The following is a 131593-nucleotide window of genomic DNA, read 5'->3' on the forward strand; positions in this document are numbered from 1 at the left end:
TGTCATCCTAACACAGGCTTTTCTAATTCACTTAGCATTTTATCTCGTCGTCCCAGCAGAACAGACTACATTATGTCAGCACGGAGCATGAATTTATCAGACAACCCTTTCATCCTGCGAGAAATGACCTCCACATTAAGCAACTAACCCTGACAGTAACAGCTTATGATGTTTTTCAGCTGTGACTTCGCTTACTGTGTAAAAAAAATGCAGCGTGATAGATATTTATCAAATTACGGACGTTTTAACTTTTGGCCTCTTCTTTGTTAATGTTTTCCTCGCCTCCTCACACTTCTCTGGTGTAAAACCCTTTGGCTGTGGCTTTGCAGCGTTAGTTGTAAATTCCTTGGAGGACTGAGGAAGTATAAATCTGAGAGAGCTATCCAGAACAGTAATCGCAGAGTTTTAAGGCGTCAGCAAGCTTCTGCTGAAATACAGAGTTTATTTATCTGCTTCTTGAAGGAGCAAGTGTCATCGTGTAAAGTATATTTCTCACTGGTAGTAAATAAAAGATATGAAGATCTGCTTCAGTAAGGAACAATGAATGATTTAGGTTTAAATTTAAAGGGTGTTGGTGTTAGGGCTGCAACTAATGACTGTTTGGTTATATTAGGGTACAATTTTTAACAACTAATGGCTTATTAGCATGTATATTAGTAGCAAATTGGCTCTTCTTTAGTCATTATGAAGCACTTGTTATATTCTCCAAATATTAGGTCATTAACAAAAAGTTTCCCCTCCCTAACTTTAAATAATAAGATTTTTTTTAACTCACTAACAGTGAGGACTTGCTCTTACTAATTCACCTACTAACCTGAGTGGCAGGGGCGTAAATATAGACAGTGCAGACAGGGTGGTTGCACCGAAGGGCCCCCCATTTGCAGTGGGCCCTTCAAATTGGTGCCATTTGCTATATATGCCCATGAAAAGGCAAATATTTGGTTTATAAAACATCCAAAAATAATGAATAATGCCTCTATCCTAATTCTCCAGGACCAAAGATGATGACTTTGAATTGCTTTTTTTTCAAGCAGCCCATGTCTAAACATTGATATTATAATTTCCAAAGGAGATCAGACATCAGACATAGTAATATCTTAGTATGTCTTAACAACAACAAGAGATTCAAAATGTCTCAAATGATAAAAAAAAGACTGTGAACTTTTGTTTTACCTTGCTAATCAGGACCTATAAGTACATGATGAGCTGTTAAAGGGACAATATGTAGTTTTGGAAATTCAAACTACAAATTTGTTTTTTCTTAGAATATGGAAACGTCATAAAGGAATAGTGCAGAAAATCTTGGGTGAGCATGGTCTTGTAAAAATGCAGCTACAATTGTACTGTTGTTCACCATCGCTCCACTAGAACTGGAAGGATTTGAGAACAACATTTTGGTGTCATCAAAGGGCTAAACCTGTCTGAATGAGGGGAAAGGGTGAAATATTCTCATCAAATAACATTTCTGGCACTGAGCTCCTAACACCGGGTTATGCATCCTGGTGCTGTCTTGTGAGGCTAAATATAGACAGAGGGTAGACAGAGGGTAAATTATTATCTACAGTGATTATATGAATCACAAAATTGAGAATAAAATCTTCTTGGCACTCTATATCATACCGGCGACTGATCTCCTCTGTTGAAATACGTATTTTAAGTTTAAAGTATGGTCCAGCGGAGCCTGCAGAGAGATGAAATCAAGGTGAGCTCCAGACTGACAGGTTGGCTGATGATTGATGAAGAGAATCACAATGCTGAGCAAGTTTATTTCAAATTATTTGATAAGAGCCGCTGCTCTCCAGAGATATTCAGCTACATATACATTAATCTACTCTTCCAGCCCATGTTCTTTATAGCACTGATGATGTCCCTTATTATCGCTGTTTGATCACAGAGACCATTTTGTTCTGTCACAACGTCCCTGGCTCTCGTTTCTGCTCTGACGTGATTATACGATCAAATCAAGAGCAGCTTGGATCTGAATAGAAAACAACTTCTAAAATAAAGCTGAGGTTACCACTGATCTTGCTCAGCTCTAAGGGTTATAGATGGTGACAGGAAGTTACAGGCGAAGAGGCTCATTACTCATCTTCAAGGTAATCTAAGGTAGTGTTGTCTAAGTGTATTTATTCTAAAAAAACAAACAAACAAGGCCTATGTAGCAGAAAAATTAAATTTAAATGTAGAATACCACATTAAAAGTGTTGAGCTACTGATGCATTTCAACATCTTGATGTTCATATTTCATGAGCTTATATCGTGTTTTCAATTAATGTTATTTGAAAATGAATGTTACATGTAGTAGTAACATCAATCAGACAGGAGCAAAAAGCATTTTCTACAGACATATTTCGGACTGAAGGTTACGGTTGATCGGAGACACTCAAGTAAAGTAACAGAACCTCAAAATTGCACAGTGGAATTGTACATAACAAAAGTAAACCCCTACATTTCTTTCCAGCAAAGAACTTGAATCAGGCTTACAGCACAAAAAAATACTTGACACTTGGCAAGACTCCCTTAAGATTTGGTTAGAACGAATTGAGCAGAAACGTTCAGATCTCAAGTTCTGACAATCCCAAAAACACAAAGGAAAAATAAAACAGTCCTGCGAATGACTTCCAATTCACCAATAAAGACGAACCTTTTGGGCAGCAACTCTGTGATTTTGTTGGTTTGTTACAGGACGCCCTCCATGTCGTTTTGGGAAATGCAGAGAATCAACCTATTACTGAGGTTTCTTCCATTATTTCCCCCTACTACAAGTGTTGTCTTAGGACCACACAGTAAAATATTGAAGGTGCACAAGGTGCACTACTGCAGATTGTGACATAAGCCCACTTACAGGACTATTCTTAGTTAAAGGCGCACTATGCAGCTTTGGAGAAGACATTTAAACTCAGAATTATTTTTAATATTAATGGGGCAGTTATACAAACTCAGACATGGTTACTTTTCCATAACTGAATAATCAAGCTGTTCTCAGAGGAAAATAAGGTCCCCAGAACACTGTTTGAAGCTAGAAAGGTGGCAGGGTCCGCCACTTATAAACAAAGTAAAACAGTATGAAACTGTGTTGTCCTTTAAGCTCAGTTTGTTTATTCAGTTTATTCATGAAAACAAAGAGTTTTTTTATTTAGTTTGTTAAGGCAATGAAGATCTTTCTTTTATTTTACCCAAAACTACATTGTGCACCTTCAATACTTTCCTGTATTTGAGGTACTTCACATGCACACATGCAAAGGAAATTGCAAGAAGTGAACCTGAGGCATTTAAAAGAGTTTAACAACAACTGTGCCCTTCAGCCCTACACTTATTCATAAACCTGTGTGATTATCAGTCTGATCTCCAAACAAGGGGGCCACTGTCATCCACCACAGAGGGTTACACCACAGCGGAAGTGCTGAGAACCAGGAACAGCGAGCAAAACACCGCACTGTGTGATGATCAGGTGGAGAGTCACCTGCTAGCGTCGACCGAGCACAGCTAGCCCAACCTGACAGACACACTCAGGGAGACATGGGAGGGTCTCAGAGCGTCGACATACCTGGCGGAGGGACTGAAGGGTACCACGTCCTCACGGTACGAGCGGTCCTCATTTGCCGGCGGCGTGTTTACCGTGAAGGTTGTCTGTTAGAGAGGAGAGAGACCTGCTGTTAGCTGCAGAGAGGCGGAGGAAGAGCTAGCTAACGTCTTCGCTGACTAAATGTTGATATTTACATTCATTTAGGTGCAGGTATTAAGAGAGGGCCCCGGAGATGGGTCGCTAATTATTCAGCCTGATAGCTCAACGTCTCTACCTTTAGCTAGCTGTTATGAATATGAATGTGTGTGCACGTTTTAGTCAAACTGTGGTTTAGATGTGCTGAAACTGTCCTTATACATCCCATTTCATATATTAGTTAATCTGTCAGGTGTTTTGAAGCTACACGAGTTCACATGGCTCGACATGGTTCATTAGTATTCAAGCATATGCTGCGGGTAACAACATCAGAGGATTTCTCTCTTGTCGGAGCTGTCAGTGAGCGCCTCTTTGATAAATCAATAAACCACCTGAATAACCGGTGTGGTTACTCTTTATATGAAAATGGGTGTGTACCTACATTTAAAAAAAAGGTAACATTTTCCTACTCTTTACCACTGTCATATGATCATTTTTCATTTTTATGTACTCTTGCTGTTAAGTTTGCTTTCCTCCCAGATCAATATCCAGATTTTCAGAAGTAATTATTCATAAAATAGTGAAAATGGGCTTGACATCTCCCTAAAGCCAAGGTTGAAATACTCGAGTAGCTTATTTTGACTAATCAACAGTCAAACCAAGAAGAGGTAAATCTACAGAGAAGGGGAATCCTCTAAGGAGAAAGTGTACAAACCCTGATACAGGACACAAGCTGACAAAAAGCTGGCAGTCTTGCAATAAAATCTATTTTTATATTACAATAGAATAGACTAGTCCAGTGATGAACAGGGTGTATTCCACCGCTCACCCAATGTTGTCTGGGATTGGCTCCAGCGCCCCATGTCCCTGCAAAGGATATGCGGTCACAGACAATGGATGGAGAGAGAATAGAATAACTTTATTGTCCGGCCGGAGCAGGAAAATGGTCTCTGGTCTCCCCCCGGAAAATACAAATACAAACATGTCCACATGATTAAAAGCAAAAACAAGACACATCACATCAATAAAACAAAGATCTCCCAACCTATAGTGTTCAGCTTACACTCTCATATTTAATTCTACTGTTTTTGTTTGACTAGATAAATTACATTTGGCATTTTCTTTGCCAGAGGTATTCTGTATTATCGCCCTGAATGGAGCAGCTCAAACTCAGTGTAGAGGAGGTTTGTTTTGTCATTTATAAGTGTTGCTTTCACCGCTCAACAATCTGAATCTTAATATATTTCATATATAATTAAATATATACAAGTTACTGTCATAGTAGACAAAGACAGCCAGCAAATGTTCACACTATATATATATAAATATATATATATATATATATATATATACTTAAAATATCAATGAATGCATGACTCATGATGATTTAATGCATGAGTTAAAACATCTAACGACTGATAAATCAAGTTACTATGACTTATGTGAGTAGTTCACATTTAATAGATAATCAGTTATGTAAATTCACTGTTACTCTGTACATTAATACACATGCATGAAGTTAAGGATTTCAATTACTAAAAGTTTTTTTCTGTAACTGGATGTGTATTTATGTGTATTATGTAAAAGTTTGCATCTGAGAACTTTTTGGGAAAATAAGTATTGAACATTTTTCTCAGTAAATATATTTCTGATGGGGCTATTGACATGAAATTGTCACCAGATGTCGGTAACAACCCAAGTAATCCACACATACATATATAAGAAATCAAAACATATAGGTCCATAAATTAAGTTATGTGTAATAAAGTGAAATGACAAAGGGAATAAGTATTGAACACATGATGAAAAGGAGGTGCAATAAGGCATGGAAAGCAAAGAAACCAGCTGAAATCTGTCAGTGTTTATAAAGCAATCCTCCCCCCTATCAGTGCAAATCAATATCAGCTGGTTTAGTCCTAATTAATGGCCTATAAAAAGGTTTCTCATTACCAAGGTGTCACACAATGGGCATCTCATGATGGGTAAAAGCAAAGAGCTCTCTCAAGACCTTCGCAACCTTATTGTTGCAAAACGTACTGATGGCATTGGTTACAGACGTATTTCTAAACTCCTGAACGTTCCAGTGAGCACTGTTGGGGCAATAATCCGGAAGTGGAAAGAACATCATTTCAACATAAACCGGCCACGACCAGGTGCTCCTCGCAAGATTTCTGACAGAGGAGTCAAAAGAATAATCAGAAGAGTCAAGGACCACAGAAAGAACTGGAATAAGCAGGTACAGTTGTTTCAAAGAAAACAATAAGTAAAGCACTCAACTGCCATGGCCTCTATGCATGCTCACCGCGCAAGAATCCATTGTTGAAGAAAAAGCATGTTGAAGCTCGTTTAAAGTTTGCTGCACAACATGGTCAGATGAGACCAACATTGAACTCTTTGGATGTCATAGCACACACCATGAGAAATGGCGCTGCACATCAACCCAAAAACACTATACCAACAGTGAAGTTTGGAGGTGGGAACATCATCGTGTGGAGCTGTTTTTCAGCATATGGTACTGGCAGACTTCATATAACTGAAGGAAGGATGAATGGAGAAATGTGCCGAGACATTCTTGATAAGAATCTGCTGCCATCTACCAGGATGCTGAAGATGAAACGAGGGTGGACATTTCAGCAAGACAATGATCCCAAACACACAGCCAAGGAAACTCTCAATTGGTTTCAGAGAAAGAAAGTAAAGCTGCTAGAACGGCCCGGTCAATCACCCGACCTGAATCCAATTGAAAATCTATGAAAAGAATAGAAGATCAGAGGTCATAGAAGAGGCCCCAGGACCCTTCAAGATTTGAAGACAGTTTGTGTGGAAGACTGAGCCAAAATCACACCTGAGCAATGCATGTGACTAGTTTCTCCATACAGGAGGCGTCTTGAAGCCAACAAAGGCTATTCTACTAGTATTAAATAAATTTCAATACTTTTTCCCTGTATCATTCCACTTTATTACACATAATTTATGGATTGATGTGTTGATTTCTTTGTATGTGTGGTTTACTTGGGTTGTTACTGACATCAGGTGATGATGTCATGTCAATAGCCCCATCAGACATATATTTACTGAGAAAAATGTTGACGTGAAGTGTGAGCTATAAACATAGAGACATAGAAACTTCATCAATTGTTAATGGTGAACAACAGCGATTCATGATGCCTCATGAAACACATCATGAGGCATTACTTAAGTATATGATCTGTGTCCTTATTATAAAGTGATTTTACTTTATTGAGGTTCCAGATTCCTGATGAGTTGTCTTTGTGGGGGAAAAAAAGTAGGCTTTCACAGTTTCAGCATCAGTACAAATGCTTTGTTATTTCAGAGTCTGAAGACAGTGTAGAAAAAAGGTTTGCATCTGACTCAGCTGTGCAAAAAGCTCCACTGTTTAACTGCTGTCTAATTTGGGACTGGTTCTCAAACCCCTGAGCGTGAAAGGGTTTTGCTGAGTGGGAGCTGATGGCTGGCTGCAGCAAGTCTGTCTGTCATCATCCAAAATGGATGAGATGAGAAAATGTTTGTGCAGCGTTCTTTTTCATTTAAGTTTTGTGAGTCAAAGAAAAAATCTGCTAAGCCTGCCTGTGTTGTGCTCATGTTGTAATGTAGTAATGATGTTTACCCTTGGTAATGGATGTGCTGCTTGGTTAGGAAGCAGTGGCACATGTTGTGTAGTAGATCAACCTGATCGGTACTGATACCAGTATCAGTTCAAAATGTGAATAACCCTAGTTATTCTTATTAAAGGGCCAAATGTGTGCCAAGATTCCCAACATTGTTAGACCACCAGCAGTCTGATGTTGTACACAAAATTCTGAATCTACCAACTGCATGTTGCAACAGAAACGAAACCCATTCATTCAACAGGGTGATGTATTTCCAGTCTCCTGGCGTCCATTGTCCTGTGTTTATGATGCTGTATTTTACAGGTGCAAGAGAATTCCCCCGGTCACCGTGCAGGACTGGAGCCATTCTTTGATTTTATCATTTCTGTCTGTGACACCAGACTGGTAAGTTTACTGTAATGGCAAAAATAAAACTTGCTGTAGCTACTGGACCTGCTTTAATAAGTCTTGTATAGTCTCATGAGTGTTAAGGAAGAAGATTTTAATGTTTTGATCTCTGACAGAACAAGGACAATGACACCCTAAAAGAGCTGCTGAAGATGAACGTGGAGAGGCCCGTCAAGATGCTCTTATACAGCAGCAAGACGCTGGCAGTGAGAGAGACCACCGTCACACCCAGCACCATGTGGGGCGGCCCAGGGCTGCTGGGGCTCAGCATTCGCTTCTGCAGCTTTGAAGGAGCCAATGAGAATGTTTGGCACGTCTTGGTGAGTGTGGCAGTTTGACACACAATAATTTTGAATGGTTCTTACATTCACGCTGTTCAGATATATGATTTTTGGATGTTTTTGGGATTATATGGGTTGATAAATACTGTTTACTGAGCATCACGGATTTGGTAGAATGTTTTATATCTAAATTGTAGGTGTATTGTATTTTAACTCCAAATTGTTCCTGGAAAAATTAAAGGATAGAGAAGTCTACAATCCAATAATTTTGGACTTTAATTGTCTAAAGTATGATTTTGAAAGGGCTTGAAAATTGATTGGATTATGAAATTAACACTACTTTTTATAAGGTTTCATTAACTTCAGTCTCGCTTCTAAATGTGTTTTTTGTATTAATCGCACTGTAAAAAAAACAACAACTAATAAGTAATATGTTAAAGTTGTTTCTGTCAACGTCACCTTCATTTAATATGGGCAAGTTCAATAGGACCTGGCTCTTACTACTAGACTTTTTTGTCCAGTATGGACGTGAAATAAATTGTCAAAATAGTTAAATTGAACTTGCTGAAACCTGCAGAAACCCTGTATAAGTTATCACCTAATAAGTTTATGCATGTTGTTTGAGTCCAGGAAGTTGAGCCAAACTCCCCTGCAGCCCTGGCTGGTCTGAAGGCCTACGCTGACTACATCATAGGAGCCGACGCCGTCATGAATGAGGTACTTGCTTTGAAGATTAGTAGCAACGCTGACTTAAAGTTGGCCACATGTTAACCTGCTGTGCGTCTTCGACAGATTGAAGATCTGTTCTCCATCATTGAAACGTATGAAGGGAAGGAGCTGAAGCTGTACGTTTACAACACAGATGCAGACAACTGCAGAGAAGTGCTCATCACTCCAAACTGTGACTGGGGTGGAGAGGGCAGGTATGACAGTGAGCAAGGAAATCATCGACCTGAATTTGATTTCTGTTGAAAGCTGGAGAATTGATTACATTTTTTTTTTATTACATGTGTAAAGAAGGAAACTAAACGTCTTGCCATTTGGATCCCTTTTAGAGGTTATGGTTGTCATTTCAACTCCTCTGTAATGCTCCTGTGAAATGTTTGGACATTATCCCCTCACAGTATTCTCTCTCTTCAGTTTAGGATGTGGTATAGGCTATGGCTACCTGCACAGAATACCTACACTTCCATTCTCAGAGGGCAAGAAGATCAACTTCCCTGCACACACTCCCAGTGAACCAGCTCCTCCACCTAAAGATGGCTTCACCGAGGTAACTCAGCATGTTAAACAAAAAAATAATCACATCCAGACGAAAACGTTATTTTGGGCTCCAGGTGTTGTGAACGTTTATTGAGATGAGGTCATTTTGGTTATCAGGTCCATCTCTCTGCTGTCATTCCAACCATTCCAGTTGCTGTGTCTTCTTCTGCATCGACTGGGTTAGAGCAGCCTCTCGCCGGCTTGTCAGTCAGCTCTGACCCGACTGCTGTCATTAGCGATCTACAGACAGGTACATTATCATCTCGAATTGTTCAAAACATCCTGTTTAAATTGCTGTGAGGTTGTCCAGGTTATTTGCAGATAAAGTCAAACGTATGAGGAAAACCCTAAATCATTTATCATCAAGATGGTGCTTGAAGGGCTTGAGGTTTGATCAGCCAGGGATGTCTGCCTTCTCTTCTCTGTTTTAGGAGTTCCTACTGTCCCACTGACAGTCCCCTCGTCACACAGCGTCCCCATGTCTGTCAGTCCTGCTGCTACACTACCAGGTGAGTAGGCTATAGCTTCCTAAATCTGGTGCCAAAACCAGCTACTCTCTGAAAGCCAAACTTGCGTGACACTAGTCTGCTAACCTGTCGTTTTGATATACAATATTTATTGCACAGGTTCAACGCCCTTCCCTGGAGGTCTTCCGGGGGTCTTGTCACCTGGAGTTGGATTACAACATGCAGGTATTGTTTTAATCTGTGGAGTGTGCTTGAGTTATTTGTAAATAATCTTAAAGGGTAAGTCTGGTCATAATGTATATTTTTCTTATTGTGCACAAATCACATTAAAAAGACCAAAGCCAATGATTTAATTGTACTAGCAAGTACTGCATGTGTAGCCAAAGCCAGATATAACTAATTTGAGTTCCATAGAGCAACACTGATGTCCAAAAGCTATAGGAAACATGAATGAGCCACACTGTTGCATCAGTGACATTTTACCCTCATAGAGATGTACATGGGTACTATAGATTATTTTGATTTACCCCCATTTACAGCATCGTGCTGCCATAAATACTCAATCTAAAATCTGCAGTTTATATAGTTATAGTTCAACAAATGCATTATTTACTTGTTTGTCTAACACTTACTACAAAAAAAAAAATAGGTCTGCAACTAGTATTTACTTGGTCGATTAATCGATTAGTAGGGTCTATAAAATGTTAAAAATGTGATCAGCGTATTCAAATGTCTTGTTCTCGGATGTGATTCAACTAGGAGCTAATTAAACCTTTTACATTTGCATTAGGGCTGCATTGAATAATTGGTTTGTGTAATTTTTTTAAGGTAAATGTAAAAATTCCAGCTTCTTAACGTTCAGTTTTCTTTTACTCCTAATCGAAAATGTTCACCAATTTATAGTCTAAACAACTAATCGATAAATCCAGAAAATAAGACAGATTAATCAACAATGACAATTAGTTAGTTTTAGCCCATATTTGCAGTGTTTAACATTACACACATCTTCTCCAGGAAAAGTCATACGACTTACAGATATTGATGTGATTTATGGTTTAAAACTTGGTAGTTTATCACGACATTAGAACAAAGAACAATTGGCAAAAAGAAACGATGAAATGGGTCACTTTACTGTAGGTAAGGACACCTATACAGTATTGGACACAGTTTTGTTTGTGTTGTGCTCTGCAGGTCTCCCACCTCTCACCCTTCCAGGTGTGGTCCCCAGTGTAACTCTGCCACCGCCTGACTTTGTTCTTCCTCCAATCGCTACTAGTGCAGCTCCTGCCGTTACACGGGATACCAAGTTTCCCTCTCCTACCCAAAACAACAGTACACTGAATAAAAGCCCCGTCCTATCATCAGTGACCACCTGTGAATCAATAAATATCCCAATGACTGCAGACTCATCTTAGCAGAGAGCACTTTTAAAAGGTTGTCAACTTGCTCTTAGGTCTTTACTCAATCCAACCAGTCTGTAAACTGCAGACAGACTGCTTCTACATACCGTTATCATTATAAGTACGTATCTTGATGATACATTTTGTTCTCATATGCAGCAAGTTTTCCAGTGAATGTGTGTCCAGCAACAGCAGTCCTTCATCTTGAAAGCAGCTTGTTGATGGCAGAAAATGGAAAATTACAAGAATAATTCAAATAAACTGTTGCAGAAATAATTGACAACTCAATCATAGTAATAGATGTGATGAAATGAATTATGGGGACTCAAAAACAAGTGAGAAATAACATGGCTCAGAAAAAATGTAAATATGTGGGAAGCCGGTTTCTTTCAAGTGTGCAGGTCAGTATTTTCTTTCTTGGTCAAACTACTACTGAACCCCTGACGGGTCACGGTAGGAATTTTTCCACGGACTTCCTTTTGTGTTCCCTCATCATAAGGTCTGCGTTCCCCCTGATCCACAGGAACCGTCTTTTAGTCCAGCTCCCTCACAATACACTCTTAGTTCAGGGAAACATTCTGCAGATAATGCAGATACGAGATGTGAATTTGAACTTCAAGGCTCATTGCTCCTTTCAAAAGGCCAAGCTCCACCAACTGTATGTGAACACAGCTGCTGTGGACATGGTTACTGCTCAGACTGTGGCTGCTTGGATCTATGATGCTGTGTATGTGGCCACTGTGACTGCTCCTAATAACAGTCAAAACATGGGATTTTAACTCTGCTTCTGTCACAGATGACAAATATGTTTAGAGCTGCAATGATTATTTGATTACTCAAATAGCCGTTTACTACAAAAAATAATTGCTGACTATTTTGACAATCGATTTATCAGTTTGAGTAATTTTAAAATTTGAGTAAGTCACAAATTCTCAGATTCTAGCTTCTGAAATGAATGTTTTCTGGTTTCTTTACTCCTGTAGAGCCAGTAAACTGAATATCTTTGGTTTATGGACAAAACAAGACATTAGGAACATCTTCTTGGGCCTTGGGGAGACGCTAATCGAAATTCTTCACCATTTTCTGCCATTTTATTGACCACAAAACTAATCTCGAAAATGATCGTGAGTTGCAGCCTTAAATGTGTCAACCACCCAACCACAGGAGGGGTGCAGAGATACAGTTCAACTGCAACGCTCAGCCAGTACTAGCATGTCAATGTACTAAACACACAACCCTTGCATGTAGAGGGTGTTACAACCATTGAACATGTATGTGTTACTCCCATAATCCACAGGCAAGCGATGGCTATAGCGAAAATCTCAGCCAGTCTCGATCACCCTCAGCCGCTAGCTCTCCTAGTTATTTACCAGCAGCAATGATAGTCTTGAACCTTATCTAGCACCATGATGTGGTCTCAACCAGAGCAGCTTTATCATAATACAGCTCAGCCTTTTTATATGGATCAGAGGGAGTGCAAAACTCATGAGGCAACATAAAAGGATTTCACAAATTTAAAATAAAAAGATTGATGAGGCAGTAACTTAAACTACATAAACTCACTTTCCTTTAAGCAGGTTTGCCTTCTGCAGTGCAGTCGCCATTAAAAAACGGTTTTGGTTTTGTATAATAATCTGTAAAGTGAGATATTGTTACCTTGATTAAACTGATGTATTTTCATTATCTCAGCCTCTGGTCTGCTTTTTATTTTTATGCCCATCTCTTCAGTGGTTCATGTTGTGTGCATCTTGGCCTGTCCTGTAGCAATGCAGTATGAAACACAACCACCGTGTGTCAGTATAATCTCAGAAAAAGGAGACAAACGCTGGCAGACTGCACCCTAAAATTTAAAGAGTGTATTAACATGAGAATGAACAGGCTGATGTACTCTACAGTACCATTCACTGGGAGAGAAGAATGTTTCCTGGCATTTATTATTCACTCTTAGCAGAACTGTACAATTTGTACCCGAAGTGGAACATACAGCCCTTGAAAAAGTAAGAGCCACAAAGCAGCAAAATGAAATCACTCCAGGAGACTAGTTTTACATGGGGAAATTTTAACTTTGTACACGTTACTGCTGCAGTTCAAAATTTGAAAATTCACCTGTACAGCATATACAGTTTCCAATTTATCTATTAATTAATATTCCTGCATAGGATTTTATACATTGTCATTTTTCTACATTTGGTTACTTTGTGCATTAAACGTAAGTACACTGCCCCCAACCTACATGTCACTAGATGCCACTTGTATGCTACACATTACATTCTCATGGCTAAGTAACTCAAATTAAAGCCTAACGATTGTGAAAAACCAAACATTTAGCCAAATCAACAGTGAAGTCTTTGTAGTTCTATATAACGCTGACTGTCCTCTCCTCACAGTAAATTAACTTCTAGCAGCTGAATCATTTGCACCCTGGCAGGACCATGTTAATTAATCTAAACGGCGGGCTGCCAAGTCTCCCTTCGGCCCTTTAAGGCTTTATCCATCCGCAACATCTGAACACACTGTCCAGTCACATTTTCTTCAAGGTACGTTGTCAGTTTCAGTGCTTTTGTGGGACCCTCAGCAGATCCTTTTAAAAACATCCCTTCACTGTCCCTCCATTGATCAAGCCCTGGTAAACAAGTAGAAGCCTGGCACAGGTCAGGAGGCCAGGTGAGATCTCCCCACCAGTGTCCTGCTCCTCCTGTTGGCTGGCTGTTCCTTCTCCTCAGAGCCCGAAGCTCTGCAGGAGGGGAGCAACTTGGTCAGTTTGCCTTTTTGTGTCACAGTACAAGGCTGTCAGTATGAGATGATACTGGAGGAGCCGAGTCCTGAGCCAGCAGCACTCATCTGCAGATTTCCAGAGGAGCTTGATCTCCTCATGTGAGGGAGCAGGTAGGGGTCGCTTCCCATTTGGTGAACGTCAACGCGGTCCTCCTTCCTGTATGCCAGGCAACGCCTTATGAAGGCCTGGAAAGGAGAGAAGTACCAAAAAATGTATTTTATGTTCAAGATATTTCTTTTTGAAAATACAAGACTTTTACATAATTCATACAAGAATTCTAAAATGGCTGCATCTCTTTTGTACGCAAGCTCACCCACCTTTGCTTCGTTACTAGAAACAGGCTTGACAGGGAACTGAACATCGGTAGCTTTCAATATGGTGTTCTCCTGCAGGATGTCCTGTTGTGACTGATTGTGGCCGAAAGGCTGAAAAAGGAGGAGCAGAGTTGCAGTTAAGCATCATTCAACAAGTAACAGAAACATTAAGGGGTAGAATCTGTTTTGTCCTCCTTACCTTTCTTCCATACAGACACTGAAAAAAGATTATGCCCACAGACCACACGTCCACCTTATTGGAGATCTTTGGAGGCTCTTTTCCAACCACAAAACATTCAGGAGGCAGGTACCTGGTCAGAATATACAGAAAAAAGTTGTTTAGCGTCTCAACTAGTGGCCTGTTATACACTCCCATGTCCAGTGGTGGACAGTAACTAAGCACATTTTCTCAAGTACTATGATTAAGTACAATTTTGAAGTACTTTTACTTTACCCTTTTCTGTTTTGTGCTACTTGATCTCATAATGTACAATTTACTCCACTGCATTTATACTTTATAACAAATGGTACCAATTACTTTTTTATATCAAGCTTTAACTGTTTAAACATTTGATCAGTTTATATACTACTACTACTACTCACCAAGTAAAATTACAGTACTGCTCAGTTAAATAACACTGACAGGAGTTGTTTTACTTAACCAATAGTTTTACTTTCGATGGCTGGTATTTTTTTATATTGCTACTTTATGACCAAATCACAGTGACCTTGTGCGAGCAATAAGTCACTTCTGGGTAGACGACTGTCGGTTGCAGATTTCACGTCTCCGTAAATGTAACTTTTAAAGATGTATAGTAAAACGTGATGGTCCGTCCTTGATATTTCAACTATGCTAATTTTATGTACTGTGTTGCTTTGCTAGTGTAAGTATGAGGGGTGGATGTTATAACAATGTATAAAAAAAATGATCATTGAAATATATTTACTTTTAAGTAAAATAAAATTTCATGGAAATTAAAAACAATTTAACTTTTAATATTAAACAGTTTCTCATTAATTAAGTGCATTTTCTAATAAGTATTTTATATTGAGAATAAATTCTAATATAAAACTTTTCATTTTAAAGTTAAGCATCACTGCATCTTAACATGATTTATTGCAATTGGAATTTCTTTCTGTGGACACTTGGTAAGAGCTTTTATTTTAGTGCCTCTCAGTTCAATTCAACGCCATTTTTTTAAAGAAGCATTTGGTTGTAGATTTGAGAGCAGCATATATCTCAATGATACGTACATATATAAAAAATACATTTAATTTACCAGTTTTATATTTCAGTGCATTTAATTCCTATGAGTTCATTTCTTTATTTTAAACTTGAATACAACTAATGAATTAGTTAGTTTTAAAAAATACATTGTATTAAAATCCCATGAAATTATATTATGTTAAAAAAAGCAAATATATTGAATTGATCACTCACGTGATTCGTTCTATATTTACTATACCATCTATAATACTTCTCCCACCACAGTTCATGTCTTTAAACTGAATGCATGTGTAGGACATTTCTTCTCACCAATAGGTCCCTGCACCCTGTGACGTCAGGTCCATCCCATCTACGCCGTAGTTGTCATCGTCCATGATTTTGGACAAACCAAAGTCAGTGATCTTGATTTCCCCACAGGCTGTGCCGTCCACCAACAAGATGTTGCCTTAAAATCAAAGTAAAATTAGTCAGCACTAGAGAGGAAATGACAGAGATAGCTGACACTCAATTGGCAAAATCTGATTTAATGTAGAATAACTAATCTCTTGAACTACTGTGATGAGAGTCATTAGTTGTGTAAAGGGGCATGTTTACCTGGCTTAAGGTCGTAATGGATTATGGGGGGTTTGATTTCATTCAGGTATTTTAGTGCGTTCACAATCTGCATGACTATGGACCGTGCCTCCTTCTCAGACATTAGCTTATGCTGTTTCAAGTAGAAATCCAAGTCGTTGCCTTCGCAGTACTCCATGACAGTGCAAAACCTAATGGATGGAAAAAGGACTCACTAAGAATTACGGCCAACATTAAACACAGACCAACTGAAAAAGTGCTGTAAAAGAGGCATGAACAGAAATTTGTTCTGAATGCACTAACGTGTCTGTGTCCAGTGAGAAGTAGTCGTAAAGTTTCACGATTCGGGGGTGGTCCAGCTCCTTGTGTATTCTGTACTCTCGACAAGCATGCCTGTGGAGAGGAAGGTAATTATACTCCTATTAGCAACCAAAGCATGAAGGTGCAGGTGCTGTATTCTGCACTGACAGCTCAGCACAGGGGCTTATGGGCAGGAATAACAATGCACTGAAAGCAAAGGACTAGAGCAGCTTGTATGTCACAACATGTCAGACACGTATTAAAGTATACTGCAGGTGAGATGACATACTTGTGGTAGTTCTCCTTTTTCTCTTCTCTCCAGTTCTTGTTAAGTTGGTGGATTTTCACAGCAGCATATCGTTGCTCAATCAAGTCAAAAGCCTGCAAACACAAACAGTTAATGCTCAGAAATCAACACCTTACAATTCTGAAACGTATGACATCAACATTTAATGGATTACCTTGTAAACTTCACTAAAGCCCCCTCTTCCTAGCAGGTGTAGGAGGAGATATCGTTCATTCAACGTTGGGTGATCCTTGAATCTTTGGATGGAAAAAAATACACACAAATCAATCAAAATTACAGATTCAACCTATTTCTATACACGTGAAAAGAAAGCTTCATCCATTAGCCAGTTAGTTGATATGAGCACTATGGATGAGGATACTGGCCTTGTGTGTACATACTGTACTAATGCCAATGCAGTAACTGTCAAAGAAATTGATTCAGACTCACTGTGAGCTGTCTTCATTATTTATTCTCTTCAGCTCCCGAATGTGAAGGTTGCGCACCCTCTCCAGACGCTCCAGCTCCGCCTGGATCTCAGCTTCTTCCTATAAATGATTCAAACACACAAACACACAAATGCACACAAGGAACTTCAGAGCTCTGAGTACAAGGAGAGGAGCTCATCAAAACCCACTTGTACACAGCTGACTAGTTCTGTATTAAATATTAACGGTTGACTTGGTACAGAGTCTGTCAGGGGCTGCCTGTGATGCTTATTCATCAGGAAAACAATGAATACATCGACAAACTACAGGCTCACTCCCTCCTTAGGGTGATTCACACAAAAGGAACAGTGGTTCATCTCAGGAAACAGGAGAATCAGGCTGAATATGTTCAATTATCCTAATGTCGAAGACAAAGATTTGCTATATTTAATAATTTACCGACTCCAATTAGGTTTTCTAGCGGTGTAAAAGCACCCTTTGTCTTTATTACATACCAGATCCTGGATAAATTGAGCAACTTACAGAATGTATTCACACATAAGGTCCTGTGCCTGTACTGCACAGGAAGACAAATACTACACCAGACAAATGAAAAATGTTTTAATAAATTCAGTATTGGGCAAACCTTCTTGAGATGTCCAAGTCGCAGTTTGAAGATCTCTTCCTGTTCATGGTACTCTGCTAGTGTCAGCCTTTTGAGGATGAGAGAGAGATGGAAAAAAGCAATAGCCTTTATCAACAACATCAACATGGTTATTTAGATTAGTACATTCAGTTATTCACCTGCATTCAGTCTTGTTATAATTGCGTTACAACAGCTGACCATGCAAAAGAATAAAGAAGTATATACAATAAAATGACAATTAATTTTCCCGTGGAATGGCTGCACTTGTATCTGATTTACACAAGGCCCACTAGGCCACACAACTTACAGCTGAGGTAGGCTGGGTTTTAAGAAGGGATCACTCTCTGCTCCGTTCACTGCCTTGGTTTTGCGTTGCTTTGGCTCAGAGTTTGTAGTTGGTGCTTGGGAGTTGCTGGCGGATGGAGGTTTCCTCTTGGCTAGAAGTTTCCTCTGCCTCTCAATGTCCTCTCTCTGTTGGTTTATCCACTCCTGCTGTCTGCAGATGGAAAGCAGTGATTTTTGTTAGGTGCACCTGTTCAACTACAACAGCAATAGCAAAACACTACTGCTATAATGCAAATTGGGTTGTGATGTTGAGCTCCACCCAATTACACTGGAGTTGAGCTCACATGCAAAGACTGCAAAATACTATATAATAGCCACATATCAAATTTAATGTTTTGCCTATAAGATGCAAACTTTAATTCCTTTACTAGTATCGCATTTCATCATCATCTATAACTCAAACAGAAATTAGTATGCAGGCAAACATTAAAAAGTGTGTCTCCTTATCACCATTTAGTTATAAAATCAAAAATACTATACAGCACCTGACAGCATTGTCAGACAAGTGGCAATCACACAAGATGGTAGAAGAAGTGCAGACAGAGTTTGGTCAAAAATAAAGAGTATTTTAGCTAAACTCATTCAGCAATTGAGTGGAGATAATCCAAGCAAATAAGAATTATAGGTCATTCGCACATATGGACTCGACAGCTGGGAGAGCGACAGTCTGCTATTAATTGTGAATGGGACCTGGCACTGCAGCCTGGTGCAGTTCGCTGAGCTACAGAGATTTTTTTAAAAAGGCACTGAGTAGCATTATGGGGGAAAGTATATCAATCTTATGCAAATTTGCTCTGTAATGCTTCGGGGTGACAAGAATTTTTCTGATTAAGTGTGTTTCTCTAAGGATATATAGAGATAAACAAAAAAAACAAAACATTAATAACAAAGAAATAAGTAAAACAACAACATGATCAATAACACACACACACATCTCAGTAAAAGCCTCTTACTTCACAAGGTTTTGGAAGGCGTAGCCATCTGTCCACTGCTCTGTGAATGATGCTCCATGTCTCACTGTAGTGAAATGGCCTAAACGAAGTCTGTCCTGCATGCTTTTCTCCCGACAAGCCTGCTTCTCCTGGGTGCTCTGGAGAACAATATAAAACATAGGTTTGCATACTTGCAGACACAGTTAAATGTTAAGCCTTCATAAAGAGTTAAGAAAAACAACTCATTTACCTTTTCTATGAGCAACTTCTTGCTCATGGTGATGCATTTATTCAAGCGTTCCTTGTACTTTTCAAGTAATTTTTGTTGTTCATCTATCTGTCTCCTGAGATCACAGTTTGCCTATGAAGCAGAAACAAACTTTAATCAGCAGCTGCACAGATTATGTTATTCTCCCAATCCACCAATTATTTAAAACCTTAAAAATGCTGTTTATATGGTCGACAGATAATACAAATTAAGGTCTGTTATATACCGAAACCAGAAGTAGTCAAATTTGTTTTTTTAAGTAAAATCATGGATCAAGCACAGTCAAGCTTTTCTGCAAGACAGTAAACAGTAAAATATTCTCCTTACCCTTAGCAAATCATCTATTCTCCCCTCCTTCTTCTCAAGGTCTAGATTCTTAGTGCTTTCAAGGGCAGCCAATTTCAACACTGTAAGGTCAGTCTAGAGTGGAAAACAACAAAAAATGTTTAAAAAGCAGCAAACGCAAAACACATTTATGAATAATCACGAAGAGCTGATGTCATCCATATCCTCACCTGAACAAATTTGACTGCTAGTTGCTTTGGAAGTGTCATGTGGTCCCCAAAAGACAGACTAGTAGGAGATGAGCTATTTTGTCTAATCTGCAACAGAAGAAAGAGCACTTGTTTTATGACAGGGCGACACCACATGAGGCACCAAATGAGATTGAGACAAAATTCTTATTTTTATTTCAGTTTTTTTTTTCTCTTTTTTTTTTACAAACTTACAGCTGTGCCCTGAGCGGAGTGGGAATGTGAGTTCTGGGGCGAACGGATCATCGGCGGGAGACCTCTCACTGGACTGGACCCATTTCCTCCCTGGAACTAAAAAGTTGAGAGAGGAAAATTGACATCACTGCCTAACATTCGATAAAAGCAGGCCGACCTATGACCCCTTTCCTTCACAGTTATTTTAGAGACAAGAAATGCATTATGCCTCAGATGTTGAAAGACTTATACAGTACACATTATTCACTCAACACATACTTCCTTTAAATGTACGAAATATCTACAAGCAAAATTGAAAACTTACATCAAAATAATCACTTATTTTGGGTCCTCGCACAATGGATTTCCCTGTGAAGGTGAAAGGTGAAAAAGAGTGTTTTAAAAACTAAAAAAATAGAAATATTTCAAAGAAAAACTGCAAGAATGAGCCGACATAAACAGTTAAAACACACTCACCTTGGCTGCTCTCTGATTGGAGCTCAGGTTTCCTTTTTCTACCTCTGGTTGTTTCCGACTGTTTCTTCTCTGGGGTCTGACAGAGAAGTTACAAATTTCATCAAAAACAATTACTGTACAAAAAGCTGTTTTTATGAAGACTTGCTGCTGTTGTTACTGAATCACAACACTATTGTTGTGTGAGGCTACCTGTAGGAATAGTCTTAACAAATCCAAATTGTATTATTTCTATCAAGGTACTGTGACAGATTACAGCCATAACAATAACAAAGTTTACTTTGACTTGTTCCGACTCACTGCAGTGTCATATCAGTCTTGTTTGTCAGCAAAGATCAGATATTAATTAAAATGAACCTAGTCTATAAGCTCTATAATATATTTACAATTAAAAAAAGTAAAGCAAGCAAATGGATATTTTTTTTGCGTTTATTCTACTTACTTTATGTCTTTAAAATATGACACTGATTTATTTGTTTGACATCATGAATGAAACAAGAGGGATCACTGCAAATGGCAGTCTTGAGTTACGTTAACTACAGAGGTGGAAAACAAAAACAGCAACAGGCAGTATCAAGATAACTTTCATTTTTTTGGGGCACTTTCTACCTTCATGGGAAGACAAATAATGGTTGAGACTTATGACAATGCAACACACGCTGTAACCATTTGCCTATCAAGGTACTACTGGAAAATCATTCATTTTAAGATTTCATCATATACCTACCGAATAAGCAGGAGAACTGCCTCTTTTCACATCTGACCCCTATAACGTAAGAAAGACAAGACTTTTAGATGATAAAAAAAAAACCATCTGGACCACACATCCACCAAAGCTTGCAGAGCTTCCAGTTCATCAGTACATTATGAACGGACACAGAAAAAAAGAGGTCTTTGACAATTCTTAAAAGAATGAACATGATAAAATTAATAGAAGATTGGTCACAGTCCTCAGAGCCTTCATTTATCACAAGAACTACTATTGAGGCATTTATCAACAGGTGCTGGTCTGATCCGACTTGTCCCTCGTTTATCAATGTCAAAAGGGAGTGCTAAGCAAAAGTTTTCGTATAATCACTGGTCAAAATATTGGATATAAAAATCGTTCAAAATTCAGACAAATAATAGCACTACAGCAAAACAAGACAAGGGCCTGCAGTCGCGTGGGTGTACTGCTGGAGCATACAAGAAGAACATAAAATATGAACATGGAAATTCAGTTTGAAGGCTTATTAAATACCAGGACGCAGCATGGTAGTTGGCATACCACACTGTACCGATGCACTTGGTCTTAGTGAAATTAATGAGGGAGCCTTTGTGGGTCTGAATGCAATCTTGCTCACTACGCAATGGGGAGATTTAGCTTTGGTAAACTGGCAGATGGAGGGGACCAAAATGAAGCCAAATAGCCACGCAGTTGACTTGGGAAATCTATCATAGATTTGTCCTCGTGTCTGGGTGATGGTGTTCATGATATCGATTAGGCATCCCCCCACCTCCCACAAAAAACAGGAACTGGTTTACACAAACCCTTTGAACGACCAGCACACAAATGAGGATTTTCAAATATGAACCCGTTTAAGATTAATGGACAAAAAAGCCACATAAGGAACTTTCTGTTTATCATAATGTAAATGAGGTTATCATCAGTAAGCACATGTTGAATATTTTTAGTATGTTACCATTATTGAGACAGCACACAAACCATATATGCACATTAGTCACACTGTGACTCAGGTATTTTTCAATACGTACAACATATGAGAGGTAGATGTTATTAAAAAAAACAAAAAAAAAAACAGCTCTATAATCTAAAACCAAATGCTTCTTAAATAAAAATGGCGGCTAACTGAACTGCACGGGGCAAAAATAAAAGCTCTTCACAACCAACATGTCCACAGAAAGAACTTCTGACTGCAATATATAAACTTATTATGATACTATAATTTTCAACACATTTAATTGATAAGTTACAGTAATGTTGAAGTTATATTGTATTTAATTGCCATGAATGTATACTCTCATTAAAAAGTAAATGTATTCAATTGATCACTATTAGTTTTCATTGTGTTTCATAACATCCACCCCTCATCCTCAATACACAACAACTTTCTAGCTGTGGAAAACGCTGAACTAGTTGACCATTGTCACTCATTGATTGAGCTTGTCTCCACAACAACAACAACAAGCAAGAAAATGAATGATATATTAATGTCAATATATTTATATGATCACCTAACTTATATTTTATAATAATGATTCATCTTATTGTGTTATGTAGTTTTATGGTCATCTAAACGTCAGTTAACGTCAAGACTTTCGTGTACCTCTGACTCCTTGTCGCTTAAGGATCCCAGGCTTCCAAAACTGTGATTTGAACATTCATTATTGGTCAAACCCTGAAAAAAAAGAAAGATAATTTTAGGATAAGACTTAACATTTAATTTAAATACAATATTTTGAACAATTGTGTACAAACAGTGATATTGCTAAATTTTCACTGACTTTGGTTCCCCCACTTGTGCTGCCAGTGCTGCCCCCTGTGCTGCCGCTGACCCCACCCATAAAGCGTGCCTCCAGCAGCTCCTGTCTCCGGGGGTCCAGGCTGTGCAGCTCCTCCATGGTGCCTGGGAGGATTAACAACAATTTACAGTATGTCTCAGCAATTTCACGATCAGCTTAATTAAAGCCTATGAATGCCCACCAAGAGCAGGTGATAGTAGATTTATGATAAATGTACCTTATATAGCTACATAAACAATATCAACCTAGCTGACAGGTGACAATATTTCAGTCTAGACCAGAATATGGGCCAAGACCAAATTAATGCCCATTCCCTAGTGGCAAATTCAAGACAGGTATTACTCTGTGTAGCACAGTGGAGATTTTTACTATATTCACTCCTGTTACTGCTACCAGCTCTGCTAGTAGCACCTTAACACTACTACCACAATAAAAGCAAAATAAATGATTACAACACAAAATGCAGAGTGCAAGAGCAGAAGGAAGACATTTCTGTGCTATCATCCTGAGAGTCCTGTGAGGCACTGATGAATACTGTGCTGCTGTGGGACTGTTACGTGAGCTCCCTGGGCTTCAGTGTTGCTGCAGACTCACAGGGGTCTGCCCACTAAACCTGTGCTTTAATGAGACAACCATTTTGAATCTGCCAAGGAATCCATTCAAATGGAGGAAAACATGATAACGCATCGAGACAATTCTTCTTAGTAATAATGTACGAAGCAGCAGCTAGGAATAGAGCCTTCTTAAACAAACAGCAAATGATGACAAACATACCAACTCCTGTTATCCATTCAAAGCCACACACACCAATCAAGTGAGACAGCAGCATATGGAGTTCATCGCCTCCAAAAACTAACTGCAACATACCAGAAAGTGAATGAGAAATGGAGAGGGTGAAGTATACCAAACAGACCGGAGAAAGCATGCTATAATACCCTTTAAGACTAAATAAAGATATGTGATTCAGCTAAATGTCAGGCAGGAGGGGCATCAGTGCACTGAAGCAGGGCTTCAGGAAACCAACACGGCCATTACTGATCATGAAACAAAGACACATATCTGTTTAAGATGGAGGGAAACAATACTATAATCACAATGTGGTTGTCAAACCAGCTTATTTATTACACCAAGTTTATCAATTAAACTTAACAAATGTACCCAATAAGTTGAAGTTGTAGAAACTCAAATACTACCTGTGTGTAATCATAACTTCCTTGTCGACATATGCAAATGTAAACCACACATAGAAGTTTCAGATCTCCAAACAATCTTCAACAATCTTAGATCTAGATTGAATTTGGACTTAATTTAGGTCCAGACAGATTTTGCCTAATACATAGCAAGCCTTGGTTGCCAGGAAAAGTTAAACAAAAGGCCATTCATTATATCCTCCATAACAAAAACATTGTCTGCTATCAAGTTATGTATTACAGAGATGGGGACACCACACAGGCCCGCTTCAGTGTGCAATGTGAAGCCATTTGAGAAAAGTGTTGTATACGATACAGCCGACTCACTAAATAATACCGACTTGTGATTATTTTCCAGAAAAGCACAAAACGGTCACAAATACGTGTACAAAACTAAAACCACGAAATGGCTCATGACATCAAAAAATAATTACTTCCCCTCAGTCAATCAATGTCACCCACAAACCAGCTGCAAAATACGTCAGAGTTTAAAAAAATATACTCCAATAACAACAAGAACAAATTTGTGTGTGTAAATAACCAATATCTTGATTACCAGTGCGCTATTAACAACCCAACTATACAATCTCAGGCTCATACCTGGCTCCAGCAAACAAGGAATGAAACTGTTACCAGATACTGATCCATGAACTATATACAATTACAATTTGAACACCATCAGAGACCAAACAATATACAACAAATATTAGATTAAGTTTAGGATTTTTTTGACAGCATGTTTGACTGACTAACCTGTTGGTAACTTGATAACACAAGCACTGCTACATGGAATAGAAAGAAGCTTGATATTAGTCTAATTTTCTAAAACCACATTCATTAAACTACAGTCAGCTTTTACCAATGATTCTCTGTACATCATATGAAGTAGTGCACTCAATGAAGTAGCAATGAAGTAGCATGTCTAGCAACAAAAAGGAGCAAAAGAAATGTATATGTAGAACTTGTCTGACTGAAATTTAATATCAGATGCATGTTACAGTCTAAAGACACAAATAATACATAGTAATTATGATGTGGATGCAAGTTATAACTAAATATGTAGATTACTGAGAGACATTTTCCCTTGATTAACCAAAATTATCCCTCTTTTGTTATTTAACCACTGATTGCCTGAGCAGTGGTAACATTTTTTAGCAGTTAGCTAGCTAGAGCTGCAATGATTAACTGATTAATTGTCAACTATTAAATGTATTGCCAAAGATTTAGATAATCAATTAATTGGTTTGAGTATATATATTTTTTTAAAGTCAAAATCTCTGATTTCAGCTTTTTAAATATGAATATGAATATTTTCTGGTTTCTTAACTCCTCTGCGACAGCAAACTGAATTATCTTTGATTTGTCAACAAAATGAGTCATTTCAGGATGTCATCTTGATCGTCATTTTCTCCTTTTTCTGACATTCTATAGACCAAATAACAAAAAATCCTTACGAGATAAACCATAGGCAATCGGTCCACTGCCTCTTCCTAAAGCATCTAAGAGACAAGAAGATAGCTTGTAACATTTCCCATGATTCCTGCGCAGTTAGTCTTATACAACTATAGGCCGCCTGTCATTGCTGTGTGTAGCATCTACACCAAATTGAGAGCAAAACAAAAGGCTGGGGGAAAAAAATGCAAAACATGTGTGATTTTGCATCTTGCCTTTAACTGGCAAGGCTGTTTTGCAATGAGTATATGCAGCAGTGCTACATGTTTATCCTTGTAATCACCAAGACGCAGAGACAAGCTTTCTCACTTAATTTCCAAACTATTTACATAAATACCGTTAACCTCACTACTGTTTTACTGTCAAGCAGAACTCTTTAAGTGAATAAATGACTGGTATGTCAAGTGTTCGCTGTTGGATCATAACTACAACATAAGTGCTACAATATTCACGCGAGCAGATGTTGTACGCGTTAACCAACCCTGGTAAAATTGTATGATGTTTCCTTTTAAAAAGATCATATTAATAAGAAGTTGTAGCTTCAAAAGCCTTCCTACAGCTGCTATTCTTGCTGAGCAGGATCCAGAACCATATCTCACTTTTCACCCAGTGTGTTTGTGCCAGTTTCACATCTCAAATACAAATCAGCAGTGTGGTGTTCTCAAGGATTTCCCTGTGTATCAAGCATGGAGGCCTCAGTGCATAACTATTATCTATATTCAAGCCCCTGCAGGAACAAGTGGTTGAACCCTTACAACTCTTGCTGTGGATGTCATTTTAACTCCATGCTGCTCAGTCAGCAGAGTGACCACCTGTTTATGGCAGACACTTGGAAAACCTTAAAAAAAAATCTCTGCCATAAACTGTCTTGGATTACTTCCCCATAGGTTGACCTTTTGGCAACTTCGGCTTTAAAGACAATCAACGCAGACAACTCCCAATGTTTAATATTTACATGCATCATGCTGATGATGCTATCATTGATTAATATCAATAACTGCATGCAACACTTGTATATAAAGAAAGAGGAGCTACCTCATTGTCCAAAGCTATCTGAAAGTCCTCCATCAATATAATGTCCACTGAAAACTACTAGGAGAGCAAGGAGGCATGGTTAACATAACTGACAACTACACAGGGTCACCAAAACTGACCAGACCAGCATTAGTTATCTGATTGCGTGTGTTAGCATGCTACACAGCACAAAGCAGCCGGTATCCCATAAGTGTCCCTTCATTTTCACTTGGCTCTTTACTCCAAGTTAGTAATACTAATAAAAGGTCAAACAAGGCTACCTACCATCCACTGCAGTAGCATCTATAGCGAAGGGCTATCTTCACAAAGACCATAACTACATCTAATGTTAGACATACTGCTACTGTCACGTCTAAAGCCGACCTAAGACCCCAGGTTAACGGTTAATATGAAGATTATCGTCTGTTACACAGATATTGTGAACATCTTTGGTAGGGAAACACCACAATCAACACACAAAGGATCGCTAACAGTGCGATGCATACCTAACTTATGCATTGCTTGCTACGGATCCGGTGATATAACGTTAACCATCACCCAAAAATGTTGATTTCTCTCGTTGCATGTACTGATCCGATTTTACATCCATCTGTAACTTGACTAGTGTTTGCCCTTATAACGGCAGCATGCTTAAACACGGATGCACAAGGCAACAGCGGTAGCCTTTCTGCTCCCCGTAGAAGGTTTATCGCCATTATGCACGTATTTGTCTTTGGGTTACCACACTGGCCTGAGCACAGAAAGACGGTCCTGTGTCCTCAGTGCTACTAGCTAGCCAAACAGGCTCAATTGACTTTGGAGCTGACGCGTTTACTGTAACGTTAGCTAGCAAGCAGGTTTCGCCACCAAGATTTGCTCGGTCATTTTAATACAATTCCCCTTCGTTATACACAAAACGACCCACACGAACATGTAGAAAAGAGATATCCGTCTTAAAACGTTTCACGATACCTTCCTGGGCCTTCACCACAGCCGTGGTATGTTGCTGAAAACACAGTCCGTGTTGGGGACGTGGAGAGCTGGGACCAAAGATGGCGTCCCCTCCAAACTTCCACTACTTTGGACACTCATCAAGCTACTTTTCGTGTGTTGGCACTGCAGCGCACACGGTTAATCTTTCGCATACAGTGTGAAATTAACCGACTGGCACCGCGCAGTTGTTTTTACATGGGAACAGTGACCGCCGCTGAGTGAAAATGTCTAATTATTATCTGTTTTTAGGGCACAAACCTCTTCACACCTCAGCACTGCGTCCTGGCTCCAGGGCCACCTCTCCGTCTTCAAGTGGTTGCCCATGAAACGTCATGCATCGTGTGCAAAATACTTATCGCGAGGGTGATACATTTATTCCCAACGTCAGTGACAACATCAGGAAAACATCACTGACATAAACACTCACTTTAAACTATATGCAGCACACATCAACTATGAATAACAACATTTTACGTACAAGTTATAGACTTTAATCAAAGGAAATTCAAATGTTCAAAACTTCTGACCTTTTCTTTAAAGAAATACAATGTTAATGGAAGCCAGTTTCAGACAATAGGTCAATTTGGTTAAAGTTAAAGTTAAAATGATGAAATATTAACTCATAATTATGGAAATATAAGTTGTAATTTTTGGCCTAATATGTCAGAATTATGACTTACTGGTAAATCAAAATTATGAGACACTAAATCAAAAATATATAGTCGTAATTTTGACCCATTAATTTAACATCTTTAAATTTTGACCTATCAAGTCAAAATTTTAACATGCCATCTCATAATTTTGACTGATGATGAGTATTTTAACAATGTAAGTGTCAGTGGTGTAATGTCACTAAGTCAATTTACTCAAGTGCTGTAATTAAGTACACACATGAGGTAGCTTACTTGTAGGCTACTTATACTTACTTGTATTTCCATTTTATACAACTTTATAGTTAGACTTACTACATACTACTCCACTCCATCTCAGAGGAAAATATTGTATTTTTTACTCCACAACTAATTTCCAAAATGTTCTGACAAACTGAGAAACTTAATCTTTGACAGGATACGCCGTCCAAGGGTTTTATTTTGTGGTGCTAAACCAAAGTCATACCTTCCAACTACTGAATACCCTTAAGGTATAAAGGTAGCACACACACAAATCTTCAGGGCAAAGTCAACAAATCTCAATTGTACCAGTTTATTCTGGCTTGTCCTTCCAACTCTAGAGTATAAATGTGACCACCATTTTCCCCTTTGCTCTGGTGAAGGCCACTAGGCCACAACGTCAGCATGTTATTTGACATGGCCAGAATAATTTGGTGAAACTGAGATTTGTCACCTTTTTCCCGAAAAAAATTGAAAATTCTCCTACTTCTGAAGCTATATAAACTATTTAAAAATCACCTTGGATGAGCTGGAAAATGAATCATCACAAAACTAAAAAACAGGGCTGGTTTCCTGAGTTAATGAAAGTTGACTGTTCATGGTTCTCACACGACAGCAATGCTACAATCATAATGATTTTATAGAATATGATGCATTCCTGTAGATTAAACTAACCAACAGTGTATACAGTAGTTAAAATTAGCTACACCTCAAAGGACTACAGCAGTAAAATGCAAAATACACATTATTGTAGTAGTAATAGTAATCGAAAAACATTACATACATTAGTAAAATAGTGACAGCAACAATTTTACTGCAGACAGAGTACTACTACTACTCCTTCTGATAATATTTACATACTTAAGTATGGTTTTGAATGCAGGACCTGAGCACAGGATCTGAATTATCCATTATTATTAATGTAATTTTCCCCCACTGTCATATGGTACGTAGTCTAATATCAGGAAACATTCATTTTATTCCAATCTTAATCATCAGCCATTTTAAAGTCTAATATATATTCACTGTGTTTTCTCCATAGACCTCTCTTGAGAGAGTACAAACAGTCATTTTATGGATATATTTACAGTATATAAAACCAGATAGCACCACAGCTTTGTTTTGTAAGTTTATTGCATATAGTTTTGTTATTGTACAAATACTCCTCTGGCAGTAAAATAAAAACAAAAAACAGTTTTTCAGGATTGAATAAACAAGTAGAAAAGTATAAAAAACTTATATATCTTCAACATAAGATGAGCATGGTGGTCTGTTAGGATGCTGAGGGTGGATTCAATTTCCTGTACTTGCTCTGCATCCAAACCCGATGCATTGCAACTTTCTTTCCTCTGTTCACTTGAAGTCGTCTGTCCTCCAGATTCTGAACTTCTTCCAGTCCAGCATTCGAAAATAAATCATGAACTTCTTCTGTAAAAATACATCCAATAACAACACAGTCAGTAAACAAGGCTGTAGCCACAATATTTTTTATTACTAAGATCATGAGTCCCCTCGTCCTCAGATAAATTTGACCGGACCAGATTTTACCATTTTATTTATTTAGTTAGGGCTAGGGTTCAGAGGGTTACTGTTCAGATATTTTGTCTGTAAACTCTTTTTCCCAACATGAAGATCTAAATGCTATTTTAATGCATTTTGATCACTGCCTGGTGGGAAAAATACTTTATTTATTATTTATTCGCCTAAAAATAGTCAAGCTTAAATATACCATGTCAACCAGCCACCCATGTAGAATTCAAACTCCCCCAGGTCCCAAAAACCTCCAAAGTCCCAGAAAAACTACAAAGGACATAAACCCAGTGTCTTCAATGGTAACTACGGTCCTGTGGGAAAAAAATGTAAATCTCATGGTTCAGACTTACCTTTAGTGAAAAAGTACACACAGGTTCCGTCTCCACGTGTGTAGAAATTCTCTGATAAGCATCGACCTGATTATGAGAGATTGAACAAGATTAAATGAAATGAAATATATTAAATTGTCGAAAAACATTCAACACACAGAAGGGTATACAGAATACACAACAAATTAGGTAGAGTATATCAAATTACTACTCTATTACAATACTTCTCAGAGACTCACCTTTTTTAAACCTGAGTTGTGACATGTCATATCTCCCATAATCACGGAAGAGGAATATCCCTCCATGTTTCAGGTATGTAGATAGTCTGTTTACAACCCCTTGAATTCTGTCAATGAAATGTCAATTAATTAATGTTAGGATTGCAGCTAATGAAGATCCAAGTAACCGTGGACAAAATATAGGCTATATGGGAACAGATTAATTGAGTCAAGTGCTAAAGACAGTGCTAAAGTGCCACTGTAAGTGCATTTTGTAATATTACAGTATAAAAATTAATATGTTGTACTAAGTGACACAATATAGTTTAATGTGTATTTGGATTCTGTAATGACATTCAAACAAAGCTTTGGAAAAGTGAAGGTTGGTTGGGGGTTTTGGAGGGGGGTCTTGCAGGTGAGAAATGATGTCGGGCTCTCCTTTGTCTTGTGACCTTCACCTACCGGTCGGGATGAATGGAGGAGAGCACAAAGACTGCCAGAATAACATCCAGGCTGTGAGGAGGGAAGGGAAAGGAGGCCATCTCCTCACAAACGTCATGGACAAAGGCATGACACACAGCGTCATCGTAGTCTGGATGGTCCTAAATGAGGAAAATATAGTAGGCTAATTATTTTATAGTCACATAAATGACCTTTTAAAATGGTAGCTCAGATACAGTTTTGGGGAGCTGTTCAGTGTTTTTGTTGCACCATCTCTAATATTTAATACTTTCTGTAAGTGGGTGCATAAAAGGAATTTACATGCAGTATAATTTAGCATTTTTTAATTATTATTAATATGCAAATGTACATCAAATCAATATATTATTGGATAACAGAGTGACAGAAATTAAATGTTTCCTTGTGTAGTATGTGATCTCAATCATGCGAGCAAAATTCAATTACAAAATTTCTTTTTCATCAAATATTATAAATTATCAACTAAGGAAATGGTACGGCTGGGCAATACATTGATGTTATATTGTTATGGTGATATAACATAAGTGTCATGGTTTTAAAGGCTGTTCAACTTGTTCTAACATTTGCCTTTACCCAGTTAGTCATTATATCAACCATACTGATGATTATTTATCAAAAATACATTGTGTCAATATCAAGGAATTTATCAAAAATATTGTGATATTTAATTCTGTAGCCAAGTCCTAGCATTTAAATAGTGTTTTTGAGGATATTTCATAATATCAAGAAGCCTAAAAATACTGCAAGATTATTTTAAGATCATATCGTCCACCCTCTAGGTAATGGATAAATCTGTATGTAAAGGCAATAAAAAATGTTTTTGTTTAATTACACTAAATCCATCTCTTCTTCCTCAAATAATGAATGTGAACTGTAGCTCAATAAAGAATAAAAAATATATATAATATACAATTTAAAGCTACAACAAGGAACTTTTATTTCTTCTTGGTCTTAGGTAGGTTATATAGAGGAATCAGTATTAAATTTGTTTAATAACCAGTCCATATAGTACCCTTAATTTTGGGTTATAAATTCGACCTCCATGCTAAGACGACTAACTGCTCGGCACAAATTTCACACAGGATAATTTACATTTGTTGCATATTATTTGCAATTACTTTCCACGTGAGAGACTCGTGTTTATTAAGATTTATTATTAAGATTCAAAATATTCCCTCTGAGCTCTTTTTTTATTGAAGCTATTAGGGCACATGATGCTGTGGTTTCTTATGCCTGTGTCCTATTTGGAGACCAAATTTAACTCAGGCCTGCAGAGGAATCAAAACAGTTTTGACTGGAATCCATAACTTCTAATAAGACACATTGTGTTCTCTCCTTCAACATTCTGGCTTTATACTCTTCCTCTACTAAGAACTAACTGGTTAAACAAAAGAAATATATCCCATTGTTTCAAGACATATCATAGAGGATATTCAAAGAGATGAAGATGAGTTTGAATAAGATGTTATATACGGAGCCCAAAATAAAGGTACTTCACCTTCAAATGTTAGAAACTGATATTAGAAACAAAAATATCATCTATAAATGACAAGATTCTCTTCTCAGCATCTTCACACAGTAATTGTCTGATTCAGCTGTAGCAGCAGGGCAGAGCTTTGAGTTATTCTACAGTACTTTGTCTGAAGGAACAATGACTGAACTATCATTTAAATCATTATTCTGGAAAGCTGTAAAGACTGACAACAACTTCAAAATAAAGGAGTTAAATGTATTACTTCATCAAATGTTAATGTAATCTGTCTAAATATTTTAGCAGTCTGTGACACTTAATCGTTCTGTAAATACTCTCAACAAATTGTCTCACCACAGGAAGTACATCACTGCTTGTTTAAACAGGATTTATACAACGTTATTTGTTTTTTAAATATAAGTGATAAATCAGTTAGTAAGTGTATCACCCTTGATACAGTATATACTATAAATGTTCATACCAATAGATATTATAAATGCTTACCTTGACCAGCTGAATGGCACATGGGGAGAAGTCACAACAGTATAAAAATGCGTCCATTTCTCTGTGAAAGAGAACAGACAATTTAACGACCCTTAAATAATTAGAAATACATAACAACTATGTTATAAAGCACCAGGAATCTTTGGCTAAAGACGCATGCAGGCCTCATTTTCAAGGAGGAAATGTTGACATATCACAGTGGGAAAAGAAAGGTCTAAAAAATAAAGTTGACAATGGCTAAATTCCTTTTAGCTGCTTCAGTTTCAGGGGGTGTTGTGCGTGCTAGCTCACTGTCACACTTCCATGGCTTACTCGGAAACTTGATTATAACGAAGCCATTGTTACTGTTATTTGTAACAGCTGTGATGTTTCCACTATGACAGTTCAAACTATCTGCTGTAAAAAACGCCTTTGAAAAAGTATTTTGTGATGACACGCCCATTGAAGGTTCCACATTTGGTGCAGCTTGGCAAATTCAGCATATCAGTTGTTTCAACTGACCTTTCCAAACGGCACAAAAGTAGTCTTTGTGTGGTTTAGGTGCATTTACCATTTAGCAGTACCAGCTATGTTTGCACATTTCATGCTATGGTATAAATCTTGCTCCTGTCCACAGGACTTCACAAATGTCAAAACATATTATTCATGATGAGTAACAGTTTTGTGCTGATTGGGGATACATAGCTGAATAATGTAATGGTGCTGCACTATCAACAATAAAATGATAAATAATACTGTATCTTACTGGACAATATTTGGTGTTTTGTAAAGTGTTTTGCTTCTGTTAACACAGGCAGGACTAAAAATCAACTTATGATCCACATTAATGACACAAAAACATGTAACTTACATGGAATATATGGAAATATCACAATGTTTACTCACTTTATGGAACTAATGATGGGAAATACACTGTTACCCACTCCACATCCAACCTGTGAACAGAAAATATATTTTGTTGATATTTCTTCCAAGTGAAACATGGCGAAGCAAATCTGCCATAACAGTCAACAACAATCAAATCATCAATACATGTGAACAGTTTTGCAAACCTCCAAGATCCTAAAAGATGCATGCTGGCCAGGGAAAGTAGCAGTCTGGGTGGCAGCGTCATCTTCTTCTTTTTGACAGGAGTCCTGAAGATCGGCAGTGTCTGTACTTCTGTGATGTTTAACAGGGCCGTTGTGTTGCTGGTATCTGGTCTCTGTGTCTGTGCCGGAGCCAGTAGGTAGTACTGTCTGCTGATCATCCAGACACCTGTTTGTGTCTTCACTGTTTGCACCTGAGGGAAGCAGTTCTGGGAACTCTAAAAACAGCCAGTTGCGATCTTTGAAGAACTTATCCTGGTGCCTCCCATAAAACTTGTCCCAGTATTCGCAAGCGTCAGTGTCAAATTTACCTGTGTGGAAGAATTTAACATATGGTTTATTTGACTTGTAACCCCAATCAATATAACTTTGAACTTTTTTTTATATTTTTTTGAAAATACATTCTTGCCTTGCTCCTTTAAAGGAATTTGTGCACAGGAATTTTCTTCAACCCTCTGCTGTGCGTTTTCTTTATCCTCTTCTGTCCATTGTACATGATCCCTAAAATATACAGCATTTTAAAACAACTGCTGATACATCTGAAACTTACAAACTGTAACAGAAAATACAAAACTATAACATATACTTTTTGAAGTTGATCAGAAAGCTCTCAACTTTTACCCTAGATTTCAGCTCTGTGTTGTAAAAAGTATGCAGATATACAAATCCTATCTCCATAAAATGAATATACAGCAAGGTGACAGATTAAAGCAACACAGTATATCACTGACCACATGTTGTGCTTAAAGATGTCATCAGGATTGGTCAGAAAACGTGAGCCCAGTGGAGCTGAAGGTCTCCCTCCTGTGCTCTTTAATCTTGAGGACAATCTGCATACAACTTTAGCCAATGTGGCTACAGAGGAGCTCCGCAGTGTATGCATTTACCTGCAAAAAACAAAAATAAAGGAAGAGCTGAATACATCTAAAATATTTTTACAATGCACCTACGGCTAATAAGAATCATGGAAACTGTAGCTGTTGTACTCTACTCGCAATATTTTGCTGCTATTATCATTAACATATGTTTTCTTTTTCTCATGTATTTTATTTTCACAAACAATTTGCAGTTTGACATAAATACAGAACAAAGTTTAAAGTTATATAATTTAATTGCATAATGTATTCAATTGCATAGTTTCAAAGACAAGACAATGGTCCCTGTGTGCTCAGTTAAGAACTTTTTTGTTTATTGTGATCTTGTGTGTGACCTCAGGAGTTGCTATTTTGAAAAAGTACAGTTTAAGAATCCTTATTTGTTTTGGTTGTCCACAAAAAATGTATTGAAGACCACAAGGTTTTTATTTATTTATCAAGATTAATATGATATGAACACAGAGGGTATCCTGTATTCGCTGTGTTATGTGAATTGTATTTTTTTGGAGTGTTTTCTTTCTGAATTTGTGAAACAGTACAGATCTGTTACATGACCGTCTTGGACCAGCCAGACCTCTGAATTGTTATGTCTGAAATCAGTGATTCATTTAGACTGAGGTATGTGGAATGAAGGAAAAACAAAACAGTGACTTAGTCTGAATTTCAGGCTGCTTATTTGTTAGTCTCTTGTAAGCCTATATGCTCAGTAGCACCATGTTGGCCAGGAAACTTAAATCAATCAACAATATATCATGAAAGACATCTCATGACAAAGGCAGACTGAAATTAGTAGTAAATGATTCAATGGGCAAGTGTGCTCACCATGCAACAGCATAGCATGTTTTTCTTTAGTGTAAAATAGGGAAGGAAGGGAAAAAAACATTTATAAAAGTGCAAAGAGTGATACTGTATTAATACAAATTATGAACAAGACAGTAATGGTGCCGCCCAAAAAACCTGGTGTTTGGTTTGAATATTTCACTCACTGTAAACATCATACAGCTTCAATGGAGAGCTGAAATAAGCCAATACAGTCAAATATTGTGAAAAAATATACATTTTGCAACCTTAAGGCTATTGAGGGTGAAATGAAGAGGAGTAAATTAAATGTTGAGGGGCTGTTTGCAGGATCTATCGAGAGGGGGGGCGCTAACGTTCAAAGCTGGCTGACGCGTGCTGAATTGTTTGAGTAGAAGAAGACTGCTGGAGGACTACGAAAAACGGAGCGCGATAGGGCAGCTAGCATCGGCAGCTAACTAATGTCACACACCGGTTAAAAAGCGGCATTTTAGTACCAAAACTTCTAACAGCTGACATCACTTTGTTTCTCACCCATGGACAACTAGCCACTTCAACTAATGCTGCGTCACATATAACGAACCAGCTCGGTAGCTAACACATTTGAACGAAGTAAAGGAGATATCGAGGTGCTGTAGCTCAACAGCGCTAACTTAAGTTACGCTAGCTGTTGACTTGCCGTGTTAGCAAAGTAGCTTCAAGCCAGAGAGAGTGGTCTCTTAAAGATGGAGCTCAGTAAGAAGTTGTAACGTTATTACCTTTACGTGGCACTGGCTGCGGTCTTGTGGGTCAGCTCCGGTTGTTGTGGCTTGACATGCTACCACCGGACAGTCTTCTTGTAGAGACAAGTGTCACCTTGTGATGGCGCTGTACCAGAGGAAAGGAACCGTGAACGCCACCGAGCTGTTGAGCCGGAGGAGTAGAGGCATCAGGGATGCTGGGACCATAATCAGACTCAATATGAAGGTCCTTAGAGCTCTCCTCCTCCAGGTAATGGAAAAGACAGTGCATTTAGATATCCGCTGTAGCTAACTGGTGTCAATGAGTGTTTTATTAATAATAGTCTTCATCGTTATATTGTAGGACAGCAGGGATTTCATTAAAGTAAAGCAAAGCAAGACCTCCAAATCCACGATAATGTATGAAAATGGTAAAATCTACTTTGAAAATTACCAGAAATGCTACAGCTGGTGAGTATGAATAATTAACTTGTTATGTTATTTACCAAACTCTTAATTGGCACTGTGTGTTTAGAGCAATCTGAAATTATTAGTGTATATTGTCATGATGTTTGCAGTGTACTGTAAATTTAAATGGCATGCAGGTGTAAAAAGTTGTAATGGACAGTGTTAACAAAATAAAATGTTTATTCTCTTGTCACAAAATGAATGACTAAATAAGGGCTGCAACTCTAAATGTTTCCCAAATGTCCTCATCCCAAAGATACTCAGTTTACTGTCATAGAGGGGGTAAAGAAACCTGAAAATATTCATATTGAAGGCTGGAATCAGAATTTCAAGTCTTACCAAACTAGTTGGCGATAAATGTAATGGTATACAACGAATTGATTAATTCCTGCAGCTCAAAATTAAATCCTCTGGTTTCAGTGTTCATTCAGAGCCTCAAGTTCTGTACAAATTGCCTAAGAGGTCGAAATTGGAGAAATTTGAAGATGCCTTGCTGTGTCAGAGCCCACTTGTAAGTGAAATTAAACTTTTTTTATTTTTGGATTAAGGCTGAAATTGCAATGAGATTATTCTAGCAACACAGGTTCAGATTGTCGTTTCATGTGTCTTGTTGACAGGACAAAACATTAGCCTCCCCCTCTGATCATAAACCCAGCCTTGTGGCGTTGACAGCCAATAACTGGCTGTATCGTCTCTCAGCTGAAACGGGAGAGGAGCTGCAGAGAGTTTACCTGTCTTCAAACCATAAATTCAGGTATCGTCAAAGCTCTGAGTTCTTTGTTTCTTTGAGTGGAGATAAATACATTTGGTTGTAGTCTGTTTGAACACCTTTTAACATTACACACTCAAACTGTTGTTTGTTCTTTTTGTAGGTATCTTGGCTGGGATGTTCCTCAAGAGATGTTTTATGTTAAATCTGTTCAAAACAAAGAGACATCTTCAGCTCGACAGGTAAGGACAGTCTTTTTATTTCATAGAAGATTTGTGCCTCGTTGAATAGTGACAGGACACTTGATAAAGGGTCTTAAAGCCTATGATCCTGCTGTATGTGGAATGTACATTTTCCTGAATTTTGATATTGCATGGCATATTTAATAAATTAAGGACAATGAATGAGTCAGTCAAGGAATTTAAGTATCACAGGACAGGATGCAATTTATGATTTCCATTGTCAAATAATCTGTCGACTCCTCTTTAGACAAGTTGATTAATTCTTAAGTCTGCTAGAAAAAAATGCCAATTACAATTTCCCGGTGCGCTTGTTGACATTTTTTAATTGCTTCTTTTGTCTAACCAACAGTTTTAAACCTTTTTTTTTGTGAGGACAGTAAAATCAATTTGCTTTATTACTTGTCCCAGGATGTGGAGAAACAAGTACTGGATTTGACTTCTGTCTGTTTGTTTGTTTGTTTGTTTGTTTGTTTGTTTGTTTGTTTGTTTGTTTGTTTTGTTTTGTTTAATTTGCAGGCAGGTATCACTCAGAATATTGTGATGCACCTGGCCATCTTTCAAGTTTTCCCCTTGGAAATTGTTGGCATTTTGGAGATCAACAAAAAGGTATGTGGACTTTTTTTTGTAGTTTATTGAAAAAATGTGAAACATGCCTGCAGCATGATATGTAATTGAAATGTAAATCTTAATCTTTCAGGTCTTTGGAAATGGTGTCACCGATGTTGTTCTGTCTCAAGGTGTCCTCGTGGTGTCTTACAGCAACAAGTCAGTGAAACTGTACAGCTTTGAGCACATTGTCCAAAGAGTAGGTATGATTTTTTTGTCCTAAAAATGTTCCCTGTACAGTATTGAGCAAGCTGAACATTTTTAACACAGCATCAGAAACACATTTGTTGAAAATCTTGCTTCTTACATCTCCGTGTAACTGACGAACATTTTCTGTGTTTTCAGAACATGACAGAGAAGTTAACGCTTGGAAAGCCGAGCTCACTTCTTGGAGGCAAAACAGTGGGAGATGTCCCGTTTGGTATTCCAGTAAATATCCAGATCACAGGTGGAGTCTGTTTTAAAGTCCAGACCTGTTTTGTATTTGTGTTAAAGAGCATTGTAGACCTATTTTATCAGGGATGTTTTTCATTACAATGTAAAAATTGCAATCTTATTGCACAGATTGCCCTCCACTGCTTTTCGAGGTGTCATGCACTAATAACAGTATCCAGATTGGAGGCTACCCATGGCACTACATCTACACACCACCGCATAAAAATGACAAAGGGACACATCACATCTGTTCAGTCAAGGACAGCACCTTAGTAAGTTTAATGAATCCTCTTTAATACATTATAACATAACATTTCAATAATTATTTGTTCACTTGAGTACAAAATGTAGCTTCTGCTTGGTTATAATAGAGAAATATGCTCAATCTTGTTGTGTGATAGACTTAACTGCCACTAAAATTAGCGAGAGTCTATTGAAAGTGACACAGTAAGAAGGGCCACAGATGTTTGTGACAGTCTTTGTATTCAGCTGCTGGACAGAACCAAACCTGTAATCACTACTCTAAACCCCACAAAATGGTGCAACTACTTTTGTGCCGTGCAACACAAGCTTCTCTGTATTTTGTCAAGATTATTTCAGATTTAGTTTCTTTGATGACACTCCTCACTTTTATTTCTTACCAGAGACAATTTTCAGCAACTGAGGCTACAAATTCAGTTGTAGGGGAAAAATAACAAATTGTATTTTAGCCACAACACTTTCCAAAAAGCTAGAAAATGCAGTTTTGTTTGCCTTGATCAACATGGTGTGCTACTGGTAGAAATACTGCATGAGCTCACAGCATTAAGAGAAAAACATTTGTAGTTTCGAGCTGTTGAGGCTCTAAAGCTGCATCAGAAGCAGCAGTTTATACAACCACCTTGTAAGTCCACAGTGGTGAAGCTGCACTAACAATAGGGTTTGGGTGGAGTATCCCTTTTTAATAAGCCAAGTGTTGCCACACTTGTTGATGTTTTGCAGACTCTAAGTGCATAAATCCTGTTATATAAAGGTTGTCATGATACCAGAATTTAAAACGTTGATACAATACTAATATATAATAATTATTATTTTATATTAAAAAAGGTGCTTCACACCTCTTTCAATACTATGGCAAAAAAAGTCATAGGATAAGTTTCGGAAAATTTGTTCCGTATTTATGTATAGCTTTGCTACTTTTGATACTACTGAATGCGAATATTGTTTTGTTTTCCACAAGTATCGCAAAAGTACTAAAGTATCCATACTTTTAACAACCTTAATTTGCACATCACAAAAAAACTACAAATAGTTATGTGCCAGTGGTACTGCTTTACAATTATTAATGTATGTCCTGGTTAATGAATTAAAGGGATACTTTGACTTTTATGACATCAGGCAACAAATGGAATACAGAACATGAACTGCTGCTCTCTAGAGAGTGATGGGATCTTCTTCCACCCTGACGACTCAGGAAGAATCATCCATGTTGGACCTACCGTCATAAAGTGAGTACAACAGCTAACCTTCACTGTAGCCAAATGAAGACAAGTGCAAAAAAAGTGGTCTATGGTGTAGAGGCAAAAATACTCATTTACTATACAAATTAGTATAGTCTTAGACGTTCTTAAAACCTACAGTAAATGTTGTAAAAACAATATCATGTTAGACACAGTATGATACATGTTTACTCTTTATTTTCTTATCATACTGGACATGTTCAGCAAGTTTTGATTTTCATTTCTCCAAGTGTCCTGAAGATCCTCGGTGAACTGAGCAGTGGTTTGCCATCAAAAATAGTTAGGGATTTCTTTATGGCGACCCATCGAAACAACGCTGTAAGTGTCCTGCCTATTTACCTTGATCGTGAATCCGCCTCATGTACAGTATGTATCACATGTTCACTATTACATTGGTGGGTTTTCAACTGTAATAACTTGGTCTACTCGATTAACTTTAATGTTTCTGCTTTCCATCTGCTGCAGCCTACCTCACAAGTCACCGTCACCTCATCAGGCCGCACAGTGAAGAGAAGATTTCAGCAGCTGGATGATGACCCCGATCAAGAGGTGACAAAGTGATTATGCTTTAGTGATTGATTCAGTATCTCTGCAAAGGAATACTGTGAAATAAAAAAAAAAAAAAAAGTGTAGTGTCCAAGTAAATTATAATGGTAAACACAGTGTATATGGCATATACTTGTATACTCTTTGGAAGCCAGGAAGAGAATGTAGTCTCACATATCTTTTAAGGTTAAGTCTCTTTATATTCACTTAGAAAAGACCAGAACCAACAATGAATTGATCAACAGTGACTCTGCTATGCAGCTAAAAATGCAGATTCACTTCCTCTTTGAGAATCAATTTCTCAATCATTGAGCCTCTTTTAAATGAAGCTTTATGTGATAAAATACATAATTCCTCCAGAATCTGTAAGTGATGTCTGAGATATCACAGAAATACGCCAGATGTATCAAGTTTTTACAAGTTGATAGAAGTAAAAAGCACCTAAGAATAAAGGATAAGCGGAGGTACATTTTAATCCATTAGTCCAAGTTTTTGTAACACTGTGACTTCTCTGGAGCCTATTAAAAGCTTTCAGTGCAGCTAGATGTGAATAATTTTCTCTGTGGAAATGGCATCAGAACAGCATCTCCATCATCTTCAAGTCCTCAGGCCACTCAGGTGTATTTTTACACATGAAAGCAACTTTCAACGGGTATCCTTCCTTTCAGTTTGACCAAATTCAGACCTATGCTGACTGGTACACCATCTGAGATACAGACAATACATACATACAGAGAGCTGCAGTTGAGTAATTCATAATGAAAGCGTCAAACATCATTGTTCAGCTTCAAACACAGACACTTTCATTATCAAACCACTGCTTGCAAATATGCATTTTATTCAAAGTAGAGAAAGTTCGTCATGACAGCTTGATTTCTACAATAATATTATAGTACTAACACATTTTGAAGAACTGTCTTTCTTCTGGCCACATCATTGTTGGCTGCATGCTAATCTCTATAAACAGATATCCACATACAGTATGAATGGAAAATGAGTCATCCTGTATATCTATACTGTTTATACATGGTGCTTTTTAATTGTACAGACTTTCCGTATGGTTGAATATGAGGATGAGCTGGACCTTCTGGCTGTAGTGGTAACTAATGGTGAGGAGGGAGAAGGAAGAGCTCACATCCGACTGCATGACAACCAGAGCGGGCAGTTACTGCGGACGGTTGATCTAATCGAACCATGGGATGAGGTGAGCGACTACACATAACAGTACCAACGTCACGCTGATGTGTTTCTGTATGTGGATTGATTCATGTGTGCTTGTTTCTGCTGTTTCAGACTTTTCGACATGAGTTGTTCTTTGACAAAGACACAATAGTTCATATTGAACAAAAGAGCACCAACTTCTGCTGCCACGTCTACAAACTCAGGGCTGCCAGTAAATAAGCTGCGCAAAAGTGAGTTAAGCTCCTGGAAGGCATTTATCTTTTAAAGATTATGTACATATTTGTTTTCCAACCTGTTTTTTGTACAGCTTTACTGTAAAACAAATAATGCTGTTTTTCACATGTACTGTAACATACTTTGTGTGAGTTACACTTGATAATTAAGTCTCTGCACTTTTTTACTGTCTTACACCTGAAAGCATTTTTTACATTGTTTCTCTTAAATAAAAACGTTATATTTTTCCAAGTTACTCTGCATTTCTGCCTCATTCTGTTTCCATCATGCTAATCTAAATATTAAGATAATTGAAACTTTCCCAAAATTGTGCAGGATTGGACAATCGTCCTCACAACCTCTCGTACTGACTTCTTGTCAGTGATTGTGGAGTGGGCGAGGCAATTAAGTCATATTTGAGTCAGAATGTGAGGACGGTTGCGTGGTTATTTGCTCATGCTGCCAATTAAATCTGATGAAACCAGACCTACACAGTCTTGAACACACAACGGATTTGCCCAAGCAACTGAACTCCTACAGAGCTTATGCACTGTCATGCATGGGTCACAAGTGTGTTTGTTTTGACATGTTAAAAATGTCCAAGAGAAGTGAGAAAATGATCATATGTTGCAAATTGCTGCCTGTATGTTGCAAATCTGGTACAACTACTAATAAATAATAGGTAAGGGTTTTACCCTCAAATGTAACCTTTGGTGGTAAAAAAAAAACCCCAGGTGTAAATGCAGAGTTTACACATTCCCATTGCACACAAAAGCCCGAAATAAGGTGTATATAAGTGTGAGTTTTCTTCTTCAAACTACATAGTGCCCCTTTAAATGAAAGTGTGACAATAAGCCCTGGTCTCTCCTACTTACTTTGATCACTTGGCGTCATTTAAGGACACCTGAATGGCACACTGAACAGTTTGCTGCACACCTGAAGCTCCAGCTATGAAAGACTTTACAGAGAGGGGAGCACACTGCTGAAATTACAGCGCTCAGATGATGACACAGCACAAAATATGGAAGTGTTTTCCTGTCTAGCTGGTCCCAGCTCCTCTTCTGTAACCACACGAGTTACAAAACGTCTTTCCTCCTCCACACATTTGCAGCGCCGTGCGTCACGTGACCGCGCTGCGTCCTCACCGGCCACCTCTTGAAGTTGTTGTGTTTCTAGTAACAGCTGCTCGGGTCCAGTCGCTCCGTCTTCCTGCTTCAACACTGATGGAAATGGAGAGTTTCAAGCAGTTCCTGGTCGCTCTGTGTGCCGCCGGAGCCGTCGGGTTCGTCTCCATAATATTCGTGCTACGATGGGTCCTGCACTATAAAGAAGGTTTAGCCTGGGATGGAGGACTGGCCGAGTTCAACTGGCATCCGGTCTTAATAGTGACCGGGTTTATTTTCTTGCAGGGAATGGGTGAGCTGAGTTTTACTTTTCTTTTTTTGAGAAACATGGTGGGCGGACAGGGTGTGTGCCAAGTTTGGAAGAAATGTAAACTCTCAAAGGAAATTTTCGCTCAAAGTTACACAAAGCTCCCTCTCAGGGGGCGGTAATGATGAGTGTGTGTTACTGAAACTGAACTTCCAGTGAAACTGACTTCCAGCTGAGGTCATACACTGGAAAAATGAAAACATCTTCTTTTAAAGGAACTTCACCAAGTGTCTTTACAGGTCTTGTGGAGTACTACAACCTAACACGTTATGTTCATTAAGTGTGAATTATTTTTGATTTCATCAGACTTAAGTTATTTAATTTAATAACATTCAACAAAAAATATGCATCTCACAGTCACATCAAGTTCTGTTTGAATGACGCTGACGTGCCGTCTCTTGCAGCCATCATTGTCTACAGACTCCCCTGGACCTGGAGGTGCAGCAAACTAACGATGAAGTTCATCCATGCAGGCTTGAACCTACTAGCGTTCATTTTTGCTGTTATATCTATGGTGGCAGTTTTTGACTTCCACAACGCTGCCAAAATCCCCAACATGTACAGTCTGCACAGCTGGCTGGGCCTGACAGCAGTTACACTGTACTGCCTACAGGTAATGAAAACCTATTCATTTCAAATTGTGACATTTTGAATGTAAATTAGCTTATTGTTGTGTGTTCAGTCCACTGTACTTTATCAATCTGTCTATTGAGCTATGGACTGGTTAAACACAATACATATAGAGTAAGCCAGAGATTCCCATTAAAAACAAAAACTTGATTAGTACAACATCTGACAAGTGGATGTTTTTTTTCTCCTCCACTTCTCCTTCACTGAGCAGCTTGTACTTGGAGTTGGCATGTACTTGATACCAATCACACCGGTCTCCTGGAGGGCAGCATTCATGCCCCTCCATGTCTACAGTGGTCTCTTACTCTTTACCGGTGTCATAGCTGTGGCACTCATGGGCATCACAGAGAAACTCATATTTGGCCTGTAAGTATAGAAACAAAAGAAACTAAGGCTTCAGACTATATGCTGCTTTACAGTGGGTATAACTTTAGTTTTTGTGCTTCATCACTCAGGAGCAACCCGAAGTACAAGGACTCTCCCCCAGAGGCAGTTTTTGTGAACTTTCTCGGAGTCCTCCTCGTAGTTTTCGGAGCTCTTATCCTCTGGATTGCCACTCGAACATCTTGGAAGCGCCCCAGTGACCAGATTATGCATTCCCTGCATACCAATGGGGGAGGTGAGGACAACACCAAAGTTGGTCCAGCCATGTCTCAGCTATCTGATGCAGCTGATGCTGAGGCCTGCGGGGATGTCAGGAGGAGGAGTAACAAACTAGATGACGAGGCTGACTAATTACAAAATAAGTCACTCGGAGCTTATACGGTTGCCAGTTTTGAATGTATGTACGCCCAGTCTACACTGGTCAGAGAAAGTCAAAATGAAGAGATCTTTTTTTGCTGAGCTTTCCATGTATAACTTTCTCTCTTGCACTTTGAGGTGTTTCATTTTGGTCTCATTTTGAGCATCTTGTTGTTTTCTTTAAAGGTATTGTTGTAAGAGCATGTAAATAATGGGGAGCTACTTTATAACCAGATTCAGCTCATGTGGGAATACACTTTATTGATATACACTGTAGAAATAATCGTAGAAGATTTTCTATTTTCTAACTATTTGTATTGTAATATCTGGGTTTTTGAAATATGTTCAGAACCTACCTATATTTTACAATAAATATTTGCAACTTCTAACTTGCATCTTACAATCCTTTTATGTTTACAAATTGGCTGCGGTAGAGGAGAGATATTAATGCAATATATAACACAGTCAAGAAGTATTGTGAGAGCCAGTATGTGATTGTTGTAATTACATTAACCATTACTGCTCTGGGTCCTGTTGCTGTTCTATATTAATGCATTTCAAAGATCAAACTGTAACATTTATTCACAACATTAACCACTAACATTAAGTACCACTTACAAAAACATGACTACACTTTGTTAATGCTGCCCTTTGAGGTTTATCTTAGCCTCAAAACTCTCCATCTTTGACCAGCCACGTCAAAGCTGTATGCGCCTTTTTGACTCTTCCCGGCACCTGTAGTTGGGTTGGCAGCCCGTTTGTTTTGGCTGTTATTGTTCATAGGCATTTGCAGTCAGGTCGAGAACCTGCATTAAGGTTTGTAATCTACACGTTAATATAATATTAGTAGTTTTATCACACACTTGACATGTGTTGGTATTTGTCGCTGTGTCTGTAGCCCAGCTTGTTTTATTCATTGTGCGGACAGTAGAGTTGAAAGCGCATGACAGCACCCCGGACCAGGGTCCGGTTAGAGCTAGATGCTAACAGAGCTACCACTACATCTCTAGCCATAAAGGGATGGGTTGAACTGTGCAAGTAACATTTTCTGCGACCCGAGAAACAATACTTTGGAAATTAAATGAAACCGCACTTCTAAAACGTTGTACGATAACGATGGCTAAGCTAGCTCCGTAGCCAGTGATAACAAGGAAGGCTAATGTTAGCTGCAGAGGCCGACGTGATGCTAACGTCGCGTGATTTCTATGAAACTGCGGTGTGATTATGAACACAACACATCATATTAACATGGTGCTGGCTTTCTGCTATAAAAACGCATATAACAAGCCGACTGGGACCAGAGACAAGTGACAGAGACAGACAGGATAACCCCGTGCTAAGCTAACCGGGTGTGAACAATCGGACCTCCTGTTGGGTGGGGCTCTGTTAGCTAGCTGACAGTGACAGGTCAGCCTGGCTGTGGTTTTGACTGGTCTTAACATGTCGCTGCTAAATGATCTAATTTCTTGTGTCTTACTCACTGAGCTGCAAATAAGACAGAACACACTGTTGAGTAGTCACTTAAAACTGTGCATGAAGTTGGTGGCTAGCTATCTCTGTTATGTTGTTATGCAAGGTGGTACTGAAGCTGAGAGCATCAGCTGTATTTAAAGCACTGCCTTCATTTGTCAGTGGACAGTACAAACACAAGGAGATCCACTGGACCTGCTGGATGATTGGCCTCTGATTGATTTACTTCAGTCTTAAAGGGACAATCATTTCAGTGTAGTCTTAATTGGATATAAAGACACACTAACACATATTGTTTGTACACAGCTGTGGCATTATGTCTGACAAAAGTGAGCTGAAAGCAGAGCTTGAAAGGAAGAAGCAGCGCTTGGCTCAGATCAGAGAGGAGAAAAAAAGGAAGGAGGAGGAACGCAAGAAGAAAGAGGTATGTTTATCATTTTATTTATTTATTTCAGATTCGAAGATATCAAAATAAAAAAATGAATATGGGTTAATAAACAAAACAATTGATGGTTTAAAGGTCAATTAATTAATTAAAGGTGTTGAACTCTCTTGTGAATGAGATGCAGTTAGTAAAGTATATATTTTATGACCGAACTAGCTGTGTTATATATACACACATCTAATCAACTTTAATTCTTTAACTACAATTACACTCTATAGTATAACTATACTATCAAAGATTTCAGATTTGTGCTGCTTATATATATATTTAATATTATATTGGTGATTTGACTTGTCAAAATAAATCCAGCAGCAGAAAAAATCCAACCTTTTTTTTTTTGTCAGTCAATAAACAGTAAATGTAATAGATGAAAATCTTTAGGCATTATCCAATAATGACAAAGCAATACAAGAAAAATGAGTCCTTTTAAGGTCTTGTAACATCAGATGGGGTCAGTGTTAGTTTTTTGAACTATTTACCATGATGATAGATTGTATACAGCTTCTACCCAAGACAAGAAAACAAGCCCTGATAGTCCTGTCTTAGATCTCAAACATATGACTTTGTCTGCTGTTAAATAAGGTCATTTAATGAGGAAAGCTTTAGAAAAAAAAAAAAACTTTTCACCTCACAATTTGGTCTGCTAATGATAGAAACTGTGCATTTCCAACATAGGGTCATGGATAAATACTCTAATTGCTTTTGAGTGTCTTCTTTTTCCATAAACCAATACCTTTACTTAAAGTGTGTTGGCATTTTCTAAAGTTGTGTATGCATTATAGTCTGCGGTCATTTCATGTGGATGTTTAAAGATTGCATTAATGGGTGATGTCTTGCTGTGTTTCCAGGCAGAACAATTGAAAGATGCTGCACTTCACCAGGATGACTCTGACCTGGAGAAGAAAAGACGCGAGACTGAGGCTCTTCTGCAGAGTATGGGCATAACCTCAGAGGCTCCTGTTGGTACGTTTTATATTACCTCTTAGTGTATTGTACATATGAATCTGTTTTAAATTATAATATCTCAGGAAAATAACAGGCATGTCCACTGGGTTCCTTGGACTTAGCATTTTATTTGATCCTATTTCACAACTCCTCATTTGCTAATTTGCCATTTTGTCACTCATGCATTTGCAGTCATTCTATTAGGACAGTGAGTAATTTTTCAGTGTTTTGGCTCTTCGCTGAGGGTTTGATTGTGTTCACATTCACTCTAAGTGAACAGTGTGTTATTCCCTCTAATCAGATCCAACCAGCAGCATGCTGACGACATACAGATCTTTATGTCCAGACAGTGGAATGTTATTAACTGGCCGACTCAGTCACCTGACCTGAGTCCAGCTGATCATGTGTTTGACTTGTTAAAGAGCAGAATGAAGGCAAACAGCTCAGAAACAAGCTAGAGGAGAGCGTGGCTGTGGTAGCCTTTGTACAGGCGTTGCCTGCAACAAATGTACAACCAAATATTAGAAATAAGATGGGAAAGGAGATGACTGGTTGCTCTATGTGATACAATATAGATAAAAATTATGCTTGGAGAAAAATATGCTCCAAATATAAGAACATGTCTAAAACGAGAAAGGATATATAAATAAAAAGCCTTTGTTAAAAGGCCAATCATTAAAAAAAGCCAATATTGTGTGTTGGAGTACAGGTGCAGGGTAGTACAAGTACACTGTAATTCTTGTGGGTATCTCTCAATGTCAACTTGTAAGAGAGGCAGGACAATAGTAGAAAATTTACACTTACACTTTACAAAAACTACGCACAACTAAAAGCTGTTTTGATCCTGGGGAAGTGGGAGTAAACCTGTCCCCAGATGACCTGAGGGGTCTGGATGCTTCATAACGTACTTAAATCAGAAATGTATTTGGGCCGAGACAATCTTGTGCTTTATAGTCAAGTAATACGATTTTAATATCTATTCTGCAACACACAAGAAACCAGTGCAGTGATTTAAGGACCGCAGTAATTTGCTCTACCTTCCTAGTGTTAGTGAGGACTCTGGCACCAGCTTTCTGGACGAGCTGTAGCTATGTGACTGCTTTTTTTAATTAGACCTGTGAACACACCATTACAATAATCTAGCCTGCTGAAAATAAATGCATGAACAAGTCTTTCTGTGTCTTATTTAGACAGATATCCTTGAATTCTTCCAGTGTCTTTAATGCGGCTGCAGGCTGATTTTTGTAGATTTTCACAAAAAGTGTTTATAAACAATTTTACTGCACGAGGGCCAGCACAGATAAAAGAAAAAACAAATAGTAAAATTATAAGTATATAATTTATTAATATTCCTTTATAGGAGTCATCCAGAGCTGGATTTGTAGAGCAATGTCACTTTTCCAACAGCAGGTGGCAGAAGAGATCCATCAGAAAATCTTCAAGTCCAGGATGGAGACAAAACTTGCACTAGAGATTTAAAAAATCTTCAGAGTTTTGTGTGGATTTAAAAAAAAATATATATATATACATCTGTTCCACTGGTTATTGCATTTATTCAAGTATTAATTTATTAAAGACAAAGTCAGTTAGTAAAGCTTCTTTCCACAGCTTTAGTCTATTCCTTGCAGACTGATTTGTATATTAAACTTACTTTGCTACTGATGTCAAGGCTTTGCACACATGCTAACAAACACGTAGCTGTCAGGAAATCTGCGTTAAGATTGATAGCATTCATTCAGGATTTGAAACAATGAAGCTATCACTCCAGCATGGATACATTTGTACTCTGTTGTGAATAGCTCAGTGTCTGTCTCTACATTGTAACAGATGATAATTGTCTGTCTCGTTGTGTAGTCCCTCCTCCCATGTCTCCCACTACCAAATCTGGGGGCACACCGAGTGAGGCAGGGAGCCAGGACTCTGACGGAGCGGTGGGACCCAGGTACACGCTCACACATACACACTCACACTGAACAAAAGTGTGGGTAACAAATGTTTTCCCCCTGCTTCAAGTACAATACTTTACAAGTGTGCAAACATTGTCAACATCCCTGGTTAAGAAGAATTAAGGGCTGTTTCTCCACATAAGGCAAATTGTTTGAATGCTAATGCTTTATTGATCTCTATAAGTCTTCTCAAAAAGATCTCTTTATTCTCTGTACCGTAACAGCTATGCTTCTGCCATTTTCTTGTCACAGCTTAAACTGCTGATGTGCATACAGCAAATTAGATCTGAAGTATTATGAGTATAGCTGAAAAATGTAGGTCTGTTTTAGCTTTGTGAATACATTTAAAGCTTGATTACATTAACTTATAAAGTCTCATACTAACACAGTGAATAATGACGAGTTTATGCCAACTGAGCGCATGTTTATTTAATCTGTGCGTCGTTGAATTAGGACGATCTTAAATTAACAATAAAACAGCAGGCTGCTGTGATGCCTGGGGGACTTCTTAACCTCTAATTAGAGCTCCTTCCCTGGGCTGAAATTCAAGCTCCCCCAGTGTCCCATCAGGCCCAGGGAGCTGCTCCCCCTACCTGTTGACTCATTTCCCTCACCAGCATGGCCATTTCCTACACACATGGAGGTCATGTTTTCTCCCTGAGGGTTCTGCCTCTCTCCCTCCCGCTCTGTCGACACAACACTCAGAGCCTTTGGTGTGACACAGTTCAGGCTGTATCAGCCCCGCAGGCTGCGCATTACACCCCGTGTCATCCCACTCTTGAGAGTCCGTGCATCCATGCATTTTAAGCAGATACTTTCTTCCACCTCTGAGGCGGATTGGAGCCTGATTTGAGCTGAAAAATATTCACGAAAGATCCAGTTTGAAGTGTGTTTTGATAACCTCGGATCCAATCAGCATGTTGTGTGCCATAATGCTAACTTTATTTTCCTCTCCTCATGTGTGCTCGCTTGTCTCTCTCACTAATGCTGCCTTGCTGCTGTGACACTAACCAGGACTCTGCACTGGGACTCTGACCCGTCCACTCTTCAACTTCACTCTGATTCTGAGCTGGGGTACTGGACACTCTCTTCTCTCCTTTCCTGGTCATTTTCCCTTCTCTCAATCTATGGCATGATTACTTTGTCTTTCAAAGTCATGATTCAGCTAATGAAATCCAGGAAAACAGTCAAGTTGTGCATGCAAGACTGGTCAGACGAAACCTTTTGTTTAATTCACACTGGTTGTTAAACTAATCTGAAATCATCCCATGAAACACTCATTTACTTACTGTGATCGGCACAAGAATCCACTTGCATGGAGGTGAAAATTGTTATGTAAACACATGAGAGCAGTTACAGTAGAGTGACTGTTCTGTATGTTTTTTCTTGTTAAAATCATGACTGTTTTGTGGTGACATTGAGCTGTGCAAAGTGTGAGTTGTTCTATGCTTTCAGGCGTGGAACTCCAAAACTGGGAATGGCCAAAGTCACACAGGTGGACTTCCCTCCCCGTGAGACTGTGTCCTACACAAAAGAGACACAGACACCTGTCATGACCCAGCAAAAAGAAGGTGATTCTCACATAATAATACACAGGTTGACCTTGGATGAACTGTGTGAATGAATATGTGGATGCATGGTTTGCGTTGGTGTTGTTCCATAATAACAAAAGTAAGTCCACACTTGGAACAGAGTGGTTTACATACAGGACTCTCAGGACTTTCACCCAGGGGACCAGGGTTCATATCCTGTTTGATCACTTATTTCTTTCCTTTTCTTCTGTCACAGTTTGGTTAGGTTTAGCCTACAAAAATATTGGTTCAGTTTAGGCAACAACATTTCTTGGTTAGGTTTAGGAAAACATGCTTTGGGTAAAATAGTATTTCACAATGTTAGTTGCAAAGGTATAACATTACAAAAATGTGACAGGTCAGTTGCAATGACGGTCTTGGAGCGACATTAATTATTACGTTCCAGGAGGGACACTAACACATATTACATACATAAAAATTTTGTGGACCTTTCAAAATGTGTAGCTTCTTTGCTAACAAAAATTATGTTAAGGTGCAATGGTGTACCTCTTCTTGAGAGCTATTCATAACTAGAGTTGGGACCGATCTAGGGCTGCACGATTTTGGAGAAAAATTATATTACTGTATTTTGGTTTTCTGCAATTAAATTGCGACGTTAAAAAAAAAAATACACAAACTTTCACCAGATAACCTGAATAGCTCAATAGAGATTATGCACGTGATGTCACAGTAGGTGGAAGTCACCGTGAGCGGCAGAAAAACTAATGATGGGCAACATCAAATGCTGTAATCATAACGCTCAGTTGTACTGTTGCAAAAACGCAAAAAAACACATCTTAAATGTAAAAGAGCTGAATTAATTTGCCTTACTGGACACTGCTGCTTGTGATGTGACTATTGTGCACATTCATATTGTAATGCCGACACTTAAGCTATGTATTGTGCAGCCCTAGACTGATCAGTATCGGTAGCGGGTGCTGATACTGACATAATTCACTCTTTGGATTTCGGACTGAAGTCGCATCGTCCAGTGTTTTTATGAATTATAAATAATATTTGAAAATAGAACTTTTAGCCCATAGCCATAATTTTGTGGCACAAATGAATAAATTAGTAATTTAACAGTTTTACATATCAGAGATATCCACTGTCCCCATGTTTTTGTACCTCAGAATTCAGAATCCAGCCTGCTGTAACGTTACATCAGACAGCTAGCAACCAAAATTTGGCTAATTCAACCTGTCCTTAGTTAGGGTTACATTTAAGTTGAATGCATTTATGAATTAAATGCATTTAGGGAGTGCTGTGGGGTTTACTACAACCTAATGTAACCTTACACATAATACCACCAACAACAATAATAATGCTGATGCTGGTAATAATAACAGCATTCATTGAAAGGAGCTCTGTCAGAATCGGGTCAGAACTGATACTAAAGTGGATCGTGCATCTCTATTCATAACAGGGGTATTCTGAGTATATGAGTCGGTACCGGAAGTGAACAACAAGTGGAAGAGATTTGATCTGAGATGAAAGTGGAGGAAAAAATGAGGTCCAGGAAACATAAGAAGTCAAAGGAGAGATTAAATTCAGACGAGCCAGCCTCCTCTGAACCTCACCACCAAACTCGGCTTCGGTACAATTAATGAGCAGGATGAGAAAACCAGTGACAGGAAGGAGAAATGCGATTGGGGAGGGAGATATGAAGCGCCTCAGATGAGGCTGCGTCCTGCCTCTGAAGCGTGTCGATATGTATGTAATTGCTGCGCTGGAGCTTTCATGCGGTCGGCCCAGAGAGAATATTTGGGCTGCTACTAACATGCACATGTTGAACACATGTTCCATAAAATATGCAATATTTGTGGGTGTGCTGCTTGTTCTTTGCTGATTTATGTAATGACAGATGGGGAATAATGCGCTCGACTGAAATCCTGATTAGGTTTTATGTTTTGCATTCTAATTTTTGCAAAGATATCAGAACGAGCTACAGATCCTACAAAAACTCCAACTATTGGAGCAGCGAGTCAGTCTTCTCTAGCTGTTTCCCCCATTTCTTTGCAGCAGCTAACACATCTTTTTAAACCTCCTTGAAAGCCTGGTTAGGATTTTAAACAGTGTCCTGATTGTCGGTTGTTGTCCCATCAGGTGATGTGTAGAAAATCCCAAGGTGGCGTGCAGCGCAGTCAGATGAAATTGTGTGATTTTGTGGAAAACTCTGAGCAGAACTAGTGAAGGATGAAGAGCATCCCTCTGTTCCTCGTCGCTCTTTACTCCGGACTCTACTGGGCATTGTAAAACTGTGTTAAACAATGATGGTTTCTGCCAGCTGTTCAACACGAGGCCCCCTTCCCCTTCTCTGCCACTATGTAATCATTTCATCAACTCCCTCGCTTCCCCTGTCTTCTCCCTTCACCGAACAGGCACATAACAAAACACACTCAGTGACATTGTGCATTTTCACACCATCACTTCTGGCACTCGATGAGACGGCATCCCCTCTCCCAGCCCGCTCCCCTCGGCGCGTTTTTTGATGTGTGGGGTGGCGTCGGGCCTGTGCTCTGATTGAGCGATTTATCATGTTGTCAAAAGGAGGCAACGGCGCGGCACTCTCAAGGTCAGCGGGCGGTGGCATTAGAGGGAGCGGCTGCCGCAAGCCGAGGGTTCCCACAGTGTCTGCGAGACGTCTCGGAGAAAGGAGTAAAAGATTTTAATATCAGCTGCCCTGTTGACCTCAAGAAAAACCACTGAACAGTCAGGGAGAACACATCTTCAGGTTATTTGTTATAAATGGGGACAGTGTTGCATCATTCTAGGGCACAAGATCAACTGGATCCTCCCTGAAATCTTCTCTTAGATGACAATTTTGACATTAATTCATGTACTTCTTTAATTTGCCAAATTCGACATCAATGACTTAAATTTAGAGGTGCAACGATTAATCGATAAGTTAACTATCAAATTATTCACCAACTATTTTGATAATTGAGCAGTTCTTTTAAGAAAATAGGTCAAATTTCCCTTATTCTGTCTTCTTTAATGTAAATATTTTCTGGTTTCTTTACACCTCCTTGGGGTTTGGGAAACACTGATCAACATTTTTCACAGTTTTCTGATATTTTATAGACCAAACAACTTCTCGATAAATCGATTCGACAAATTATATAAAGCAAAAGAAGTGAAAAATTCTCTGATTCCAGCTTCTTAAATGTGAATATTTACGGTTTCTTTACTCCTACATGGCAGCAAACAAAATATCTTGGGGCTGTGAACAAAATAAGATATTTAAGGACGCCATCTTGGAATTTTGGTAACACTGATTGACATTTTCCCGCTTTTCTGACATTCAGACCAAACAACTAATTGATTAATTGAGAAAATAATCAACATATTAATCAACAATAAAAGCAATTGTTAAAGTGGCAAGATGTAGTTTTGGCGAAGAGATTCAAACTCAGAATTTTAATATTAACAATATTAATGAGCTGATAATACAAAATCAGAAATATAATTTTTTTACATAACTGAATAAACAAATGAAGGAAAATAAGCTCCTCAGAACACTGTTTGAAGTTCGAAAGGTGGCAGGGTCCGCCAAACATAAAAAAAAGTAAAGTATGAAATTGTGTGAGGTCTGACTTTAATGTCAGTTTATTCAGTGTGTTGAGGCATAAATACATCAGTCAGTGAAGATCTCTTCCCCAAAACTACATAGTGCACCTTTTAAATTAGCCCATTTTAAATCAGTGCTGTCTGTCGGTCGTTTCTGGTTGTTTTTAGCCATCAGATTGGTGAATTGCCGATTGCCGCCGCTGCAGTATATTCCCTGACTGCACTAGTAGGTAATTCGCAGCATCAGTATGCACTCCTCAACAAGAGGCTGTAATTATGGAGTAAGATATTGTTGGAGGTTGGGGGGGTGGGGTGGAGTGGTCGGTCTGCTACAGCGTTTTTAAAAAGGCTTGTCAGGAATACGAGTACGTGGAGCAGTTCACTAAATCTAATATTTAATTGAATGTGATTGTTTTAATCACGCTGAATTCAGAGGCAGGTCAAAACTTTTAATCACAAAAGCCCTTAATGGCCTTCTTGTGTGGAGTGCCACTTGTAATTGTGGTCAGCTTTTTATGCACTTGATGATTAGTAGTACTGTTAAATGTCTATTGTATCCCTCTGTCATATCGCAGCTCATCATTCCAACGGAAAACTTGGAATATCTTTTTTCCTCTCAGTTTATGATTTGAGAATTTGCACCTTTTTAAAATCTTTTTCTTATTTAACAAGATTATGAGTTTGCATTTGTGGCAGACATTTTGTTTTAAGGAGGATAGTGCTGGTTTTACATTTCTGTCTGACGTCAGCCAGTTTGTGACCTGTAGACCTCAGTGACAACAGAGACATGTGGGACCATGTTGAACGAGTTGAAAACGAACCTTGATATCAGATTGACAGAAGTCTCAGTGCTGATGTCTTTGTTATTATTGTCTCTGCAGCTGCAAGTTTTTTATTAGAGATGCACCAACCACTTTTTCCAGATTTGATTCCATTTCCTGAATTTTGACATCTGCCAACCAACTTTTTTTCATATATAATATTATTGTTCTTATAGTGGTGGTGGTGGGACTATGTGTAAGGTTACACGAGGTTGTATTAAACCACCATACAACACTTCCTTTTAAAAGAGCAAAAGATATGCAAAAATTAATTGATTCAAATGTATTCCAAAGAAATTTATATGAGCTGTAGTAGTGATACCTCAAATGGGTTTTTTTCAGCCGATGCAGATAACCAATAATAATTAATAATAACCAATGATTACATGTTTTTCATGGCAGATATCATATAAATATTGCATTGGCAACTCCTTTAATGTCACGAAAAGGTACAAATAAAGTGCATAGCCAGCTTTTATCAACCACTACTGAGCATATTTCAACATGTGAGTTTAAAAGTATGACGCATTAAATCAGAATATGTGATTTGGATCAGTCAATGGACAAGTGACATCAGTCCCACACATCAGTTTGGCGGAAATTATCACCTGATATATCACAGATATACACACAGAAGTTGTACTGTGTCGTTGCTCTGTCACTTCGTCATTTCAGACAAAAGAAGTTTTATTGTTAAACTGTAAAGTATCCTGCTCCTGTTACTGAGAGTCTGTCAGATTTAAGGGATCATTGCAAAGAAGTGTGTTTATTGGCTGAAATATTGATATCAGATTTTTTTACTCCCTAATATCGGTAAAAGCATCATCCCCAAAAATCCAGTGTGGGTCGGGCTGTATGAATTACGTCACTATCAGTCGAATTGTATCGGTCCCAGCTGTTCTGCTACGCATGACCACAAATGCAGCAGCACGTGGAACAGGTTGATCACAATTTTTGATGTGCATTTTGTAAACTGGTGCCGGAGGAGCTCTAATTTAGGAAATAAGACATGATAGTAAACATATTTGTGTGCATCTGTGTGTGTGTGTGTGTGTGTGTGTGTGTGGGTGTGTGTGCGTGTGTGTTCACTGGTTTCATTGTTGGCCTTCACACGACAGAGAAAAGCCCTGTTGCACGTGCTGAAGTCAGACCTTTTATTCAGTGTGGACATACAGAAAGTGGAAGACACCTGCAGCAGAGAGCAGAGGTCATTTCGTTTTAGACTTGTACATCAGTGGCCGCACACCGTGTTTGCATTAATATATTGTCCACTGACTAAGACCTGTGATTACCCCCCTCCCTCCTGTCCAGCTTCCCCTCCCCAAAAAAGCTTTTATTTCTTAAGTGGTACAAAAGCCATAATTGGGCCTGCTTTGAGAGGAGGTGTCAGTGTATGGGACATCGCTGATCCGGGTGAATTCTGTTAAATGCAACCCCCCTCAACCACCCCTCCACCCTCGCTAGGCGCTACTACCCCCCTACACATCCCCAGCGGGGTCACCAGGATCACTAGCTTTTCTCCAAATGGCCATTTTGGCTGGCAGGTGCATTATACCCTTTATTTTCAGATTGTCTATCCGCTCCTAATGCCTGGCAGGTTGATTGCTCTGGCTGCCTCACCAGGGAAAGGGCTGACGAGCACGGCCGCGACTCGCTGAAAGACAGTGATTACTGTTTTCCTTTAAGCCTGATTGAGGCCCTTGAAAGGAAAGATTTTAACCTTGTCCTGTTGGTTGCAGAGTATGGCCGTACATTGAAATGGCATGTGTCATCAACCCGGTTCTGTAAACTCATCAGTGCACTCAATAACCTTCTTCCCCCAAACCTCCGTCTGAGAAAGGGGATAAATCACTTTATGGACAAAGTGACAGATGACATTATCATTTAGATTATCTCACTAGGACGGAAATTCTGGCATGCCGCGCTGTCATCTTAGATTAACTATAAGGCTCATACCAAGATAAACGCCTGTAGGAACCAGGCGAGTATTTCCCCTCTCCTCATGAATCTGTTTTGTCCTGCTTTTGCTATTATTTTTTTTACATTGAAAGCATAGGCGATATACCGTCTCTAGGAGATGTGTTTTGAAAAAGCGTCTTCATCTTCTTTGAGGTAGAGCCGGTGTGCAGTTTGCCAGCTGCCCTGGCCTGTATTTTGTCGTACATTCTCTGAGGTTGAATAGGAGTTGCAGGACCCCCCGCTAGGATGGTAATTGCGCAGGCTTGCTGTTCAGGGAGAAGCTTGTCTCGGGGCAGCCAGGCGGAAAACCTCTGTGCCATCCCCATGCCACCTCTGAAGAGCATAAGACAATCCCAGCATCACCATCTGCTTTTGCACCATGCCGTCATCTGGACAGACCAATGGGACGGGCCCCGGGGCAGCTGCTCCACACCCTCTGCCCTGCTGCCCCGTTGGCCTAGAAGGGGGCAACCTGCTACCAGAGGAAATGGCTACACTGACAGCTAGACTCTCCCATTGAATGGCTGGGGTCTCATTAACAGTTCGGAAAGACAGGGGTCCCTATGACAACAAGACACCCGCTGCGCTGTGTCCCTTTTAACACAAATGACAAACTTCCATGCTTTAGAGGAGCAGGTTCTTTTTGAAAGGCAACATTGTGCTGACAAACCAAACAAATGCAAGGCGGAGATTGCCGTGTCCGTAATCACTCAGCGGAGCTGTTTTTTTTTTTTTTTTTTGAGTAAAGAAAATAATGGAAGTGGAAGATGTAGTGCCCAAAAGGTATGAAAAGTCTGTATGGAGGCCTGGTCGTTTGCTGCGTGAAAGTTGTTACTTTGAATTGGATTTTATTCCCTGTTTACATATGAAGTTCCAACAACTTTGATATCTGAATCACTTCAGAAGAATACGTTGATTCAGAGATGTGGTGTGTTCAGCGTTACTCAGTGTTTAACATGGTTCACTTTCTGATCAACAGAGGAAGAAGAAGAGGAAGAAATTGCTCAACCTCAACCAGTTAACGAGACTCAGACGGAGAAACCAGACCAGAAGGAGGAGGAGGAAGGTACTACTAACTTTCTTCCCTTTTAATAGTTTATTTTTCGAATTTAAGTTTTCACAAAATACACACAGCTCCGAATCCCCTACCTGTCCGACCCACATACAAGAAAAAATAAATTACTCTATGAATAAATACAACATAACTAGACACAATCTAAACACTCCTGTTTTTTTCAGATGACTAATAATGTATCAATACTGTTTATGTCTTTACATCCAATCAGATGTACTTGCCCAAAGTCAGTTTTTACTTGCTTGTCAAGTTTATTCTTAATTAAGTAAATTAATCAGAACAAGGACACAGCGTGTCATAGACACGAAGCAACAAACATTCTTGTATATCAAAAATGTTAACTTTTGTTTGTAACTTGTATGTTGAAGTAAACATTTATGTAACGCTGCGATCCTACCCTCTCACGCAGAAACAAGTGATAGGGGGGTGGAGTGGCTGAGACAGAGACACCATTCACCCTATTACAAGACACTGTACCATCAACATGATTCTGATATCTAGAACTTTGGAGGGACGACTAGTGGTACTTTCAAAAAATAATAACACAATAAGATTTTTGATAAATAATTGTCAGTAATGTGGATATAATGAATAAGTCGAGCAGTCTGGTAAGTTCAGAAAGTGACATCACTTTATTGTAATCCCGCCTTTAAAACAAGAAAAAAACGACTTATGTCATATCGTCGTCCAACGATACCCAAAATCTAAGATGATATGATGTCGATAAGTTGCCCAGTCCCCCTCTTTACTACATCTAAAACACATACTTGATACCCAATTGCAATACGACTGTAAGGCAGTGCCTCACATTCCATATCACAAAGGCACTGATCAGTAGGGATCCTCACTACATCTCAGTGTGTTTGTCTTTCTCTCCTAGCACCCCCCCACGAGCTGACGGAAGAGGAAAAACTCCAGATCCTGCACTCGGAGGAGTTTGTACAGTTCTTCGACCACAGCACTCGCATTATAGAGCGGGCTCTATCAGAGCACGTGGACCTCTTCTTTGACTACAGTGGCCGTGACCTGGAGGAGAAGGAGGGGTAATAATTGGACAACTGGTGTTTTTTGTTTAAAAAAACCCCAACAACTTGCAATTGGTTTTTGAAGAAGTGTTTTTATTGATCTGCTTGGGTTTGTTTTCCCTCAGTGAAATCCAGGCCGGGGCAAAGCTCTCTCTCAACAGGCAGTTCATGGACGAGCGCTGGTCCAAGCATCGTGTCGTCACCTGCCTGGACTGGTCACCCCAGGTCAACAACTTTTTGTAATCAAACTAACAATTCTCAGACGGCGTACGCAATTATCAGAAATATCAGTCCTTAAAAAATGAAATCGTTGTGTTTTTTGTGCTAAAATCGAAGTAACATGTGCATAATTGTTGCTAATTGGCTGTTGAAACAACTTAGCTCCGCACAGCCATAATGCTTTATGATTACATAGCTTGAGTTTGACAGCATTTACTCTCAGCCACAGGTCCCCCAGGAAAAGTAAGCTATGTCCCACACAAATTGTCACTTAGTCAGAGGCCGTAATGATTTGTTTCCTCTGGTGTCTGAGGTCATTTCATGCATGATTCTGCAACGACTTTTGACAGTGATTGAACACCGACTCTTTGTTCAAGCTATTTACTCGCTCAGAGGGATATCCACAGCCTTGTGATTTGAAATAATTAATTTATAAACTGTAAATCTCAGATCAGGTATTAGAAGCAGCAGAGGTTAATGGTTTGTTTACGTCTGGGTGGTGTTCCCGTAGTCGTTCTCTAAAATGAGCTGCTGTGTTTTCCTCTGCAGCTTTTGGTTAAAATTATGAAAGGAAATAAAAACGTAAGTTCTTGGGGGGGCTGCTTAAACGAGCCATAAATCTTGAGGAAAGGGTTACTCATTCTTTTAGGCATTCGGCAGCAGCACCACACCGCACAGGGCAGGCGAGGCTCGTCCACATGGAGCCAAGCCTGGGGGGCGCGTCTGCCTCCCCCACACATTCATTTCGGCTGACTGTTTTTTCTTTTTTCTGTCACCAGTATCCTGAACTCATGGTTGCCTCATACAACAACAACGAGGACGCTCCCCACGAGCCAGATGGCGTGGCATTAGTGTGGAACATGAAGTACAAGAAGGCTACGCCTGAGTACGTCTTCCACTGTCAGGTACTTCTTTCGCCCACGTCCTCACCGATGTTTCCTCACCCCTCTCCCTCCTGCCTTCATACACGTTGTGAGTTCACCGTACTGGCATCCACCTCCACCACATCTATCCACAAACACATGTTCGTGAGGCGCCGGGAGAAGACCTGTGGCGCAGGAGTTGAATGGAATCCGAGCGCTGCAGCAGGATTAAGTGTGTGGGGCAGGGCTGGTTATCATGTGCATCTAAACAAGGGCCCTGTGTTCAGACGAGCTAGCAGGGAGAGCAGTGCGGCTCCTCCGCTCTGCCCGGCCTTATTATAATGCCTGCCCCGAGGCTCCTTCACCAAGACAAGTTGAGTAGAACCACATGTCGTTGCCTCCAGAGCGGATGTAGATGCAGGCGCATTGCTCCGATGAATAAAACTGAACAGAAGTGAGAACGCAATCTTTCTCCGCGCCTCCAAGCTGGCTCATTACGAGATTTTCCTCAAACGTGTGTCAAGAAAAGTCCCTGAGATTGTGATCGGTGAAGTGATGAGTGCATGTAGGGCCACCTTGAAAAATAAAATTAATGAATCAAGACATAATCCAGGAACGAATACTAATCCTGTTCACCAGCCACGAGGTTTGTTTTGTTTGCACTGTAAGAACTGAGGCGTGAGCGATGAAAGATGTGTTTCAGGAAAGAGGGGACATGCACAGAACAGTTGTGTAAGTTTGAGATGAAGCAGGAAAACAGCAGGTTCAAGTTGATGTTTTCCATGTTGTGATTATTGGCAGCTTTGAATATTTTGAGCGTTGCTGATATAAAACTTATAAATACATGAAAACAGACTGATTTGATAAAGCTAAGCCTTGTGGTCACTTACATCAGTGGAAAATTCACCCAAGTTGTGTTTATATTCGATTCAGTGTTTGTTCTGTTCTGTGTCAACGAATGTTCCTATTATTCTGAAATGAAACATTCCAATACCATTTTCTTTTCCTTCCTGATAGCAACTCTGATACTTGAACTTTGAGTATCAGCCAATACAGAGTACTGATCAGATAACAGTGGTTTATTCTAGTTATTTTTCGTGTTAAAGATGTGCTTGAAGGTACACAAGTCCCCTTCCATTTATGGATATTGGCTACTTGTGAAGTATAAAATCTGTTAAGTTGCACACAGATGTTCTGCTGGGAAGTACCAGAGTCACATTTCTGATTAAACGTGGTATTGGATCAGTGCATATACTTGTGCAACAGCCGACACCGGCTCCAGCACTTAAGAAAAACAAAACTTGGAGGCATTTCTGATAGTGATTGGAAAAGCTGTTTCAGAAAAGATAAATATTCTAAGTTGCCAGTTTAAGGTTCATCTAGCTGAAACAAATAGTCAAATACTAAAATCATGAAATGCATTCTACCTTAATGAACACATCTAAGACCGAAGAACTGATTTTAGATTCTAGACATGATGCTCCAACACCTACTCTAGGATCAGAAGGGCAGAGAGTATCTTATCATAGATCAGAAACTCTCATGATGTTATTCATAAGAAGGGCCAATAGCGCATTTATGTTCTTAGAAAACTGAACTTTTTTTAATGCAACAATATCACAATCCTCTATTTTACAAATGTTTTATCGAGATTATCCTGTGTTATTGTATTATATGCTGACACATGCACTCAAAAAACACTCACAGAAACTGTTCAGGAAAAATTGTGGAGAACTGTGGTAAAATCATGGGGAAACAGCAGGTTGACCTGTAACACCTGTAGTTACCAGGCTGACTGTGACGGCAGACAAGGTCTGCATGGATCCATCTCATCTACTTTCAGAGTTTCAGCCACTTCCTTCTGGTCGGAGGAATAGACATCCCAAAGATCAGAACCAACCGAGCAAAAAACTCATTCAGGTGGTTACTCAATTAAACAGGACGTGCGATTGAGAGGAATCCACGGAAACATATTGACCCAGGGATGTGAAACAAATGGATACACGGGGTATCTGCAGTATGTTATTGATTTTGATAATTGTTGACATGCACTTTAAATGTCTGTCTGGACTGTGTAGACATTGATGACGGCTGATCTTAATGTTTTTATCCGTCTGATGTATTTTTTTATGTGTCTGTAATATCTGTAGAGGTGTTGATTCACCAGTATGATCACTTTGGCGGCTTCAGTTCGTGATCCTGTTGAAATGAATTATACGTCTATTGTTTTGTCTACCCCATTTATATCAGTGAGGGCAGGCTAAACAACAGAAACACCTCTCTGTATTTATTTGTATTGGATTTATTGCAGGGTTGTTGCATTAGACTGCATTTGCTTTAGCTAGCTGGACCTCATAAAGTGGTACCTGAGTGTAAATATCATGATCTATCTTTTATATGTAAATCTAAAATATGAAGCCGTGCCGACCGGTCCTACGACACAGATTCTGCATTATTGAGTCTGGAACGAGCCTTGGCCTTAAAGGTGCACATGAACCTGGGCCTAGATGCGTTCTGTCTTCTCTGATTGGATGTGACACGATGATACATTTGCTGGATTGTCTCACTATAAACATGCGCTTTTTCATCACTAGAGAAACTAAACATCGCCTCTCCCTTTCTCTGTTTATTCTCCTCTATTGATAGTCTGCTGTCATGTCGGCTGCCTTTGCCAAGTTCCACCCCAACGTTGTGGTGGGGGGCACATACTCAGGGCAGATTGTACTGTGGGACAACAGGAGCAACAAGAGGACCCCGGTGCAGAGGACTCCCCTGTCAGCCGCAGCACATACGGTACATTAAACACCTGACAGAGAAGGGCTGCTACTTTATTTGTTACACAGCAGAAGAGTAAAAAGTCTCCCTTATTCTTTTTTGCAGCACCCAGTTTACTGCGTGAACGTGGTTGGCACCCAGAACGCCAACAACCTGATCAGCATCTCCACTGACGGCAAGATGTGCTCCTGGAGTCTGGACATGCTCTCCCAGCCGCAGGTAACACATACTGAACATACGTGGGTGGTCGGAGGAACGTTCCCGCATTACATAAACGACTTAGGATTAAAGATTTAACCATAAGAATTTAATTGCCGTGTTAATTCATCACATTTTTAAGAGTCAAGCGTTTTGTCTCTTCAGTCGCACATTCCACACACTTCCTGTCCCTCCCATTCAGGCTAAATGTCAAACATTTTGGCCCGTCTGCCGTGTTTTAGCATTCCAGTTTGGTATTTCCCTCCCTTATTTTTTCTTCAACTCATTTTTCACTCTCAAGGAAATTAACTTTGCTAGCTGTGTCATTTCATCTGCGCTGCCAAGACCTCAATGTCAAGCTTCCATTTTTTATAAAGTGCTAGTTGAATTTAGATTATACATTAATAAACTGTCAAGTGATTTTTATAGGTTGTGCTTGGCAGAGTGTGTGTTAACATAAAGCCTGAGCAGGGAGCTTGTTAAAGATGTTGTTCCACGCTGCCTCCCCTCCCCTCCACAGGACAGCATGGAGCTGGTGTTCAAGCAGTCCAAAGCCGTAGCTGTCACCTCCATGTCTTTCCCTCTCGGAGACGTCAACAATTTCGTGGTGGGCAGCGAGGACGGCTCCGTCTACATGTCATGTCGTCATGGAAGGTGCGTTCACAAGCGGCCGCTGGTCCCCGGGCGTCCCTCCCCGAACACCGCCAGGAAACTGAGGCGGCTTGTTGGGCCCACCTAGCACCACGTGTCAAATAAATATAGCCCACTCACTTCCCAGTGCAACGCAAATCCAACACTTGATCTCCCGCTGTTTGAGGTTTCACTCCTGCCCAGTCATCCTGTTTTTCTTTTCCGCTTGTCAGTTGTGTTTGTAAAGGTCGTTCAACATAAACAGGGCACACATGCAGGGGAAACAAATCATTCTTTCCCCGTCTTGCTCAGTGTGTTTCTCCGGGTGAGAGAGTTTGTTTACAGTCAGTCGTCCCGGGGAGAATTAAAACTGCAGTTCATCCCACAATGTTCCCATTTAAGAGGCTTCCTTCACAAGGAGCAAAGAAATACCAGCTTGTAGCGTGCTCGGCCCGGCTTTACATGTCCTGCAGTATGCCCGGAGACCGCAGAGAGGGGGTAGCTGCTAGGTTTTTACACAGCAGAATCACCTCTGTAATTGGGGGAATAATTTTCCACCTCATTTACAATGGTATGATACTCTCATCGCAGTTAATAATGCATAAGCATCACTCACGCTGAGTATTTACCTCTCTGCGTTAATTATCAGAGCCTCAGTTGGTTAACAGCTCTGCAACATGTGGTTGAGGGATCGCAGGCGCTTTTGCCACCCTGCTGGTAATCACATGATCTAAGTAAATGATTAATGTGAGTATGTCCAGCAGAGGTCCGTCTGTGTTGCTTTCTGTCATGCTGAAATCATTTTAAAAACAGGTGAGCCGTTAACCGTTTTGTTCGTTCGCTTCGTGCTATGTATAGACCACAACTGAAGGCTGTCACTCAACATCTGCGGCTCTTGGGAGATTAAATTTGTCATGCTAAATTTAATCTGTCAGTATGTTTCTCACTTACTCACACACTTCATCCGTGCGCCCCACAGCAAAGCGGGCATTAGTGAGATGTTTGAGGGCCACCACGGGCCCATCACAGGGATCAGCTGCCACACAGCTCCGGGGCCGCTGGACTTCTCCCACCTGTTTGTTACCTCCTCCTTCGACTGGACTGTCAAGCTGTGGAGCACCAAGGTACGAGCCAGATTTAAGATCAAGGATTATATTTGTTTGGTTTGAAAAGAGACATCTATCTGTCGGAAATCATTTCCTCCCTCTGTGCGTGTTCTGTCTATTGCAATATAGTTCAGGGTAACGTTTCTGTTGATGTTGATTTCCAAGACACATATTTCTGTTAAAAGAGTATCGACTCAATTTGAAGCCAGACAACCAGAACACTCACAATACTAGACATAACAAGACCTATATTTTTAACAAGCACAAAAGGTCTACAGCCAGTAGGAGCTCTGCAACAAAGAAAACCAAATTGTAAAAGGGGTTAAAGTCGTGGTCCAGTTCTTTCTTTTAAAAACCTTTAGGCTTGGGCCGAATGTTGCACTATTTACCGTCATAAGCAATAATTTTCACAGTACTGACTATCAAACAGCTTTGTGATTCTTCGCCTGAGTGGAACTGCTCTGATTGTATTTTAATTTATGATTTTAAGTTATTTCAGTGTTTTTTCTCACCAACTTGCCTTCATGAGTTTACAGGGAAGGGAACCAGTGACAGACTAGCTGCACCTAACATTATAGGTGCAGCTAAATCATCCTTCGCACTAAAGTTCGAATTTAAAAGTTCTTATTAAATATTATTTTTGTATTTGTTGCTGCAAAGAGGGACGTAGATAATTGAACAGCACATCAACCTCAAACAGGGGGATGGTGTCAGAGTAAATGCTTTTTCAAAAGTCAGCGTTGGCAGTGGTAAATTTGCACCCTCACTGTTTGGACAGAACATCACACTATCACTATCGCACCGAGAGGGGGAGAGAACTAAGAAAGAATGAGGAGACAATTGCTATTTATGGGAATGGGATCAGCCAGTGAAGATATCAAACGCAGCTTGATTCAGAGCACCTGCTGCTGTTTGATTATCAGCTGATAGAGATTCAATGTCATACCGACCCCCCTGCACTGCATTTAAACAGGTTCACGAGCCCTCACTGCTATGGAGCACAGCTCGGGCAATCTTTACTATGTTTACCATGAAATTATGCAAATGAAAATTAGCAACAACACAAATTAAAGCTGGTAAGAACGTCATTGGTTGTGTAGGTTTTTGATCAGAAAGTACAATTTTGACTTAATGGTGACACAAGATGAAAAGTTTGCAATTAATCCTGTTTGGAAACATCGAAGTCTTTATCCAAATGTGTGACAACTGATCCAAAATTCAGTGCCAAAAATTGTGCTTTTAAAAATGTTTTAAACTGAAAACATCATGTGTATCCATTATATATTTGATCACATCTATGTGTCACATTGTTCTATCTTTTTATAGATAAATCAACAGACTTCCAAACCGCAAAAATGTAAATTCTCTCTGTATGAAGTCATTTGAATAATGTTCTTTATCTTTCCGCAGAACAACAAGCCGCTCTACTCATTTGAAGATAACTCTGATTACGTGTACGATGTCATGTGGTCTCCGACTCACCCTGCTCTGTTTGCTTGTGTGGACGGCGTGGGCCATCTCGACCTGTGGAACCTCAACAACGACACAGAGGTATTAACATTCCTGCTGACAGCACACACACACATCTCATCATATCTATTTTAATCTTCATGAAGGTTTCCTCAATTCTAATTGGTATTTTATGGTGTTACTGTCTCAGGTTCCCACCGCCAGTGTCACAGTAGAGGGTAACCCGGCCCTCAACAGGGTGAGATGGGCTCCCTCTGGCAGAGAAATCGCCGTGGGAGACTCCGATGGACGAGTTTTTGTGTATGAAGTTGGAGAGGTGAGCAGGCATGACTCAGCTTTTGCCCATCAAATTTCTCTTTGCCGACATGATTCAGCCTCTTAGCTGTTATCATTTGTACTGCAGTGAATAATTGCACAACATAACAGAGTGTCTTGTGGATTAAATTCAAATCATTTCTTTTGGTTTGAGGATGCACTGTAGTTATTGTCTATAAATATGGATGGAGAGCATTACCTGTGTTTGAAATGTGAGTCATGTCTGTGTTGTGTCTCCCCACCAGCAAATTGCTGTTCCACGAAACGACGAGTGGACCCGTTTCGTTCGCACGCTGGCAGAGATCAACGAGAACAGAGACGATGCAGAGGAGCTGGCAGCTCAGCGCCTGGCTGCCTGATCCGCTCACCACAGACGTGATGTTAAAGGGACCAGTGGTGCGCTTGTGAATACCAGCCCCCAGTTTTGTTGGAAGGAAAAGATGTGATGACAACATGAAAGGAGGAAAAGTTTTGATCAGCATTTCTAACACCTTCTTATTTGGACAACTCCCAGTTAGCTGGACCGTCAACAGTCTTCCTCGGATTAACACAAGCGACAGGGCTATCGACCTCAGACACTAACACGAAGCCATATTCACACACCACAAACCAGTTGTCATTTTTTTTCAACCAGATGCCTTAAACTTTTAATTTTAACCTTGATTGTAAAAGCCCCACCTGTCTTCATTTAGGGCATGTGAACACAAGCCTTAATTTTGAGTTAAATAATCGTAATTCATGAAAAACTATCATAGCTGAACTCCATTTCCGCCAAAGTTGTAATAAAACAATCAGGAATGTAAACATCTTATAACTGTAGCCCATGTTGTCATCTCTGTTTCCTTTTAGACTTGATAACCTAAATACTAACTGAAATGTCCAAAAATCTTTCTACTTCTATTGTCTATATTGCGCCAGTTTTCACTTCCTCAGTGCAGCTGGTTAGACTTGAGATAGTCGGAGTATCCTCAATGCCTAAGAAGATGATCTGTATGCTGTAACTGCTCAGTGATTTCTCAGAGATCTGTAATGTACGTCCTACGAGATTGTTTTCCTGAAGAATCTCAAATCCTGGTGTCAAAACTGAGAATGTACTTTCACACAGTAGAAACAGTTTGAATGATTTATTTCAATAAAATACAATAAATACATTTAAATTATTTCCCGAGTCCCTGGCCATGATTTCAAAATGAGCACTTTTTGAAAACATCTGTACATCCTCACAAGCACTCCAAAGCTACCGCACACCAGAAAACGCAGTTACAATCCTTCGTCATGCCATAATGTCCTGTCTCTGTAGAGAAGTACAATATGTACAATAAAGTTGTGCAAGCTATGCGAAGAGAAAATGCAATAAAGCCATACTCATGCAGCATTCAAAGTAAGACAACCGCTCAAATGTATTTAATTGAAAAGTGGTTCGATGAAACCATTTTGGAGGAAACAATGACCCGAGGCCTCATAACAGAAACTTCCTCAATCTGAAATCCTATTTTAATTCAGTTTAGGATGACATTTAAGATTTGGGGTATTGCCTAACTAGTTTCCTAACTGCATTCAGGATAGGATGGGAATTTAGCTGTTACAGAACTCTCCTAACGGATGACTTTCGTAAGTTAAGATAGTAAAAACTGCCACTAATTGTTGTTAGGTCTGTATGGCAACAATAAAAAAAACATGAACAGCATGGACACCTACACTAGCTAAAATAAAATATCTGAAAGGCTACTCAAACTGTAACTTTTGGTTGGAGAGGCTGACTCTGATAATAGCCTGTCTGATGTTAGCCTGAAGAAAGAAGTTTAACAAGCTTCAACTGTCCGGTGCTCTCAGAGTCGGAAGAAACTCAGTAAGAACTTGAGAAATATACCCCGAAGTACACAGACTTAGGCAACAAACTTAATTAAAACAGAGAAATATACTCCAAAGAATACCGGAGCACACAGATTTAGGCAGCAAACTTTATTAGAAGACTTACTTTTTGCAGAAACTAACACTGTTGGAAAAGCCTATACAGATGTTAGCCTGTTGGAGAAGCTAATATTTGTTAGCCTGTTGGTTTCTAGCACTGATTTTCAGACCATGTATATATGGGTATATATCAGCAACAAGATGAATGCTTCTGAGTCATTGAAGCTAAAATTGAACAACTGTCTCTTCTTCTGTATTAACGCATGCTAGCTAGCCAGTAACAAGTAAAAGGAGACACGACCTCATGGATACAGGCGATCAGGAGGAGTTTAAAGATCCAGTTCCAGTTTGGATTTCTTAAGATAGGACTGGAGGTTTGAAATAGGATAGGACACATCCATGACTTTAAGAAATGCTTCTGTACAAAGAAAGACAGAATTTTTCTTATCTTTGAAACTTAAGTTCAAATAAGACAAGTGGTTCGAAAATGTTTCTGTAATGAGGCCCCAGAGGAGCATGCAGCGCTCACAGTCAAGTTGAGTGATGCTTTATGAAGCCTGTGGCTCCGTTTTGGACTCCGCTGGTTTGATTGTCACTTCTCCAGAAGGCTTAAACTTGGGCAGGTGCAGACCAAATTTTCTCTCCACGCCAGCAAAAGTTGCAGCAGCCAGACGGTAGCCGCCTACGTGGTCTGCAGTCACAGAAGGAAGGTCCTTGATGGTGGGTTTTGGGGTTGGCACGGAGCCGGCAGGATGACTGAGGAGAGAGCCAGATTAGGAGAAGACGCACTTCTAGAAATTAATGAAAGGTTGACAAGGTTAAAGTACTTACTGTCCGCCAAAGTCAACGTACAACCATCTCTGCAACAGTTCATAGGTCACCAGGGTTACACCAAACTGTGGTGAGGATCTGCAGACACGAGCTAATGGAAGACAGTTTAGAAATTACAATGTGGGATTTAATATTTCTGTGGTGACAATTACAGCCACCACAGTGAGCCCCATTTCCCAGTCATGAAACCACTTATAGGGCTGTTGAGTATGTGCATATGTGTGCTTTTACCTCCCGTGCCCTTCCAAAATGCCTTGAAACCTTCCTCCTTGAGGATCTTCTTGAAGCAGTCGATGACTCCGCTGTATGTCGTCTGGCCTGCTCGGGCCGCCACCTGGAGCCTGGTCTTGATGACATCAGCGGGGGTGACCAGTGAAGCCGCCGGTATACCTTCAGAGACGTGTCACAAAAGACATAATGAGGCGTTTTCACTATGCACATACGGTGTCACATTCTTACATCCCTGCAGCAGCATCACGCAGGGCTGGAGATGGCTGTATAGAGTGATATGACAAAAGCTCTGTATATACAGCCAGGGTATTGTGAGACTCAAAGCACAAACAGGGAGGAGAACAAAACGCATTTCTTGGAGAGGAAAATGTGACACAACATGTTGCTGTTTGGATGTGCACGGACGCTGAGCTTTCCAGATGTTTGTTACCTGCGATGGCTCCAGCAGTGAGCAGCTGCAGTGCCCCCAGACTTCCGTCCTCGTCTGCTATTTTCGCCTTGGTGTGGGCATAAACAGGGAAGTAGATGGCGGAGAAGGGGATGTCACGCAGGAAGCAAGCTTTGGCTCCCTAACAGGAAAAAAGAGATCAATTTAAATATGTATACATCTTGACCACAGTCAGAGGAGGTTGGTGAGGAGGTTCGTCTAGGGGATTAAGTGGAGCTGTCTCATTCGACCTACAGGGGGGCTTTAATGTTGATGATGGAGCCAAAGAGCCCCAGGCAGAGCTGCAGCACTGGGCCTCTAGAGAGAAATCCATCACACACACACACACACACACACACAGAGCTCTGCCATGGCTTCTTCTGCCAAGAGGAAGTCTGCTTTTTTTTCATTTTTTTTTAACAAGCCACACACTGTCTGCTCCTCATTAAAATATGGAGTATGAACACATGACTCGAGCTGTAAGTAAACCCACAAGGATCTGGAACGAAGCGGTAGCAAAGTATGATCCTTCACTAATTTGCTGTCGGTTGTTGGCCGCCGCTCCCTTTGCATGTTTAACACACAGTTTTAGAAAATTGCAAACAGTCAGCAAAACAACTGTTTGATCTTTAAATTTGGGATCCTGATCTCCATTATGTCTGTGTACACACACAAATGATTGTTCAAATACAGTAGTGTTTCATCTGTGTATCGTTACAGGACAAAAATCAAATCATATGTTATTATTCAGCAGTGAAAGGTAAAGTACATTTACTCAAGTACTCGCTGTACTTTATATTCAATACCTTTAGGGGGGAAACATTGTGTTTTCCCTTGACTATCTTTGCTGTTGAAAGCTACAGTACAGTGATTTGTTGTTTAATGCATTGTTATATAGATTAAAGCACATTTAAATCAATATTTTCAGCACCCAGCATTTTATAGCTCTTTCTGATGTGGCTTCTAACATGCTTCTGTATTTATGTGTATTAAAGAGGCACTATGAAGTTTTTAGAGAAGAAATTCAAACCCTGAATTTTAATATTTACAATATTAATGAGGTAATAATACAAACTCAGAAATATTTATTTTTTTCATAACTGAATAAACAAGCTGTTCTCAGAGGAAAATAAGGTCCCCAGAACCCTGTTTGAAGCTAGAAAGGTGGCAGGGTCCGCCACATATAAACAAAGTAGAACAGTATGAAACTGTGTCGTCCCTTAAGGTCAGTTTGTTTCTTCAGTTTATTCAGTCATGAAAACAAAGAAGAGTTTATTTAGTTTGTTCAGGCATAAAAAAGAAATCAGTCAATGAATTTTCTCTTTCTCTTCTGATTAACATTTCTTGCCCAAAACTACATAGTGCACCTGTAATTTGTCCTGTTTTGACAGTGAGATGTTGTGTTTTTAATGAACCTGTTTAGTATTTTCTTTTCTATTTTATTCAGCAGAACAAATTCAGCTAAAATAACTACAACTTCACCTACTGCCAAAATGTATTTTAAAAGTTACTACAGAATTAATAACAATCCAATAAAATAATTAATAATAATTTTACCTCTTGATGTGTTTATGTTATTATTTTGGAGGAGCCTTCTTCTGTCTAAGTGCTGTTACCTTGTGGTATTGCAACTGTTACTTAAAGGTCCAGTGTGCAGGATCAAGGAGGAAGAAACGGAAATGGAACATAACATTCATAATTATGTTTTCATTGGTGTTTAAGCACCTGAAATTAAAGAATTGTTTTTGTTTCCTCAATGAGCCTTTTATATCTACAGAGGGAGTTGCAATGTAACAGCACGTAGTCAGAAGTAAAGGAGCTGAAATGTTTAGTTGATTAATCATTTAGTTGCAGATTCTTTATGTCATTCCTACTTTCCATGGATCCTCTGTGATCTCTGAATAACTCATGTAATACAGCTCTTTTTATACACTCGTTATAAGTGAGAAGTCCAACGGCATATTCAGTTGACATTAGCAGCTTAATGTAAAATACGTCTTTTACCAAAATATTTCAGAAAACTGGCCATACACTTGGCAGGCCAAACTCCTGACTTGTTGCTGTGCATTATTGGTCCTGTTTTTGTCTTGATTAATGCTCCGTGCTCAAAACAGAGATTATTATCTTATTTCCCATGCTTGTGGTGTTGTTCCTAACCATCTGTAAAGAAATGCATTTCCTTGCGTTTAACAATAGCAGCTTATTCCCATAATTATGGACACAGAACAAAACTGCGAGGAAACAAGGTGTTTGAAAGTAAATTGAATCTCTGTGTTGTGTCTATGTGTTTTGAACTGTTAATCGGACAAACGTCATCTTTCTTCTGCTAAACTTCTCCTATTGTTTCTACATATGTTGAAGTGAACAATAAATAAACTCCCCTTGTTGTTAGTGTTATATCTCAGGAACATGCCCTTGTATGACGGTTAACAGAGGTTGCTGCTGCAGACGTCATGGTGCTGCAGAGGTGCTGACCTACCTTGTAGAGGCCAAAGAAGCCCAGGTCTCTCACAACATTCAGGGCACTGACCCTGGGCCCTGTGGTGATCTCTCCAGCCACCTGCAGACGAATCTTAACGATCTCCAGAGGATTGGTGAAAATCACCTGGGAAGCTCCGGCCTGCAGGATGCAACAGGAAAGAGAAACTGCTGACAAGAGGAAGGTTTATGAGATGGACTCAGGGGTGAACTTTGGGTGAAGATGTAATGATGTGTAAGCATTTCTCCCTAGTAGGGGTTTTCCAATTATCTCAGTAAACTTCAGCACAAAAGATACTTTTTCCCAGTGATATAGTAAGAGAATGGCCTTGACAGGAGGAGAGAAAAGCCGGCATTGATAGAAGAACAACTGGGGTCAGAAGAGAGCAGACGTAGGGTAAGTAGAAGCCCGTCTCGTGGTTGAGAGGCTCTGACCCTGGCACCGGCCCTCTGCCCCCTCACCCTCCCCTGAGGCACCTCCTGTGGCAGGGTGAGTGGCCCAGCCTGGCCTCACCCCCGCACACTTCCCCAATTCACCCTTGTTCCCAGGGGAGAGCGCTGAATCACCCGGTCCGGGCAGGCAATGCCCTAAAGGCACGGCACCCTCTGACTCAGGCACATTTATCACCCTCCCCAAATCTAATCAGGCCCCAGGATGGCTGCTGGTGACACTCAGGGCAGGGGTCTTATCTGTAAACATCCGAGCAAAGGTCTAAAAAAAGCTCTGGCACATTTAGTCATTTTCAAAGCGGTGGGGGAATATCCGCTGCTCTGAAGATTGATGCATTCAACCCGTCTCTTTTATCTTCTTCAGTTCTCTCCTCTGATGGGAGCGATAATTCAGATTAAACAGCCCTTTAATTTTAATAAAATCACACGAGGATGCGGTCTGATCCGTAGAAATGAATTTAGATCTCACGAAGGCCATATATGGGAAGTTTCCTTAGCTGTTACCATTCTGTATTGGAAACATCCTTGTTGTCCTGCGCGGGGACCTGCACTGTGACCACGCCTCGGGTATGGACCACGTTGTCAAACTCAATCACACAGAGCTAGACCGAGCTTCATCCACGACCCTCCAGGGCCTCTTCCTACAATTACACCCTGACAGGGGTCACGACCCTGCAGACCCTGTTCCTCTGTGAGCAACCTGCGGGCTCTGCTGCATGTTCTACTTCAACACAGCCAGCAGAGAGGCAGAGTGAAGGAATTACATCTGTAATCTGGTGTCGCACTCAAAACATGTTGTAATATTGTAATTTGGCCAGGATAAAATGATGTCCACTTTAGAGGATTCAGGGACAGAAGTTAATTTTTATATTCAGCAGATCTATGAAGTATAGGGCGGCAGTTTATGAATGAGAGGAACACACTGATGAAAACAAAGAAACTTAAATTTCAATGAATCAGAATCCCCCAGATGATCAATTCACAAAGATTAAAGTTTCACAGATTGAGTTTCAGAGACTTTGTTTCCTGCATTCTGGTGACTTCTGAAGAATAAAAACAACAAACTGCAACAGCATTTTTCTGTTAAGTATGTTTTAAAATAATTTTACTTTTAATTCTCAGCAAAGAATGCAAACTAATTTGCCCCTCTGAACTTATATTCATCAGTATTCATTTATTCATTCATTTCTTGCCCCTTAGAGATTCTGTGCACACCACTGCCCTATGTTTAACCCCCTTGATCAAAAGGACAACATGACAGTAGACTACATGCTGTACAGTGCCAGAAACAGGTTGTGATAACTAAAAAGGTAAAAAGGTGAGGAAATTTGACATAAATTGTGAGAAACACAGGAGAATTGCGACCCTGGCAGGAAACCGGGAGAGGATTGGCAAGTATGGGCAGTAGTGGTTGTCACAATACTTGAATTTCTAACTTTGATAGAATAACTTGAAAAATATTGATATCTGATACCACTGATGGTATCAAATTTTAGATTTTCATTAAAAGATACATTTATGAAGGATATAACATGACATTAAGGAACAACTTTGCAGAGAACAGCAGAATGACTGAAGTAAACATTGAATATCAGACCGTTTTTGAACCATTCAGTGTTTTCTCTACCGATAATGACTTTAAAAATATTGTGTGTGGTGTCAACTGGCTGTTGAGAGAAAGAGAAGAGAGAGCGGGAAAGTGCGACTAATACTTCTGTATCAATACTGCAGGAAATTAGTATTGAAACCGTTTCAAATATTCAGAATCGGTAAGTATCGAACAATTGATATTTTTGACAACACTGACGGGCAGTGGTGGAATGTAACTAAGTACATCTACTTAAGTACAAATATGAGGTACTTGAGTATTTCCAATTCATGCTTCACTATGGTGCTGCAGTTCAGAGGGAAATATTGTACTTTCTACTCTACTGCACTGATCTTACAGTTTAAGTTATTAGTTGGTTTACAGATTCAGATTTTACAGACAAAACATGATGAGCTTATAAAGTGTGAGGAAGATTGTTACAGATCAAACTACCATGACTAGTACATGAAATAGTGAAAATGTCAATTGTCTACAATAATAAAATGCTACTTAAACATTAAACTGTTTTCCTTGAAGGGCCAAAACTGAAACTTGAAGGTGGGCCACGGGCCAAAAGCAAACACCTGCTGTATCGTATTGTATTGTTAAGAAAATAATGTGAGGATCCGAAGTTTCCTTAATTGACTGACTTCCTGCACATAGTGTCACTCTGCCCCCATGCTCAGATTATGACAAGTAATTCATAATTAGGGATCCTACTTATGAGAGCATTTTTAGCTCATGTAAAGTAAAGCAAATTGAATATTATTATAATTTCTTTAATTAGTTTCTACATTGTTTCCACTACAAACATCTGGCAGACAGAGGTCAAATTGATCCTTATGACGGGCCAACTTTGGATAGCCCTGACATTCAATGTATTGATGTTTATTGATCAATCAGCAGCTATATAACCCTGCAGATACTCTAACATGTATATCATATTATCATAAATCTAAATAGCAGTGTGTGTGTGTGTGTGTGTGTGTTACTTCCTCTCTAAAATGCTTTAATGTAGTTTGATTTCTCTTGTACTGAACTAAAATATTTATCCGTCATACAAGTGAAAGGATGGATTTTTCTTTTTCTATTAAGTCGTTACTTTTGCATGTATATTGTTTAGTAAACCAAACAGGATCTCATGAGCAATATAGTAAGAGACAGCACATTATTTCCAATATGAACCAGTAACAATTACTTTAAATCATGTGTATTTTGCACATCTTTCAGGTGTTTCTTTACTTGGTTTTGAGTTAATCTACAGACTGAATTTAAAAGATCTCTAAAATGATGCTTACACATCCACCAGCGAGAATCTCTGCAGGCAGAGGGATGGTATCATCTTGTGTGGTGAACTTGTCTCTGACAAAATCATTCATCTGAAAAAAAAAAGACAAGAAGAAGAAGAAGAAGAAAAAAAGGCAGATGAGACACACAATCCCAATCTTGATAGCGGGGCATTAATGTTAACTTGTGGTTGCAGTCACATCTTGATTGCGAAGAGTGCGTTTCTTCTGCGCTCTCTGCATGTTTTTCATTCACACTGAATCATTGGGAGCAACTTTTTGAACACTCTGAGCTACACAGTGGAATGACTTGCCGTGAGTTTGATAGCTTTCTCCGGGGCGACGCCGATGAGCTGCGGGAGGAGACCTGCAAAATATTATTCATAGATACCATTAGAATACCTGACAGAGACAGAGACAAAGTCTGGCTGGAAATGAATGCACATTTTTATCTCTGCTGAATGAATACATCCACTGACAGCCAGAACAATGTAAGCTGCAGGGTTCTTGTGTGCGTAAAACAAACCCATAAATATTTACAGATATGGCTGATACATCTGATGCACCAAAACACAAAGGTCCCATTGAAATTGAACAAAAGTCCAAAAATATGACACTGCTGGTGCGTATGGGATCAGCATTGTTGAGGCCTGATCCCACTGATGGCGGGGAACAGAGAGAGCTGTGTGGTCACGGACAAGATCAGGGGGGAGAAGGGGCGGGTGCTATGGTGGCGATAACCGCCATACTGTTTCACCGCCTGTCCTTCATCAAGCCAGATAAACTTCTGAAGGAGCTGCTGAGTGACTGCTGCTGGTATGCGGCCAGAAAACAGCCGAGCGTGTCTGTCTCGGAGTCAATCACCCCTTATCATGTGCAAGAGAGGAGGAGGAAGGAAGGAAGGCAGAGCGACAGAGAGATGCAGTGGTGGAGGCAGCAGTAGATGGCAGTCTTGACTTCCCTCACATGAACAGCCCGAGGGTAGAAGTGTTGAATATCACAAGCCTTCAGCACCATTATCACCATCGGCACAGAGGCAGATCAGACACTGCTACTACATGAGTTCTGCTGGTCATTCTCCTCGGGGAGCTCTCTCCCAGGCACCGAGATAATGAAAACGCGACCCCTGGGTGTTGCTTTATTCACCGCTGAACAGGGAGGGCAAAGGTTTCTGGTATCAATTAGCAAACCATGCTGCAGATATTAGCACACTGACAAATCCTAATGCTTTTCCCATAACATGGTTTGAGACGCATATGTCGGCCTGCACACAGGTCCTGTTTACGTGCTGTGAACGATTACCTCTGTAGAATCCGAAGAAGCCTTCGTAACGGAGCACTTTCTTTGCACAGTCGAAGCTGTTCTTGTACATCAGCTCTCCTACAAAGGAGCCAGTAGAGCGCTGGTTCTGCATGCGCGTCTTCACTAGGTCGATGGGGTACACAGCCGTGGCACCGGTGGCTGCAAAACACACACATTTGTCACTGGGTGAAATCTTTTGTTCTGCTTTTTTAAAATTATATAAACACAAATGTATCACCTTGTATGCTTTTTCTGAGACACATACTAGAAACAGTGAGGATTAGGTTTGCAAATAACAATTCTTTTCATTATTAATTCATTGTTTTGTTTGTAAGAAGTCACAAAGTAGAAAAAGAGCAAAGGCCCATTTTAATTCACAGAGCCCAAGGTGGCCTCTTAAATGTACTGTTTTGTCCTAAGAGAGACAAAACAGTACAAAAGAGACTAAGAGTACAAAACCATGTATGACAAAGAAAAGCAGCAAATCCTTCAGAAAAGTAGGTTTAAATTAATTTGTTAACTTTCTGTTGATCAACTAATTGATTCACTCATCATTTCAGCTCTAAATTAGAATTTTTATGCTCTTGGAAAGTCGTCTTGACACTAATTCATTTGTTGCCTTACATAATTGATTTGTACAGTATTAATTCTGCAGATGTGTTTGTGTATAAACTATTTAAAAACTGTTATTAAGCTCAGAGTAGGAAGTCTGGTAACTGTGGGAAAACCGTCTGTGGAGGCGACACTGCAGCAAGTTGCGCTAAACTCTGTTGCTCTCAGCTTTACCTGCCATGTCCTGTCTGACATCAAAGGCTGCTGTAATGACTCTTCTCTGACACAAACAGCTCGGTCAGCAGAGAAACAACTCATTATCACCACAGAGACACGGCATTCTTCAACATAAGCCTAGTGATTAGAGCTGCAGCATTAATCGATTAGTTAATCGAAACATAATTCATTGCCAACGATTTTGATCATCTATTAATCGTTTCATTCATCTTTTAAGCACAAATGTCAAAGATTTGCTGGTTTCAGCTGCTTAAACTTGAGAACTTGCTGCGTTTCTTTGTCCTGTATGACCGTAAAGACAAATAATTTTTGATCCCAAGATAAGTTTGCAAGTCAGGAAAGTCGCTGTTTGTTGTGAAAAGTTAAGTAAAGCTTAAGATATACATATACATATACATATATATGTATATATATATATATGAGAGAGAGAGAGAGATGTGATTTGTCTCTTTTTATAAATTATTTCTTCTGAAAGGGCGGTCCATCAGAAGAGGAGAGACCTCGCCTCTCTCTTTGGGTTTGAGATTGTTGGTTGGGCAAAATAAGCAATTTAAAGATGTCACTTTTGGCTCTGGGAAATTGTGACGAGCATTTTTCAAATTTTTGGAACATTTCATGGATTAAACGATTAATCAATTAATCATAAAAATAACTGTCGGACTGATCAATAGCAAAAAGAATCATTAGTTGCAACACTGCTTGTGATTCACATTTCTTTTTGACCGCTGCTTAGTTGGCCTTGCTTATTCGTGGAGAGCACACTCACACACACACACAGAGGGTCAGAGTGTGCTCCTATCTGAGGGGCAGTTATGTCAGACGTTCCTTGTATCAGTTCCTTCCAGTGTAATTAGACGGAGATTCCAGAGAGTGCGGTTCCGGAAGATTTGTGTCATTCCAAAAGCTCCGACTCCCAACGACAGCCTGGAGCCAGTGGTGGCACGGCAGCACAATGCTGGAGCCTCACATCACAACCCCTCTCCCCTTGCCAGCACAATGGCCGGCCCCAGGGTCTCAGCGCGCCAGTCTGGCCGGCTAAGGTTACCCCTCGGGCGGGCCGGGGGCTCCGCCACAGACATGTCACTCACCTCCAGCGATTGAGCCCAGAGTAAACCTGTAGGCAGACTCTGCAGCCTGGAGCCAGATGGGCCGAGACGTTTCGTGAGCGTGCTGTATGGGAGAAAAAGACACCAGTGGTCAAATGAATCTGGAGAAAGACGTGGGTGGGGGGGGTCAGAACACAAACCATGAATCGGCTGGCTATTAATCTATAGCGAACCAGATACATTGTGGAAAGAAAAATGCTGTGGAGTACTCAACGGCGGAGGAAGGCGCTGGAATGTGGACATGTCATATAACGTCTAATTCATCATCAGCCAGTATTAAATGTCACAGACAGAACAGCTCGGGATGAATGACTGTGTGAACCTGCAGCCACAGCTCTCCACACATGCTACATGTGGGAGGCTTCGAGCTAAAGGTCTTCTTTTATTTTTACAACAAAGTATAATTTCTCTCTTATCGACTTGATCTCTGGATTGGTATTTGATGTTGAAAGCGGAGCCCCTTTTGTTTTCACTGTGGTGTAGGGCAACAGATTAGCCCCACAAGCCTTTTCCATGTACAGATAAGTATCTACATGAATATTACACAGTCCGAGGGAGCTAAAGTCTGTGTGTGTGTGTGTGTGTGTGTGTGTGAGTGTGTGTGTGGTTGTGTGTGTGTGTGTGTGTGTGTGTGTGTGCAGGTTGAAGCAGGGTGAGTAACTTTTCCCAAACCAGATGAGAAGGGGAGTAGGGGCCGATCGGTCTTTTCCTCTTCCCAGATGCTTCCACCGAGGGCTCCATGCTAACAAGATCGAGGTCTTGATCAAAGGGTTTAAACAATTAGCCTACTTCCACTAAAGGGCAGGCCCGAGAATTGCAGCATCCCCCCCAAAAGGGAATCAAATTCCAGACCTCTGAGCCTGAGTCCCAGGAGCATGAGTGGCCTGAAAGCTCTGACCACAGTCTGATATAGAGCTGCGTTATCCGGTGGAGGCAGGAACTATTTTGTTCTCCCACATCCACCTTGACTCCCACTACCCTCCTACCATTAGCAGACTCTGCTAAAGGCTCCTAAAACTCCTCAAGCCCCACACTGATAAAAGCCTCTTATTAGCGTCTCAGATGTGTGATTGCAGCTGAGGTGTATGTGCAGCCATACTGAATAAAATGGAGAGAGCCTTTCATGGAGAGGAGCAACGCAACAATCCATTCCTCTTCTGTAACTATAATTGGTGTACTTTTATCTGGGAGTTTAAGTAATGCACTTCACAAGGGAAGAAAAACATGGGCACTCTGCTAATTCAGTCACTGTACATTCTCCCCTTTTCTGAGAAGGAAGCAGAGGGAGAAGAGGTAGAGGCTCTGATAAAAGGCAGGAGGATGTAAGGTGTATTAGAGGAGTCACTCAGGCTACCTGTCTCTGGGCCTCTGCTTGGTGGTACGGCATGGCTTCTTCCTCCAGCGGGGCTATCCTCTCAATGTCTGCCTGGTTCAGCCGCCTTAACACACAACAGCAGGGGAGGGAGGGAGGGAGGGAGGGAGGGAGTCAGGCCAGGAAAAAAGCAGAGAGCTCTGCGTCTACAGCGAGCAGCAGCCAGTGATGTAAGATTTTCCACAGAGCTTTTACTGGCATATAACTCCAAGTAACTGCAACTTTAATTTAAGATTATATAAACAGCGGACAAACAAAGCTGGATGAGCGCCCATGGCCCAGAGAGTAAATGAAAGTGTTTTGTTGCTGAATGTTTGAGACACAAATATTCCCCAGCGGCCTGACGCATCATAAAGTCTGCATCCATGTTTTATGTTTGTCTTGTAAATCAGCCAGTGGAGCCACTGTTGTTAAAGTGAATGAGCAATAACTTCATCTTTATAGCCAATAAACAGACCTGTAACATATTTATTCCATTCATGCTGGAATAAGAAATAACACAGTGTTGTGTAAATGTTTTGAAGACACTTAGTGGATTTTAAGAACAGCAGCAGAACCTACCTGAGTGATTGCACAGACAAAAATTAAATTTCTAGTATTAAAATACAGGTTGATTTTGGTTCATTTTTGTCATCTTTATACACATTCATTTTTGTCTTTTGTCATTTTGTCTCTTGTCTGATTAGACCTTTAAAATAGGGATGCACCAATATAATGACTGAACACTGGTATCAGCTGATATTCCCCTTGTTGACTGCCATCGGCAAATTAGGTGACATTTACCAATGGTACATAAGTTTTGCACTGGCCCTGTCATCCCTGTCATTAGTGTGTGAGGCTATGTAAGTACTGAAAAATAATTTTCACTGAATAGCTGGTTGTATAGTGGGCTAAAGGCTTTTGAAGCAGTTACTTTTTCAGGTGAAAGAAGGTTAAATTAAAGGTTGTTTCATGAATTTGTATGATAGAATTTCTGCTCTTTCAAAGAGGAGGGGCTGAATGACTTTAAAACAGTTCAGTTATTTCTTACAATAAACATAATTATAAGAATATGGACAAAATAAACAATAACAACAAAATAACATCAGTGTCTGCATTGGCTTTTGGCAAAATTATTAGTTTAAACATCTGTATCGACCTAGAATTTCACAATTGGTTCTTCCCTAATTTCAAATCGTCCTTACCCAACATGCATGGTATCCACTTTGGCAGCTCGACATAGTATTAAGCTGCCAGCCCGCACAGCCCAAAAATACATGAAAAATTACACAAGCCCCGTTGTAAATTTATAAATCTTTAGTCATAATTTAGTTTGGGGATATGGCCTTAAAATATTATTGCGATATTTTTCAGCTGTATCGCGATATATATTGATATTTTGAAATCTCTTTTAAAAGCACATTATAAACATAAGACTGATTTTATTCCAACTCGTTTTTGGGTCTTTTTCAATTAAAGCATGCCTGTAAGTCACTAAAATATATCTTATCACATTGTATTATATTACTTTTTTTGTATCATATTGTTCTGTCTATGTCTTGTACATATTTTTTTCATGTTTTTACTGTTTGTTTAGATTTATTGTTGAGTTTTATGTCCCATCTAGGGACCGGCAATGCAAATTAGCTTTGGCTATAAATGTCTGGCATCAGTTTATACCACATACTTGTCCCTAATCAAATAATCATTAAAATAAATAAATATTAATAATGCACTGTTTAATAAATTCCCTTCAAGTTTTATGGTCAGGGATAAAAATGAGATTCTGTGTGAAAGTCCTACGCCCGTACTTTCCACTGGTTTTCTCAACTCTTCTCTAGATGACACAAAAATAAAAGCTCTGTAACTGTTAATAATTCATATAAAACAGCATATTCACAGATGAACAGGCGACTCCAGAGGGTTAAAACAGTAAAATCTTACCCGGAGTGAGTGTGGAGACCAGAGAGCTGATACAGGATGTCGATCTCCATTGGAGTGATTTGACCAAACTTATTTGCAGCATGAACAAACTCCTCTATGATGCAATAAAGAGAAGAAATAAATTAATGCAAACAGGACTTCAGTCAATGGAGCCTTGACACATTAAAGTCCAACATGAAGCTAAGGGATTAACGACACATCAGGTATTTTCTACAGCAGGCTAGTATCAAATAGTATTTGCAAATACTTATTTGTTTTGGTGCTATTGGGGATGCTTGATGCTAAATGGGGTATGAATAAGGAGATTACAGACAGAATCAATCCTGTATGTGCTTTACCTCCTTACCCTGGAGTACACTAACTGAGCATGTAATCTCTCAGCAGCAGCACCCTGCGTGCGTCACTCTTTTATATGCGCTTTATATTCACTTCTTTACCGTTGCCTGCTGAGAAGCTCCATTACCATCAGGTTGTCTTTCTCAAAGGAAACCTAATGGTGGTTGTTGAAGGAGGGAAAAGATTTCTTTATTCACATCCCCCACAAAGACCTTCCTGTCAGGTCCAAGCGTCACAACCTTCGCGTACGAGCCTGCTTCTCTGACCTCAAGTGCTGCAATGAGATACTTTTCTGCAACTGACAGCTGACATGTGAGTGTTTGCTTTACACTTTAAACCCACACGTCCAATATGTCTGATAGCACACATAACAAGAATTATTTGCAATTACTATTTGCCCAAAGTGTTTTCTAGAAGGAGGGAAACCAAGGAGAGAGAGGAGAGGAACAGGCTACAGTTTGCATCTCAATGGGAAAAACATATGTAGGAACAGATGTGACTGATCAGTTACACAGGTCTACATGTAAGAGGTGATCTGATTACCAGGTTAAAAATTTTCATTTACCTTAGTAATTTAGTGCTACAGTAATGTTCCCTGTGTGTTCACTCACACCGGTCTGTCAAGAAAGTTAAAACAGGATCGCACATTTCAAGTCACATATGAAACGCACACATGACTCATTTCAGTGATGTCGGTGGTGTCTTGTGTACCTTTGGTAACGAGCGTGTCTCTATGGGTACCAGCGAGGGTGCTGTAAATCTTGCGGACCAACTCCATGTTGTTAAGGAGAGCGTTGAAGGCGTTGAAGTAGGAGAAGCTCACCATGTGTGAGGTGCTGCCTCCTGCAGCCTGAAGAAAGAGCAAAAATCAGTTATTGAATCTGTAAAGGAAGATGGCTCGATCTTATTATGTTCTCTTTAATACTCAATTTTGTGCTAATTAATGCAATGCTTGAAAATATAAATCACTAACATGGACGTCAAGGCTACCTGTAGACTGACTGAATGCTTATCATTTCAACTCTTGTCTTAATTAAACCTGCAAAACTGAATTTTTGGCCGCTTTTGAGCACAACATTGCTTATTTACATTTCTAGCAGTTATGGAGCAACATCTGCATGTTGTGTTTGTGGCCACCTGGTAAATGTGAGTCCAGAATTTAACGTCTTGGGAAATATCTGTCTCTTGAGCTGCTAAATGCTCCACTGTCATCACCAGCTAGTTGCTAACTCTTATATGTTGTTTGGTGCTGAGCAGGTAGCTATCTTTGGGTTTAGTTAGCTGTTGTTAGCTAGTTAGCTAAGTTAGCCGTGCAGCTAATGGGCCTATTAGCTGACTGGCTCCGAGCAATGGTGGAGCGTTGGGTTTACCAAATGTATACCAACTGATATACATTTGCACTAGAAATTAAAATCTTTTTTATACTTCCACTCCACTTCATTTATTTGATAACTTTTATTAGTTACTAAGCAGATTCAGAGTAATCAGTGTTGATAGGCTTATGTATGTGACGTGAAACCAATTAGAAAATGTTGTGGGTGGGAGATTGAGTGAGACCCCAGACTGGAGACTAATAAATAATTTATTCTATTAGCAAATGGAAACAAAAAAATCCACCGATACCGATAATCGGAACCACGCTGAAAATCGGCACCAATAATCGGTCTTAGACACGGCGCGAGGAGAGGAGGATCGGAAAGACATGGAGTGGGAGAGGTGTGAGAGGAAAGTCAGACATCTCCAGTATGGAAAAGTGGCTGGAATATACTAACATCTAACACTGTGAATTAAGGATTTATTTAAACCAAACCAGAGGTAATTACTGGGAAAGTGGAAAGACAAACCAAGACGGTTTTGGTGAGTTTTATTTTCTTTCTCTTGTTTGAATGAAGTGTGTTTGATGATGAGTTAATAAGGCAATTAGGCTCATCTTATTTTTGAGAAAGAGAGAAACTCAGGTTCAGAAGGTGTAAAGTTGTATTTTTTCTAATCAACATAGAAAATAGGTGTAAAAATATGTCCTTGTGAGTTTTATTTTGTATATTTATTAAGCTAAAACTATCGGACAATCCCTTCCTGAGGTACAAAGTATTATAAGACAGGACAGCCCAGGGGTAGCTGGTTAGCAACTTCAGTAGATATCTCTGCAGCACAATACACAGACATCTGAAACTGATACTCTTCATTTTTTATTATCTTTTGTTTTTAACTAAAATTGTGGCCTTATCTTACATATTGCACCTTTAAATGTTTAACAACTGCTGAAGAGCATTCTCTATAACTCACTGAAACCAGGTTCTCCTCTACAAATGGAGTCAGCATGTGGTGTCTGATGGTGGCCATGATGTCGCTGAAGTCCAAGGCGGTGATGGTGCCACTTTTGTTCTTGTCTTTTTGTGCAAACGCTTGGCGGGCGTGCTCCAACTGCAGCTCCTACAGTAACACACACAGAGAGAGGAGGTCAAGCTGTTAGCTGACAAAAGAAGCAAAGAATGTGTTCCTGTGATGAGAAGCATCGTGTTACAGGGGAACAGAGAAACAGAACTTTGGAGGATGAAAGTATAATAATATCAGTGTTGGACAGATGTGAAAGGCAGATGTGACAGTGTCAGACACTGGGTTTGTAATCACCACCGTCTCTCCAGAGACTAATGGAAACCAGCTTCGAGAAGTCTGATCCCGGAGCTGAGCTGAGCGGTCGGTGAGACGGCCGGCAGGTGTGTCCACAGGAAGGTGATTCAATATGACAACCATGCAATCAGATGTGGGTGCAGGGGGAGGCTGACCCCGGGTCAATGTCTGCTGTCAAAGCTCATCACATATAACTACAGGATCACAACGTCACCGCGATATTCAGCTGTTACTTCATCTTTACATTCGGGATCTGATAACCTAATCAGTGGATTGTTGCTGAAGATTAATTCACACAATGTTTGATGATTGTATTGTTGAAAACTCATGATGATACTTAGCCGCCTCACAAACATCATACTTCTCAAGCATACAAACGCTCCACCTTGTCTGCACTTGGTGAAGTTTCAAGTCTGGACAACAACCACAAGGTGGCAGAGCCAAGACTCTAATCTAAAATCAAAACTACACATAGATCTGCTCTCATTTGTGTTTTAAATGAAATGAAATGTACTTGGACATGATAGGAAAATAAAAGACAATAATAATAAATAGATTTTAATAAAATCCTGCACACACAGGAGTCTTTGGTGCAGCGGTAGGAAGCCCTCGTCTACTATGATAAACCACAAAGTGCTCGGAGGGATCCCACACCGCAGCGCTGCCTGTCTAACTCTCAGACCACCCAGCTTCTGCCTGAGTCCACAGCCCGAGACTCCAAACCAGGTTTCTCCCTCACCGAACGGCTGCTGCTGAACAGCACAGAGGTCTCAGTGAGGTACAGGCAACAACCAATAAAGTCAAACAACAACGTGAAGTGTCTTAATGGCATGATGGGCTACCGCAAACCACCAGGACAAAGATGCAACTCCACACCACAACCCCATTATCTTAAGTGATCGTTTATGCCATGTGGTTCATGTTACGTCATTTCCATTTGTCGCTCAGCAGGGTAAAAATGCCTCGCCACAAGATGAAGGTGATCATTATGAACAGTTTCATATTTATTGATGCACATTTTCTAAGATGCTAAAGGAAGAAAAGGTGAAAAGACAGTCTGTGTGCTGTCAGTATGTTTTGTCATGTATCATGTCGCATTTACATACAAAAACTGTTTATCTGTAGCTTTTCTTATGAGCTGAAGGGCAATGTTTTTTAGATATGTATTCATTGTCACTTTAGCATTTTGTTCCCAACCATTTACTGTACTATTACAGGCCCACTCTATTTATCGGTGTTATCTCGTGTTTTTTGACCCATGGCAGAGAAATTTCTTTCTTCTTCTACTACTGTATGTCTGTTTGTATGAATTGTCTTTGTCGTGCTCTTTTGCGTTATATAAATTTTTTTCTACACCACGTGTTTTGTTTTTGAAGCCAAAGACGAATTTCCACATGACAGGACAATCAAGATTTCTATTGGTGTTCAAATTATTTTTATCAAATTATTATGACAAGAAAAACATTTAAAGGGAGGCCATGCTACTTCTAAACACATTTTTTTCATTTTAAGTAAATGTTACATTTCTAAGCAATACAAACAAAAAATGCATCCATTGTCAATTTCATTCAGTGAATGGTTTGACCACTATGGTCTATTTTATCTGACGTGGTCAGGGGCAACCAGTGGCAGGATATTCGGGGTGAACGATGCGTCACATTGTTTTAATCGAGCGGCAAGTGTTACAGCCAGTGGGTTCACTGTAATCTGTCTCGATTTGGGGCTTCTTTATTTCATGTTTCGATATCAGATTTTCCTCTTGTACATGTTATGGAAGCATCAGTCCAGCATTTAGGTAAATACATTTATTTGTTTTCTTTCCCAGAGTTAGATGATAATATTGATACCACTTTATTATATTACAGATGAACAACTAATCAAAATATTATCAAAATTGGAATATGGCCAATCACAATATCCAAAATCACAGACAAATGACAGATTATCCAAAAAGTGTATGATACATTTTCTGTTGATCAGGTAATTTATTAATCTGCCAATAAGTTTGTGAGCTTTTAAGTTGCTTATAGGCAGATTTGTTTCTTTGACAGAGCGAGGCTAACTGTTTCCCCCTGCTTCCATGCTAAGCTAACCAGCTGCTGGTGGTAGCTTTATTTCAGGTATGAACATCAGAGTGGTATCAATCTTCTCATCTAACTCTCGGCAGCAAAACAAATAAGCATATTTCCCAAAATGTTGAATTACTCCATTTAAACATTAGACTGCTTAATTTCTAAAATAAAATGATGGAGGTACAGATTAAATGCATACCTGCAGAAACTGGGTGAACTCCGTGTAGCTGAGGTTCTTGTTTCTTTCATGGCCAAAGTGTAGCCTGATGAACTCACATTCCCAGTTAAAGGGAATGTGGTGATGAACTGTGGTCTGGCTGAAGATGTCACGTACATTCTCTGAAAGAGTGCAACACGACTCAGCAATAACAAGAGACAGAGGGACAAACATGCAAAGATGCAACTCGAACAACTATCTTGCACCCTCATTCCATTTGCAGTGAACCTCATTAAAGCCGAGGAAAGAGTCCATTTGGACTTCAGAGCTGAATAGGCTGTTTGACAGTCCCACTCCTTTTACATTTTGAGTCCTTCCAGGAAACGTTCAGCATAAGCACTGCTCTCAATTTCAGGCGGCTTTATGGAGGCCCATTGCACAGACAGAACATGGCAGCAACCTCTTTGTACAACTCTGCATCTCTCGGTTTATGACATGCTGGATTCATTTCCCCTCTTGTCAGATGGAGTTGGTTATAATGTGATGTTACACACAGATCGCTTACTGTCCTGCCCTCAGATGAGACTATAAGAACACATGCTGCTAGCATATGTAATACATAAAAAAAGACATGGCTACTGCCACATTTATTGATTACACATGCTTAAGTAAGAATAGAACTTTTGACCCACAACATTGAATGTGACACTCAAATGCACCAATTTCCATCATCATTGATTTCTAGTACTCATCCATTACATTACAACACAACAAAAAATAACATGAAAGGAACAGTTCATCCAAAAATGAAAATTCAGTCATTCAGTCGGTGAAAGTTGGTGAAGTTTCAAACTTCACCTGACTTTCCGCCGGCATGAGGGTGAGTAGATAATGTTTTTTTAGATTGTTTTTTTTAGATAATAACTTTTTTTTAATTTTGGGGTGAACTGTTCCTTTAAATACCATTAATAACCTGCATGAAGTCAACATCTTCAGTCAAATAGAGTTATTTAAATATTCATAACATTAACATTCTGACTGCATTTAACATAACATTTAAACTACACTGTACAATATGTACAAAGGAGGATGCTTAGTCTCCTGTAGTTGAGCATGAAGCACACTCTCACACCAGGCTGCAGACATTGACCATCATGTACATACCAAATGAGATGTTCCCTGTTCCGGTCTTGTCAAACAACTGAAAGGCAACTATGAAAAGGGCATCCGGCGCACATAGAACTGACTCAAAGGCCAAAAACTCCTGGAAAGAGATCAGTCTGTTTGGACAAGAAAAAAAGAAAAAGAAAGAAAGAGTGCTCTCTGAAAAAAAGGACATAATGTATGTTTGACAAAATTACAATACCTACAATTACTGTATATAACAGTCTACCCTGAGAAAATAAACAGATAAATATACTGACTGACCTTTTTTAGCTAGTTCATTCTTGAGCTTAGAAAAACAGCATTTGACAATTTCACCAACAACAAAGTCCAGCGAATAGCTGTTCTGGGGCTTTCATCATATCATATCAGATCATATCACATGATCTTCATCAGTTTTCCCAGTCAAGACAGTTTCCACTTTTGTCTATAATCATCAAAGGTGCACTATGTAGCTTTAGGGACGAAAATTTAATCAGAAGAAGTTTGTTTTATGCATAAACAAACCAAATAAGCAAACTCTTTGTTTTCATGACTGAATAAACTGAATAAACAAACTGACCTTAAAGAAACACAATTTCATACTGTTTTACTTTGTTCATATTTGGCGGACCCTGCCACCTTTCTAGCTTCAAACAGTGTTCTGGGGACCTTATTTTCCTCTGAGAACAGCTTGTTTATTCAGTTATGAAAACATAAATATTTCTGAGTTTGTATTATTACCTCATTAATAATGTAAAATATTGAAATTCTGTGTTTGAATTTCTTCTCCAAAAGATCATAGTGCCCCCTTATTTAATAATACATTAGAATGAACTTTGAAGCTCAACTTTTAAGCTAACATAGACAAGATGTCCTTTGAGTGCTCAGAAAAACACGAGCACCTCAAGACTTTGAAGTGAAATGTTCTCCAGCTGTTCATGAGATATAGTGAAGGCCTCACTGCTGCTCTACACTCTAATTAATTGTGAATATGTATATATTGGCTTATCTTTACACTGGATTTTAAATTGTTCAGCTGTAAGTGTAGAATTGACTGATAATGACTGCTGGTTACTCTTAAACATCATTGAGATAAATCATTAACAGTCTCTTTGGCACCTACTACACAATCTTCTTAGTTTCCTGTGATAATACACTAATGAAATCATAAGTATGGATATTATGTTCCATTTCTACCAATAGATCTCCTTAAATCCTGAACACTGGACTTTTAATACAACACAGACTAATCCTCACATAACAGCAAACAAGGCATTGTTGTGCACTTCAGTCAGTTAAGACTGACATGCTTTTTGTCTTGTGTAATAATGCCCGCTCATGTAGTGTAGTATTGCGCTGACAGCATGTAATCTGCAAATTCCAGTTTCACTTGGTTCTTACATTACTCTAAGGACAACAAATTATGACAAGTAATACATACTTTCACATCTATTTAAATAGCAGCAGCTGCCAAAAAATACCAAGATACCAATATGTATTCTCGACCAAACTGGGCATTTAAGTGAGGAAACAAAAAAAATCGAAAGGACGTGTACAAACCATTTGTTGAGTTAATACAGATATAAACAGGAATAACCGTTAATCCATTTGTATTAACATATCTCAGCATCAACAGAAGACTTCCACAGCTTACCTCACTGTAGGCACTTACCCATCTTTAGTGGTGTCGGCCACTCCTGCTATCAGGTCCACAGTTTTGGGATTGTACTGAGGCTGTGCATGTAAACCCAGGTAACTCTGCACAAAGTCCCTGGGGGTCATGTAATGCTCTCCATCGTCCACCACACTGGCATACTGCAGAGGAGATACAGACAGAGCTGTAAACAATGTGGATGTTCTATGGCTTACATATTGATTTAGATCAGGAATCGGTAGGGAAGATTTCTCATTGTGCACATAGAGAGAAAATGATGTGAGGTGCTGAATGTAAGGAGGAAAACAAAGAAACAAGACATCAACAAGTGTGTTTTTACTGCAGGTTTCTCCATAGGTTTCTCTTTGAGACAATAAGGTCTTTGTGTGTAGTTTTCTATTCAAGCACATATGGTTTGCAGTCAACTGGCCCTACACAGTACATTTACATTTATACAATGCTTTGCTGAATCCCATCATGACAGAAAGCATCAGTCTCTTTCAAATCATTGTCATCGTATGTAAGGCAGAAACACACGTCACTATGCACTAGATATAACCATATCCATCTCAACAAAGGATGGACATGCAGTAACATTTAAACAGAGAAATATCAGATGCTTAACCTACAATAAGGTGCATGCTGTGCCATACACTTTAATAACTATTACCTGCAATGTGTTATATGCAGTAACTGTGTTAATGACTGTTTTAACCTTTGTTTAACAGCTGATCAGAGCCAGGCTCTTGTTTCAGGAACACCCTGTTCACATTCACACCTGGAGGCTGCCCAGTACAATCTGCTGGCTGCTGAGCAGCTCCACTGAAACACTTTGGAGTTCAAGGCCTTGTTGGAAGGGCAGCTCCAGGAAGAGCAAGGTTGCTCTTTCACTGTCAGGACTTTACAATCCCAAGCCCACTTCGCTGACATTCGTGCTACAACTTTATGATCTAGATTGCAATCTTTTTCCAGATTTTTACATTCCCTGTAAACTATAGCAAGACTTCAAATTGCCCATGAATTTCTCCAGTTACACCATCAAAACATAATAATGCATGAAAGATAGTTGTTTTTTGGCACAAGCTCCTCATCTGCCATGCTGTTAGCCATAACTTATGCTATATTGTTTACAGTGCGACATCCAGGGAAGAGCCACATGAAGTAATTCTTCCAATCAGCATAGCCATCTAGTTGGCTACATCACTCTATTGGTTCGATCACATAGTGCTGATCTGCTATTTAATGAGGTTTTGTGAAGTTTGGAAACACAAGTAAGAGGACATTAAATGCAGCGATCTCTAGGACTCACCTGTTAAATTAGACTGTGGACGCCTTCAAGATCACTCACAATCTTAAACTAGAGACTGACCATGTTCACAATCTGACCCCCAGTAGCCATTGCAACATGATCACATGAGATGAGGCCTATCTTTGAACTCAGCATTCATTTTTATCTCAACTACACACCTGTAGTTTAATGATTGCATCAACTGACTTACACTGACTTGCACAGTTATGACACTATCACGTGACAAAATCTGTACATAGGCAGACAGACAACAAGAGTATTGGTGGACCGATATGGCTTTTTCAGGGCTGATACCGATTGCAAATGTTGGAAATCAAGGAGACTGCTTACTTGCAGTAACAATGAAAATCTTTGTGTCAAAATTTAGAACAACCAGTGATGAAAAAAGTACAATTTACTCAAGAACTGCTCTTACTGTAAGTACATTTTGAGTTACTTTACTTGAGTATTTCCTTTTCCGCTACTTAATGCTTCCGCTCCATTACATATATTTGATAAATGTTGTTACTTGTTGTTTTGGGTGGGACATTGTGTGAGAGGATGTTGCATCAGAGCTAAAGTAACACATGACACAGTTTATTTTATCAGCAATCTGACAGAAAAATCCCCAATCCCAATAATCGGAAAATGCTGAATTCAGCCTGATGTCGGCCAAGCCGATAATTAGTCTTTTCCCAAACAAGAGTGGCAACTGCACTAGGGTGGACAGGGTTACAGAGATCTGCAACCTAAAACAAATGTGAGCCAGGGGTTTAAGTTGGGGGCCAATGGCCCATTCCCACTTCCTACCTCCCTAATTCCTGCCCCCTTGCTCAGACAACATTGATGTTCAAACCCGACCTTCATTGCGATGTCAACTACAAACCTGTACATTTTCGTGACTGCATCTTGCACAGTCTGTCCACAGACAGACAAACAGACAGACAGATATATAACCAGCTAGCAAAATGCTCAACATCACATCTGTGTTAGTTCCTGCTACAAGAGTTGTCACCAGGACCACATTTTCCCATGATGACAAACACACAGACTCACAAAGTGAAAGCATTACCAGCTGATGCTGTGGGGGTGGTAATCATCAGATTATCCAGCCCTACCTTGGGGTGTCTCGATGTCTTGATATGGTGGATGGAGACTGGATTCTGTTGTTTAGGCTGGATAGCTAAGAGGAGCCATACACGTCTGTATTTGTGATCTTATTTCTTGGGTAGAACTAGACTACAGAAAGGTTCCTTGTAAAGAAAACCCCATGTGACCACTGTTGTGTGGTCTGTTTGCTTGTACCAGTTGTTCTGAATAAAAACATTTCTTTTATGACAACCAACTCTAGGGGTGTTTTTCTTACCCCAAATAATAAGTGAACTCTGAATGCATTTACATTCATCAGCGATATACTACATTTTCTCTATTTAAAATTTATGGACACTGAAAGCAGATGATAATGTTTATTTTTGTTAATCTAGGGATTCAAATGCTTAAAAATTCAAGTTTGTTTATCACATTAAGGCAAAAATCCTGTAAGTGTAATATTCTTGAATATCAGTCCTGCTCACTGATTTTTAGCCTAAAACAACCAGAGACCATAGCTCACCAGTGAACACATTTAAGTCTAAACCCAATCTGATAAAAGACATAGCTCACAGTGACAATAATGTAATCGATAAGGATCACATTACAAGTGTTGTGTTGCATGTTTTACTCTGAAAACTGAAAACATGCACAGCCAGTGAAGCCCTCGGCTAAACCTGCAACCTCAGTCAGAGTTTAAGACGTAAGGTCATTTTTAGAGCCTGGGTTGAGTTTCAAGTTGGAACAGAGATAGCTCTGGAAACACAAGCGCCACATGAACTGGCAACAGAAAGGCCATGCTCATGGGTGTAAGCCAAGCCTCGGATAGAGAGAGCATGAGATAAACAGAGAAGGAGTGTGGGAGGAGACCTTCACACCAAGTGTTTTCAGGGCTACAATTCATTGCACTCTGCCGAATTAATGTTTTAAGTGAAAATATTAATTCCGAGCAATTTATTGCCACATTACTCCGTCACATGATTGTGTATCCATTCACCCTCACAGTAGGCCTCAAGTAGTTCTTAATCAAATTATACAGGCAGTCAGAATGAGCTTCCAGTAATTAACTCTTCCACCTGAATATGCATTAGAAATTACACAGCCCTCTTATAGTCGAGTCAAGAGATGTGGAGGGACCATAAGACGACTTGTACCTCAAACAGGAACAAGTTTACACTCCAAACACGACCTGTGAGGGTAAACAAACCTACACACTGACGCCTGGGAGCTGTTCTTTTAAAGGGTTTTCGGACAGGGCGTGAAGAAAAACGACAGGTCACATATGCACGGTGAAGTCAAAGCGAAGGGGGGATCCTCTGTTGAAGCAGATCCAAAATTAGTCAAAGCATTTGTGTGACCTTTATTGAACTATGCATCCCAGCGGACAGCACAGAGAAACTACTCACTGACTGCAACACGTTAGTAGACTTGTATCACACACTTTCTGTATGTGCTGCAAATGTTTTTGCATCCATGAGTCTTACCTTTAGAAAAATATTCTTCAAGTCATGGGGGTCGGCTCTTTTTGTCGCTTGCACCTGCAAAAACAAAAAGTCACATCATCACAGTGCTGCCTACACTTGATGCTAATGAGGAGACTGTGCAAAAGCAGTTAGCCAGTGAAAGTGAAGTTCAGTCTGTCACTGTTTATCTCTGATTTTAACGCAGTCGGCTCAGCAGGATCGATCACACAGACTGTAACAACAACTACAACACCATGCATGTCAAAGTACTGCCTTCACACTACTAAGTAATACACCCGCTCCTAATATACATGCAACAGAGGAAAGAAATTACAGTTGTCTGTGCGAGGCCGGCAGAGATGCGCCTATGCAAAGATGCAGAGATAAACGAAAGGGGGGCTCCGCTGCGTTAAAGACACGAGCTTTAAACCCACGAGTCCGCACAGACATGCTGTCCTCCGTATCCGACGCGCCCGTGGCCGCTTAACTGCCTTTAAAATTAATATCTGATAAGAAATATTGACGGAGTCACCTTGACCGCCATGCTGGGTGTGACGTCAGCTGCAGTGGACTAGCGCAGGCGCTGGGCATCGGGATGACAGCGAGCATGACAGGAGAGCCAGCCGAGGTCTGAGACGGAGCACGCAAATGTATATTTAGATAAGTGTCGTGCTCCTTCTGTCTGCGGGGCGGTGTGTCCGCCCGAGGAGCCGCGGACACAGAGGGATGCTCCGGACAGAGAAGCTACAGCAGAGGGGAGTTTCCTGTCTGATCGGGTCAAACGAGGACACGGTTCAGTGTGTGTGCAGACACTCAGCAGCAAAAAGTCCAGTAGACTGCAGCTGACAGGAGGGATGTTATGGTGAAAGAAAACAGTGCATTTTAAAGGTGCACTATGTAGTTTTGGGGAGGAAATTTTAATCAGAGGAGAAGGATCTTCACCGACTGATGTTTACGCCCATGTCTGTTGTTTGGTTGGTTGGTTTCTCAGCAGGATTACAAAAAAAGAACAACACATTGCCACGAAACTTGATTGGAGGATGGGTGTCTGCCCAGAATAGACCCCTTTCTGTGCAGATCTGGATAAAAGGGACCAAGGCTATGACCTATTAGTAGTTTATAACTGTGCTGTTTATTGATGAATCCAAGGTGCTGTCTCTGGTCCTGAAGTAGCAGAAGGATATGTAATTCTACATTTTTCTCTCAGTCCAGCCCTTCTGTCAGTTTTCTCTTAAATCTATGATATTCTCTATACAATATATTATAAATATTCAATTCTATATTACAGTATACGCCTTCATGTGATAATGTTGCAATACCTTCATGATCAAAGTGAAAACATGTAGTCGTGGAAGAGCATCATATAGGATCATAGAGACACGCTGCTGCCTGTATTAGTTCTATAATATAATATTTCTATGATCAGAGAAGCCACCAGGAGACATGACTACAGATATAGCTTTTACTATAGGGTTAGGGGTTATGATTAGGGTTAGGTGCACCCACTGACTCATCCCCCTAATAAAAAATCACAAATCACCTACTGAATAAAAATACAGATGTATTATGATGTACTTAGAGTAAGCTACCAAAAGCAAAATGTACTTTTCACTTAAAAAATGTCACTTTACAACATTGGTAACAGTCTAACACTTAAGACACAAGGATACCAAACATCTAACGCTGCAAAACCTACTATATCCCCACCCACCATAGCATAAGCTCACATGTGAAATTGGTGTGATTTTTCTTTCTCTGTGTCACTCCTCTCATCACACAATATCACATTCATCTGACGGACATATTTTGTCCACAACAACTCTTCCCTTCTTACACAAAAAGCAATTTGGTGTCCTGCTCAAGGAGTTTTCACGGATCAAACCACCATGATAAATGGCCAAACCGCTATACCACCTGAGTTGCTTACCTACATGAAACACGTACATGCCACGGATAGCCAATTCAGACACTCCTGAATTTTTTAGAAAATTACAATCAGAGGATTTACTGTACCAAAACTGTTTTAACACCACAACATTGTACTTCCTACCTCTATTGTGGGATCTTTTCATTCCCTGCATTTGCAGAAAAAAGTCTGAACGACTGTAGTTTGTAGTTCAGAGATCAAGCAGCATGTATTGCCTCCATGCAGACACAATTTGTTGCCTAAGGATCGTAAAAGGTATGGTATTGTTCGGGAAAGGGATAATCTAGTGCTGACAGTGTAGCAGAGCTAAAATTACAGTGGCTTAAACATGACTGGGTAGGTCATTCATTGGTGCACCTGGAGGACAGAATAGCTGAGGCTGGGATGATAGCACAGCATTACCCAGGCTCAGAGGGATGTTCACACTTGCACTTTCCCCCAGAGAGTCAATTTCAGTTTTTTTTTATTCTCTCTAACTCATCCAAATTAGGTGGGATTGTATCCAAAATGCTGTTCTTTACCCCACATTTGTATAACAATAATAAGATGCTCGTGTGCTATGGTATGAGTTCCTCTCCTAATCAGTAGCGATTTTAGGGTGCCATCCCCCTTGCTGGCAAAATGAGCAAAATCCATCCCCCTTGTTAACCTGTCATCCCCCTAGTAGCAGCTTTATCTGACTGAGGTTTGTGCATAGCTGTGCTAATTATGCTGCGTGACGCTGTCCAGTAGACTCTGGATTTGTGCTGCTGAAAATACACTCCCTGAAAAAGCCACCTCTGTAACAAAATATTTTAGGGGAGACATGACTACAGATAGTAGTGTCAAATTGGAACTGAGTGGGACATTTTAGTAAAAAATAAACAAATGAAATTCGGTCAGAGCAAAATTGTAACAGATTTTTTCATTAGCAATGCTGGTTGTTTAACAATTAACACAGCAACTCCCATCTTAATGATCTTACACCACTTATATATTTTCTTATGTTTTGATTAAGACACCCCTAGTGGTAGAAATTACATACTGTGCATTTAATATTTTGGGGTCTTGGACTTTTGATCAGACAAAACAAGTCAATTGAAGACATAAGAGCCTAACTGATACTGGATTTTGAAGTCAAACTGATATTTGAGAGTTTAAAAAATCCTATAATGATCTTTCTGCTAAAAGAGGTCGATTTGTTTATTTTAGGTAACAACATATAGTTTTTTTGGATCATGATTTGGCAGTTTTAGTCCTCCATACGAAGCAATGCCTTTTAGTTAAAAATAAGCATGACTTTTTCTTAATTTTAAAGGGGCACTATGTAGTTTTGGAGAAGATATTCAAACTAAGAATTAAAAAATTGACAATATTAATGAGGTAATAATACAAACTCAGAAATATTTTATTTTTTCCATAACTGAATAAACAAGCTGTTCTCAGAGGAAAATAAGGTCCCCAGAACAAAGTTTGAAGCTAGAAAGGTGGCAGGGTCTGCCACATATTAACAAAGTCAAACAGTATGAAACTGTGTTGTCCTTTAAGGTCAGTTTGTTTATTCATTCATGAAAACAATGAGTGTTGTTTTTTTTTTCTTCCAAAAACTACATAGTGCACTTTTAAAGAATACAACAACAAGCTAAGCTAAGCTACTCGAAATACATACGTTTGTTAGCTGTTAATTGATATAGCATTAATTGCTAATTGCAGGCTAAATATAGCTACCTCATTCCAGCTTGAAGATCCGTTGTTCTGCAGCATTGAACTAACCTTCCTGTATATTCAGTAATTCTTTGTTCAAAGGTGCCGTTTTTATTCACAAAACGCAGTTAATATGTTGTTACATTCGCATTTTAGGTTGAAATTTACAGGCTGTGTTGTCATTTTACGCCGGAGACGTTAAAAAAAACTACTTCCTGTTACTACACGTCACGAACCCGGAAGTCATCCTGATTCCGCGGGTCTTTTGGGACAACACAGATCCTCACAGCACAGTGTGCAGAAATGGCGGGTAAGTGACCAAACGGTTTCATGTTTACCTCCATTGTCGTCGTTTTAATGCTTGTACCCCGTTGAACGGACGTCGGTCCTGTTTTTATCCCGCTGGAGTTGCAGGTTGACTCGTGACCTGTTCAAAACATAGCGAGCTAAGCTAACGTTGCATTGCAAGTGACAGGGGCCTGCCTGCTAGTTAGCATGCTACCAGGCTGTCATAGCATACATTGTGTTTGTGTGTTTGTGTAACGAATGTATGGGTCGATGCGGGCGTATTGTGCCCGGTTTAATGCCTTTTCTAGCAAAATGAAACTGTGTTATCAACAGATGTAAACCCAGTTGTTAGAAATGCCTGACTTTAACTTACATTTTGAGCACATTAAGAGTCCACCTTGTTGAATATATTCGCCTGCAAGACAGACATACCTCCTTTTAAGTGGTCACAATGGTTGTTCATCTTCATAGAGGAGCTTAAATTGTCAGAACGGGATCTATACTTTAGCATCAGGTTGTTGCAGGGACTGATAAGGCTGATGTGCACCTCATCAAAAATCACGCAATTTATGACCATATGTCAATAAATAGTCACCATAGGAGTGCAAAGATGAGGCAAGTGTAACTACAAGTTGAGGTTAAGGGGCACTGTGTTTGGTCAACAAGGGCTTCTTTTGTTCTCTGGTATGTTTCTGTAATATAGGAGTGGTTGTTGAAAACATCAGGCATGAGATTATCTTAATCTTCTCTATCAAAGCCATCTCTGATGAACACTTGTCATGAAGTGTCAACTGTGACTTCATCACTGTGTTTAATTCATACCAGCATCTAAATACAGTTATATTTTCTGATCCTGCTGTGTCAGAGTGATATCCGGCTAGCAAAGATTTCTGATGACTCAAGCTGCTCCTTAAGTGATCATTGGAAAGCAATAACTTTGATTTACAAGATACCTGCACCACCGTTATTGTGCAGCAAAAAGAAGCCGGTCAGTTGAACTCTTCAGATGAAATAGAGAAGTAAAAAATTGGCCTTTTGATTCAAAAAACATTTTAAAAAAAACCTTTGTTTGATTTGTGTGTTCCTCAGGAGTCAATACCATGGAGAAGAAACTGGCTGAATACAAGTGCGACACCAATGAAGCTATATCCTTGAAGCTGGGTATGTTTATTTTTTGCTTTATTGTATATGTCTTGTAAATTAATATGATAATATCTTGTGGAGTTAACTTTTAATTTCTCATTTAAATTGTCTTAACCTCTTCATCTTTTCCTCTCAGTTCGCTTCCCAGAGGATGTTGATGATGATGGCACTACGTTCCACCCTGAGTACAGCCACCAGCTCTTTGGAGATGAGTGAGTATTTTTTGGTCATTACCTCTCCCTAATGATACAGAAACTATCACATAGTTTTTACTATGCAAAGAAGGAAATTATTAGTAACTTGCTCTGCATATTTTTGGGCACTGTGGCCTCACTTTACAATCATCCTAGTATTGTATTCACACATGCAAGCTGCCAGGTACAACCAGTGTATTTATTGGACTTTTCGCAGACCCTCAGGAGCGATATGGATAGTGTGCTTTCACCATGGGCATAACGGTGGTGAAAAGAGTCCTGTGGCCCTTCATACTTAAACTAAAATGTTTCTACAGTGACGGTATATTTTCAGTTTACAATTATGTTAAAGATATGATACAGAACTCAAAATCTGATACACTCACAATACTGAATACAAAGTTTGACTGAAAATGAATATTGAGAATTTATTCCACCTTCCTTGGGCATAAAGTGGGAAATGGACATAAGTAAATTGTGTGTGAGATTCTGAAGACAGATCTATAAAACTGTTTGTAACTGTAGCATAGATTCGAACTAATTTGCAAATGGAAACTAACAATAGCAGATTTGCTACAAGCTGAGGCATCTACTTGCACAACCTGAGCGAAAAAAAATTGTACTCAGATATTATCAAATGTGAGCAGGAAAGTGACATCTGATCATAAGTGGTTACAAACACCAGACATCTAACAGAGGTTCAATCAACCAATAAGCCCAGAGTGCAGACTCCTTCACTGGACATATATTGTCATTATCAGGACAAACATCAACTATTGCAGGTGAAAAGGCAAATACTATAGGATGATGTATAAACTGGTTAAAGGGCTTTTTTTTGTGGTGAATGTCATCACTAAGCAGGCTCATGGGCCAAAATTCTTGATTAAAAATCATGGCAGTTAACTGAACAGTTCAAAATTTTGAGTAATATGCTACTTTGTTTTGCATCTGTGAGTGAGATGAGAAGAGCTGTAGTTAGGATGTGGTTAGCGTAGCTTAGTTAAGGACTGGAAGTGAAGGGAAACAGCTGGCCCAGCTCAGTTTGAAGTCAAAGAATACACCTACCTGCACCTCTTTAAAAAAATCTGGTGAAATCTGCACAAAAACAATGTAAGAATGACAGGTTTTTGGAGGGGTACGTGCTGTAACTACAACTTGACATGCAACAATCTGTCCGTCCATCAAGTGCAACGTGACTGACTCTATCATAGGTTGCCAGAAAGGGTCGTACCAAACCTGGAAGCTTGACTGTGACAAGAATAACATTGTGGACATTTCATCCAGTTAGCTTTTGTTTCATTTTGCAATAATGTGAGCGCACTGAAGAGCTATACATGAAACAAATGTCCTTTAATCATTACCTAGGTGAGCTGTGTTTTCCTGTACTTGGCATTGATTTGTTTTGACTAGCATGCATCTGATATCGACCTGATGTCAAGTCCTCTTTCTCACCTTCTTGGATTATAATTGAGTATAAAGTATATGAAGTTTTGTGAGTTTTTTCAACTGACTCATTATAAAGTCCTCAGACCAAATGTCAATTAAACATCCTCCTCTCCCCATGTGCTACCACAGCCCATTTTCTTTCGTAGATTTTTTCTTTTTCCATTTCTGCCAACAGCCTAAACGACCTTCATGTAACTTGTTTCGAAAGGCCAAAACATCCAATGTTTCACACTGGAAACAAACTAAATCATGGTTCAGTTTGATTCAGACTGATGCAACTGGACCAGGCTTTGACTCTCTGATCCAGACTTAGGTCCAGGGAGGTTTCGCACCCGTAATTTGGGTTCTTCTCAGACTAATTAGTACAAAAGTCTGGACCAAACAAGGGAAGAACTAAAGGTCTTAAGGTGCTGCACAGTTATAGGTTCAGATGTTGTTCGCCAAGAAGTAGTTCCACTTTATGAATCCCTTTGAAACAACAACGTCTACATTTCTGTTGAGTTGCACGTTTAAAGTTGGGTGGTGTTTTTTTATGACGTTGAACAGAGAGGGTTAGCTGAGTCCTCCTCCTTCTCTTTTTGTGCTATATGCTAAGCTAGGCCAATGATGTCCTCACTTCACCTCTGTATCTCACACTGCGACATGAGATTGTTTGCTTTCCAAAAGTTGAACGTACCACATGTCACATTGCCAGACCAAATGTGAACTGGTTTGGTTAAGTCAGTGTTTTTTATTCAGTAATTTTGTAGATCCCTGCCAACACTACATATTTTCTGTTTTCACTCATATTTCACTCTTGTGTCAGTCATCTTCTGATGACTTATTTAGCTGTTATATTTTCTCAAATCAATGTGTCTTGCATGTCATTTCAGCCTCACAAAAGCTGTTGAGAGTCACAGTATTACTCTAATATGATGCATCAATGCATTGGTATTGAACCTGAGCAGGACTACATTATAGGCACTGACACCTGTGTCTGGCTTACAGTAGCATGTCGTTATGCTCTAAATTGCATTTCCAAATTAGTCAAAACTACGATTGGTTATTTTTGCACTTGCTGCAATCAGCTGAAAGGGAACTCAGTAATTGGGGCATTAATTATTTCAGCAAGCGTAATTGCTAGTAAAGCTCAATCACACAGTTGCATAATGATGAAATCTATTTTGCCATAAACTGCCTGTGATGTGGTGGTTAAAGAAACAATGCAACACAGCGAAACAATTAGTCAGACCTACAGTGAGTATGTTTACGATATGAGTTTATGCTATACTGCCTGCTACTTAAAACAGCTGTTCATTGTTTTCTGTTTGAAGTTTGCTGTCCTACTTAAATTATATGTAACTTTGTTGTTATTTTTAATGATCCCAACCACTTTTTTGTCTGCAGTGAGGTCGCTTTTGGATACAAAGGTCTTCAGATACAGCTCTTCTACACTGCTGGAAACCTGAGCACCCTCCTCAAAGTGAAATACTCCTCAAAAGTCACTGAGGTGTTTGATTGTGTGGAGGTAGGACACATGTTTCTTTACTCTTTTCATTTAGAAGTTCCAGCATACTGAAATGTGACTGGTGTTGTGGCTGGATCACTGCTCGCTTTACACATTTCATTATTGTAATGATGATGAGTAACCATGCTTATTCTCAGTATAAACAAACTATACCTTATGCACCAGGAGTTTTGATCACCAGTGTGATCAAAACACCTTGCCTCCTGCGGAAATATGTTTTAACGCAAAGCTGCTCCATCATACTTTAAAGTGGGGGATTATGAAAAAGAGGAATTTTCTCTTCTTAAGGTGGATTTTTGTAAATAGGGTCGTATTTTAAGTGCTGCTGAATAATGAAGCTGGTACGTCTTTGTGAGGTGATGATTTTTGCATTTTCTTAGCTTAGCCTTCTCAGTATAGCTAGCCAGCTAACTTGTTGACTAACAAGTTTCAAGCTTCTGTGGCTGAACACAGGTAAGTTACGGACATGTGGTGCTGAGAAAACAACACCTTTAAAACCAGCACGGGGATGTATGTTGGACGCTCGAGTTGATCTGACTCTCCTTTACTGGTGACAGGAAACCGTTTTCTCTGCTGGGTGAGTTCAGTTGGTCAGCATGATAGTGGGAAACGGCTACAGTGGTGTGCAAATGAGTGGCAACTCAGAGGGGACGCACTACATCACCCCACACCCAACCCTACCTGGAGACACCCATTTCGGGGACGTGTTCTTTGCCTCCAACTCTCTTACCTGTACTCTCTACAAATCAGCGCACAAACAGCTCAGACCACTTGTTTCTTGTGTCACTTCTCACGTTTGTTTTCATTATGAAACGTAGTTTGGAGACCAGGCAGACCTATTGGGAAATCCTCCTGGTGAGATATATTGTATTGTGTTGTGTAGCATGGACCGTACAGCGATCTGGCGACTTGGAAAGTCATGTATTGTGAGCAATAAAGTTCTCTCTGTTGCCTGTTTATTAGGTAAAGGTGTCCACAGTGTCAGTAGACCTTATGTCAAATAAAAGCAAAAACCTCAAAAGTACGGTCTCCTTTGGATTTAGGCCTAGCTAGAGGAAGTACCAGCAAACTGTGATCAGGGGACCTTAAAGACCTGGTGGTGGCAGACAATACAGAGCCCTATAAGTGATGACAAAAACTTAAAATTGGGTTCTGTATTTGATGGGGAGCCAGTGGAGAGGATCACAATCTGTATCACATGGGACATTTTGTACGATCTGGTCAACAGTTTAGCAGCAGCATTTTCGACCACTTGTAAGCAATCCAGGGAAGATTTGCTGAGGCAAGCAATAATGTTACAATAGTCAAGACGGGATGATAAAAGCATCCATTAACATATACATCTCCGCTTGAGACACAATGTTTCAGCTGTAAAAAAAACACGAGCGATTCAGCAACTTGACATGTTGGTCCAGAGTCGGTGCTGGTCCACACCTTGGTTTCTAATGGATTTAACCTCCGTGGCAAGAGACCCAAGACCATCCATTACCTTTGTGACAAGATTAGGAGGGGCAAAAACAATCCAGCACATTGGTAATCTGAAGGAAAAAAAGACATTTGATGTTGTTTTTTGTTTTTTGTGTGTAAAAAATGTTTGGATACCCACTGTCACATGTAATTAGTGTTTTTGGAAAACTAACAGCAGGCGGCAGCAAAAGTGAAAATGGAACAGGACTTTTACAAATTGAAACGTACGACAATAGGCGCCTTTTTTAATAACCTGAAGTTTAGTAAATCAAACTGTAACTTTGACAGACAAATGGGCAGCTTTACTGACTGCAATTACATATTCTTTAAGGGGAGTACATGGACCTATTGTAGGCTTTTGTGGGCAGTTTTTCTGGTACCATAATGTTGTTTCTTCACTTACTGAAGAAACTCTGAGCCTCTCTGGGTGGTGACATTATCCTGTGAGAGATCTCCCGTTTTGTTAGACTAAATCTAAGCCCACCATGGCCCCCTGTGCCAGTACACTAATCCTACTCCTCCCTGTCGGAAGAGAAGGGTTTTAAAAGGGTTTGTACGTGGGGTCTAACATGAGGAATTGATTTTTTTCAGAGGTTTGTGTGATTGAATCAGCAGGAGGAGTAATGTGACACGGTTGGGTATCTTGTTCATATATTTCCAGGAGGGAGTTGTTGCTCAAGTCATCAACAATCAAAATCGCTGGTACTGAATATTTGTGAACTGATCTTGAAAAGGTTTCAGCTTTTAATGTGGCAACCCTTTTAATGTAACGATTAATGCATTCTTTGCTTGTATCGCTCAGCTAATAACAATTAGACTTTATGTTTTCTGAGAGTAGCACTGCTCAGTGTGTAAAACTTTCTGCTTTTTAATTGCCAGACATGAGAATTTACATATCAACAGCCAGTATTTGGACAAAAACGGACAGTAAAGTGAAATGCTTGTCCTGGTCGCTCCTACTAAGAGACTCCACAAAAGGCCTCGGGCAGCTTTGAATATTTCCTGAAGCTTTCAATGCAGCAAACACGTTTAAGCGAATACATGAATTAGCCAGGGCCCCTATTGAGGTCAGATGATTCAACTCTGGGGACATCTGTCTTGTCTGGAAACAGCAGGGACTCCCCTACTGGACAATGTGGCCTTCAACTGGTGGCAGTGGTATTACAAGGTCCGTAATGAATGTCATTTATTTTTTTACATTCAAGCTTCTATTATGGTTTTCAAATGAAGCTTCAAATGCCTGTCATATTTTATGACGTCATCACCCTAAAAAACGGTAAATAAAAAAATCCTCAAACAAAATCTTTAATGTCTAAGTGATTCATCTGATTAAAGGAGTTTGTATTATTTTTGGTAAATCAACTTTCTGTTTACAATTATTTCATAGTGTGTTGAGAAATAAAGTTAAAAAGTATTATTGGGTGCAACTAAATGAAAAAGTTTGCTTGGATCTTGATCTTGAAAAATCAGGTGTATTTAGGTGGCTCGTATTTACGAGTGAGTACAATTGGATGTGGATCCTAGGTCTGGTGATCTTTAAATTATGGTTAAGCAGTTATGGGTGGTTTAAAATTTAGGGTGATACAGGGATATATTTATGGTTGATTAAATTAAAGGAGACTGTTGGGCCTTGGTGGAGGTATGCGATCTACTGAGTGCCATTCCAGTTTGCTAATGTGGTTATATAAATGCAATATTTGGTGCTGTTAGTTTGCTGCTAGACCGCCCCATTAATACAGGTGCATACCTCCCTTTGAGCTGGAGAGCAAACAGGTTTTGAACGCAGTCAAAATGTTGTTTTTGAAAGACTTGATGCCAAAAAATACAGATTGAAGCAGAATATTTTGTTAACTAAATATGTGTTGTGAAATTTGGACAGGATTACAACTTTGAAGCTTTGAACTGTTTGGTGTAGTTGTAGGTTTTACTTCTAAAATCACCAGGTTTTGGTGTTCCTGTGGCTGCACTCAAATCATAAATAGCCTGGTGGGACAGCGATCCAATGGTGCCACATCACTTTCATCTCCGGTAACTCCAAAAAAAAAGAAGCCATGGCAACAAATTCTCAGTGTTTGAACCTAAAGAGAGCCATTAGACTTTTTTGGGAACATAGTTTGACGCTGATATTCAAACTGAAATGTGATGGCTGGCTTCGTGTCTACGTGCGGCACTACTTAATGTTCAGCGTTGACCCCTGAGTGTTCACCTTGTTAAGGGTTTGAGTGCAGCTGGTGTAGAGGTAGAGAGCGAGGGGAGCAGCAGAGTTCAGGCTGCATCTGAAGAGTGTTTGTCTCTGAGTGCACGCGGACGGTCGGGGTGCGGTGCAGCTGGTGACAGCCGAGGGGAGGCAGAGATGGAGAGTTTATGCAGCTGCCACGTTGATGGAAGACTCATCGAAAATCACCTTCTCCCCTTTAAATCAGCCAAAAACAGAGTGCTGCTGGACTTGTGTCAGAAAACACTGATTTTGGTGCCAAAGCTTTTGTGCTCCTGGGCTGGCAACTCGTGGTAGTTAAACGCAATTATTTCTGTTGCGTTCATAATCCATGTGAATGTGTAAATATGCTTTAACTGTAAAAATTTAATAAATGATTATAGGCAGAGAAAATGACTGCAGATTGTTGAATGTGGGATGGTCTTTAGAGTAGATTAAAGAGATGAAATAAAACCAACACAACAAATTAGATAGTTTGTACTCCCTTTGAGCTTATTGTTAGAAATCAAAGACATTAACAAAATGCTCTAAAGGAACATTGTTAAGTTATATTCATGCCAAACTAAGGCATCTATTCTGGAAGGCTGTGCAATTTAGCGTCTAGTATGTAGGAGAGTGCCCGGGACAAAGGGACTTGTTTGTCCATGGCCTTTTAAGTATGGTCCTTGTTCCTTAGAAATGTGGCTGAACAATTACAATGGTTAAGAGGCATTCAGCTGCAGGTGCATTACTTCCAGTTAGATATTAGCTGATGTCTGAAAGGGTGGGGAATTAGCAGTATGTTGTATTAGCCTTTTGTAGTGCATTTTGCTCAGACCGTCTTCATTTCCCAGTTTTCAATGCTGAGCAGCAAGGGTCTCTTTGCTGAAATAATGCCCATCACACATGTAAATGGTGTGAAAGGGCTGCTTAGCGAAGTGTTCTCATGTCAATCCTTGTGGAAATGGATACAATGCAAACATTACAGCTGAACTAACCACAGGTTGCACTGAGTAAAAAGTCCAAGGGTAGGGGCCCTTTGTGTCCGAGGCTCTTTGGAAATGCAGGGGCAAATTCATTTGACTGGGTTCACTTGGCAGGATTAGAGGAGAGGCCTCTATTATGGATGCCCAAAGGTTTGTTAAGTTGAGATCAATTCATAAGATTTTATTTCCCAGTGAGAAGCAGAAATGCGTTTTATTGTGGCAACTTCATCACATATTCATGGTTTAACATAAGTAGTAAATGTACTGATTTAAGTGGTCTTTTCAGCGGGGAAGGGGGGGGGGGGTGCCACTGTGGTCTCTGCTCAGCTGACAGTTTTAATTGCCTAATGGTTTTCTTTTCATGCGCACAACACATGTATGCTTCCAGTTTTATTTTATAGGATATGTCTTTGTACTTTTTTGCAGCTTGCCAACATCTCTATAGCATGTTTTCGTCAACATATTTTTAAGTATATCATTAGAAAAGGCAAAATTTACTTTTCTTTTATTTAAGTTTTTACTTTGCTTAAAGTAATAATCTCGAAGATTTTCATGTAAACAAATATCTGTTAAGTCACTATCTATTGCCGAATGAGGTAACACAATGATTATTGAGCCTATGGCCCACTGATGAAAGCCCTTGCATTTGCTGTAATACTCTCGGTGTCTGTGGCGAACTTTCCCGGAAAATATCACAAGCGGCGCACAGTTAGTGACGCATTCATCCAGCAGTGGTTGGTCGGTCAGAGAGAGTAAGTGGTTTGCATGCGACAAAACAGTTGTGTTTGTCCTAATCTCTGCTAGCATTGAGAGTAAACGGTTAAAGTTACTGTTAACGGTCATGGCTGAACAAACAAAGAAAAGAACGATAACAGCGGGCGATGAAGCAAATCCAAAGCAATTCACGTTAAGAAGAAGGCAAACAGTCTTAAAAGGAAAGCGACCATCAGCGAGGAAGTATGTATATAATGTTACTTCTGTAGCACCATTCTTATTCAGTAAATAGTAACTGTTATAATTACTGTCTCAGAAGACAACATTCCCTTTTCACCTTCATGTGATGTTATTATGGAGGCGAGGCAAAGCTGCCAACTGACTGACGTCACACAGGCGACACTGGATCTCTGGGAAGCAGTGAGGTCCAAAAATACAACTGCAATTGGTGCTTCCGGAAATCTTTGAGATTGCCGCTTTAAGTTGGTTAGAATTGAAAAGAAAAGAAAATAATTGAGATACTTAATGCTAGATGGAAGCAACTTTTCCTTAAGAAAGAGCAATATATCGTATGGCAAGAAGAAGCAATATATCGTATGCCCGCTGGCACAAAAAACTGACATTTTTATTAAAACATTCAGGCACTCCAACTTGTGTCCTTTCTTTAAACATTTTAACTCCATAACTGCCCCGTATTCTGGCAGTTTGGCCTTTTGCCAGTTTATGGCTATTTTATGGGGACGCACAATATGTATTTTTTCAGCCGATAACTGATAATTACCTGCTTCTCATTGCCGAGATAACAGATAATTTCACATTTTTGTATGTTGTAAAGAAGTTCCTAACCTGTAGTTTAGTCACACCTGATGGGAAGAAAAGATGTAGTGAGCAAAGATAGATGATTTAATATTCCACAGCTGTGATAATATTTGTTTTGTTAAATTTCGCAGACTTTTTCCCTCCTCTCCGAACCCTTGTGGAGCATATGTTACAAATTGCAAAAATGTTGTCCCCCTCTAATGTTGAGAACATCCACACTGTTAACAGCATGTTTGGTTCTCTGGTCTACACTGCACAGCTGCGCAGGTGCAGCAGTTCGACAACCTGTGCACGACTACAGCGTGCAGCGTTTGTTCTTCTCGTTTGTGTTGACAGATTGCAAACCAACTTTAAAGGTGTATGAGAGTCCATGAAAGCAATTTGGCTTCATATTATCACTTCCATTTATCCGCTATAACTTCACCAATACTGATATATACCTGGTTATATAAATTTCCCAGAATTGAACCAATAGAATATTCAAAATTGAGCCGATATTCATCGAGCTCTTTCCGCTGTCCACGTTTTCCTGGATATTCCCATAAGATTCCCATTCCCAAATGAATCCTCACATTCCCTTGTGTGAATCCCACAGCAACTGATTTTGTTTCTTCTTCTTTTAAGTTTATTGGTAATACCAGTACCTCCAACTTCTAGGCTTTGTGTGGCCTAATTTATTCACTACAAACCAGTTGATGCAAACGCACCAAGTTGACATTTTCTTTTCAGTCCTTTTTTTGTGACTTTTAAGGTTTGCTTCAAATTTACTTGACAATTAAATGGAAACACAACTTATGAACATACAATCTGCTTTTAAAAACAAAAACAGAAAGTATACTTTGGAAGTTACGTTTATCAACAAATGCCTAACTAGTCACATTTCTAAACTTACAAACATCCTGATCTGTTTATTGCGTTGCTAAATTCATGCACATTGTGTTTTCCCAGCCTGACGATGTCGAAGGGAAGATCCGGGAAATCGTCCCTGCTGGGTTCACCTGCAACACTGATGACTTCATCTCACTGCTGGAGAAGGAGGCCAATTTCAAGCCCTTCGGCACCCTGCTTCACACATACACAGTCCACAGCGAGGAGGCGGGAGAGCTCACATACCAGATTCACAAGGTACAAAACTTCACTCACTGCTTCTCCAAAGCAATCCCAGAAGATGTTAGTGTTAGATTTGAACTTTTTGGAGTTGTTCGTTACGTTTGAATGGCAGGGACAAGACTTAACTCTAAACGACATTGGACGTTTGTTTTTATCGTATTCGCCCTCAGGCTGATATCACCTGCCCAGGATTCCAAGAGTACCACGAGCGCCTGCAGACCTTCCTCATGTGGTTCATAGAGACTGCCAGTTTCATCGACGCAGATGATGATCGTTGGGACTTCTTTCTTGTGTGAGTGCCCTCCTTAATTGACATCATACACCCACCCCGCACACCCTCCCTCTACGCCCACTCCTACCCTAAAGCCTTTATTGTGTCATTGAAAAACAAAGCCCCCCTTTGTGGCGCTTGTGACCAATTACCAGGCCAGTTTGATTATATTTCCCCCCGTAGGAGAATTGTTGATCAGGCAAGAGCTTCCTTTGTGCCAAAAGCCCTTTTCAAATTTTTTAGGGGCAAGAGCTGAATTGAATACTGTTGTCTTTTGAAACACTGAACAATGTCTTAACAGTAAAAAGAGCCTCTGCCAGTGTTTTCTTTACCCTGGCAACTATTAATGCTGACAATGGGGAAAATGGACTGAAGTGATTTTGAGGAGCTCAGTCCCTCCTCCAACCCCTTCTCTTCCTCTAAGTTGCAGTACTCCAATTAAGTGCATAATGTATTCAGGTTGTAGCAGGTGTACCAATCGGGGCCTGGCTGCATTAACATGCTGACGTCGGGGGAGGGGGGGGAGGCAGAAGGGTGGGCACGAGAGCCGAGAGGCTAAAATGGACACTGCATGGGAGTGTGCCTGTAATTGACCTGTTTGCCTTTGTGTTTTATCTGCAGATTTGAAAAGTACAATAAAGATGGGGAGACTCTCTACGCAACTGTTGGCTACATGACAGTTTATAATTACTACGTGTATCCAGACAAAACCCGACCACGTGTAAGGTAATTGCTGGGGCAGCACGTGCCTTCCCATTCTTTTGTATGAAAAAGGAGTGGAAAATTATACATTTCTTTATCCTCTTCCCAAAGAGCCCAAATTACTGGCTTATATAGCCAACCATTCAACCAGATTTTGTTTCATTACCAAACCAGGGTGATTTGTATCTGAAAACAACTTTTTAGATAAGATTTGATTTGATTTGTTGCATTGATGGATCAGGATAACAATCCATTATTTCCTGCTTTGGATCAAAGAATTTCTGTTCCTGCTCAGACGCCACATAAATGTGTTTTGTGACTAAACCTCAACAAACCTGTTTCCTCATCGGCTCTATGTCTGTGTCCATGTCTGCCCTTTTTTTACCAAACAGCCAAATGCTGATTCTGCCTCCGTTCCAAGGAGAGGGGCATGGAGCTCAGCTTCTGGAGGCCGTGCACAGATTTTACTGCAGCCTGCCCAAGGTGCAAGACATCACGGGTGAGAATCAGTGTTTTTCTTTTAACATAATTTACTGTGTTGGAGAAGGATTAGCATTTTAATCTGAGATCAACATGTCAGTCACAAACAGTTTTAATGATTTTCTTGGTGGATCCAGGGGGTGAGTTAATTTAGAGGGCTTGCATGTGTACCAGAACGTGCTGAGGCTCTTTTGAAACTAGTTGGAGTGAAATAGTTGCTTTGCATGGAGACAGAGGATGAATGCTAAAGAGGCATTCCAGCCTTTTATCCTTTGAGAGAGGAGTCCTTTTCACGGCAGAACGTTCCTGCCAGCAGTTTGTCTGGCCTTGAGTGATACTTCATCTTTGTTGTTTATAAGTAACTTCTTAAAAAGATTTGAAATATGTCCTCCAAACATACCTGCACACACACTGACCATGTATTAAATCAACCCTGTTACCTCAATTCACTTGTATAATGTGATTTGTCATCAGCTGAAGACCCCTCTGAAAACTACGTGAAGCTGAGAGACTACGTACTGGTCAAGCTTTGTCAAGGCCTGCCATCCTTCGCTGCAGAGAAGCTGCACCTGGGCTTCTCAGAGGACATGGTCAAAGAAGCACAAGACAAGTTGAAAATAAACAAGGTGCAGTATGAGACTGCAACTAACGATTATTCTGTTCTTTGTTCGATAAAAAGTTTTGTTTAGAGACAAGTACGACAAGGTGATTTCTTCATATACTGTGTTTTGATTGGTCATCAGTCCAAACCCTCTCAAATATTATTTTTGTAAGCAGCAAATCCTCACATTTAAGAAGTTGGAGCCAGATTATGTTTCAAATATTAAACAAAAAATCCATTGATCGACACGTCCTTTAAGAACTTTACCCCTATCTTTATGCTTCATAGTATGGCTGTGTGTAAAGCTAGCTGGCCTTAAGTGCTACAAATTAAAGACTTTAATGTTGTGCAACATCTCTAGCAGATCAGGGCCTTTGCTAGTCATTTCACTTGCCAATAGCTGAATGAGGGAAAAAAATGGGTAAACGTCACATAAATTAACTATCTAGACAGAAAAACACTTCACTTAAGACTAGTCCACATATAATCTAAGCGCAGCAAAAAGTCTTTGAAAAGTTGGATGTGAATCGAATGTGACAGTGTTTGTAATTCACAAGCAGTCCCTCAATGCACCATGTAGTCAGTTGACAGAAGCAGGCAGCTTACAGTCCAACAAAACTCAAGTATAAGAGACGAGAGGGTAGTTCAGTTTAAGGAGAAAATGTAGGAGGCTGTGTCCACACTAGGGTTTGAATCCGTCCTGTGGCCCTTTGCTGTATCTCTTTCCCCCCCTTTCCTGTCAACTGTCAGGCTGTCATTATCACAATAAAGACGCAAAAATCCCCATAAAATAAATTTATTTATAAATCAGAAAAAAAAATTATTTTCTCAGTTTTTGGCTTTTTTAGAGACATGACTGAAGGTAAACTGTAAGATAGTTTTCGCATCTCAGGTTATCATCCCCTTTTCTCCAGTTATTTTCAGTGCTCCAAACATTGCAGGCATTCATTATTCCCATTTTTAGCAATCCAGTTTCCTCCTTTGCCCTAAATACTGTTTGATTCCTTGTTGGTTCATGTAGCAAGTTATCACACTGAGAAATCTGTGACGTAAAACTTGGTGGCATTTCTTGAGAAAACTTTGCTTCTTTGAACAGATAACTAGAGGCCTGATTTATTATCAGCCCTTCTTATCACTATTGTGCTCGAAGTGTGTTCTGTTCCTGATGAGGCACACTGGTGTTTTGTACATTTAGAAAATGTTTTTGTTTTTTTTCTCACAGAAACATGCAAGGCGAGTGTACGAAATCTTGCGTCTGAGAGCAACAGACATGAGTGATGAAGACAAAGCAAGAGAGTACCGTCTGGAGGTGAAGAAGAGGCTATTTGGACCATACAGGGTGAGGTTTTAAACATCACAGCTCCATAGTAGTGTGGAGAAGGTCGTGGAGAAGGTCATGCAGACATTCAGTTGATGATTTCCTGATTTATTCAGAAATAAGTCTGTCAACTTGTCTCATGTTGCTGTCAAACATGAATCCAGTGTGCAGTCTTCTACCTTTTGTTAGCGTCGCATTACAACTGTTCAGTGTAGGAAGCAAAGTGGCCCATGTTCAACACACTCTTGATCGGCTTACAGCTCCGTATTGTCACTGTTTATTATGTTACCTTTTAAACAGCAGAAAAATTGATCTTCAATCCCGTGAAAATTGATAGATTACTCGTGCCGTATTGTTGCAGCCACAATAGGGCGCACCAGGCGTCTGTGGTTCTGCTGCCGCCCGAGCTTTTTTCTATTCAGACACATGTCATTAGTCGGGATTTGCATTTCTTTGGGCGAAATAAATTTCATGAAAGTGTGTTTGAAGCACTTTGTCAAAAAGCTGCTACTATTCAGAGTTCTGTAGCTCTACTGTTGTAGCGTTTTTTGAACCTCACCAGCAAAACAGTGCAATTTTATAAAATCATTTTTGTTATTTTCTCATGTTTTTCTAGAAAACTTTCATTTGAGTTTCAGAGATTTAGTGTAACAGACTTAAGCCTGGTGAACAGAATATCATTAGCTTCTCTGATTCAGTTTCACCAGACTCGTTGGAGTAGATCTGTGGGCACCAGCGTGACACCCTACATCCTGTTTGCTTTAGACATTTTATGTTTGAGCTGCTCACTGAAACTTTGCATACCAGCCATTACAGAATTTTCTGTCAGTAGTGTAACCACATGTCTCAAAAAAGGCAGAAACTGACATGGAAAAGACCTATGTGGTGAAGCAGGAAGTAGGAATTTCTTGGGAGAGTGGCAAGGAAAGATCTGGTGGCCAGATGCAGAGCGGTTTTCCTTCCCTGAGGAGGTTTAACGTGTAGAAGCTGCTGCTCTGTGAATGTGAGGGAAAATTATACATTTCTGCTCTTACCCCCAATCCCCCAGTGACCATGTCTGCATGCATGTGAGTGTTGGATTTTTCAAGAAGCAGATTGCATGAGACTAGGTGAACGTGTACTTCATCACTCCAAGTCCAGAACCTTTCAGATTTCATTGCAGATGTTTATATCGCCGACCAATGAGCCATGATTTATGAAGGGTATATAAATTGAAACCAATGCCTCAATTAATTAAAACAGTTATTATTGCTTTAAAGATAAGTGATAAGCCATTAATAACATTTGGTTTATATCCTTATGTTGCATAACAGATCTTGTCTTTTGTAATTAGCTCATTATTTCATCATGCAGAAAGATCCCTTAATGGACATCTTAACCACCAAGAGAGTAGCACGTGGACCAAAACAGTTTTACTAGAGGATAAGGCCGATGATATTGTGTTTCTCTTATTCTCAACGAATCCAATGAAAAATACCAAAACAAACGTTAATTGCTGTTACGAGCAATTTGTGAGCCACACTGTTGCACAGGTTGAAATATTCCTTTAAGATGAACATGTTGTCTACCTTCAGTCAGTCCTGCATTCCTCTCCCACATAGTAACATACTATTCCCCACATAATCCACTGTTCACTCCTTAAAAACTCGTTAAAAAGTGTTAAAAGTGCCTTGTTGGTTTTTCCCTCCGCAACATTGTCTTTGGAGGAAAAATGTACTAACAGGAATGTGTTTAATATATGTTGTCAAATCAGCAGTACTTTTATTCAAATTTCTAGTGGGCATTTATGAAAAACTAAACCTCAGACTTGATTAATTATTGTAACGTAAGAACACTTTATTAGAGATGAACTCACTGTCTAATAGTCAAGTCTGCAGTTAAAAGTAAACAGGTGCTTGGTATCTTGTAAGTCCATGAAAGCTGAACACTTATGTTATACAATAAATAACATAATTAACCAATTACAGACATTAAAGGTGTAATATGTGAGAATTTCAGCTTAAATCATTAAAGAATTAACACATTTGGACTGGACTGTGAATACATTAACAGTTTTGACGTCTATGTACTGTGTTGCAGAGATATCTTTTGAAGCCGAGTAAACTTAGCTTTAGCAGGTTTACTGTATGCCTTTGGAGGAAATGACCAATGACCTCACCTGTGTGTATTTGTGCTGTTAATGTTGTGCAGAAGAACCAGAGGGAGCTGGCGAAGATGAGGAAGTGCCTGCGGCCGGAGGAGCTGGTGTCCCACATGGGTCAGATGGACACTCAGACGCAGCACGAGGAGCTGGAGAAGAGCTATCAGGTTGTTGTGGAAGACTACAGGAGAATCATTGAGAGGATCGCGTCACAGGCCTGATGAGACTCTGAGATGCTGCTGGCCTAGAGCCCACCCTCTCAACATGCAGGTGGTCTGTCCTGTCTGTACAAAGCCCACATCACCACAGACTTCAGCTGCGACCAAGAAGAAACTCTCCTGATGTGACAAAATCACTGTTTTAATTAAAGAGTGTTACAGAATTATTGTGGCTGAGACAGTGGTGGAGAAAGTCCTGTCTGTTCCCCAGCTGATGTTGATACAGTAGAGGAGAATGGTGCAGCTGGAGGGTGAAGCTTCCTGTTTTTCCTCATGTGTTCAATCACATTGTGTGAGATTAACTGATGTGTAATATTTCACAGGTGATAGGAGGTTCACTACCCTGCAGAAAACCCTGCTTCTTCTCCATCGTAGACATTTTTTTAAGATCTTTTGTCAAAACAGTTCTAAATGTGTGTTTTGAAACACTTCATACTGAAAATAAAAAATGGTTTTGTATATTGCTCAAATGGTGTCATTCTTATTGTGGAGAAGTAAACAAACTGAGCAGTTCAGTGTCTTTGTTGCCAATTCTTAACAACTAAAAATACAAACTTGTATGTAATTTGGACACAATACTCAAACAAACAAGAACAGAAAAAAGTAATGTTGATGGCGCTAGATGAAAGGTCGAGGGTTCAAAGTTTTTACAGTTCATCCTCAGGAAACCATTATGTCCTTACCAAATGATATGGGAATCCATCCAACCTTTAAGATATTTCAATACAAACAAAAATGTCTACCTTGTGATGGTGCAGTAGGAAAAGTTGGGGGATCGTTAGAGTCAGAGGGATTCATCCTGAGGGCGACACGAACATGTGCACCAACTTTTACATAAAATCCCTGTAACCAGGGAACCATTGAACAAAATGTGGTGCTATTCATCAAGATAGATGCTGAAATGCTTCACTGAATAAATGAAAGCTTTGGTCTGCTGGTGGTGCTGGAGGGAAAGTCTGGAGATCACCTAAAAATGATGAGTTATCCTTTGAGGAACATGAATGTACAAAATTTCATTGTGATTCATGGAACAGTTGAAGCAAAAAATGAGCAACGTGCCACCCTCTAGAAAACATTAGAAAAAAATAGCTAAATAAATGCAACAAGACCGAAGAAGCCATCATCTTTCAATTCCTTGCATTAAGATTCCTCTTCCTCATCAAAGCCTGGCACCTTCATTACTCACAATGCAACTCGCACGCCAACAGTTTGGTTTGGATTTTATGTAATGTCCTTGGGTTTGGGCAGAGATTCAGCTGTGTTACCTGTATGTATGTATATATGTATGTATGTGTGTGTGTATAACTTGAGCTGGTCCTGTATATTAGCAGATGACAGAAGTGACAAACTCTTTTCACATAACTGCAGTGGTCAATATGGCCAGATTTATTGTGATTTTCATCTTTTTTAGTGCCTTTTGCGTGCCGAGGCGGCAGCCATGTTGGTGTTGGTGACGCGATGAGCGAGACATAGTTCACTGAGTGGTTAAACTCAAAACTAGATGATTTTAATACTTTATTTATGACTGCTACTTGGAAAATGTATCTTCTAAACTGACAAAGATCATATGTGTGATTCATAACACAAATCATGCGGGATCAAAAAATAATTGATCTCTCCGTTTACTACCATTCAACGTTGGATTCCACCAAAAGGGGCGTGGCCTCAGTGCGCAATGAGCCAGGAAGAGGCGTGGCTTCAGCGCGCAATGAGTCCGGAAGAGGCGTGGCTTCGGAACTAGCAGTGGTTAATGTAGTTAGCAGAGATGAGGAGTGGGCCACAGAGGTCAGGTAAGCTCACAACTGTAGACTGCACACCAACAGATTTTTTGTACTCGTAGTCTTCGCACAGTTTGTACTAGAATCACAGAAGTCTTTACACTAGTCCTAACTATCTTATTTTCTAAAGAAGCAGTCTCTGTCATGAGTTTGAGCCAGTCTGTACGCTCTGGTCTGTGTGGTCAATGCAGCCTGACTGCTCCAGTAAAATCTGTTAATGTTATCCCAAATGATATTTCAGTGTACCCTAGTGACATGAGACTTCCATTCCCTTATAGACACATTTATGGGGATTCAGGTTGTTGAAAACATAGTTTTTAAGCACTTCTTACCCAAAATGGTGGCATATCGGGACAACCATAGAAGATAAGAGATGTCCTTTTTATGTTTCTGGCATTTATTTTCTTAGTTTATGACAATTTAAACATTGAGGGGTGCAAAATTAATATATTTTTTAGATTTTGTTAGTATTTATCTAACTTTTTGCATTCTTTGTAACATACTATGGCTCTTCCTTGAAATCACTATCTAAATATCATTTTAATCTTAGACTTTCACATAGTCCAGTGTGAGTATTAAGGAACAATTTTTGTTTAATATTGATGCGGATTGCAAGTCATTCTAAACTGTAATTATTTTTAAATAACCCCTCTATCAATTAAACTAATTGTTATTTGAGCCCCTTAAGCAATTCTGTATATTTGAATCATTGTTGCATCTATCTGTTGATTTAAAGTCATGATGTTGTATTCATGCCATCTTATTTTATATCCTCTATTCTGCTCAGGCTGTATGTTCTTTAGCATAAGTGTGTATTCTCCTATCCTCCCTGATCATGCTCTTAAACTGATAAATGGCATGAAGTCGAAAAGAAAACTTGATTTTTTAATGATCAATTGTGTCTGTGCTTAACAGTTAAATGTCCACTTTAATGTCACCTAAATGAGGCCTGCTTTATCAAGGAGATTATATAGAGATATTCATATAGTATAACTCCCTGCTATAGACTCGACATGGCCTGATTAATGCAGATTCCAGTATGTGTTGTATGTATTTTAGCTATTTTAGAGATGTAATTTTGTCCAGGCATCCTCTCATGGCTAATGCAACTTCTGATTGCCGCTGATGTGGAGTGTTACACTAATGAGTATTATGGTTTTCAATTGAAAACCTTTGTGCCACTGTATTGCCCCCGCTTAATGTAGATCACCGTGATGAATACCCATCATACTTTATGATACTTTAGCACATTGTCACTAAATGAAGGCTGCCGGGTCAATTTTCAATTTTTTCCCTCTCCACATGATACAAGACAAAACCTTGGAACCCTTCACATCTCTAATTCAGATTGATTGAATCCACTCGTGGCCACAAGGGGCCTCATCTCACTGTAGTTTTCACTGCTTTTTCTGCTGTGAGTGCACATTTCACATTGCGCTGCACAAACTCAGCCGACCGACCTGCTAGTGGGAAGTGGCATTATTTTTTAGTAGGCACATGAGTTATGTGCTTTGTCATTAATTCCATGACTGTGTGATAGAGCCATCGTCAACGTGTGGATGCACCAACCCCAGCCTTCACACGTCCGCTGCACCAGGAGAACAAACTGGTGTGGGTGTAGGTTGTCTGGACGATCCGCAGGCCTCTGTGCAGTCGTCAGGAGGTTGTGAGAGCCCTTTTGCTCTGTCAGACCACACAGTTGAGTTTACACAAGCTTAATTATTCCCCCCATAGTTCACACTAAGTCTGTCCTGGGCCTTCCTGTCCCACTGCACCTGTCTGCAAATACTCAAAAGTATAAAGGAGATTGTTTGATTTAAAGGAAAAGCTTGGCATTTTTGGAGTTAGACCAGTGGCCAGTCAGAACAAGAAATAGTCAGTTCTTACACTTCATTTTTGTACAAGTTATACAACAGAGATATAAGGTGACACCGGATTAGAGGGACTGGTATGTTGATTTTGTTAGCTTTGGAGAGATGCAGGTCAAGCAAAGTTCACTTTACAGTAATCATACAGATATGATTTTCTCAGTGAATAAGTCCATTTCCAAAAACGTTGAACTTCTCCTTGTTGGACCTCACTGCACTTAGTCAGGGTGGGACAAAATATCAGTACGGTAATATGTCAAATCGCTTCCTCCCTTCCTCATATGATATAGATACACTTGCACCAAATATTGATATTTTTATTAAAAAATACAGGTGCTCTTCATATCACTACTTAATGACTCCGTGTGGTGTACACAGATTGAGTTTATACAGATTCTAAGTGAGGCATAGTTGTATCCTTCCTAAAGCATTTTAACTCCAGAACTGTTTTGTTTTCGGCAGTTCAGCCTTTTTCCAGCTTATGCCTGTTTTACATTACAATGATGGCACACATGGACAGGTTGCAGTCATTGTGTGTTAATGGTTAAACAGTTAAAGGCACTAAGCTAAGACTCTATGCACTTTTTTGTACATTGGTCATTTCACTTGTCACATCCTGTGAAACTGATACCACGATGCAGCCAATTAATACATAATTCCTCCCTTTTGTCTTTTTAGGGATAACAACTATCATAGAATTGATGTATCTTGATACCATTGCTATTGTGGGAAGCTAGAGATGTATGGATACCATTTTTTTCCTTCCTTTTCTGTAAGGATCAGTTATGTTATGGATGTTCTTGAAGTTACATAAATTGCTTGCTGTTCGTGGGTATTGGCTACTTTTGCAGTGAAAAATCTGTTATAGTGTCTGGGATGGGGAAGTACTACTACTGCAAAGTAGCAGGGCCCCATATCTTATAACTTAATTACAAAGTATGGATCGGTGCCTAGACTCATGTACTCGCCGATAACAATTCCAGCATTTTATGCAGTATCGGAGGCATTTCCTGTATTATAGCTATCGATACAACACTGTGGGCAATGTATTGCAGTAATATCGTATCATGATGAGATCTCTGTTAGTCCCACCCCTACTGTTTGGTAAATTGTAACAATCTTCTGACTGAACTTTGATTCTAAGGTTGTGATCTTACCTGAAAAATCTTCTTACTATGCTTGATTTCTTTTTTTAATCAATCATCAGAGCCCCTGGGCTCAGGATGGTGTGTTCGCTTCTGAATACAGCTTAAATTATTTGTTGATCATGAAGTACAATTCTCTGTTAAAACCGGTCCCTTTTTGTATTTAAAATAATGTATAAGATGAGATGAGATAAGATAGAACTTTATTAATCCCGAAGAAATTCTTGTGCCAAAAAAAAATTACAGTACAACCAGTGAATTCTCCAGGTCAGGGTCACTAACTGGGCCCATTTAAAAAAAAGAATTGTGAATAAAAACAAGAGCGTATTAAATATTAGTGAAATATAATAGTATTGGCAGTGGTATTGAAAGGTAGTTTAAAAAAAAAAAAGTAATATTGCACCTGATAATCAACGTAATAATGCAGATGATATTAAATGTTATATTGTATAAAATAATCATATGATATTCAAAAGTAGTATTGTACATAAGTATTACAGTAAATATTCTAAAGCTACATGTTGATTTAATAAATAGAAAAAAAACAAAGTCACATCCAGGCTGAGAAGTGCAATATTCAAATTCAACACGTCTATTTCTGCTCATTCTCCCTCTGCAGTCGATCAGCCATTCAGATGCAGTGAATTGAAGTCTAAAGAAGGCAGCGCACTTTCTCCTCGAGTCGAGGCCATTACAGTGGATCCTGCAGTGGGCCCTCAGTCGCTGAGCTTTTGTAAAGGGGACACAGTCTGTCTATTATGTAGTGTCAGAGTGGAGATGTGGGAGGTTGATTTATGTCTCAAACTGTCATGAGTTTCAATCTCCTCTCTCTCACTTTTCATATTTCACAAGAAAAACAGGGGGAGGAACATCCATTAATGCTGGCGTTCCCTTGCTTTCCCCTATCATGTTTGAGCATGTTTAATCATGCAAATAATTGCATGTAAGTTACATTAAAGCAGGCAGAAAGGCCTGATGCCATTATCCGGGGAAATGACAACAACAGTATCGAGCTTGACTTGAATATTTGGTTTCACCTGTTGGCATTTCTGCTACTGTTACCTTATGGCGCCTCCACATCTCTCCTCTGAGGCAGACAGTCAGGGAGTTTTGGACCGGAGCCCAGCTGTACTGAAGGACCTGCTGAACATGATACCTGTGTGGAGGAGCTCCAGCGTCTTAGCCCCCAGGTTCCCAGGAGAGAGCCAGGCAGGAAAGGTGGAGTCCCCCCCCACCCTCAAACGCCCTCCCACCCTCCCACCATCACTGCTTTTCTTATCATGTTCCCCTTTCTTTTGTGCTCCTTGCTTTACCCGCATACCCCGAGGCTACTGAGCCCCCTCTTCGCCGTCAGTGAACCTGGCCGGTCCCTTTTCTCTGCTAAATGAGTCCTCTTTAAGATAATGTTTGATGCGCTGACAGCCAGAACCAAAACAGTGTAAAAGAAACCGAGTTTGACATCTTTTAATTGTGCGTCAGAAAGCAGAGATTGTGGTTTCTTGCACTGCTTTCAGATCATGCTGCTGATATGGTAATTTGCTCCAGTGAAGGATGTGATGAAAGTGGTGGTGTTGATAGTTTAGTTGTAGAGGTCCCTGGAGTCCAGTCTGTTGGTTCCCCGCTCCATAAACATGCCACGATTCCTCTAGCAGCGCTTGTTCAAACAGTATTTGTTTCAGTAAATTGCTTTCATTGTTGGTAAAAATAAAATAGCGCCAAAGGTTTTATTTTCAACTAAATGTTTTCACACAGGAAAATCTTTAATCTCCTTCGATCAACAGACACAAGTGTTCATTGTGAGTTGGAATAAATGGCAGATGTGCATGAAATGAATAAGTCCTGGGAGTAAAAGTTTCTTTTTTTTTTTTTTTTTTTGTCTTTTTGCAATATTCATGGTAATTGATTTCCATCTGTGTACGACCAGCGCTCGTGTTTGTGATTGCATCTGTCGGTTAAATGATTTGGGATCATGGTGCACTTCAAATTGAGCGGATTTCTATTCAGATGACATGAAAATAGATCAGTTAGTGTGCATAAAGCACTGGATTTTGTTATGGTGATTGACAGCGCGTGACGAGACTTGTTATTTTTGTCAAGAGTGATGCATGTTTGCAGAAATAATCCTGAGACGATGCAGTTTAATGAAAAACTTGATTAATTTTGTCCTTTTTACCCTCCCTTCTTTCTTTCTGTTGTGCTTCTTTTTAATTGACTTGAACAAATTCAAATGACCTTATGCTGTTTGAGTCATCGTACTGCCTGCAGGCGTCAATGACTGGAGCCTGCTGTGCCATTTGGTTTTCATTTACTGTGTTTACTATGTGCGGTACTAAAATATGACATCTACCAGGAAGTTGGGCTGTTTGTTGAAAATCCATGGAGGACTAATTTTCAATGTGTGCTTTAGATAAAAATTAGTTATGAGTTATTATTAACTGGAAACATTCATGTGTCACAGCATGGAGGATTTCATTGTTATTTCTGTTAAAAAAAAAAAAAAATCAACAGAAAACATTAACAGTGCGCTTTTTGTTTTGATCTGCACATGAATGACCTTCCTGACGACTGACGCTGACTTCTCTTGTACTGCGTGCCCTGCTTGCGTATTAATCTCTTAAATGAGCCATGCTGTGGAATTGGATGAACATGTGCTTTTCTAGATGTAGTTTTCTAATTAAAACTGTCCCATTAGGCTATAATTGGTGCTATCTGAGGCTGGGACGGAGCCGTATGGGAGGGGAACGAGAATTCAGACTGAGATGGTATCGCAGCTGGGGAGACAGGAAGCCTCTGTGTAATCTTGTCAGGTTGGAGATCGAGGCTGAGATCGAGCCAACTGGACTGAGCCCTGCTTGTCTGCTGCTGCTGTTACTGTACTGTAGCTTACAGAGTGAGTGTACTGAACTGCTGTGAACTCCTCTGATCTTTGTTGTTTCCTCCAGAGCCTGGATTTCACTTGGCTGTTACATGTTGGAATATTTTCAATTTTGTATCTGAGGAGAGGGCAACACTTCAGTTAATTGGTCATAAGGCCTCTGTAAGTCTTTATAGAACCAATCACAATGTTTGTTTACAATAACTTCTGGGTAGAAAACCCCTGCATCAGGCATTAGCTTACATATAATTTGTTGCCTTTTTGCATCATGTTATTTCAAAGTGTACACATCTCATTTATATAAAATGCATGTTCAACGCTTCAATATCTAACATTAGTAAACAGACCTAATTCACCTGTTGGGCTGCAGAGTAAAGAAAATGAGAGCTCAATTTTATCTAAAACTGGCAGTTAGTCCGAGATGTTGCTGTTGTGTAGATATCAAAGATGCTAACAAAGCAACACAGTACATGAAATAAGCACAGCAGAAAAAAATGATAGTTTGGACGATCACGTTTTACTAAATATCTTTAAATGTTATATTTATGGCTGAAAATAACAGCAGAAACAAGCTATATATATATATATATATTTATATATATATATGTGTATATATATGTATATTTTAACAGTGATTTGGTCTTTAAGATGCCTTGACATGGCATCATAAACACATTTATTGTTAGATTATAAGACAACAGTTTTAAAAAGTTTATATATTGCTTTAGAACATAAATAAAAGCCTAAAGTTTCTTATAATCGTTTATGATTGCATTACAAACACAGTAATTTAGTCTAACTAACTAAACTGTTATGTCATTGTTAACCTTTACTAAGCTTTGTTTCATTATGAAGAATACAAAATTTATATTGTATTTATTAACAGTTGATAATGCTTTTTGCAGCTACCAGCTCTAAAGCAAGAACAAGAACGACCTTATTAAGGTTAATAGATACTTCATTAAAGCACCATTATGTAGATATTGACATTCTGTGCGATTTGGCGCCCCCCCTCAGTCTCCGAGTGCAACACCACTGTTGTCAATACAAATCCCAGGTCTGTAACAGTTTGTCAGGCGTAATGTAGATGCTTACTACAAACAAAACTCATTACATCATAACAATGTTATGTGTTGAAAACTTGCATGTTGAAGTAAACATGTATGTAACACTGTGATCCAACGCTCTCACTGAAGGTACATAGAGCAGAAACAAGTGATAGAGACAGAGACACCATTCACCCTGTTACAAGACACTGTACCATCAACATGATTTTGAAGCTGAATAATAAAGTAATGAAGCTAATTAGTGTTGCTTTAATATTGTTAACTTTTACTGAGGAGAGGCTAGTGTTGTGAATTTGATCAGAGTAAACAATGAGTATCTGAAGGGATATGTGGTTAGTTTATGTGAAAACTTTATTAGACCGGTAAAAACATGTAAAGGCTGGTTGTTTCTCTGCTGTGTTTACGTGAACAGAAGTCCAGTCAGACTATGTGCAGTTTTTTTTTTTCCTCTTCATATGTAATGTTCTCACTTTCAACTGCTGTCCCAGAAATATTATGCTGCTGGAGGGCAAACAGCCTGAGAACGTCACATATTTTATACCAAACAATTGAAGTAATAGGTGTAGACAACATGTGCTACACAGGAGTAATTTTTCTCCCAGTTCCACTGATAACAAAATCAAAATCAGTAGCGAAGGCCACTCAGAAGAATTAAACAAATCCACGTGAAGAGTATTTTTACTACACCAGCACAGTAATGGATCTGTCGGTGGGGGTGTATGTGACCTACAACAGAATGAGAAATGCTCGGTAAACCTTAACCGTACACAAGAATCAGGGGATAGTGAGAAGGCTGCGATTAAATTACACATATGTCACTCACAATACGATAACAAAACACTCCCAGGACCTCGGTCTGAGACGCTGCAAAGCTCTCACAGTGGTTTTTTCCAGCTAAACTCCGAGCTTACAAAGTAAATAGGAATGCTGCGCACAGACACACACTGACATTTGCCAGATGCTCGGTGCTAATTAGGGCCAAGTATTCCCCCTCATATGGAGTGTGTGAGAAACCATAAGTGCACCGCTGGCCGACCTGTAAGACCTGACCGGGGCGGAGTGCTGTTTGTACTCTGAATGCTTGAACATAACAAACTCTGGATTGTTATTCAGAGCTGGAATTTATTATTTCAGTTTTCATACAAGGAGAAACTACATAATTCCGGTTTTCTTTGATGTAAGTTTTAATTTATGACTAAGATCCCTGATAATTTGGAAACTAAATACACAATTTTAAATGTGTTCTACTCATGAACACAAAGTCCAGGATCTGCCAGAAGCTCGTACAGACATCGCCCTGCGTCTTGCCTGTCATTTAAGATACTCACAGTCTTGCAGTCCATTGCTGCCTGTGTGGGTGAGCCACAGCAAAACGCAGGTGCTGAGAAGCAAAATGCTCTTGCCTTGTTGCTATTTTCAGCAGTTTACCACCGGCACATTATCCTTTTCAGGTTAGACATTCATCATTTATCATCTAGCCTCCACGTTTTCCAATCTAAGCCTGCGCACCACCTACTAGCTTCTGAATATAATCTACCCATATCCAAAGACCTGTCCCTCCCTCCTGCATAATAATAACCCACTCTGCAAACCATCGTCCACCCCCAAAATGGTGGTGGTGGTGGGGCACTGAGCAGGAAGTGAAAGGAGACCTGAAAGCTGCAGCCACCCACAGGCCCACCTCACCCCTCCTCACCCTGCTCTCCCAGGCTGCAGCGTGGCTCTGTGTCCTGGCTCCTGTCCAGGTTTTGGTGCTGTGATGGGGAGGGTCACGGTTTGCGTCTGACCCCGGGCCTGCATTTTGGATGTTGTTATTATTAGTGCTCCGGCCCCCCCACCCCCACACCCCCCCGGGCAGGCAGTCCCCAATGCAGGAAGAACTGCCGGGCTCTGGAGAGGCTCTAGACCTGGAGAACAGCTGTGCGGGTTAGAGGCTGCTGGGGCCCCCGCGGTCCCCTGAGAGCACCGCTGCACCGGCCCGCCAGGAGGTACAACTGTTTTTTTATACAGACTTACTGCACCAGCTCATAATACACTGCTGCACGGCAGGACCAAGGCAAGTTACTGTACTGTCCAATGTACAGAGGATGAGCATGATGGCAGGAAACTGACAATTATGATGCTATAAATGACGCTACAGTCTTTGAGCTAAAAAAAAATATGACAATATTTGATGTGGGAAAAACAAGTTTGTTGATCATCAGATCCCTTGATGATCTTTGGTTTCTGACCTTTGTCTTTGGCCCCTTAAATATATATAATATGTATGTACATTAAAATCCCTTTGTTGTATATGTTGTTGACTTGTGAACTTACATTATCCCAGATGATTCCAACAATGTTCAAACACAGAGAAATACATAATTTCACACAAGGAAACGGTGCGTTTCATTTGGTTGCCTGTTGCTGATTTTCAGAGAGTGAGTAAGGAAGTCGGCAAACGTGACTAATGTGGTGGTATAAAACTTAAACATTACCTCTCCTGCGTCACATAACGTAGATTTTTATCAGCAATGGCGTTTGTTTTACAATGAAGACGACTCCCATCATCCCACACTACTCAACCACTTTTGTTACATACTGTGCATTTAAAATAAAGATCAGTGATTTTTGCTTCCTAAATTGTTTTATTTGAAAGACCATGACAGGCCTGAGGAGGTAAAAGTATTTCAAAAAAACAAACAAACAAACAACAAAATAAAAGAAAAGTCAAATGTACTCTGCGGTCCTGACCCTCAGGTTGGGATCCACTGTGTTCGACCTTTGTAAGCAATGTTGAAAATCCATTAACACTACAGCTTTATGGCACTATTTACATGATTTTTGATGCAGAGTAATTAAGTTCTTGCAAAATAATAAATAAGTTGTTTCTCCATTGATCTTAATTACTTCTGCCAAGTAGGTTATGTTTTCTGTCTGTTTGTTGGTTGGTTGGTTTGTCAACAGGATTACACAAAAACTACTGAACAGATTTAAATGAAACTTGGATGGAGGATTGGTTTCGGCCCAGAATAGAGCCCATAAACTTTTGGTTCAGATCTGGATAAACTGACGGATTTTTTTTTTACTTACTTTTTTTTTTTACAACATTTTGAGATTTTTGTTCTCAGGGAATAATGGATGGGTCTTACTGACAAAAACCAGGCATATTTAGATGGCTTGTAGGTGCAGATCCAAATAAAAATCCAGATCTGGCAGATTTGAATCTGTTTTATTTGATATTGGATTAGGCTTGATTAAATTAAAGGGGACTGTTGGGCCTTGGCGGAGGTATACGCTCCAAGTATAATTCTTAGTTTATTATATTATGATATAAATCGATATCGCAATGTAAAAAATACATAACCATACCATGATGGATGTTTGTATCCATATTATCTCCTTTTTAACTCCGACAACTAAGTTGATCCAAAACCTTGTGACAGGTGCTTGTGTCAGTACGTGAACTCAAATTTCTGAATTTCTAAATGTGACTATCTCCGTATGCAACATAACTCATGTTGCAGACATATTATTTTATATTCGCGTAAGCCTTTGTGAACTGCAGCCATAGGAGGGCAAAGGGTATTTAAAACCCTTCCTTACCTCTCTCTACCATCTTAATTCTGCCTATTCTTGGCAGTTCTGGAGGGGGGCCTTCTAACTGTGTAAATAGCTCTGGAAATTGCATGTGGCCTTTGACTGTCTCTGTAATTGCGAGACTTTTGCAGTATTTTGCTTGGCAGTCTGAGAGGTTAACCCCTGAGGGCTGGAGGCCTGGAGCTCTCCCGTCTGACTGGCAGAGGTCTCCTCAAAGCCCCACTTGTTCACGTCCCAGCCTGGGCAGCTCTAAGCCGCCGCTGATCCTCTGCTAGTTGACAGAGAGAAAAAAGAGAGAGAGTGGGAGGCTTTTGCATTGAGTCGTGGTTGAGGCTGTGCAGGGTAAAGCCTGGAGGGCCACACAGACACACCCGGCTGTCCCTGGTTGCACCTGGGCAGTCAGTAGCTTTGTCACCTCTGTACTAAACTCCGGTTTTAGCTAATCAGATTATGGATGTTGCTGCAGTAAGTGGTTGATCAGATTCTCCACAAACCATTTTCCTAAGTTCCCATGAAAATGTAAATGTGGACTGATCCTGTAGTTAATCATCTGCAGATGGATGCACTTAGTTTGGTTGTATTGAATGAGTGTTTGATGCACTTCTGCCTGTAAACTTCAATTTAGCAATTCATACAATGTATCACTGTTAATTCACAAAAATGTTCCTCACAAAGCCCCAAATTCTCTTCACATTATGAAGAGTGTCTGACTAAGAGAATGATATTCCAACATGGCCAAAAATAATGTCAAGGAAAATTTGATTTGATCTTAATTCTGCACATTAATCTTTTATTTTGAAGGGTTTCACAGCTGTTGATTTCAAGTCATCATCTCAGGGGTCAAACTAGGGACTTGTGCAGAAGGTGCTTTCCAACCTGTCTGCGCTGATGGATGATGTTGACGTATGAAATGGTCTGTAAAGATGCAGCTTCTTTCGGAGCCACAACAGAAACTGTAGAGAAAAGACAACATGCGCAGTTTCCTCCTTGGATTCCCACATTGTTCTCTCCAGCTCTGCTCCCCCTGGGCCTCCACAACGACTCTCTAAACTCTCCAGACAAAAGTACACTGGCAGAAAAGAAATATCAAGGCACAAAAGCTCTTTATGTAATGCTGTCAAGTTGCATTGATTTTTTTCCCCGTATATTTGACAGACAACGTAAAATCGTTGCTTCATGTCATGTCAAGCTGGGCCTCGGAGATCGCGTCTGCTCTGCCAGTATCGCTCAATGCTTTGGTAGAAATGTTTCTTGGGCGAGGCATTGTGGAGAGACGTTGACTGTGAGTAATTCATTTGTGTGAACTCCCTGACTTTACACAGCGACACATGTACAAACTACAGAAAGTCTGCCTCGGTTCTGAGTTAGTTTTGTGTCCAACTTACATTTGTTTCCCAGACCGCAAAACAGTAAGGCCCGAGTCTGTTTCATCAGTGGATGGATGGATTCAAGGACTGCAGCAGGACTGGGCTGCTGGTTTGTCTCTGGGTTTTTTGTTCAGGATCAGCAGCTGTGTAATCAGACCTGGCTCTGACCCTACCTGTCCGGACGTTCCTCCATACCCTCCATCATGTCCATGTGTCATGCACACTCTGATGAACCGCTGGTCGCGTGCAACCTCTGAGCTGGCTCGACCCGTGGTCTGATTTAGTGAGGATATGCCACCACTGTAGGAACTACAGTACATTATTCTTCTCCCTTAACATTCATCAGGGCTTTATTTAAACTCCCACTGATTTACTGTCGACCTGTGGCCACTCAAGCTGTGACAGATAACAAGAACATCATAAAAACACACTTCTGAGGTACTTGAGTATTTCCTAAACCACTTTGTACTTCCACTCCATTACATTTCGTAAGGAAATGCATTGCTTATATCAATGCATTTATCTGACAGTTGCTGAACAGTCACTGTACTTAAATCAACGAAAATTGAACTTCCTGCAGAAAGACAGTCAATTGAGTGTCATCCCCAGGCCATCAGATACTGATGCCTAGGGTTGGATGCCAGAAGATTAAGCTAGTTACACTTAGCATGAGTTTAACTGGATTTAGTCTCTTTAACTTATGTGGAATAGAGAGCTGATCTGCCAAGATGTTGATTTATTAAAATGTATATTTTCCAGTTGCAGTCAACAATGAGGGAAAATATGGATCAGTATGTTGCCAAATTTTTGTTTAAAATTTTGCTAACACTAGCTATGACCATCTTACCAGCTAGCTTTCATTATATAACAATAGTGCACTTCTATTAGCTGTGTCTCTCCAACAAAGTGAAGTGAAACTACTCCTGGTTTTTAGCTCATTTTTTTATTTAATGTAAATTTTACGTGCCTTTTTCGTGGAAATTCAAAACGCATTTCAATGGTATCTTAACTTTTGTAGCCTATGGTAAAACTTCTGCCAAAAAGTCAGATAAGGACCACAACCAAAAACATGTAATTGCCATGTTTTGGTTTTATTTTTTATTGTATTTTATTTGACATTTTGCACATATTTGTTTTGTGCTTTTGTTGAACTTGTAACAAAGTATTCTTACACTGTGATATTGCTACTTTTTGCTATTTTTACTAGACAAAATATCTGAGTACCTCTTCCACCCCTGCTGTCTAATAAAGAAGCACATTATCTGCTGACATTGTTTGAATGTGACACAACAGAAGAGGCAGCCAGTGTCAGACGTGTGGATGCTCTGGGGTCCCTGTTGAGAACACTAAGCTCTGTATTTGCACTCCTCTTGCTGAGGCTAACAGCCTCTCCAGCCCAGGTTAGGAGTGGGGCTCCCTGCAGCTGCTGTCTCTGCGGCTGATTAGCGCGGTGATGAGCGAATGAGGGCCGGGGGAGCCGCGCACACACACTCTGAAAGGGTTAAGCAGCCGGTTAGGGAGGAGACCTGCTCTGTGTCCAGGATGTCGAGTGCTGCAGCGTGATGGTGTGGTGTTACACTGCATGAGGCCTAGGCTCCACTTGGGTTCTGATTGGACCTGTAAGAT

At 39.8% G+C, this 131593-nt stretch overlaps 8 protein-coding genes across 12 annotated transcripts; 5 read left to right on the plus strand and 3 right to left on the minus strand.

Moving 5' to 3' along the window:
• The first annotated feature begins 3371 nt into the window (after nt 1-3371).
• Nucleotides 3372-11795, plus strand: LOC311263054 (Golgi reassembly-stacking protein 2-like). The gene is made up of 10 exons (XM_084362909.1): nt 3372-3582; nt 7597-7677; nt 7797-8000; nt 8592-8678; nt 8754-8884; nt 9102-9234; nt 9342-9474; nt 9656-9733; nt 9851-9916; nt 10883-11795. Exons 1-10 carry the CDS (start codon nt 3520-3522, stop codon nt 11104-11106), a joined length of 1200 nt encoding a protein of 399 aa, XP_084219035.1. The 5' UTR covers nt 3372-3519; the 3' UTR covers nt 11107-11795.
• A 1212-nt stretch (nt 11796-13007) lies between these two features.
• tlk1a (tousled-like kinase 1a) lies at nt 13008-27789 on the minus strand. Its single transcript, XM_084361428.1, is given in 24 exon segments — nt 13008-14052; nt 14185-14292; nt 14381-14492; nt 15719-15854; nt 16004-16173; nt 16286-16375; nt 16572-16663; nt 16744-16825; nt 17019-17116; nt 17643-17709; nt 17950-18138; nt 18941-19077; nt 19170-19280; nt 19515-19607; nt 19703-19789; nt 19916-20011; nt 20220-20263; nt 20372-20447; nt 21096-21134; nt 22696-22767; nt 22874-22995; nt 27520-27559; nt 27561-27596; nt 27598-27789. Coding segments are annotated over 24 exon segments (2310 nt in total). The 5' UTR covers nt 27640-27789; the 3' UTR covers nt 13008-13881.
• A 1757-nt stretch (nt 27790-29546) lies between these two features.
• On the minus strand, nt 29547-36568 carry mettl8 (methyltransferase 8, methylcytidine). 2 transcript variants are annotated; one of them, XM_084361431.1, is made up of 10 exons: nt 36485-36568; nt 34785-34940; nt 34463-34554; nt 34018-34247; nt 33851-33900; nt 32966-33026; nt 30973-31112; nt 30532-30638; nt 30314-30379; nt 29547-29858 (listed from the first exon to the last, which is right to left on the minus strand). In XM_084361431.1, exons 2-10 carry the CDS (start codon nt 34934-34936, stop codon nt 29704-29706), a joined length of 1053 nt encoding a protein of 350 aa, XP_084217557.1. In that variant the 5' UTR covers nt 34937-34940; nt 36485-36568; the 3' UTR covers nt 29547-29703. The 2 variants fall into 2 exon arrangements, with proteins under 2 accessions (XP_084217557.1, XP_084217556.1); XM_084361430.1 differs by having other exon boundaries at nt 34018-34364.
• A 17-nt stretch (nt 36569-36585) lies between these two features.
• dcaf17 (ddb1 and cul4 associated factor 17) lies at nt 36586-42601 on the plus strand. The gene is made up of 14 exons (XM_084361429.1): nt 36586-36716; nt 36810-36916; nt 37334-37424; nt 37531-37667; nt 37786-37864; nt 38381-38470; nt 38562-38669; nt 38816-38918; nt 39035-39177; nt 40283-40392; nt 40635-40722; nt 40870-40953; nt 41999-42154; nt 42244-42601. The coding sequence occupies exons 1-14, from the start codon at nt 36588-36590 to the stop codon at nt 42349-42351; spliced, it is 1533 nt and encodes a 510-aa protein (XP_084217555.1). The 5' UTR covers nt 36586-36587; the 3' UTR covers nt 42352-42601.
• An 847-nt stretch (nt 42602-43448) lies between these two features.
• On the plus strand, nt 43449-45536 carry cybrd1 (cytochrome b reductase 1). Its single transcript, XM_084361367.1, has 4 exons — nt 43449-43761; nt 44181-44389; nt 44618-44772; nt 44862-45536. The coding sequence occupies exons 1-4, from the start codon at nt 43569-43571 to the stop codon at nt 45139-45141; spliced, it is 837 nt and encodes a 278-aa protein (XP_084217493.1). The 5' UTR covers nt 43449-43568; the 3' UTR covers nt 45142-45536.
• Nucleotides 45537-45877: 341 nt separating this feature from the next.
• dync1i2a (dynein, cytoplasmic 1, intermediate chain 2a) lies at nt 45878-68710 on the plus strand. Of its 3 annotated transcripts, none has more exons than XM_084361910.1 (17): nt 45878-45963; nt 46924-47041; nt 47911-48025; nt 49862-49949; nt 50968-51057; nt 51409-51524; nt 58854-58940; nt 59830-59992; nt 60100-60199; nt 60973-61098; nt 63703-63849; nt 63937-64050; nt 64550-64683; nt 65639-65783; nt 67176-67316; nt 67426-67551; nt 67796-68710. In XM_084361910.1, exons 2-17 carry the CDS (start codon nt 46934-46936, stop codon nt 67907-67909), a joined length of 1914 nt encoding a protein of 637 aa, XP_084218036.1. In that variant the 5' UTR covers nt 45878-45963; nt 46924-46933; the 3' UTR covers nt 67910-68710. The 3 variants fall into 3 exon arrangements, with proteins under 3 accessions (XP_084218036.1, XP_084218037.1, XP_084218038.1); XM_084361911.1 differs by having other exon boundaries at nt 50968-51027; XM_084361912.1 differs by lacking the exon at nt 50968-51057.
• On the minus strand, nt 68660-98856 carry LOC311262492 (electrogenic aspartate/glutamate antiporter SLC25A12, mitochondrial-like). Of its 2 annotated transcripts, none has more exons than XM_084361908.1 (18): nt 98715-98856; nt 95102-95155; nt 91259-91401; nt 89605-89720; nt 88483-88622; nt 85867-86013; nt 84292-84430; nt 83245-83338; nt 81304-81388; nt 79932-80013; nt 78055-78213; nt 77067-77119; nt 76765-76845; nt 73430-73570; nt 70954-71092; nt 70524-70682; nt 70293-70383; nt 68660-70217 (listed from the first exon to the last, which is right to left on the minus strand). In XM_084361908.1, exons 1-18 carry the CDS (start codon nt 98748-98750, stop codon nt 70010-70012), a joined length of 2067 nt encoding a protein of 688 aa, XP_084218034.1. In that variant the 5' UTR covers nt 98751-98856; the 3' UTR covers nt 68660-70009. The 2 variants fall into 2 exon arrangements, with proteins under 2 accessions (XP_084218034.1, XP_084218035.1); XM_084361909.1 differs by lacking the exon at nt 98715-98856 and adding an exon at nt 95613-95771.
• A 57-nt stretch (nt 98857-98913) lies between these two features.
• Nucleotides 98914-116752, plus strand: hat1 (histone acetyltransferase 1). The gene is made up of 11 exons (XM_084361913.1): nt 98914-99000; nt 100068-100139; nt 100258-100333; nt 103148-103268; nt 110397-110573; nt 110729-110850; nt 111451-111555; nt 111924-112030; nt 112486-112637; nt 113835-113951; nt 116121-116752. The coding sequence occupies exons 1-11, from the start codon at nt 98994-98996 to the stop codon at nt 116289-116291; spliced, it is 1227 nt and encodes a 408-aa protein (XP_084218039.1). The 5' UTR covers nt 98914-98993; the 3' UTR covers nt 116292-116752.
• Nucleotides 116753-131593: the final 14841 nt, after the last annotated feature.

The sequence above is a fragment of the Pagrus pagrus genome, assembly GCF_965226575.1.
Source record: "Pagrus pagrus genome assembly, chromosome: 9".
Taxonomy (NCBI): Eukaryota; Metazoa; Chordata; class Actinopteri; order Spariformes; family Sparidae; genus Pagrus; species Pagrus pagrus.

Coding starts and splice junctions, on each gene's coding strand:
- cybrd1 (XM_084361367.1), top strand. CDS start 43,569: ATGGAAATGGAGAGTTTCAAGCAGTTCCTGGTCGCTCTGTGTGCCGCC. Junction 44,390..44,617: donor TTACACTGTACTGCCTACAG/GTAATGAAAACC, acceptor TTCACTGAGCAG/CTTGTACTTGGAGTTGGCAT. Junction 44,773..44,861: donor GAGAAACTCATATTTGGCCT/GTAAGTATAGAA, acceptor TTCATCACTCAG/GAGCAACCCGAAGTACAAGG.
- dync1i2a (XM_084361910.1), top strand. CDS start 46,934: ATGTCTGACAAAAGTGAGCTGAAAGCAGAGCTTGAAAGGAAGAAGCAG. Junction 51,525..58,853: donor CATGACCCAGCAAAAAGAAG/GTGATTCTCACA, acceptor TCTGATCAACAG/AGGAAGAAGAAGAGGAAGAA. Junction 67,317..67,425: donor ACCTCAACAACGACACAGAG/GTATTAACATTC, acceptor TTACTGTCTCAG/GTTCCCACCGCCAGTGTCAC.
- mettl8 (XM_084361430.1), bottom strand. CDS start 34,936: ATGCATACACTGCGGAGCTCCTCTGTAGCCACATTGGCTAAAGTTGTA. Junction 34,365..34,462: donor AATTCCTTTAAAGGAGCAAG/GCAAGAATGTAT, acceptor TCTTCCACACAG/GTAAATTTGACACTGACGCT. Junction 29,859..30,313: donor TGTGTACTTTTTCACTAAAG/GTAAGTCTGAAC, acceptor GTATTTTTACAG/AAGAAGTTCATGATTTATTT.
- LOC311262492 (XM_084361908.1), bottom strand. CDS start 98,750: ATGCTGCAGAACAACGGATCTTCAAGCTGGAATGAG. Junction 70,683..70,953: donor CACTGCTGGAGCCATCGCAG/GTAACAAACATC, acceptor ACGTCTCTGAAG/GTATACCGGCGGCTTCACTG. Junction 70,384..70,523: donor ATTTTGGAAGGGCACGGGAG/GTAAAAGCACAC, acceptor GTCTTCCATTAG/CTCGTGTCTGCAGATCCTCA.
- hat1 (XM_084361913.1), top strand. Junction 103,269..110,396: donor AGGTGTTTGATTGTGTGGAG/GTAGGACACATG, acceptor GTGTTTTCCCAG/CCTGACGATGTCGAAGGGAA. Junction 110,851..111,450: donor CGTTGGGACTTCTTTCTTGT/GTGAGTGCCCTC, acceptor TTTTATCTGCAG/ATTTGAAAAGTACAATAAAG.
- LOC311263054 (XM_084362909.1), top strand. CDS start 3,520: ATGGGAGGGTCTCAGAGCGTCGACATACCTGGCGGAGGGACTGAAGGG. Junction 8,001..8,591: donor AGAATGTTTGGCACGTCTTG/GTGAGTGTGGCA, acceptor GTTTGAGTCCAG/GAAGTTGAGCCAAACTCCCC. Junction 9,235..9,341: donor CTAAAGATGGCTTCACCGAG/GTAACTCAGCAT, acceptor TTTGGTTATCAG/GTCCATCTCTCTGCTGTCAT.
- dcaf17 (XM_084361429.1), top strand. CDS start 36,588: ATGGCGCTGTACCAGAGGAAAGGAACCGTGAACGCCACCGAGCTGTTG. Junction 36,917..37,333: donor TACCAGAAATGCTACAGCTG/GTGAGTATGAAT, acceptor CTCTGGTTTCAG/TGTTCATTCAGAGCCTCAAG. Junction 40,393..40,634: donor GTTGGACCTACCGTCATAAA/GTGAGTACAACA, acceptor CATTTCTCCAAG/TGTCCTGAAGATCCTCGGTG.